Genomic DNA, 120,455 nt, shown 5'->3' on the forward strand with positions numbered 1-120,455 from the left:
AGAAGCGGCATTTCTCCCACACCCCAACCCAGTCATTTCTTTTTCTTTTTCGGCAATAGAAACTTGGTGTGTGTTTTTTTTAAGCCTGGCTGCAGCAGCACAGTACATTTAAAGCATATCTGCCCCCCAGGAATCCTGGGAACTGCAGTTTGTTAAAGCTGCTGGGAATTGTGCCAGGGTTGAAGAGCTTTCCCCCCCTTATATTTACAAAACTTGTTTTATTTTTAAAGTCTGTTAGGAAAAGGGATAGCGTAACGTGAGTGGAGTTACACCATAACATGAAATGAGTTATCTCATATAAGGCCTGTACAGCTCAGGACCAGGCAAGCTGAGAGACCACCTTATTATCCCTTATATACCCAGTAAGTCAGTGAGGTCTGCGGCAGAGCTTCTGCAGGTTCAAAAGATGTCAGACGTCTGTTCCACGGTAACTGGAAGCAGCAAATTTGGTGCAGCTGCCTCTGTTCTTCAGAATAGTATGAGATATGTCAGGCACCTATTCTCTGCACTTTCCAGAAACAACTGAATACCTTTTTGTCTGATAGGCTTTCCCAGCTAGATGTATGGGTCTCTGGCATGAGTGCCTATTTTGTACTGTATTGTTTCTTATATATATATCTGTGGTGCTTTTAAAACCCTTTTTGCTGTTTTAATTGTACATCACTTTGAGATGCTTGTGTATATGGTGATGAATAACAACAAGAATATTAATTACATTTCAAGCACATCCCCTCAAAGAATCCAGAGAACTGTAGCTTACCCCACACAGAGCTACAATTTCCAGCACCTTTTAGCTACAGTTCCCAGGATTCTTGGGGCGGGGGGAGCTTTGAATATACCTTAAAGGTACATTAAAGGTATATAGATTAAGAATTAAATATGTGCCTCTGTTTCAATAGGAAATAGGTGTATGCGTATTATGTGTGAAGAACGTGTAATTGCATGTGGGACTAGCCTTGGCTTCTCTGAAATGTGACCTCCAGCAGCTGTCCACTGTGGTAATATTGTCCTCAACCTCAAAAACACTCACCCTTGTGTTATGGCTTCAAGCTGGCCAGTCTCCCCATCCTACCCCACCCCATTTTCCTTTTAATTGATACCTTCAACATTTCATGACTTAGCTGCTCTCAGCCATAGACTTGAATTATGTGAAAGGTAGTCTTGAATTTATTGTTGTGTGAAGAGTTTTCCTGCTTTTGGTTAAGGAACAAGGTCACACAAATTTGCAGAGTTATATATTTCTTAATCAATATTAAGAAAGCTTACTGTAAGAAACCCAGACTTCAGGGAAACAAAACTGTTTGAAAAACTAAATTAGAACAGCTTCATCATGGCAACAGGACATTTAAAACAAAATAAAATAAAATGCATCGTTATTGTTTAGTTAAACATACAATGTTTATTGCTTTTTTGGCAGGTGGTTTTTCACATTATTGCTTCAAAGAATATTTGATATAGAATTACACAACAACTTTTTTCATCTTCCTTCTCTATTCATTTAAGCATATTTTCAATCAAGGATCAACAGCTGTTCATCAAACTAGTAAAAGCTACATGAAATCTAGATATGGGGAGATAAGCAGATGGCAAGCAACTGTACATACAGCTAAAAGCATTCACTTTTCACCAGCATATATTACTGTAATTGCAACTATTTAAATCTATAATATCACCATTTTAGACAGTTGAAATAATTTTATGAAGTCTTACATAGGTTAAATCTGACTGCTTATTGTGCAGTAGCAATTGGTAGGCAATTTACATAAGTGGGAGTTGATTTTATGCATTTGATATACATGTTTGGATAACTGAATTCTACCTCTAACTGAATTCTAACTGAATTGATATTACTGTGATTTACATCAAATGGTCAGAATCTTTATACCCATTCCTTTGGCATACTTAGTACAGGCTTCTAACTCATCTCCCTGCGCTCCTTTCCCCAACTAGCATAGCCCAGAAATCTTGCTGGCTTTTCACAGCAGTCCAGCCAACATTATACTACTCTTGGAGGTTTACAAACCTACCCCTTTGGTCTCTGGGTCTCCTGCCCGAGCTGATGTTGCTGGTGCGGGCTTCTTCCTGCTGGCAAATAGGAGGCTTGTGTCTGTGGATGAAAAGGACAGGGCTGAACTTTGCACATTTCCCCTTTTGCTGCAGAAAGCAGGGAAATGCTTCAGGGCCTGCTGTCGGAATTGCTGATCCATAAAGACATAGATGATAGGGTTAACACAGCTGTTTGCGAATGCCAGGCAAGCACTGATGGTCAGCCCCCACGTGAGAGCCATCATTGCTGAGCAGCGGAGATGGATGTCCTGAGCCATGGTGAAGACGAAGAATGCCTTTAACACGTTGAAGGGCAGCCAAGAACAGATGAATGCTCCAACGATGGCAAAGATGATCTTGAGGGCATTGTTTCTCCTCTTGCCTAGGTGGACATGGCTCCGAAGCTTGGAGAAGATAGAGCAGTAGCAGAACAAGATTACTCCCAAAGGCAGGAGGAAGGTCAAGATGAGCATAATCAAGCTGAAGGTGGGGGAAGGCTCGTCATGGCACAAATACTTGTCATCCACCGGGTTCAACTTTCTGTAGAATAGAGATGGCATCCCCAGCAGAAGGGAGAACACCCAGATGCAACCACAGCTCATAGCTATGCTCTTCTTGGTGCTGATGGTCCTGGAATCCCACTGCTTGGTCATCACGAGGAAGCGTTCCACACTCATGCCCATCAGGAACAAGATGCTAGAGCAACGGTTCACAGTGATGGCGTAGCTACTCAACTTGCATAGCCCCTCGCCAAAGCACCAGTAACCGAGGGCTTTTGATACAGCCCAGAAAGGCAGGGTGCATACGAAGACCAGGTCAGCCACGGCCAGGTTGAGGACAAAGGTATCCACTAGCCTCTTCCGGCCTTCCTTTCGTGCCATCAACAGGATCACAAAGAGGTTCCCGAAGAAACCAATGAGGAAAGTAATGTAGTAGATGGTGGGGATAAAGATATAGGCAAATGGCAGTTCTTGCAGGTGGCAAATGTCATAATTCACCAGGTCACCATAATTGTCTATAGTGGATGACTCAAAATCTCCGCTCCAGGTTTCAGTCATCGATGATCCAGTCACCATCTGAGCAGGTTCCATCTCTTGTCAGGACCAACCAAAGAGTATTAAGTTGCTGCTATTGCATAGGCTGGCCAAAGCACTATGATCTGTAACAGGCTGGGTGTCTTTATTTTTTTTTTTTAAAAAATGGAGAAGTTTTCTTGTTGCTTTTAACGATCTGTGGTGACTTCCTTTTGTTTTCAAGAAGAGTTAAAGGGTGGGGCCAAGCTAGAAGGTATCAGATCAACCTAATTTTGGAAACCCAAGATTGCAGAAAGTGGGTATTGGCATTCCTGGGTGTGGTCAGGGGCACATACACACTCAGTGGTGTGGAGTGTGCCACGATGTGCAAACTCAATGACAACTGCTTTTCTCGTTGCTGAATTTTGATTTTATTTTTTTAAGTGCGATGAATCACTGGCCATAAACATGCATAAAACAGGCCTTTTAGATGGAGATGTTAGTATCTATAATGGATTTGAATATATAGTTTTATATATGTTTTTATTAAATAGCATTGTTTTCAGGATGTCTCAAGTGATTCTTAAACGAAATGATCATCATATACAAAATTGTTTGTCTTCACACAGAGTATAATGTCAAGCTCTGCTCTTTGACACTACTGCTTTCTTTGCAATAGGGCTTCCACCTGAGTTCTCAAATCTATTAAATTACTAGTGTTAAATTAGGTGCCAGGCAAAAACCCAAGCTTTTGGCTAATTAAACAACTGATGGCTTTTTTAAAGTGTGTAAGGGTGAATTTATTGCTTTTCTTTGTTACTAGGGTATGTGCTTTGTGTTTTTATATTGTCAACCGCCCTGTGATCTTCAGAGGACGGGCGGTATAGAAATGTAATGAAGAAGAAAAAAAGTGTTGCCTGAAATCACCAGAAGAAAATGCCATTCTTAAACCTTATGTTTTCCCACAAATCCTTCATGTTTCCTCTCCTGCTTCCTGCTCATTATGTTAAAATAAGGCCCTGGACATCTGTCCCCAAATCCTGCCTTGATGGCACCACTGGATGTGGGACACAGGTCTGAGGCTGACTACCCATTGGGAACATCAGTTTTCTTCCCATAGCACTATGGGAGGGTTGGAAGCATCTTTAACGAATGCAAACATTTCTGAGAGGCTGGTTTGTTTTCCTTTTAAGGTACTGGAGAGCCAACAACTCAAAAGCATTTAAGTTCACCAGATTGGTTTATTGTGGTGTTTGAATTTAGCGTCAACAAAACGAAAGCTATCAGCTTCAAGGAAGGGGCACACCAGTTTCAGCTGCCGCGGCATAAACTGCAGGTACCCTATTAAAAGTGAATCCCAATGAATCTGCTTGTTAGTGTATTTTAATGCCCTAGAAAAGGAATAACCTAAGGCTGAGTCTGCACTGAGAAAAGAGGATTTACATATACTTCATGTATGTATACTACATATCCAAACAGTTACATGGTTTTTTAAAAAAACAATAAAATCACCAAACAATACCAGCTGCAGAATGTAGTTAAGATGAGGAAAGCGGCACTGGACAAGGCAACATCGGCTCTTTGGCCCACATTCCTGTCCATTCAGATAACCACTGAAGCCCACCACTCATTATGGTTCTGTGGGGCTAAGGTTGGCTAACACATCTGCTCTGCTTCAGGACAGGCACTTCCTTTGGTTATTTCCACAACTAAAGCTGGGAAATCTCTCTTCCCCCCCACCCATGTGTGTGTGTGTGTGACCTCACTGTACATGATTTAAGTGTAATATAGGTGTTCACTGTGCCTCCTATACATGAGCATACCCTTTGCCCCACCCCAGATATTGGATCCTTGGACAGATTTTTTTTTTGAGCTCATCTAGAAGTATGGTGGTCATTTACACATTGCCAAAGTGGATGAAATTTGTCACACACCCCAAAGGACAAAGATAGATTTGCATGTGTTAATTTGCATTCCCTTTTGGGAAGGACCTTAGCTTAGTGGTAGAGCATCTGCTTTGCATGCAGAAGGTCCAAGGTCCAATCCTTGACATCTCTCCAGGTAGGCCTGGTAAAGATTCTCTGTCGGAAATCTTGGAGAGCTGATGCCAGTAAATGTAGACAATACTGGGTAGAGGGACTCATGGCCTGACTCAGCATAAGGCATCTTCCTAAGTAGATATATAAATAATTCCTATCATTTAAATAGAAATACAATGCACCTCACCATAGTGAGGAAGGCTGTGGCCAGGTGGCCTGTGGGTGCCTGTTCAGTTTGCTGCCTGGGGGCTGTTGACGGGCAACTTCAACGCCCTCCTCCCTTCTTTCCCTGCTTTGTCTTCAAACTGGGCTTGGACTGGCCAGCCCACCCAACAGAGGATGCCTTCAAAGAGAGGAGTGTGAAAGGGCGCATGGGCAGCCTGTCTTGAAGAGAGATCTATATAAATGATGAATAATAATGAGAGCAATAAGTGTAACGTTTGCTGAAACCAACTGATGGCAGCGTCTCCAGATGAGCAGGTCAAATAGCATCATGAACTGTAACTCACCTCCTGCTAGCAATTTCGTTGTGGTTCTTACCAGTACTTCCAGATAAGATAAACAACCAGTCCTGCCTCCACACCTGCGTTTTTGAATCTTTGCCAGGCTAAGCTTGCATTTTTAACTCTTTGCCAGGCTAAGGAAGCTTCCCAACCCTTTCCCACCATCTCAAACCATCCCAAGTTCATCCGCCTGTTATTTGTGCCTCTACTTGAGTATCTCACCATCCTTAATGCTTTTCTCCTGGATGGTGACCTGTGAGACACTTGAAATCGTTCCCTTAATTCTATAGGTAGGAAATTGAGGACAGCCGAAAACACTATCTGGTGTATATTATAGATCCATGATCCTAATACAGCTGCAAACATATATCTCCCCACTAAACCATTCATGTTTCTCCATGCCAAAGTTAGCTTTAATGGTGGGTTATATCTCAATCTAAGCATAGAAAATTTGACACTGGAGCTATCAGGTAAGAGTATTATCAACTTTTTTACAAAGAGAAAAGAGAGGCCTGGATCAGGTGGGAGCCTAGTAAGGCTTGGAATGCAAAAAATAAAAGAAGAAGAGTATTTTCTTTGTAATGATGCATTACTGAATAGCAAAACGAACAACAAACAACCCTCCCCCCCTAAAAAACTAAAAAGGCAGCCATGCCAAGTCACCGTCTCCACTGCAGATTCCAATCTGCCCTTTCATCTCCATGTTTCCTTAACTGTCATGGCTGAATGACAGCCAGCCTCCACCCAAAGCCACCACGAGGCTAGTCCTTGCTTCCGACTTTCTCCTGCTGCCCAGTGCCTGAGGTTAACTTGAGCAGGGGCTCTGCAGGCCAGCAAGGGGAGGCTGCGGTGCATCCTAGGATTCCTCCATGTGATCTTCCATCAAGGAGCCATTCGGATAGAAACTGCATTTGCGGTCACATGGCTCTCATGTCTGCCTGATGTCCGTTTCTGTAGACAGCTTTATCTTCCTCAGGCTCTCTTTGACAAGGATGAACTCAGGCCGGCCATCTTGCTCACCCTTCAAGACCAGCTCCCTTTCATACTGTAAAGGAGGGGAAATGTTCAACATCTTTTCATTGGTTCTAGCCAGAGAGACAATTCTGCACAAACATGAGGCTGCAGCCTATTGCAAAACCAACACCCCCATTGTTTGATTAAATGAAAGTCGTACACTCACACCTGAGCTTCATTGACACTGGATTTAGCAGCAATTTTGATAGGACTGAAAATGCTTGACGGAGGCATTGCTCCCCATGGTTTACACACACACACACACAGCTTTTGCCCCATTGTCACTTCTTTTTTATTTTATTTTTTGCATTTTCAAAAACAGCATATTTAACTCCCTCCCCTCCCCCTGTCCCACTTACAACGTGTGTGTGTGTGTGTGTGTGTGTGTATACACACACACACACACACACACACACACACACACCATATGACTTCCCTTCCACCCTTTTCCTGGTTCCTTTGTTTTTCTACTACTCCGCTTAATCCGCATCTTTTTAATCATCCAATTTGTTATCTATTAAATACTCTATTTCAACTCTGCTGGATTTACTCGAGACCTGCTAAGCTATGTTTTTGCTTATATTGGTTCTCCTTGTATTCCTTATCTTCATTTTTTCTTATCCTGTTCGTCAGACCAGCCAGTTCAGCATATTCAAACGTTTTACACTTCCTTTCTTCCTTAGTGGGTTCTATACTTGCTCTCCACCTTTGTGTCCCATTGTCACTTCTGATTAAAACTGATTTGGTGTGTTTTTGAAACAGTAAAAACACAGCAATATCTGCTTACCAGAAGGGAAGAGGTGCCTGGAGGACAGGGTCTGCGTAATATCAAAACTGTGTGTGTGTTTGGGCCTGGAAGGAGAACTGGCTATCTTTACTTCTGAAGATGAACGATGGAGAAGGAACTGAGAGAGGAGATGCTGGTCACACCTGAGGGGAAGGCTGCCACAAGGGAGAATGTAGATACTACATCCCCTAATAATCCTGGGAACTGTAGTTTAAGGGTGCTGGGAATTGTATCTCTATGGGGGTAAAATGGATTCTTTGTGATTAGATGCTGCTTTTGCTAGGAAGACAAATAAGCCTTGATGAGCTGGGTGTGTGTTAGGGATTAATAATATGGACTGATCACAGTAGGATGAAGGAGGTTATAAGACAAACTTGATGTTGTGATACATCCAGAAAAACTAACTGGGGAACGGATGGTAAAGACCTGGTCAAGCTTCTGCTGTCGTTTTCTTAGCTCTTCTTCCAGATCTGTCAAGGGCTTTTGGGTTTCTTCCTGCTGCTTCAGCTGCTTGATTCTTCTGGCTTCTAGAACTCTCTGAAGCTCGGGCTTGTGTTCTGGAAGGATCCCCCTACAGAAAGGACAACACAGCACAAAAGCAGAAGTTGAGGAGCCTTCCTTCTCTTCCACAATGCCTGTTATTCTACACCCCCTCCTTCATCCCATTGACTTTCACCAGATTCCATGATAACCCGGGGTTCTCCTGACAAAATATTATATTTGGGCACATGCTTAACTTATCAGACCTATGAAGAACTAAATATGGGCTCTGTAAGAATTGGACTGTTATATTCCAAGCCCTCTTCCTCCAGTGCCCAGTCAAGTCGATTGGGAGTCCCAGTGTGGTTTCTCTCCTGTGTATTGGGCAAAAATCCCTTTCTTATTTGGCTTAGTGGATACCCCGAGTTGCCATACTAGATGCTAGATTTAAGTGCTTTTGAGAGATATCTCATGGACCCACACCCAACAGAGATTGTGCTACTAAACCACAGAGCCTAGGGCTTGCCAATCGGAAGGTCGGCAGTTTGAATCCCCATGACAGGGTGAGCTCCTGTTGTTCGGTCCCAGCTCCTGCCAACCTAGTAGTTCGAAAGCACATCAAAGTACAAGTAGATAAATAGGTACTGCTCTGGCGGGAAGGTAAATGGCGTTTCCGTGCGCTGCTCTGGTTTGCCAGAAGTGGCTTAGTCATGCTGGCCACATGACCTGGATGCTGTCTGCGGACAAACGCCGGCTCCCTCGGCCTATAGAGCAAGATGAGTGTGCAACCTCAGAGTCGTCCACAACTGGACCTAGCGGTCAGAGCTACCTTTACCTTTACTATGACAACTCTACCCATGAAAAAGAGGACACATCCTGGAAAAAGAGGACATAGGGCAACCCTCTGGAAACTCCTAGGTTCTACACCACCCTGGTATGATTCAGAGCAGCCCCTGCCCTCTGGTAGCCTTGGATTCTCATGCCAACGGCCATATAAGATTGATTTGATTCCCCACCTTGTTCCCAATGCAGATCTTCACTCAACTTTTCTTCCCTGGCCAGGGAGGCACCATTTTGTGGTACACCTCAGGGGCCAATGCATGGTATGTTCTCTGTTCAAAGCTTTAGTGCCTAAACTACTGCAATTCCTGGATTAAAGACACTCTCACCTCCTTTGAGTGAAAATCAGTTCCCGGTGCAACTCCCGATGGTGCTTGGACTCCCTCACTGGGTTTGGCAGTTTCTTAGGCTCTATGAGGCTCCTGTGGCTTTCAGATGCCTGGTAGGTGCCATGCTCAAAGCTTCTGCTGTCTCCTTCTGGAACATAATGGCATGACAACAGTTTTGAAGCCTTCAGAAAATTCATTACAAATTTTCCTCTCTGCTTTCATACTGTAAATTGGCTACAAAGCTGTTCAGCATCAATTTGTTGAAAGTATTTTTAACCTGCTCTTCTTTAAGGGTTCCAGACTGGTGTAAAGTAGGACCTAATGTCAACAGCACTCTCCCCACAGAGAGTCATTCTCTCTTCCCCTCTGAATCCCTGGCCTCACCCACTGAAGTTGGGGGAGTCTGACCCCCAGCGTCATAACACCCTGAAGCTGCTCCCTCTCTGGTCCGTGGGTGGGGCTAGGTTGGTCTTCCCGTTGCTGTTTTCTTGAGGCATGTTGTCCCCTAACTATTCCAGTAGTGAGCTGTGGAAAGATCTCTAAATGTTAATGAAATGGCTTGGGTAGGCATATCATAGTGTAGATCAGGGGTCAGCAACCTTTTTCAGCCGTGGGCTGGTCCACCGTCCCTCAGACCATGTGGTGGGCCAGGCTATTATTTTGAAGGGGGGAAAATGAACGAATTCCTATGCTCCACAAATAACCCAGAAATGCATTTTAAATAAAAGGACACATTCTACTCATGTAAAAACACCAGGCAGGCCCCACAAATAACCCAGAGATGCATTTTAAATAAAGGGACACATTATACTCATGTAAAAATATGCTGATTCCTGGACCGTCTGCAGGCCGGATTGAGAAGGCAATTGGGCCTGCGGGCCTTAGTTTGCCTACCCATGGTGTAGATCTTCCTCAATACCTGGGGCTTACTGAATGACTTGGTTGAGAACAAGGCAATTCACATGCAGTTGAAGTGTGGGCTTGAATGCTCTTCCATTTCTGAGAGCCTTTAAGACAGGTTTGGCATTGTAATGCAAATGACACATCAGGTCAGTCACAGATGGTCCACCAAGACTTCTGTTAAGTCTTCCATACAGATTATTATTATACAAATGCACCCCCATGTGGCGAAACCACAAATTCCACCACTGAACATTTCAGTACCTGAAATCTATGGTTGCTACCTCTTTTTTCACCACTCCGGGGCACATTTATACCATTATTTAACCATGAAAACCTTGATAAACTGTTTATAACTCCATTAAAAAATGACCATGTGAATGACATTTAAAAGAGGAAATTTTATGTGGGTTTTAAAAAGGTTTCACAAGGTGATGGAAAAGCTGAACAGAACGGAATGAACACACGCAGTACTGGCAAGGACCTGGAAGAGAATCACCCAGCATTCCCTACCTCTAACAAGGCAGCCCCCCCCCCTACTAGCACAGAGCTAACAGGAAGCTAAATAAAGGGGCACACTTATTTTGATGATATGCAAAAACCCTTTAGACTCCAAAAGAGTACTTGGGGCAAGTTCCAATAGTCACAGGCTGAATAGACGCCATCCTTCTATGCATCATACAACAGACTTTTGCTGCTATGGCCAATTAATACATTCAGTGAGTAAGAGGAACACAACCCCCATTTTCCCACCCCCCAGGTCGTAATGCTTGCATAGTTTCTCCCCATATTTATAACTACTCCCTCTGCTTTTTGCTTAGGACTGTAGGACAGACAGCTGGCCCCCACCCATGCATAAAGGTAAACGCCACATGCACTTCACTGCCCACTTTTATCCTTGGCCACACCCACCACTGGCATGCACTCCCCACATAAGAGAATGTAGCCCTTGGATCGAAGAAGGTACTCCCAGCCTGCTGTGAAATACTCTTACCTGGGTTCAGACTGCTCTTCTGAGTTCTGTATTCACCCTGGAACAGAAAAGGCAGCATTTCAAAAAGCAATGGATCAACAAATGCTTGCACTTCTGCTTTCACCACACTTGCGTCCCAGGGGTATAGTGCTCACCCTGGTTTGGTTTCCTTTGAAAGGAGATCATGGGAGGCTTATGACATTTTATAATATTGCAGTTTGTTTACAAATATACAAATGGAGGCAAACAGCTGAAACACTCCAGTGCCTGGTGCTCGATCTCCAGCTCTTTCACTGGCCAATGCATGAAGGTTTTATACCAAAGTCTCTGTGAAAGATAAAGCTCTTTGCCAATGTTACTAAAGTGCAGGTGAAAGGAGCCAGACAGAATAAAATGCAGACCATATTTGGGCCAGTCACTATAACATACCCTCTAGCTGAACCCAAAATCATTAGAATAACCCTCATAATCACCTGCCTGCCTTCTATTGGAAAGGAGTCCAGATACTACAGTTCGCTTCTGGCTCTGGAATACCCAGCTGCCGCTCACAGACCTTCCTTCCTTTGCAAATCAAGCTTTCCATCATCCACAGTGCTAATAAGCTGCCTTACGTCTGATGCCTGTGCAGTTTCCTAACCCCATGTTACTTTCTGTATGACATTAATTTGCCCAACTCTTCTATTTTGCTCTGATCATTCACACAGGATCATCTCAACCTGATGAAGCTATTCTGGATCCCTCGGTCTCTCTGTGCAGCTTTGAAAGATTAGGTTTTCCATCTCCGATGAGATTTCCCTTTTAAGCCACTGCTGATTAGCCTGTCATCTGTCAGGCTCAGGTTTGTGGCTGCCTCATCCAAAGTAAACAATGCAAAACTATTATAATGGCATGGATGCCAGCAGGCCTACCCTGCCTGTTCCCAGGCATTTAATGGACACTGAGAAGATACTAACAACACATGGGGGGGGCATTATACAAGAGCATTCTGAGCTTCTGCCCAGGCATCCTCATTACTTTCCCCCTGCATGGTCTTACAGAGGAGCAAATGAGTACTTCTGTTAATGTACCTGCACATAGACTTTCAGCAGGTCAGACAAAACCAACCTCTATTTCTTCTACATCCTAATCATATGGAGCTGCGGGCAAAGCAGAGCATCCCTAATACATATCCAGGGCCCGTCCAATACATTTTGCTGCCTGAGGCAAAGGATATGATAACACAAACAATCTCCCCACCACATATTCCACCATAGAGAAGCTGACCAGACAGGCAGTCAAATCTTACTTCAACACTTGTGGTGAGGCAGTGTCCACCATTGAAACTGAGGGCAACAGGCTAGCTCAGAGCATGCTCTGTCCTCCAAAACCTTGCTGCTGCCTGTTCAGTCACTGCCCTGCCTGGTACCTATTTGCTGCCTGCTCAGACAAAGGATGCCTCAGCATCAGTCATGTGTGCCAAGAAATGCATTCACATACACAGTGCCTACTGGGGTGTGTAGCCTGGGCTGGCTGCCTCTCTTCCTGTTTGCTAGGTCAAGGCTCTGCACTGGGAGATAACTACCGTAGGTGAGACTGCTGGCCACTGTTCAGGAGGATGGGAGAAATGGCTGGGGGGGTTCAGGAGCAATTGGGGGTGGGGCAGTTGCTTTCACTACCTGAGACAGCTGCTTCCCTCCACCTAATCATAGGGTTGGCCCTGCCTGATCCTTACAGGTTTAAATCTCCAAAGACAAACAACACATTTGCTAGAGGAATGTACTGCAGCAGCAGCAGATTGAATGCATCATTCAGGGAAAAGACAAACACTCCTGTTAGGGATTTCTTAGATGCCAAGTTTTAGCAGTTATGCTTAAAGAATAGCATGTGCTGCTCCCCTTCACCTGATGTGGCTCTTTCCCTGGAAAACTAGCTCAGCTGCTTTAAAGTTGTCCTCAAAACCATCATCTCCATGCCTATGAAGTTCAGGAACATAAATGCAGCTTCATCAGTATTCCTTCTGCCTTTAGACCCAATCTCTCCCCTTTTATTGAAATGTTGATCAGTGTTGCTTTGCAGTGCGCCGATTAAAAGCTCATCCATACTGTTGCTTTATGTGGATAATGTGCCCTCATTAATTCTCCATTGTCCATATGACGTTTTCCTTCCCACACTTTCCCCTCCCTTGATCTGGATTTTTTTTCATACCCTCTCCTTTTCAGAGCATTCCTATGAGCAAATCCAGGTTGAGGGAGGGGAACTTGTGGGAAGGAAGTGATACGGAGATAGTCCTATGGATGGTGGAGAATTCATGGAGGTACAGGAAACGTACTACCCACATTAAGCGACAGTTTGAGCGAGCCCTAAGAAAGACAAAGTTTCATCTTGCTTCAGCTGAAGTGTGAACAAACCATCTCTAAAAGTAGCCTTTCTGGCAGATCTACCACATCCTTTTCAATTAGGATTTTGGTTAGGTGGCTGTGGAGAGGAAAGGGGATAGGTTCAGTGGATCAACGTAAGAGTGAAAATGATGACTAGACATAGAAGCAGGATTAAGTATAATCTAGGAGTTTATCCCTGCAGGAGGTTGTTTTGCGGGGGCAAGAACTGTTTCCTTCACCTGTATGTAACAGGACAGGTCTGACACAATTACTTTTTGCACCATAACAGCCCTGTGTTGAAGAGAGGTCACCAGAGGATTAACACAAAGCATGTGTATGACACTATGTCCATCTGCACTGTGGGTGAACAACAGTTCCCATCTTTTGCACTTCTGAGAAATATGACAGCACCGTTTTCTAGTGTGTGAGATGCCACATCCTCTACATAGTCCAGATGTAATGGAGGGTTTAGTCTTTCTGTGAGTAGCATAACAATTGAACAATATGCTTATTCCCTATCTTGGCTTTTCAGTAAATGTAAGAGAAATGTGTGGTTCAGTGCTAGAGGAGGGTAAAGGTAAAGGACCCCTGGGCAGTTAAGTGGGGGAGGAAGGGAAAGGAGAATGTTAGCCGCTTTGAGACTCCTTAAAGGGAGTGAAAGGCGGGATATCAAATCCAAACTCCTCTTCTTCTTCTTCAAAGGCGACTATGGGGTGCGGCACTCATGAGAGGGAAATACAGGAGACAGAGGAGGAGAGGAAATATAAAGAGAAATTGCTTCTGAGGCAGAAGCAGCCTTGTTGGTGCTCACATTTTTTTTAAAAAAAATGTCTTTGCTCTCACACTGTAGGACACCAGTGGGGGGAGTACTTAGCCCCTAATGAAGCTCGAATAGTGAAATGGTGCAGCTTTAGGGAGTACAGACTGCCCTGTACTCCATACAGTGCCTGTTCCATCCCCAGTAGTCAAGGAAGATTCAGTGGCCAAGCTGGGTGGCTGCTGTTCATGGAATAGAGGGGATGGCATCTTGTCCTTCACTTCAGGAAGCAAAAAACAACTTGGGTCAGCCCTGAGGTCTAATTTACAGTATATTGTTCATTTCAGATTTAAATTATTATATTTAGTTAATTATTCATTCAGACTACACAAAGCCCATCCACTCATCAGTTTAGAAGCAGTCAAGATGAAACGATTAAGCCCAAATAAAAAGGTCATATAGTATTTCTAAGAAAAGCTCAGGGTTAAGCTTCCAAGAGCCCCCAGCAGAAGAATATTCCACAGTTGTCAGCCATCAGAAACACCTCTGCCTCTCGAGAGATTGCTTTATAGATTACCGTATTGCCATGCTTCTGTTGTCATATAGACTTAGTTCAAAGACTGTATACGCAACAGAATGTGACCGACTGGTCAAAAAGATCTCGTCATGATGTCAGGGATATGACAGACACAGGCTTCATCCCCTTTATCGGACCATCAACAAGAAAGCTACTCACCCGTTTTGACTGGGAGGCCCCCATGGCTCTGACTGGAGGAAGCTTTTCCCTCCTCACTTTCCTTTCCTTTAAAGCTGTGGAACGTTGTCTCTGAAGTACTTACTGTGCCAGAACAGTTTAGCACTGGGCTTCACTTTCTTCTAGAAAAACACCTGTGAACCAAGTCCTCCTGTTGATTTTCTTGGCAGCGGAGACGGTAATGTGATTGTGGATGGGCCCTGCTTCTTTTAGCAGGCTCTTCACAAAACCTATTAAAGCCCTTAGACTAATCCCTGGGTGTGTTGTTGGATGTAAAAAAAAAGGGGGGGGAAACAGGTGTCATGTGACACGTTCCTTTAAGAACCTTTGGCTGATTAAGCAGAGGATGTCATTTTCCAAGTCTGGAACGCTGAAACATTTCCTAGGGTATCAACAAGGTTCAGCAGAAAATGGATTATTGAATTATGTACCCTTTAGATTATTACAAATCAGATAAAGTTGTTTGGGCTAACATCTTAACAGAGCAATCCTAAACACCTATTACATTGCTGGGTCTGATGATTTGCTATTACTGCTATAGCTCAGCTGAGAAAGGGGCGCACACATGGGTAGAAAATACCAAATTGGTGGGAACATGGCAGACATGCCCATAGCATCTCTAGAAGCTTCACCAGTGCTGCTGCCAATGCCCACCTGCTGCCCCCATACAGTGGCTACCAATTAACTCACTACGGACGTGACCCCAGTGCAGGAATTTTTTGTTCATGCCATTTATGAAGATTACATTCTGTTACACTGCATTTTGTGATTCTGTACCAGTGTATGAAAAATTGCCATTCCTAAATGAATCCAGAATCTTTGGAATTCTGGAACTGCCTCCAGTTTCTTTTCAACAAATAAAATTCTCAATAACGAGAGGATGGGGAAGCAGCTTGTATAACCCACATCTTTTATTTTATAGCACATTCCTATACACACCCACTCAAAAGTCACAGTAAGGCTGTAGCCTTATTCACAACGGGACTTCCTTCTGAGTTCTCATTGATAAGACTGGGCACTCCATTAGTAGTTTTGTGCATGTGGTAGCATAGCAGTGTGACTAGAGATTAGAATGCTACTGCTACAGCACTATTTTTAGTGTTGTATGGCGGGGGCGGGGGGAGGTGTCTGCTTACCATTTCCCTACCAGATGAGCCTTCTGTTTTGGCCAGATGGTTTAAATTGGAGATGCACAATTACCGGTACCCATCCCTCTAGTGAAAGCATAATTTCTATTGTGTTCATTATCCCTTCTCTTCTTTCTCCCACTAGTATTTGCCCTATCCATAGAACTTCAATGTGGAAAAGGTTTCACATGCTCTGAGCCCTTTACGCTACCCCATGAAGATAAGAAAGCAGCCTTGCCTAGTTAAAAACATCATTAAAAAAACCAGTCAATTTTGGAATGATGTGGATCCCTATTGACCTCTTTTAGAATGGTAAGAATGCACTGTATCTTCATACAAGTAAGCAGTGGATTTGGGGAATGGGGCTGACTGGATGGTTGAGATTGCTCTGAATCTTTGGAACTCCCTACCCATTGATATTTAAGCTGACACACTATATTGCTTTAGACACCTGCTGAAAATGTTTATATTCCTGCAAGCCTACCCAGACATTATTGTGTGTGTGTCCTGATTTTATGTTTTCTATTAGTAATTACTTTTTATTATTCTTACACATTGCTTATTTTTTTAATTAGGTGGTTTTATATTTTTTAAGTATCCCACCCTTTTATGCTGGTCTATGACATCTATGATGTGGGTGGCACTGTGGTCTAAACCGCAGAGCCTAGGGCTTGCTGATCAGAAGGTCGGTGGTTTGAATCCCCGTGACGGGGTGAGCTCCCGTTGCTCGATCCCTGCTCCTGCCCACCTAGCAGTTCGAAAGCACGTCAAAGTGCAAGTAGATAAATAGGTACTGCTCCAGTGGGAAGGTAAACAGCGTTTCCGTGCGCTGCTCTGGTTTGCCAGAAGCAGCTTAGTCATGCTGGCCACATGACCCAGAAGCTGTAAACCGGCTCCCTCGACCAATAAAGCGAGATGAGTGCTGCAACCCCAGAGTCGTCTGTGACTGGACCTAACAGTCAGAGGTCCCTTATGACCATAATACTGTAAAGATTTGTATTGTATTGTAAGTGGTTTATATATATATTTTGTTTTTGCTTTAATTATATGTGAATATTGAGCAGCATTGCAGTCTGTTAGATTATTTCATCGGTAGTGCTCGATTAGGTGACAGCTCTTGGAAGTACAGTATAAGTCCCTGTCTGAGGAACGATTATAATGCACTGTAACTCCTACTCCCCTGTCTATAATATGGAGGTAAGTAACACTGGACTGCATGGCAGGGTTGTTGTAAGCGTTGCTCCCCGCATTAGCTATGAGAAAATTATAACAATATTGAGCAGTTTATTTTTCTGCTACTACAGAATCATCTGCATGGCGATTAAGAAAAAATAACTAGAAGAAAGGTGAGCCCGCCCCATTCACATGTTCGCATCCCACAAGAAGATCGAGTTTTAAATACTCCCGACCCCTTTTTTGTGTGTGTGGCTGCCAAACAGCACTTCAACAACACAGTCCCGGATTTCTGCACTTTTTTTTCAAACAAAAGACAGCACGAAAACAAAAGATAGCAGGAAATCCGGTCGCGAGACCCGCCGCTGACAAGCCAGGGCGCTCTCGAAACAAATCGACCAGCCGTCCTTCTGCTAGTGCTGCCTTGACGCCGCGACACGCGCACCCACCTTTCTAGGAAGAGGCGAACCATAGAGAGCGCTCCATCGCCGGAGCTCTATTGGCGGCACTGGAAGTTCCGGTGCCGCGCTGGCCGTTCGTTCATTCTGGGCGATGCGGTGACGAGACCTGGTCTGGGCCTTGCGGGTTTCCGTCATGGCTAACGGTGAGACGGGTGGGGTGGGGGTTTGCCTCAGCGGGGGCTGCCCCGCAAAGTGACCCTGCGCCTTGTTCCTCCTCCCTGACTAACTGCCAACCCCACCTTCCAGAGCGGGGCGGCGCCCTCGGGGCGAGGGCCAGAGGCTGGCCTGGGGGCTTCGCTAGACACCCCTCCCGCCCGCCACCCTTAAGAGCCGGGAGGCCCTGACTCAAGACGGCCTCTCTCTCTCTCTCCCCTTGCAGTGTATTCGCTGGACGGGCTGCTGGTGTTCGGGTTGCTCTTCGTGTGCACCTGCGCCTACTTCCGGAAGGTGCCTCGGCTGAAAGTCTGGCTGCTCTCGGAGAAGAGGGGCGTCTGGGGGGTATTCTACAAAGGTAAGCCTCTCTCAACCCCAGGGGTCAACCGGGAGGGAAGGTGAAATGGGTGGGAACAAGTCTGGGCAGCCTTCACAAACTGCCAGGAGAAGAGAAAGTTCTTTGCCTATTTCACGCCACAAAATGTTAAACGAACAAACAAACTTTCAAGGAAATGTTCCTGACAGTTGGTAGAATGGAGTTAAGCTTAGGAAGCGTCTGCATTGTGACTTGGGACGCATCACAACAGGCTTGTTTATGTGATCGGTCGTTTCAGAGAGTAGAGGTTTGTTTGGTTCTATGGTGAGCTTTGATAGCTGGTTTTTTGAGGGACATGGGGAACCACTTGTTCCTAGGATCTCTAGGTTACAACAGGGCATGCATAATAAATTTTGGTTCTCAGCTTCATTCTTTTAATTGCTTAAGAGCAAACAAAATTATTAAGGCTGCTGTAAGAAAAATACTAACTTCAGTAGAACAGTACTTAGTAAGTGGTAAGCAACAAGTACGGTACTCAGTGAGGTAGAACTTCTTACTGTTCAGTTCAGACAGAATTTGCATCTCTTCCCACCCCCATTAACCATTACTAATATTGTCACTAGGCAATTACTTGGTGGGGAATTTGGCTTTCCAGCATAGTTGAGTTTGATGCCCTTGCTTTAGTCTATATGGTAATAAAGATGATCTAGTGCTTATGCTGAATTCTCACAAAAATTCTAAGAAGTAATGTGTGCTCTATACTTTTACAACTTGTAAATGTCTCTCTTGTTTTCCAGCGGCAGTGATTGGTACTAGACTCCATGCAGCAGTGGCAATATCCTGCATTGTAATGGCTTTTTATGTCCTCTTTATAAAATGAATCTCAGCACTTCAGATGGACAGTGTTGTTTGAATGAAGATGCTAAAGAAGGCATATCTCTTTTGCTTCAGAGGACAAAATATCTCTTAGAGGAACTGACACAGAACCCTGCACAGATGTCAAGGGGAGATTCTTCTATGACCAAGCCTTTTTTGAGACCAAGGGAGTGGCTTTTATAACAGCAACCATCCTCTGTGCTTCTAGTAAGCTTGAAAATGATCAACAAAGATTGTTTTATGTGCAGATTCTTAAAATCAATACTACAATTTGCACAAGGAAAACCATCAAATGTTTGTGGCAAATGGAAGTGAATAATTATGTTTCCAGAGTCTGGCACAGTATAGAGGGGGGAAGGATTTGCATTCCTGGTGTTTTAAAGGGAATTGCTCTAAATCCCAAAAATGTAATAGTGAACAGCAAAGTACAGGTGTGGATTTTGCTTTCATTGGCTTTTTTCTTTTATTAATGCACTTTTAAGATTGGAGGATAAAGCTACCATAAAAATTAGTAACTGGATATGGTAAACTAGCTAGTAATAGAGTAAAAACTTTGCACAGTTCAAAGAAGTGTTTATGCACTTTTTACCCTTGAAGGAAAAAAAACAATCTGAATCACAAAGGAAATAAAATGCTGTTTGGTGATATATTTGCACCACCTTGGCATAATTAACAGCCTTACCACCTCTTGCAAACAGCCAAGAATGGCTGGAATGCTGCAAGTTCTGTAGCACACAATTAACAATTGAAAACAATTCAAACATACCCAGTTTTTGGATGTTGCTGTGTAGGAGAAAGCAATGGGGACATATGCTGTTACATAAGTTAATAGATGTTTAAATGTTTAAATTACATTTAAAGATTGTAACTTGTATATTTTGGAAAGTGTATAGACTTTAAAGGTGAAAGATTTATGTTTGCTTTCTTTTTTTAATGATTCCCTTTTATGTTCTTTTTCTTCTTCACTGTCCTTATTTGAATTGTACTCCCTTTTAACCTTGTCCTTACATTATAGGAAGTCATCATCTAGAGTAGAAGCAGCTACAGTAGAAGCAGTAAAAGTGCATGTTTTATTTTAAGTTTTCAATGTTGAAAACACTTGATGGACAGAAATTCACAAGTAACTTCAGGACTGGGGCATTTTTAAAAAATCCATAGTTTGCATTAAACTGAAAAGGCAAGTTTGTATGTCATCACAGACAGGAACTGTCTCTTACCGCATTTTTATAAATTGGCAAGAAGTACACTGGAGCCCTAACTGGGCCTTTGGGTATTTCAGAAGTATGTGTGTGAATAAACCTGCCTTATTTTTCTTCCCCATACTTTGTATCTAATAGTCTCTTGACATTTTATTTCTTATTTTCATGGGTGGGAACTGAAGGAATATGAATGAATTCTACCAGCTGCATGTTCCAGGGAACTGAGAAAGCAAAAACCAAGTTTAGTGCTCACATAATGTTCAATTCCTGTTTAGAGTGGTATTTGATTTGAGAGTGGTTTTCTGATACTAAAATTAAGATGTTTTCAACTTCAAAATAAGTATAAAAGCACAGACTCAATGCAATACAAAACAAATAAAATTGTATCTAAAAAAGGTAAAGGACCCCTGACAGTTAAGTCCAGTTGCGGCGCTCATCTCGCTTTACAGGCTGAAGGAGCTGGCGTTTGTCCACAGACAGTTTTTCCAGGTCATGTGGCTAGCATGACTTAGCTGCTTCTGCACAACGGAATATCGAAACCAGAGCAGCGCACGGAAACACCGTTTACCTTCCCGCCGGAGCAGTAGCTATTTATCTACTTGCACTTATGCTGTGCTTTCAAACTGCTAGGTTGGCAGGAGCTGGGACCGAGCAATGGGAACTCACCCCGTTGCGGGGATTCAAACCGCTGACCTTCTGATCGGCAAGCCCAAGAGGCTCAGTGGTTTAGACCACAGTGCCACCCGTGTATCAATTGTATCTACCAACTGATAAAACAGTACTATTATCCAAACATTTCTGCTGCAGTTTAGGATGCAGTGCTGCAAATAAGGCAAGTTTTTTCTTTGCCTGTTAATCAATATTCTAATTTCTGCTATGTAAGCCAAATACCTATATTTATCTAGTGACTGGAGGAAAGATTTGGGCCTTAAGTCCTTGTAAAGATGATCATTTGCTTTCTAGTTCTGTTTTTTCCAAGGAATGTAAGTAACTTTACAAGAGATTGAGAACCCATAATAACAAGTTTAGTTAATACGTACATGTTCTGGGGATGTGTAAATCACAACACCAACCAAAAATCTAACTAAGAACCAAAGACTGCTGTTGGTGGGAGTGTTCCATAAATGTGCCAGGGACAAATCTGAAATATCCTGTCTTCCTTTACTCCTATTCTTCTGAGAGGACATGAAGTATAGGAATTGAACACAGCATTCAGCTTGTCAGGCTTTTAGAAAACACAGTATTTTTATACTAATTGTGCTATATAATAATTTATGACATTTTTAAAAAGTAGTTTAATATTACATTAGAATTTACGTTTCCCAATATATTTCGTGTGTCCACCTTGAGAGAAACCATGCCAAAGGAGTCATGATGCCATGGGTTGTGGTTTTGCAAGTGTTTTTATAAGGATGAAAGCATAACTGAAATAGATCTGTTTGGTGCACTTAAGAAAATGTAACGTTTTGGTGCACTTAAGAAAATGTAATGTGATATCAGATGCACAATGTATGTGTGCGATGTCACATTGTTGGGAGGAGGCTGAGTGGGTAGCCCAGAGCTGCATGACTTCCTCTCTTGCGTTCAGGAGGAGCTAGCAATTGAACAGTGTTGCAATCAGCTTCCTCCAAATTCTCAACATCAAGGGGGCCCTGCCAGCAAATATTGAGGGGGGTGAAGACTCCTCCACCCCTAGGTGTTGGCACACCTGGCTGAACTGCAACTCTCATCAAACCCAGCAAACATGGGCAATGGCTAGGGATAATTAGAGTTGTAGTTCAGCAACATCTGGAGGGTTAAAGCTTCTCCAAATCTCTTGGTAAGGGGAAATTGGCAGCCTTTGCCACTGTGTGAAAAGGTTATGTGCACAATTATACTGTAGGCATGTGTTTAGTGAACTGCTGAAAAAGTAAATAGAACATTATATAAAAATGGGAATAGATGGTGTTTTTCTGTTTTCTTCACAGTGCTCTAGCCTGTTCAGCTGCATCTGTATTTTCAGTACAGTTTTCAACCAATATATCAGGAAAGCTTATTGGAATCTTTACTCATGAAAAAAATCTTCAAGAAATTCAAGACATGTTCACTTCAAGGGAGCATGAATTGATACAGCAGTGAGAGCATTCCTAAATATGTCTGTACTTTTTTTAAAAAAATCTATTGGTTTTTATAGCTCAACATATTGAATTCTATCTAGTTAAATAGTCTTTAACACCTTAAAGACTAAAAGTATTATGGCTTAAGCTATCATGTCATTCATGTTGTATAGTGTGATTATTTGTAAAATCAGTATGAACCACTATGTATCTCTTTTATCAAATCTTTATTCTAGCCTTCCTCTATGAGCTCAGTATGGCAAGCATGTTCTCCACAAGAACCCTGCAATGTAGTTCAGGCTGGGAGAGTGGACCAAGATCATTGTGTGAGCCATTCTATTACTCATGAAAAGCTTTTATTGCTTGACTTTATACTCCTGATTTCTTGTATAGAGTGGAATGTCAACTTCACACACAACCACACATTGAAAGGGCAGGACATAAGCTGGAACTAATTGTTAGCAAGAGAAGGTGAATATGTAAAAGGTGTTAGGCAATTAATGTGTACTACCTTAAAATTGTTTTAAAACTTTTTTTTTTACTAAAATAATGCAGGAACATTGAGAAGAGACCTCAAATGTGCACCTGTGATGGTGGTAGCACATATTTTTGATCTTCTGGTTTGTTTGCTTTTACAAAATGTAAAAGCTGCCTCTGAGAAAGTCAACAAGCTAGAAATATATTGGGCAAATAAACCTCAGTTCACCATTGGAGGCCATCTGTTTATTTTCTTTATTTTGGTGTTATTCCATCTGCCCTTCCATTGAAAAGTTAGCACTGCATTGCAAAATTCTATGAGTTGTATCTAAAGATGTCCATGCACGATCAGAATGGACTCTACCTTTCTTTGCCCTTCTGACAGCCCTTTGTGTGCCCTCAAAATTTGTTCTGGAAGGTTTTAGCATTCCTAGAGGCAGATTTCAAGAGGAGGATATGGAATATTTTTTCGGAGTTTTGGAATATCTCATAATACTAAACCAGGGCTGCTAAATTTAGTAGAGTGAGTATAGCTAGAATTGTAACTCTAGTTATAGCAAATGAAATATTGCACTGTATGCCATTTAAGTGTTCACTTACAGCCCCTCAGCTCTTTATGCAGTGGGTCTTTTTCCATTTCCCATTGTGGATAATTGGAAAGTGATATTCTGCAGGAATGGATATGAAAACAGCTGTAGCTTATAATATATTTTACTGTTATTACAGAGACTTCAGCCACAAGCCCAAGTACATTTATTATTAGAATTTACTAGGAAACCAATTTTATATAACATAAAGGGACTTTTGTTCTGATTATGTTTGTATCTCTTGTAATAGTGAAAGCAAGCCCAGTTCTTGCTGCTAAGGCAAACAATGGCTAAGTGAACAAGAGAGTGTGTGTGTGCTAGGAAATAAAATAGGGCTTTCTTGCTCCAGACAAACCATGGCCCATAGCCAAGATTTGTTCTTGGCTAACAGTGCGTTGTATGGGAGACGAATCACAAGCTGGTTTGGGATGCAAGGATAGCCCAGACCATGGCTTTCCTCTCGGTACCATGGCAACGGACGAAGAAAAAGATTTCTAAAGTTTGCCCCCCGAGTCTTCAGTAAAAATGCAGGGCAGCGAATCTGCGGCTGGCTAGCTTGTCTACCATAACTTTATTCCCATAAAGGTCAGTTGTTTTGCCCTCGGTGGTGACAGCAGCTGGCGAAGAGGGGGGGAATCATTCTTCACGCAGCACGAGCGCGTCCAGGTTTTACTGCTGTTTTGGGGGCTGGGAGGGAACACAAGCCGCTGCCCAGCCACAGATTACAATTCTGAATGTCACCCCGATTTCCTTCAGGAAACTTCCCCACTTGCACCCCGGAATCTCCGGGGTTGGGGATACTTCCAGAGGGAAACCTATAAGTGAACAGGGTCTGCGAATCCTCAAACCCCGCCCCTCTCGATAGTTGAGGGTGACTCGAAAGAGGCGGGGCACTCAGCAGGGACCGCGAGAACGCGATCTGCGCGGTTCCCATCATGCAACGGGGCAGGGGTATAAAAGCCGGAGGCGGGGCGCGAGCCGGTTCTTCAGAGAGTAGCCAGGGGCAGAGTGAGTGGTGTGTGTCTGTGGTGGGGCGCGGAAGGTATGTGTGGGGATGCTAGGCGGTACGTGCGCTGCGTGAGGCGTGTGCGTGGGTCGAGTGGCGCGCGTGTGGAGCCCCTGCGCTACGGCACTTCTTTCCTTCATTTACACGTTGATCTTATTTGATCGGGCCGGGATGCTGCCGCCTCCCCAGGCCTGAGATGAGAAGAACCCTTCTTCCTGCGAAGCCCTCGGGCGCTGTGCAGTGAAGCAGGTGAAGCGAGCGGGCGGCCGTTTTAAGCCGGAGGTGATGAACTGATCAGATAGACGAGGCTGGAGGCTGCGGGGGGGGGGTTCCCTTCCCCCTCCTCCTGGCCAATGTGTATTGGAGCGATTCTGATCCGGCTCGACCGCAGCGGCTCCGCCTCAGCCGCTCCTTTGTTCCTGCCTCAGGCGTCTTCCTTTGCTGCGACAACGCCTCCCCCTCTCCATCCCCGTCCCTCGCACAAGGCTGCTGGCTTTCCTGAAAAGGCCTTCCCAATAAATGCTAATGAAATTTGCGGTGCGAAAACAACTTGGAAAAATTAATTCTGGCATGCTCACCGCCCCGACTTCATTCCATCTAGTGGACTGATGGTGAGATGGGTTGCAGTCCAAGAAAGCTCTTTGTTAAGTCCTTAAGGTGCCAAAGCCTCTTCCTTGTGCTATAAAAGGACACTTGCAGGCTCTGTTCAAAGAGTTCACGATGCTTGCATGTTCCGTGGCTCCTTCTGTGGAGCCGTGCAATGTTTCCCAAGCTGTGCCCGTGTCTTATAGGGCTGCTTATCAAATTATTGCCACCATGTGGAGGCTGATAATACAGTAACAATTAAAATGGCCTCTGGTGGTTAAAATTACAGAAAGCAGGCCTCCCCTAAGACTCAGAATTTTAAGTTCTCAAAATGACAATCTACAATTCCTTCTACCTGTCAGCATTTTCATGTGCTTTTGGGGTCAAGAGGAGGAAGACATACTTGGAGAGATTGCTTGCTAGGCTAAATTGAGAAATAATTGGCCTGTTCTCATTTGAGTGTATTTTTTCTTGAATGTTAAACATACATTGGAACCTCTGGTTACATATGAACACTTCTGGTAATGAGCTCCGCTAACCTGGAAGTACATGCTCCTGGTTGCGAACTTTGCCCCAAGATGTGAGCTGAAGTGCGGTGGCAGTGGGAGGCCCCATTAGTGAAAGCGCGCCTCAGGTTAAGAACGGTTTCGGGTTAAGAACGGACCTCTGGGATAAATTAAGTTTGTAACTGGAGGTACCACTGTACTATTGGCTTTAATTCTTTAAGGGTTCAGCCCTCGGACTTGTCTGCATAGCCAAGACTCAGTAGTAATAAAGACTCACTAGTAATAAAGATGGGCATTCCTGTCCATATGTGCAGTGCCCTTTTTAAAAATAGTGAAACTAGCTAGCACCTGAATTAGTAGAGAAACTGCTTTTACAGCAGTTTAACCTTGGCATCTTTCATTGTGAGAGTACACTGCACTGCCTGCCCAAAGTGATAGTTTCTAAATGCTATCCTTTTAGGACTTCACTTCAGATTAACTGATTCAATTCCTTACCAAAATCTCTGGATTTACTAGGGCTGATAACTTGGACTTTGCTCATAGGCAAGAAGCAGTTTATTCCTCTCAAGTACAGTACTGGGGAACAGTATAGCTGTGCTGCTACTAGAATTCAGTGAAGCTGGGTGGTCTAATCAAGGATCCTAAAAGGAAAGCAAACATTGGAGACTTAACTCAGGTACATGTAAACACAGGCTGAAAGGACAGAAGCAGCATCATAGCCATGCAGAACTCTTAGTGGTAGAAGATCCCACCATTCTCTTTGCGCGAGTATCCACTGTTAGTGGCTGCAGTGTGATGAGACTCTGAAAAGACAAAAGTCACAGTCAACTTTTTCTGAGTATTCCACACACACAGAAATTTTCCAATCAGAGCTCTAAATAGTACCACACATCAATTTACGAGGAAGATCTTAATTTATTGTGGTAAATTGAAAACCATCAATTCAAAAGTTTCCAGATGATGTTAAGCAGCATAACCGGGAAAAAATGGAGATCTCAATGAATTCACAAAACCTGCACGTGTTCTGCTTAGCTCTAAATTTCTTATCAATTAGTGGCCAACAATGTTTTTGAAGACTTTTCTCCAGTCTAGTTTAAAGTGTGATCCACACCATTCATTTCAGTGGTTTCTCAAGCAGAATATAAACGTAGAGGAGCTTTCATCACCCTGATTTTAAAAGTATATCTACTCTGAATGCATTAGTTTTTAACACAGGGATAGGTTGAAGAATATGATTATATAATGTAAATAAAAGAAGCTTGATATTCAAAATCATTAAAAAAGGACCTGGGAGAGTAGGGTGTCTAGGTAGGAGTTAGATTTGCTGAACACAAGCTGGTCACTATGGATTTATGTTCTTACTCCCTTTAAAGGTAAAGGGACCCCTGACCATTAGGTCCAGTCGTGACCGACTGGGGTTGCAGCGCTCATCTCGCTTTATTGGCCGAGGGAGCCGGCGTACAGCTTCCGGGTCATGTGGCCAGCATGAATAAACCGCTTCTGGCGAACCAGAGCAGCGCACGGAAACACCATTTACCTTACCGCCTGGAGTGGTACCTATTTATCTACTTGCACTTTGACGTGCTTTCGAACTGCTGGGTTGGCAGGAGCAGGGACCGAGCACCGGGAGCTCACCCCGTCGCGGGGATTCAGGGTAATTCTTTAGGAGAGGTAAAATGAATGTCTACAACTTGTGCTTACCAATAGCTCCTTCAATGTTGTGAATTGACTCTCTTACTGGGTTGACCCAGTGTCTCACAGATATACCCTTGGAAGTAGGATGCTGAATCAGAGTTGCTGTGCGTTCCTTCACAGGCTCTAAACCCTTCAATTGTCTCAAAAACAAGAGTGAGAACATGTGTTAACATGTAAAAAAGTAATATATTCCGAGCAGAGGCCATGACTTCCATATTCTGTGCATTGGAGTATGGATTTTGTTTTGTATCTGTAAGCATTAAAGTGATTTAAGATCTGTAGGTGTGCTCTCACTGAGAAGCACCCTAAGACAATATAGTGTGCTAAGCAAGTAGAGACCCATATTTTGCCAAGGTAATATTCACTGGCTTGGGTTTCCAGAGCGCAGTGCAAAGCTGCTTGCTTCAGCATTGTCTGCACGTGCCTATTATTGCAAGTGCAGATGGATAACAAATGGGATACCCATGCAGTACAAGCCAAAGCAGAAGCACTTCTTGCACTGTTTTTGTGTTGTATACTGTGGCAGGAGAATGGTGTGTCTCATCTGCACATAGATGAGGAAACGTTTTCAGTAAAGTACAGAAACAACCTGCCTCATAGCTACACATGTTGCACCTTTGGCTCATGCAAATTCTGTGGAGAGTCATGCTGTTTGCTGAATTCTACAAGAACAATGAATTCCACTTACCCATGGTCATCAAATAGGGTCTCCTTATGGAGAACTACCTTGCTCTTGTCTTTAAGCAGGTCTTCATGGTGATTGTACAGGGCACTAAGGTTAAAATCCAGACTGTCTTTGGAAACCTAGCCATGGGTTTAAGAAGGGATGGGGAAATCAGTATTGCTGTTTTTATAAGTCTGCTTTAAGTACACGGTGCAACTACAGGTGTTGAGGGGTCAAAGTGTAGCCCATTTAAAAGCAAATCTGACAGTGCCAACCTATTTCGATTGAGGGCAAAGCAAAAGAGCCTTGCAACACAAGCAAAGGATGGTAACATCAGATGAATATTTTTACCTCAGGTTCTGTATACCAGATTTCTCTTCTGATGCTTGCTAGAGTAGGTGTTCCATGTAGTCGATTCCAGGGGTCTCGTTGCTGTGCAAGATGGGTAGGAATACAGTACGGAGTTTTCTGGATCAAAAAGAAGTATAAGAGACTTAAAGGAGTGATTGCAAACTTGTTCAGTCTGAGGAGATGGACCCTGCCAGCCAAGTTAGGTGGGCCAACCCTGTGTGGTGCTATTTCAGAATGACCAATCTGAAACCAAAATGAGGCATTGTACCTCATTGAGTACAGTAGTATAATTGTTCAAATTCTAAAGTCAGACTTCCGCTTATGCCCCTTTCTCATAGTTACCCAGTGAGCAACAAAAGTAGTCGGGATGTGCATCTGGAGCTCTTGTTAAGTGCATATAGAAGCTGCTGTAGAAGAGGTATATTGGGTGCTGCTTTTACCCCTTTCTCCCACTGCCTTTAGGACCCAGGCCCGACGCTGTTTTAGACATTTCTGTTTCCCACAAGTTCTTGGTATGGATGCTGTGTCTATGTTCTGGGGAACTGATGCCACATTTGCTATCAGCCATCAGCAAATTTTGGGAAACAGCTGGTACATTTTAGCGCTCGTTATCAGTATTTTTTCTTCGTGAACAGTAACCCATGCTCATTAATAAAGCTTCGTGCAAGAGTGAACATGGTTGTGAGTAAGCTAAGTACATAAAATCAAATCTATAAAGCCAAAATTGATATGCCTGACGCTGCTGCCTGTGCTAGATTAGGGTCCATGGGATGATTTACATTAGGTTTAAAATGTGTTGTCTTCTGACCTGTAGCTAAAATGACCTTCCTCCTTTCAACAAACAGACACACACTCCCAACTTGCTGGTTCTCATATTTTCAGAGTAGAGGACAGCACATTGGCAGAAGAGGCAGCATCATGAGTTCTTTCACCTTACATCATTTCTCTTCTATACTCTGAGACGGGAACACAGGAAGCTACATTATATTAAATTAGACCCTCCGTCCATTTAGCTTAGCATTGCCTTCATGGACTGGCAGCGGGTCTTCAGTGTTTTAGGCAGAGGTCTGTGTCTCTGTCTGGAAATTAAACCTGGGACCCTCTGCATGACTGGAGGAGTAGGACAGAGCAAGAGGGTGAAGGAACCACGGGGGGGGGGGCTTTTCCCATTCTCTAGACACCCTGGGAAACTCAACAAACCTACTGTACCTGGAACTGGGGGTGGAGAATGCAGCTGAAGGGGACACAGCTGTGGCAATGGATGCTAGCCAGCCATGCTTTGTACACCACTTAGATATATTTTAATATGCTAAGTGGTAGAAATATTTTAAATATATTAAGTAGTGTAGAAATTCTGTCAATCAATCACAGTAGAATCTCTGCCACTGAGCCCCAAAAGGAGTGAGCAAAGCCTGGCAAGACAGCCTTGGCATGGCAACAGGTTGCAGCAGATGGACCACATGCTGTGGATTTGCTGCTGTGTGCAGGCCACCAGGAAGCAGTCTCTGGTTTAAAGAGAAAGGCGAGAAGTGTTTTAAGCGAGGAGCACTTACATATTGCTGAGGCTACATTTATTTGTAGAGACTAGTAGTCTTGTCGTCTAGAGTCTCCAAGTTACTCTTAAAAGTACTTTTTTATAAAGTGCGTTTGTGTAAAATTAGTGGCTTCAGCAGTCCCAAAATATATTGTGGCGCTTTGAGATTTTAGAATTTGGTATTCTCTCTGTTCCCACAATCCAATGTACTTACACTTTCTTCCATTATTGGAAAGAATATAATGTGTGGGGTAGGGAGCTTCTCTGTGCTCCCTCACCCAAGTTGTTGAAAGGGAATGGATGGAGTCCTTTATCTTGCCTGGAAAAGGAATGTATTGATAATGTGCATTCTTATCTGAGGGTAGTGCATTGTGACAACATCTTCCAGTATTGCCTTCTGTCTTCCAAAGTGCCACCTGGCACTCAAAAGTTTAAATAGCTGCTGCCTTATGTTGATGTAGACAACGCAGGTGGCGCTGTGGGTTAAACCACAGAGCCTAGGACTTGCCGATCAGAAGGTTGGCGGTTCGAATCCCTGTGACGGGGTGAGCTCCCGTTGCTTGGTCCCAGCTCCTGCCCACCTAGCAGTTCGAAAGCACGTCAAAGTGCAAGTAGATAAATAGGAACCGCTCCGGCGGGAAGGTAAACGGCGTTTCCGTGTGCTGCTCTGGTTCGCCAAAAGCGGCTTAGTCATGCTGGCCACATGACCTGGAAGCTTTACGCCGGCTCCCTTGGCCAATAAAGTGAGATGAGCGCCGCAACCCCAGAGTCAGTCACAACTGGACCTAATGGTCAGGGATCCCTTTACCTTTACCTATGTTGATGTGCCCTCCAGTCAATCTGGCCAGGAACATACAAGTCACTGCTGATTCACACCTGGAGCCAGCTGGTCAAACGCAACTGAGGTTAAGGTAGATTTGTGGGATAGGTGGGTCAGAGGGGTTCTCTTAGATGTTCCCAGGACTACCAGTAATGTGCATCCTAATCTGAGGGTGCAGAGAGGTAGATTTATAACCACATGAAAATAGATTTCCTGGTGATTGACAGTGGAGAAGAAGGAAAGTGCTGCCTGTGTCATTGGGCCACTTCTCCCAGCCCCCTTTTTTCTTTTGCAGCAAATAAATAAAGAGTGTGGAGGATGAAAGTGGCTGCAGGCTCCTCTCTGGGAGCCTGCATTTTTGCGCAAAGACAAAGATTGGCTTAGTGCGGCCAGTAAACCAGGACAAATACTCCATAGCAGAAGTGGGGAAGCTTCTTTCTTAGTCCAAGGGACACATTCCCTTCTCTGCAACCTTCTGAGGGCCATATGCCAGTGGTGGCTGGAGGCAGAGACAAAAGTAGGCAAAGCAACATATGCACATTTTACCTTTCTACAATAGGATGGTTTGCGCACACAAGCAAGCAAGAGGCATTATCAGAGTTCCAGAACAAACTGCAATCGGGGAAATGCTCAGGGAGCCAAGTAAGGGGGTCACCCATGAGAGGGGAGTGGCTTGAGGAGAGGTCCAAGGGACAGTTAACTATGTAAACCGGGGGTCTTCTCTAGTTGCTTTCCAGATTCTGGTGTATTGAAAGCATTTTATTATTGTTATTCCTAATGGTTTTGGTGATTTGCTCCTCAATGCCTTACTTTTGCATTGTCTGCTTGCATTTGTTTTGCAAAGATTTGTCTTCTTTTGTTTGTTTGTTCTAATTTGCTAATCACTCTGGCCTTATTTTGGATTTTGTGATGTCTTTCCCGATCTGCAGTATAAGTACTAGCTCAGCTTCTATTACTGTAGTTTTGGATAACCCTTCCTCCCCCATTCCCAAGTGTTCTGAAGATATCTAACCCTCTTGCTTTGGCTTTCCCTCGGTTTCCTTCTTATCAATCTTTATTTTTTATAAGACGTTTCCTCTACCCAGTGAAAGTTAAGCAGGACTATAACATTCCTCCCATTCAAAACCCCTTTAATCCAGGTTAATAGTTTGGTTGAACTTCAGCATAAATGGGCTCTTTTTGCATCCTTCCTTTGCATTTCTGTGAATGGCTTGGCCCAAATGTGTGTATAAATGCCTGGTTTGAAACTATTGTGTATCTCTCCCCCCCTTTTGTTTGTTTGTTTGTTTGTAAGCCTGAGTCTTGTGTCCCTTAAAAAAAAAATCAAACACAACAAATGCCTTTTCCATTGTGTTCTTGTCTATGGAATGCTGTTGCTAGGGAGAGATGCCTGCCTGTTTGTTACATAAAATTAGTACACTGCTTGATCATAAAAAACCTCAAAGCAATTTACAAAAAAACCAAAGCAATAAAATCTGTTAGTTGCCAGGTTCAGACTTCTCTGCTAGTGTTTTCCCCCTGCTTTTAAAAAGTTCATACATGCTTTATTTTATTGTCAAACTGTTTTGAGACTTTTCCCTCTAAAAGCTACGGAAAAATGAAACAAACAATAGACCTGAGCTTCTTTAGGTGGCAATATTTGTCTGAAAAGCAGGATAAAAAAATATATAATCAACTAACATTTCCCGCCTGACGGCAGAGCAATAAGGTCATGTAGAAGCAAAAGTTGCAATAATGCCAAAGAGGTTCAGTGGCATGAGCCCTCAGATGAGGATGACTTTAGGCACTTTGTTAATATAAATGTAAAGGGGTGCATTTTAAAATGTTTTTAAATGGTTGAGGGCATTCTTAATAGGTGGCCCTCTTACCTGGGTACATCTGTTGTTGCCCGTGCAGGTCTCTTCATTTTCATAGTGTGGGAATGGAAAGGGGTCCCTGGTGGTTGGCATGCTCCAGAGGATGGGCGATCCAGTGGCTGCAGCAAAAGCAGATCCCGGGTTCCCTCTCGCCGCGTGTCAGGTTTGTTTAGGAACCGGCAGCGGTTGCTAAGCGACCGTCTTCCCGGGCTTTTAGAGCCCGCAGCACATTCTCTAAGGCGCCCTCTAATGGCTGGAAATGGTAGCACAAAAAGCGGCGCAGGGAAGGAAACGTCAGAATTTTCCCGGAGGGATAAACAGCAGCAGGAAAGGAGGACGGTGCAAATGGGAGGGCGCAAGGCTATTGGTCTTCTTGAGAGGGCGACGTGTAATTAGCTGACTAGTCGGCACAGAGATCTGGAGAGGCGGGGGCGGAGAGGAGAGATGCTCCAGACTTGACGCCGCGATCCCCAGAAATAAAAGACGTTGGCGGATTATTATTTTATTTACAAAAATAGCTTTGGATTTTTTTTTAGGATTTTATATAGCTGGTAGTTCAAGTGCACCGAATAGTTAATCTCGCTCTTAATTGCATATGTAGTTTTCCTATTTAAAGACTTGCAAGTGGGTTTCCTGTTAATAACGTTTGCGAGGGAAACCGGTTTATAACAGCCGCGTGGGTATGCTAAAAGCGGGAAGGAACATTTGCCCTCTAAGTTTAAAACAACATCCCGGCCGCCTACCTCCCGGGAAAAGAAAGGAAGAGACATCAGGGAGGGCCTGGTGCAAAGACACGCGCCATTCCAAGCAGCACGCTCGTGCAACAGATGTACAATAGCGTGGAGAGTTAGAAATGACGGGCTTTTGGTGAGACCCAAGAGACAGGACCTCCTCGCTGGCGGCAAATAGCAGCTGCATGGAAAATACTCTTCCAATATAGATACTCCCCCCCCCCTAATTTGTGTTTATTTGTACTTTGTATTTGTAAAACCTAATAAAAATGATTTATGAAAAATAAATAAAAATGAAATACTTTTCCAGTGCAGAGCGGTCAGTCTTCTTCCTTGCTATTTTCCAGACAAAAACTGATTTTTAAAACAAAATCCCCCCCCCCGGCTTTCAATGTTCAGTTTCGCTGCTGTTTGGAACTGGCTTTCCGTGGTTTGCTGCTTTTCTGTGGTGCTCTCGAATAAACCACCAACCAGGGAAAGATCATGAAACATCTGCGCTGCAAATAGATCGGTACCCAGTTCTAAGCTTCCCACACCGAAAGCACCCCATTTACACCAACCACATCAGTGGGCATAGTCGTTTTGTAAACGTGGTTGGGAGGCCCGTTAGGACAGAAGAAGAGGAAAAATCTGAGCTGTCACAACAAACCTATATTCAAAGTCCTTTTAAGAGGAAGTGTTTTGCGAGCGATTCACAGCAGATAGTTCCCACGGGCGGCCCCGAGGTTCCTTCGGCCTTTCCAATGAGATATTTGAGGGGGCTGAACAGGGCCGGATTTAGGTTTGATGAGGCCCAAAGCTACTGAAGGTAATGGGGCCCTTTATATGTCCAGCTGTCCTTTGTCAACAACAAATTGTCGCTGTTTTTTGTGTTGAATATATGCTATTTGGTAATTTATGGACCTAATAGGTATCTAAAGCCATTTGCACATAAAATATGTATTTAATCAAAGCAATTGTTGAACTGAAACACATTTAAGAAGTATATTAATAGTGAAATAATTATTAAGCTCTAACGTAAAATGATTGGGGGCCCATTGCTTGCATCATAGAAGCCTACACAACACGAAACACTTGCTGTATGTAGGTTTTGTTTTATTTTATTATCAAATATTTTGCCCCCCCCCCCCAGAGTGGGGCCCTAAGCTACCCTATATCTTATACGCAAATCTGGCACTGGGAACTGCCCCCGCTGAGTTGATGTGCGTCGTCATTCAAATAGTGTGTATGCCATGTGATCGATTATGTGGGGTGGGGCTTAATCGCCCCCCGCCCAAATTCAAGTGGTTCGCCCCCTGGAGTGGTCTGAGCAGGTGGTGCGGCCTAGTCCTTCCCAGAGCGAGCCTAACCCGCGACTACTCAGAAGCAATTCCTGCTGAATCCAACGCGCCTGACTCCCAGGCCAACGACCTTAGGCTTGCACCCTAACCCTTGGACCTCTTTCCCTCCGGCTACGCCGTTTCCTATTGTTCAAAATTAGGCGGGCTTTTGTTTGTTATGGTCGCGCGGCCTGTCACGCGGCCGCGGCTGGCGCGCCAAGAGGCTCGCGCGGCCTTCGAAAGACGCGCGCGCCAGCAGCAAACGGCCTCTTTCTCCCGGGCGCATCTTTCAAGCCGCCTCAGGTGCGCGGGAGCCGGAGGCCGGCGCGGCGGAGGCAGCTGCGGTTGCTAGGCAGCGAGGTGTGGGCGGCGCGAGGCGGGCAGGGGGCGGGGCTCCCGCATCCCATCTCCGCCTGAGAGCGCTGCTTGCTGCTGCTCTTGCCGCCGCCGCTGCACCTGTGAGTCGGTGGCCGCCTCATCCAGACGCGCGGGGAAGCTGCTCGGTGCCTCGGGGCTGCTCCTGCGCCACGATGGCTGGGGCCGCTGGCGGTGTCCATCCTTCTCGGCCGGATACAGCTGGGTGCTGGCGGTGCCTCCCCGGTGCCGAGCTCGGGCGGAGGCGCCTGCCGCTTCTGCTGCTTTCTCTGCTGTTGCTGCTTTGGGCAGGCGCCGCTACTCCGGGAGAGGAGCTGCACGCCTGCAAAGAGGTACCGGCGGGGAAGAGCAGGGGGTTTTCATGTCCTGGAGCAGAGGAGGGGGCGGGTGTCTAAATTTGAAACGCCTTAGAAAAAACACTTGGCTTCAATCAAATCAAATTGTGTTGACTAGAATAAAACTCGACGCCAAAGTAGTCTGCGATGCTCGTGGAGCAAAAGGCACGCTAGAAGAGCATTGTTTCTTCGGCATCAATGAATGCTGGAGCCCTAGGAAGGGTTGGAGCAAGGCAGGCACACCTCAGAAGTGCACTGGCTGCCTTTCCCTAGGGGTCTTGTGGGGGCCAGTACACTACCTAGCCAGCATGCTAACAACAGCTTGCTGTGAGCAAAACCTCCTTGGAGGGCTGGCAGGCCGTTTGTGGGAATGTTTAAATGGGGGCTGGAGAGGCTAACTTCAAGCCACCACCAGGGAAGGTGGGGGAAATCTCTAGTTTTCCTAGAACAGGCTGAAGCCAGGGCAGTACTGTAGTGGGTAGCTATTTTCATTGTTGGATCGTTACCCTCCATGTTTCCTATATGCTGGACATGGTGCTCTTTTTGTTGTTGGTGCCTCTTAGTGACCCATTCCAGAGAGTAGCCTCTGTTTTAGCAAAAAAAGGTACATTTATGGGATGAACACACTTGGCGTGCCATAGGCTTACACTTTGATCAGTTTTAGTCTTTAAGATACCACAGGATTATTATTTTAGTAGCTATCAAACCAGATTACTTGTTCTAACTAGTTCTAAACTGTCCCTTAGGGACTTCTAGCACCACCACCACCTGCATTTCGCTTTAACTAAGGAGTAACGATAAAGACACATCTCACAAACCTGAAGAAGAGTGTTTGTCTGTCTTTAAATTGGAGGATCAGGGCTGTCTAACCTTCTGGCACTGTAGTACTCCCTTTCCTGCACCCACCCCCATTGACCGCTGACTGGAATCTACCTTGGGAAACTGACTGTTTGCTCCTTTCCCCCCCTCCTATGTAACATGGCAGGTTGCCTGCGAGTCAGATCGCAGTAACTTTCTAGTATGTCAACAAAGAGTGACTTTAATTTCTCCTGTGCATGCCTGTTTTTCCTTAATGAAAACTGATATGAACAGTATAGACAATGGAAACAAAAATCAAAGACAATGAAACAAAGCAAAGGAAAATTGCACATAAATAGCTGCCAGGTGCATGGGTATTAATACTTTTTAATCTCTGGTCATTGTACAGACCATTGTTACATTCCATTGGCTGAAATGGGTGAGGTAGTTCACCACACTTGCCATATACTTGCATTTGTGTGTTGTGTGTGCTTTTTAAAGATCTGGGAATGTCAAGGCTTTCTGAATTTAACTTGTAGTCTGTAAAAGTACATTTTCTCTCTTGCAATTTTGTTACTGGTTTGTCTTTTTTTTTTTTTTTGGTATCTTGTTACACCCAAAATTGCACCTGCAAAAAGCTGGTACAACAGCCAGAATGCACTTTCATTCCATTTTTGTATGGCTTCTTGTACTGCATATATGCTGTTGGTGTAACTGTCTGAGCTCCACCCTTGACAGTTCTTTCTCTGTTAAGAACAAAGGTGGCCTTATGGATCAAACCAAACATTTATCTAATGCCATCATCCTGTTTTCCTTGAGTGACCAAACAAATGCCTTCTGGAAACCAACCAGCAAGACTTGAAGGCAAGAGACCTCACAACTGATTGTCCCTCAGCAACTGGTATTCTGTGGCATATAGTCTCTGGACTTAGGAATTCCATTTCGGCTATCATAGCCGTGGGTAGGGCTCTTCATTCTAATCCCTTCTTCAAAATGACCAAGAAATACCATTTTGATGTTTTAATTGCAACTTTTGTCTGTGCCAAAATGTAGCAATAATGGTGTTCTACTGGGGGTGCAGTGCTGTGCATAATTGTTTGTGCCAGCAGCTCCCAAGACTTAAACAATGCAAACAAAATTGATTACTTTGGAACTCTTGAAAAGGAACTTGAGAAGAAACTAAAGCAGGCAGTTTGAAGTTACCATTATTGAGCCATCTGTTAGCAAAGTGAGTACCCCATAGGTGGCTGATTCCCCCAAATAACACCAGGAGCAGCAAACCTGCCCTCCAACAGTTCCCTCGGGGTCCAAGGGAGGCATAGGCCTCTGTTCCTAAGTGGTCATTGGAGGTGAGGAGGATGAATGTTCTCCCCAATTCTTTCTCCTTCAGATTTTGGTAGAGTGAGAAGCACGTGACTTCAGTTATGTGAAATGGCTGAATGATATATTTATAGAAGGCAAGCTGAGGTGTTCTTTGCACTTCCCCACCTCTTCACAAGCATGAATCTCAGGGAATGAATGCTGATTATCCATTCAAAAATGCCGCGTGGCCCATCCCTGCTAGAAGTCAATCTCATAGGTGTTGGTGGAACTTGCTCTAGCAGGAGGATTATTCTCACGGCCAAACAGTTAGAGACGAACCTGGCAATAACACGGCTTTAGGCCTGTCAGCCAATTAAATCATGTTTCGTTGATTAATCAACTGCCTTTTAACTGAAGGTTGAATCTAGTCATACTCAAGAGTAGACTCTTTGAAATCAAAGGATTTAAGTTACGGTAGTCTTGCTCAACCAATTACACAAAGAGTAAGCTGAATGACCCACTCAGCCAAAGGCAACCCAACAGCCAGATATTTGACTACCCTCACATTTTTGCCATCCCAGGCAGGTAGCAAAACATCCCTCCTCCCTGAGATGCAGTGGGGCTTATTTCACTTTATTTATTTGCTCATCTTTCCAGGAGGCCCACGGCTACCATTTTAAAGTATCATACCTTGAGGCAGTTTATCACACTAGTACATTGCATATGTAGCACAGCCATGAAAAGAAACCTCACAAACACAAACTTGTCTAAACTTATATATAACACAACCCTTTCTGCAGTCCAGTTTCAGGCAGCTCTTGTGACTGAGGGGGAAAATTACCCAGGGGTGAGCTAAAACAAGATCACCTCTGGGTGTCCAGAGTAAAGATAGAGCAAGCAAGGTGGGAGCTTGTGACAGTTAGTTGCCACTCACGAATTCAGAAGCTGGAGTGTGGGTGGTGCTTTTTGCCTCCCTTCTCATAGAATGGAATCGTGGTGCTGAAGAGTTTGCAGCAGCAGTGGGAGATCTCTGGCTCATGGGCCTAATTATGCCCACCAGGCCATTTAGGGAAAAAACACGTCAGCCAGTTAATCACCTGGCATCATATGATTTGAGGTGCTGCACAGGTAAAGTTGAGATGCCAGCTTGAAAAGGAAGACTCAGGAGTGCTCTCTTATGGGTGCTCCTGATTCTTGCTTCCCAGCCTCTGCTTGAACTGGGCGCTCTCTGAATCCAGCACCCTTTTCTGTTGCCCTGCATAGCAACAGAAAGTGCCAGGTTCAAAAAGCGCCAAACTCAAGCTGACTAATTTCTCTATTTTTAACTTTTATTATTAATTCTGTGCATGTTTTATTTAAATGTATAATCTCCTGCAGCCTTCACTGGAGCAGTGTTTCTGGTTTTAATGTGCAGTGTTCTGGGGGATAGAGAAGGAAGGAATAATAAATGTATTCAAGGGTAGAGTGTCGATGAAGGTTTTCAGAATATCAGCAAAATTAGCTCTGCCTTAGAAGTGACTAGATGCATTTCGGACAAACTGGAGATTGGCATCAGGTTTGCTGTCCAGGCTTTGAAAGAGCAACTCCTGAAAAGGAAGCTGTTATGCATCCCTGGTTGGTAGAACATGGAGTGATATGTGATGATTGAAATTAAATGTGGCTTCAGGTTTTAAATGTTAGCTCCCAACTTATCCAGGACCAGAGTCCAAAGCCGTGGGAGTGACTGATGGGGGTGGGGTCAGACAAGCTTAGGAAAATTCCCTGCTAAAAGACTCATTGAATATACCGTAATGGACCGAACTCAACTGTGTGTGAAACTTAGTTGACTACCACCCTCTATTTTGTGTGTGTGTTAAGCAAGGATGGGAGGAGCCTTCAGCCCATTCATCTTATTGAGACATTATAATCGGGCTCCCATGCAGCTGCTATTTGCTGAAGTTTAATAAAACTGGGATTCTATTTCTGCATCTCGTCTGGTCTGCTTTGGCCCTAGGCATTTTGGGCAGGTTGTAGCCAACCATTTGACAGAGGAGGAGGTACAAAATAGTATGTAGCTAATTATAGGTAGTCTAAGAAATTCAAAATAAAGTTATGTCAGCTGTAATGCTGCATGCACTTTCTTTGGACTAAGTCCCACTGAGCTCAGTGGGGCTTACTTTTGAGTAAACGTGCATAGGATTGGAGCATTCATTCAATTAGCATTTTAAAGATATTCCCATTTTAATATTAATAAGCATAAGTACCAAGAGCTTGTCAAATATCCCCAAAGCTTTTGCATTCATTGCTCAGGAGCCTGGAAGCAGTTTTTCTTCTTAATGAGCAATTTGGTAGAATACCGCATGTGGGGTTTTATTTGTTATCTCTCCTAAAAGTGAAAGGCCTGCTAAAGGCTTACAGTGTAACCCTACCCATATCTATTTAGAAGTAAGTCCTATTGAATTCAGTGGGACTTACTCCCATGTAAATGAGATTAGGGCTGCATCCTTGGTGTTTTTCTTCTTTCAATATGAAAGCCCACCATCAAGGGAAAGGCCTTTGAGCAGACAAAGCCTGACATTGTTAGGGACTTGGGTAAGTTGTGAAATAACATTGAAAAATGAGTTGGCATTTCATTCCAGTCATCATGTATAATTCCATGTCCCACCCCTGGGGTACATATGAAGTGCATTTTCATATATGCAAGTGTTGCTCTTTCAGACCCCACCCACCAGAAAATCAGTGTGATCTTTGAGAGCACGGAGCATGCTGAAACTCCTTCATCTCTTTGCATTTGCTCAGTGGGAACAGTAATAGCTGCAGAACAGAATAGCTGCATTTTTATTTAATTTATTCTGATATAGATCCTGACTATTGGCTCCAGGAGACTCATACCTGTTTTTTGCCTAAAGTAATTAGGATCAGTTGCTGCTGCTGCTTGGTACTTCTAGCTAGCAGTGTCGGATCTACGAATTTTGCCAAAGGGGGCAAAAAGGAAGCCTGCCTGGGGCCCCCTACACCTCAACTTGGCAGGCAGGTGGGACCTCAAGTGCTTCCCCAGCCTCAGCCAGACAGTCTTGAAGGCAGCATCTTGCCCTCCTCCAACTCTTTGCAACACTGAGAAATGGTGGGTTGCTCTGCCATGGGAAATGGCGTGCAGGGATCGGGGGTGAGCAAAGACCCTGATAGGCAGTGATCAATGGATGGAGGAGCTGGTTTGCTTGAGGCTCTTTTTCCTCCTCTCCCCCTTCCCTGTTTTTGTATGGTGGAACCTCAACACACACACACACACACACAAGCTGGGAAGCTCTGACTCTGAGCTTGTCCTGGTCTGGTGGCCAAGTTCAGGTTCAGCTTCCCTAGCAGGACTTGAGTAGCAGCAGAGGTGGATTTAGCCGAGCATGACTGCTTCACCTGCACAGAGTGTCGAAACAATGACTTAGAACGGAAGGCAAGAGGCTGTGTGTGTGTGCGCATGTGCTGAATTTCAGCGTGGCACAGGGCACTGCTGAAATTCGAAAGCCCAAAGTCTGCCATTGGGACCAGGCCCCTCTTTCTCTCCTTTGCGTCCCATCCTGCTTCAGCTTCTCATCTTCCTCTTCTTGGGGTGGGCAAGGAGGAAGGACTTTCTATAGCCACTCAGCAGTTTTTCCTCCCCGCTAACCTGCCACGCGGGGCATATGCTCCTTTTCACCACCCCGTTTAATTCAGGCCTGTCAGCTAATGCTTAGACAGATGCTTATGATGGAACAAAAAACCCCAAACCCCTAAACCAATTCCTTTTTGTATTACTCAATGGTCCCACAGAGGTTTGCAAAGTACTCTTTTTATGTCTTTGCTATAGGCAGCAAGAAATGGGATAAAACATATGTCCCTGTAGCTCAGTTGGAGGCAGAACACATGCCTTGCAACAGACCCTAGATTCAATCCCTGACATTTCCAGGTTAGGATGAGAAATACTCTTGTCTGAAGCCGCCTCTGTAGACCAGGAGTGGGGCCCTTGTGGCTCTTCAGATCTCATTGGACTCCACCCCACGCAGCATAACCAGTGGTCAAGGATGATGGGAGCTGTAGTCGAACAACATTTAAAGGGTCACAGGTTCCCCTCCCTGGACTAAGGCCAGATAAAACCTTAGACTATATCTCTGAATTAAGAGGACTCTTTTAAAGAAACAAAAACTGTTGTTTTTGCTTGCTTTTGTAGATTGTAAATATTGAGGTGAGACAAAAAGTGGTCTGTATTGGAAACACTGGTAAAAGCTCCTGCTGATGTATAGGACAATTACATTGAGAAATATTTGATTCTGCATTTATATGTCTTAATATCGCCCTTTTCACTGTACATCTTGTGCATCAATGACTTTTCAGCTTCTCCTCACTCTTTTATAGCCTTGGTCTAGTAAGGCAACTGTAATTGGTTATGTGCTGCAGTTATCACCCGTACACTGATGACTGTGTGTTTCCTCTTACCGGAAGCCTGGACTTAGCTGAGGATGCCTAACTGCCCTTGCTTTACTAGATTTATTTGATATTCAGATAAACACCTGCATTTCACACCCCCACCCCCATTAGCCTCACCATATGCTGTATGAGTAAACTCTTGAATATGTAAGTACAGTGGTACCTCGGTTTACGAACTTAATCCATTCTGGAAGTCCATTCTTAAACCATTCTTAAACCAAGGCGCACTTTCCCTAATGAGGCCTCCCACTGCCGGTGCCCTTCCACCGTTCGGATTCTGTTCTTAGACTGAGGTAAAGTTCTCAAACCAAGACACTGTTTCCGGTTTTGCGGAGTTTGTAAACCAAATTGTTCTTAAACCGGACTGTTCTTAAACCGAGGTACCAATGTACTGTGACTGAGGAGCACTGGTTTCCTGCTTCTCTATTTCTGTGAGCAAAGCCCTCGCAGCTTCCCCACCCAACTGGCTATCTCACAAGAGAAAGATTAAAACTGTCTGACGGAAAGTTGGGAAAATCTGGGTCTTAATTTAAACCCTAAACGACTCCTCAGCCTGCCACCTTACTCGTGACTCCTCAGCCTCTCACCTTCCTCTGATAAAGTATCTCCCATTTACCTGTAAAATGTGACTTGAGGTCTGATTGGTCATTGGGCAGGAATCCCATGAAAAGGTACGCTAGGATCATTCCCTTTGTTCTTGCTTCCCCACCTCGGGGCCTGTGACCTTTCTGCATCAGGGCCAGATAGCATTTTGCTATGCACTGGGAAGCTGACCATTCTTGCAGCTTACTCATAAGCAACTAGAAATACAGTGCTGACTGGTTAGATCAGTTAGGGGTTTGAGCCACCGGGCTCTCATTTTGTTTATAGTATTCTGTTGAACATTTGCCTACTCCCCTCTTTCTTTTATTCTTAATAGAGTTTCATAACTTGACCACTGAAGTGTGTGCATTTGCCGACCTCAGGATTCTAGTCATCCCCATGCATCCAGACTGCTTGGAATTAATGCTACAAGGAATTTAGGATCAGAGTTCTTATAGACTAGTACATTAATCTATCCTCTGGGAGACACCAGGAGCAGGGGATTGGCTGGAGGCACAAGGTGCATTGGCCCGGGATCCCAGGATCTAATAGTTAATGGGGCATCCCTCCTTGTTTGGGGTGGCAGGACAGGCTGCAGACTGAAACAGGTGGTGGCAACCATAAATCAAGAAGGCATAACTGGCTCCCTACTGGGCTGTTGAGTACCCACATACAAGGAAGGGGATCTGTTACATAGTGCTACTTCAGATTCTTGATCATGAGGTCAGTTTCTGTAGAGCTAAGAACATAGGAAGAGCCCTGCTGGATCAGCCTGAAGGTCCATCTACTCCAACATCCTGTTATCTCAGTGATGGTGCCTGTTGGAAAGTTTACAAGCAAGACATGAGCACTAGAGCAATCTCTGCACTCATATTCCTCGGTGACGGGTATTCAGAGACATGGAAGTAGCATACAGCTTTCATGGCTGTTTGCCATGGATAGCCTTATCCACCATGAATTTATCAAATCACCCCTTTAAAGCTGGTTGCAGCCATCACGATCACCATACTCTATTTATCTGCTGTGCGAATAAGTATTTTATTTTGCTGTTCTGAAATTTCCAACGTGCATCATCGTTGAGTGGCCCAAGGTTCTAGGAACATATTAGAGTGAGGAAAGCAAGGTAAAAAATTGTCGTCAAACATCAGGCTTATTAGTCTCATTCTGCCCCCGCAATGCTTCATCAGCTCCCTTACCTGTTCACCCCTTTCCACTAATAGCCAGGCTTGTCTTTCAGTTGGAGTTGTGTTTTTTTCTGGTCATCATTTTTGATTGGCTGCTTGTCCCACCTGCTTCCTCCTTCTCAGCTCTCTTCCAGAAGCCCCTCTGCCCTGTGTAAACGTTTCTCCTACACAAACTGACATTTTACTTCCTTCACATAATTTGCTGCTCAATTGGAACCTGCAGAAGATAAATGATAGCAATTTATTTTCTAGGTAATGTGCCATTTTTCAAGCCGTAATCCCAGCTACTTCCCTTTTGGAACTATGTATATCACTGTATATTTACACTGCACCACCCTCTTCTGCTTTTTGAGATGACTCAGGTCCATATACCTCAATTAAAATCATTCCATTCTGTGGAAATCCTTATCCTCGTTTATAAAAGAAGCAGGAGGTCCTGGGCGCTATACTCATTTTTGCAGTGTGTGCTGCTTTTGTACAACTGGATTTGGCTTGCTGTCCTCAATCTTTAGACAAGCCACACTGCAGCTTCCAAACTCTAAATAGGTAAGAGTCTTGGAGCCTCAGGGGACTGAAAACCCCCTGGTAATTTATTTTAAATAATACAGGTATTTCCTAATTTACATCATTTTTCTGCATAGATGTCAATCAGCAGTACTGTAGTGCTGATGTAACTTTCATGCTTTATGATTTTGTATTGCTGGCACATCCTTCCTAACATTTAAGTGCTGCTGGAACTAGTCTTTAGATCAGGTGTTTTGGCATAAAGAAGCTGAACTGAAAAGGCTGCCAATCACCGTTGCTATACATGCAATGTTTTATAATTTGCAAGTCTTTGACTTTGTAATGAAGAGCAGCCATGTAGTGGCTGCTTTTAAATCCAGGCACATGAGTGCTGCTCCTTGTGGGTGAGCATCACGTGCAGTCCCCATTGTGTACCACGTTATTGCAAGACACAGAGGTGTGTAGCAGCCTGTAAGGCAAAGTGTTACAAATAACTGATGTGCCAACACTGGACATTCTGCATGAGACACCAGTTTAAAGTGCTCTCTATGTAATGTGTCTGCTTATCATTTGCATCCACGCTCAGAGCTTAGGTATGAAAAGGTATGGAGCCATAGCAAACCGGAGAATGGATCTTGCTGAATTCACTCTGTTGTGGTGTGTCATGGACAATAGCATGAACAGCCTAATTAGCACTCTTCTTTGTTTTAGATATGTGCAATTATTGCCTCATTAATGAGGCACTGTCCTTTCCAGGATAATGTTTTATTGTTTGAGCTGAAGCCCCATAGCAATGAATGAACAATACAGATGACCAACTTAGCAACTGGCAAACGTGTGCAAGTTCGCCTGTTTCTTAAATGTTGTGCTGAAGTGCAACAATGGTTGGCTTGGTCTGCGGTAATTGTTGTTTCACCAGTAGATACTTATACATTCTGTGATATATCCACCTGCCCCACCTAGCCCCCTTGTTGCACAACACAGAGCTGTAACTTCCGTTTCTCACTTTAAAAAAAATTATCCACCCTGAAACACATTGTAGTAATCCTACCACTATGGAGTTAAATTTAGAACCATTTGTATCCACATTTGGATTTTTCTTTTCAGTTCCTTTCAGTTTCTTCCCTGTGTATTCCAGCAAAAATTAGTCATTTTTCCTTAAGCCCTATTCAGATGTTTAGCTGAATGCATCAGGGCCCAAAGTGTGTGCATGACTGCATCTTCTCCTAACCTTTCTTTAGAGTGAATGCCTGAAGGGAGGATCCAGCTATATTCAACAGACACTAAACCTGTGGAGATTGGGAGTGAATATTGGGATAGGAGCAACACATGCTGTTTGGGCAGTGGCGGCGGGGGGGGGGGTACAGTGTACACAGCCTCCAATAGAATATTTAGGGGGAGCTGAACCCTCCCTATTTTCCACAAGTTGGCACCTTCCTCCCTTGGACAGCCACCTCCCTCCTAGCTGGACACCACCCTCTTTTACAGGCTTGTGTCCTCATGGTGAAGGAAGGTGGTGTGGAGGGAGGGGAGAAGTGAGGAGAGGCACACCCCCACCCCAATATTTTCTTCAAGTTGGCATCTGTGACCAGCATCTTGTGCACCTATTCACCACAGACCCCTTGCTAATTTCTTCTTGTAGAGACAAGAAAAGGGTGGTTTTGACCTTTGTAAAATCCAGTTTGCAAATATCTCAAGGTAGTGCATGCATTTTACACACACACACACACACACACACACACCACTGTGCTCGCACACGTTTTCAAAGTTGTTGCTACAGAGATGAAAAGCCATACTTTCAATCTCTTCAATTAAATGAAGAAGTGGTTTAGAGAGGAAACACGTACAGAAAGAAAATGCTGGGAATTAGAGCTAGGAGAAAGTGAAGTATCAACCTGATAAGGAGAGCAGGTGGTGAACATGCAATAAATGAAACTTAAAATGTTGATTTTGCCTTTTACAGGCCGCTGGTTTCAGAGGCTGAGTGGTGGTTTATGTGTACATGAAGTAAAACTGGAAAAACCAGTAGCTTGGAGGATTTGTAACCGACAGGGGCCTAGGCTGTCTAACATTGTGAGGCTCAGCTGAGTTAAAAGCCACTTTTAATCCATAAACGTTTGCCCAGGGGTTTCTGAAGATATATGTGGAGAAATGAGTATAGTGGATGCCCTAGATAAGTTTTGTACTATGTGGCCCGGGAAGTCCTAATCCTGCATCAGAAATGTTTCCCCGCTAGCAAAGCAAGAGAGGAGGGAACACAGGTTAATACTAAAGTACAAGCTTTGTGTGAAACAAGTATCCAGGTTTAGTCCCTGTCATCTGGGCTGGGAAGGACATGTGCCAGCCAGGATAGAGAATCCCAGCTTGCTTGGACCAGCAGTTTTATTTGCTGTTAAGCAGCATTCCATGAACTTGCTATTGTGCCATCTCAGACAGGGAAGTTAGTGAAGAGATCTGATTCTGATAATCGAGGGATGAGGAGAGTTGCCAGCAGAAGTACACTGAAACCAGAAGATTGCAAACAAGATTGGGCTTCTAACACAGTTCCAGGAAACGGACAACTTTTCTTCATAATAGGCATGTGTCTAATCTTCTCAAAGAATGTCTGTGTGCCTCTTAAAGACAGATTGAATTGCTCATTTGAAAAAGCAAAATGTTCTGAAGAAATAGAACTTGTTTGTATGGTCATCAGTGACAAAACCCGCTTGTAAAATGGTATTGAGAGCCACTTCAAACAGCAGAGATACTTTGGGCATGGGGGAGAAGGAAGTAGAGATGGAATGGCAGGTACACTCCCAGTGCCAGATTGCAGCCTTGTTTGCTTCCTGGTTCAGAATGCCCGAAGGAGGAGTACATGGTGAATCCAGATAAGAACTCCTTGTTATTCCTTAGCTGCTTTTACAACCTGTTCCTTACAGAGGCAGCTGAACGACTTTTAAGGCTGGCCAATATTTCAACTATGCTTCAGTTATTATTATTCAGTACAAGGTTCTGGGTCCAGCTTTCTGGAGGTAGAATTATTCTGAGTGCATTGGAAGAATGCTGCAGTTTCCTGAAAATACCCATTTCCACATTTGTGATAAACTTAACATTCCTTACAGCAGCTAAGTGACCTTTACTGGTATGAAAGCACTTTCTGCTTAAAAGGGTCTCTTTACTATTGATTGATCATCGCAGGTGGGAGAAAGCAGGGATTGAGAACATGGGAAGCTGCCTTATACCAACCAACTCAGACCACTGTTCATCCAGCTCAGAGTCATCTACGTTGTACACCAGGGGAGGGTAGTCATTAGTCTTGCAAGATCTACCATATTATTATTATTTGAAATCCCCCAAACAGAGCCAGGTGCAAAATAAATTTAGCTAAGGGCTTATCCACTTCCTCTTGTCCCACTGCTTTCCCCTGGGGAAAAAATGCTCTTTTGTTATCAGTCAGAGCAAATGGCACGGGTTTTCCGTGAACTGCCATTTGTTCCAATTTAAAGCTAAAGAGCAGGTTTTTCTTGGGAAATGAGTGGGGCAAGGGGAAACTTGCTTAGACCCATGTTTTCTAGGCATGGGGCAAGCAAAAGTGTGGACAAGCCCTAAGAATTAAGGACAGAGTGCCCTTTAACATATGACAGAGTGCCCTTTAACTATCTGTAACTTTAACATATGTTTAGCCTAGATTTCCCTGCAAGGCTTTCTTTGTTTCAGCAACCTAATTTAGAATTTTTGTGTCTCTCTCTGTGTTATTTTATTTTATTTATTTATACTCCACCCATCTGGCTGGGTTGCCCCACCTATTTTTGGTGTTGCTATTACAGTGGTACCTTGGGTTAAGAACTTACGGTAATTCGTTCCGGACGTCCGTTCTTAACCTGAAACTGTTCTTAATCTGAGGTATCTTTAGCTGATGGGGCCTCCTACTGCAGCCACGCCGCCGTGTGATTTCTGTTCTCATCCTGAAGCAAAGTTCTTAACCCGAGGTACTATTTCTGGGTTAGTGGAGTCTGTAACCTGAAGCGTCTGTAACCCAAGGTACCACTGTACTAGACAGTTGGAATCCCTTACCAAGCTCCTGGAAATCACCCAGAGATCTGCCAGTAGTTTCCAATCTACCACCACACCTGCTTGATACTGTCTAGCGGGGTTTCAGACAGAAGTCTTTTCCAGCTCTGCTTGGAGACACTGGGAGGGTTTTTTAAAAGCAACTGCACCAATTCCCCATAGTAACCCCCCCCCATACCGAAAAAGCAAAGACTGAACGAACACAAAGCGTGCTTTACACCCTGTATCAATGGCAGTTTCTCCCTAGGAGCCACTAGTTCTTATCTACCATATAGTGACGGTTCATTTATGAGTCTGCTTTAGTTTGGTGGCAGGTGCAAAAACAGGAATATTTTAAGAGTAGCTACAAGGATAAAATGAAGTGTTACCTGCCAAAAGATGAAGGTGAAGAAGAGGTGGTTTCCGCTCAAAAGAAGATGTTTTAATCTGGTTTTGGCAGTTTATTTTAAGTATGGAAATGGAGCACATTCTACCCTAATACAATATGGGTACATGCTGTCCCTGACATTTCATGTTAATTAACTGCTTAATAAACACTTATGCCTCATATGTCTAATTTCCCCCCTTTTTTCAAACTTCACATTATCAATTTTCTAACGGTACAGTCCCCCCCCCAACTCATTTCTGTCCAACCGCACACTGAAGAAAAGGCTTTGACATAGGGGGTTGAATCTGGGACGTTTTGTATGCAAAACGTAGTCTCAAACAATATCCCTTCCCCATTGTGTAAGACCAAATGTGTGCGTGTGTTTTAAATTTATCTACCATCTATTTTCTACAGAAGAAAAGTATCTTTTTTCTACATGACTGTTAATTGTTTTGCATAATATACCCCTCATTTGTGGGGGTTCCCCCCCCCCATATTTAGTATATGTTCTTGTTTGGGAAAGTGGTTTGTCAGTAGAATTATTTTTATTTCTCCCCTTTTTCTGACTTACCTGCTATTCATTGCACTCGGGTAGGTTATCCTTACAATGTGCCAAATAAAGAACAGCTCAGGCAAGTGCCAGGAGCAAATGTCAGTCTCTTGCCAAGGAAAATAAATGGATATATACAGTAAGCTTATGTCCAGGAGAATTCTCATGAATCGCACAGAAGTTCTTGCTCATTAAAAGTGGAATTTCCTTAATAGCTTGGAAATGTCAAACTCTGTGCTAATCTATTGCTCTTGAGTGATGGGTGTGCACACATACATGCAGATAGAGGGATTGTGAGCAGACAGAATCATGTATGCCTTACAGAAAATGGGAAGGCAATGACCAAGTTCAGATGTAACATTAGACTGTGGTTTAACACTGCATGAATCAGCCTCCTCTCTTCCTGAGCAACTCTATTCCTCCCATACAGCCAAGAACATGAGTCCACAGGCTGTTCCTTTTTTGTAAACTGTGACTTCGTGTGCTATCTGAAGCAGGGATAACGTTTTCTCACTAACTGCACTTAGTTTTCAAACAAGTCAACTTCAAATTGTGAGTTATGAAGCTGTATTGATTTTATATAAAAACCCTAACCATAGTTAGTGTTAAATTACTATTCTCAGTTTTGACAACGCAGGAAGTCATAGTTTACTGAAAGCAAAGCAAGAGCTTATATGTTCCTTCTTTTAGCTGTGGGTAGGTGGGGAGAGCCCTGAAGGAAGGTAGACACATTCACATTGCTTTTAAACAGTGGTTTAGTGTAACATCCAGACACGACTGAATATATGTGAGCTGCTAATGGCTTATCCTTCGGTGTTTTGCCAGGTAAAAACATACATTTCTCTGCAATCGAAAAAGCACAGGTTGCAATCTCAGTTGGGTGTTTGAGTGACAGAATGCATGAAACTGAGTGCTTGACTTTGTGTTCCCACATATTTTTTACATCCAACAAACAGTTAGCTTTAAAAGCATTGTAGGCTGCTCTAGCTCCATATCTAATTCAAAATGCCGAATGCTACTGCATATAAGACTGAAGCAAAAATTAAACCAACCCCCCCCCAAACCCCTGGCATTCAAAGAGGCAAATTGATAGGTCTGGAGGATATTCTGACAATAGCTTGAATTAAGCACACAGAGTGAAGGGTGGGAGGGAAGGCGCTGTACCCATTAAACAAGTGCAGGTGGTTGGGATGCAGCGGTGCATCTCACCCAGCATCATTAACTGTGACTGGGAATTGCTCTCCCACAGAGGCCTTTCTCGGTCTTGGGGCGGCATGCTTGCAAAGCAAGTGCTCAGCAGCTGAGCCTCTGCAGGTCTTTTGACTGTGGATCCAGCCTGGAAGCTCAACTTGTAGCTGTTACACTTGAGACCCCTTGGACTTGACTTTCATTACAGAAAAGTAGCACTTGTTATAGCCCTTCTGAGCTTCATCTGGAATTGTACTAATTTTTCCTCCTTCAAGAATTTTACTATCCCAGTGAAATGTTTTAAAAATACTGGAAGCTGGCTACCAGGAATTGCTTGCATAGGCTGAAAGAGAGCAATACACTGCCCTGTTCACTGCTTCAGCCAGTAATGAGAATTCTGTGCCACTGTGCATACAGATAAGGGCAGGGATCTGGGCCAAATCTCTTGGGCTGAGCCCAAACGATTGCCTTTTGTTCCATGTTAGTTTGTTTTTGTCCTTTTGCATTCTTGTATTTCTCTTCACATGTTTGCAGGGTACACGTGCAGACATCAGTACAGGGATGGAAAGGGACATGAGACATAACAAGGAGGGAAGCTTCCATTGATGCCAGTAGCACTTTCCCTCCTGGTTCAAATAGCAGCTTTTGGGGCAGGGGGCAAGAAAGGTTTTTGCCAGGAACATGGCTGACAGACACCATTAACTGCCTCTTGGTACAGGGTCCAAATCCTGATCCCCCCTCGGCCACAAATTATAAGAAAGCTAGGCACATTAATTTCAACCATCCATTTAACATGTCACCAAATTTGGCCCCCAGCTTTGCACTGCTGACCATAGTTTCAAGCGCCACCACCAAGTGACATTCTGCACATCTTTATTTGGAGGGTGATGTTTAGCCCTGATGAATGCCTGCGATTTGGAAGACTGTGGGTTCCACTCAGCATTGTTCCATGGGCAGATGTACAGTCCACTTACACCAGACAGAGCAAGTACGGAAAAAATGTGTGTGTTTTTGTCACGGGGTCATGCATAGTTTTGTTTCTGACTACACACCAGATTTTGCATGGCTCTGCTCCTGAGTAGCTCACTCTCTAGGTTCAGCCTCTGTCCCTCTCCCTTCTTGAACACATTCATTAACCTCTTTCTGTTATATACGTTGTGATGGTAGATGTGATGAAACTAAAATGAAGCCAAGTACATAATCTCCAACACTTTTTGGTTGTGGGAGCAGGGAGCAGAGAAGTGACATATTCCCTGCAGAAGTTTTACATGGCAAAAGTTTTGCAGTCTTTGGTGGTGCACATATTTGTATTTGGTTGAGGAAAATACTGGGTGCTTTTTAAAAGCACAAAACCCATAACATTTTCTCCTGCATTAAAATGCATTTTCTTCCGAAGTCTGATAGTTCTCCTGTGATCAAGTGATACTGTTCTAGAAGAAAATGTGTGTGGCTGCACCTTTCTGTAAAAACTGGATGTGCTGAGAAAGATCAAGGGATTTCAAAAACCTTCCCTGTCAAACAGTCTTAATATAATAACTCTTGTCTTACCTTTTCCCTTCCCTGATATTCAAGTGCTGTGAAACTTCAAAGGCTTGGCTTGTTTTCAATTGCTATTTTGAACCACTTGCTGTTCATCAGCCTAGGAACAAAATCACTTTTTACACACTAGCTAGATCTAATTTAAATGGTGTTTGAGAAAGGCTCTATATTTTCATGAGCCCTTTGTCTCTTATTAGTTTAAGAAAATGCTAATACAGTGCCAAAACATTGTTTAACATGTCACAAAACTCCAAAGCTTGTTCTGCAACAAAGCTAAATAAGCCTTCTGAATTTAAGTTAAGCAGAAGGAAAAATATATCATGTTTGCACTATAAATGAAGGTGCTGAAGAACTAAACTTTTTCCTTGAACAAGTTCAGCAAAATCCTTTGATTTACTTATTTTTTTTCCCCCTTTTTGCTCTGTATAAAAGAAGAAGAGCAAAACCCTCTCATGCTTGTTTATAGCCTTGCCAACAGAGTTGGAAAGGAGTGCCTGGCTTTTGCCAATGAAGAGTTCACCTGGGTGTGAGAATGAGTACCTCCTCTATGTAGAGAGCACTCATCTTGGGGAGGGCAAGAGTTCTGGGGCAAGACGGTTCAAACAAGACACAGTATTTATGTACTATGAAAGGCGTGGGGGAGACACGGGAGGCAGCTGCAACGGATATACATTACAGCAAGGGTTTTTCTTTAACTTGCTTACCTGTGTGGGGTGCTGTGTCCTTGCATCTCCAGTTGTGGGAGCAGAAGGGAACTTGGCATTTGGGCCTGAAGCTCCAAGGTGAGATACTGTACCAGATAAGGTTCTGGGAAGAGAGGTGGAGGCTTCTGCCAAAGTCGAAAGCTGTCAAATCTTCAGTATGGGATTGCATCCTAATTAAATTGCAATTCATTATTTATGTTTGCTTACCATTTTTGAGCTTTTCTTTTGATATACTTCCACACTTGTCTTTATCAGCTCTGAATTTCTCCTGCTGTTTTATTGTCTCTCTCACAGCCCTTTAAAGTTAGCTTCTTTGAGAAATCTTGCATCCTTTTGCCTGACTTGTGTGTGCTTTTGCCTCATTTGACAGCTCCCTTTCTGATTAATTTATGCTTATGTCAAACAGAGGCCCCATTATTTGCTTCAGATTCTTTCTTTCTGTCGGTTGCTTCATCAGATCTTTAAAAGATTTGATTCTCGTACCACTTCTTGGTTTTCATAGGAGCCTCTTAGTTTGGGAGCTCTGGGTTTGCATGTACAGATTGTGCAGAGGTCTGTGCATATTAAGTTCATTGCAAGCAAGCTTTTTTGCACACACTGCCTTAAGTCAAACATGTGGATGGCAGGTGGAACCAGCAGGTGCCCCATGAAGGGGATGGTGGTAATCCTGTTTGTCACTATGCAGGCCCTTTGAAGGTCTGCAGAGGACTGCAGTTTGACACTACACAGGCTGTAAGAACAAAAGCGGGGGTTTCTCAGCAACATCATTGCTCTTATGCAGCTGCCCTACATGTCTTTGTCCAAATGCAGAGCTTTTTATCAGGTATATAGATTTGGGTGTTAGAAGTAATTAGGTGTTTTGTTTTGTTTTTTTAAGAATTAATAAGGAAATCTTAGAACCTTATTTCTAAACAGATTATAATCTATTCATTTCCTTACTATTTAAGGGGGGGAGTGGGAAGATAAGGTGCTCAACTTGCAGCTTAACACAAAAGGTGATTTTTGCCAGGCTTTTAGGCTAACTCTTCCAGCCGGCTACATTTGCCTTGAGCATTAGCTTAACTTCTTCATAAACATCTCTCCCTGGCCTCTGCACAGAGGAAGGTGTCGGGTTTTCAAGGTGATTAGCAGGGAACACTTTACCCATGCAGCAGCTGTTCCTCCATATGGATGTGTGGAACACAGTCAAAGATAAGTGAAGGGCAGGGCAGGGCAGGGCAGGAGGTGTCCACAGAAAGCAAAAAACCGGCTTTCATCAATCCTGATAAAATTAACATCTGGGAAACTTTTACAAAAAGCTGCCTTTTTGTTGCCGCTGTTTCACGTAGGGCTACTTCATGTATTACAAACAGAAAAGAGATTAATCTACATGTCAGGTGATGCGTGAGCAAACTGCCAACCTGGATCTAATCGCTGCGTGGAATTATGCTTAACACCAAAGCACCTTTGTCCACAAAATGGCACAGCCAACTCTGACCCTGAGTGGTATGGGGATGGTATGGTGCATTTTTTTTCCTTTCAAAGAAGCCTCCCTTCCCCACATTAAATGCTGGAATTCTGGGATGAACTGGGAATTGGGAGTGCATGCCTGATTCTCTGACTCCAGTCCTCTACGTTCCAAGATACTTTAATATTTTGAAGGGTCTTCCCTCCTATTATTCATTATTTTTTTACCTTTATATCCCAACAGTCCAAGGAGTTGAAGGTGCTGTACATAGTTCTCCTCCCTCATTTTATCCTCACAACAACCCTGTGAGGTAGGTTAGGCAGCGACTGGCCCCAAGGTCAGCACCCAGTGAGCTTCATACCTGCGAGGGGGGGGTGTATTTGAACCCCAATCTCCCCGGTTTTAGTGCAATGCTCTCTTGACTACACTACATTGGCTCATAAATATTACTGTATCCAAATAATGCAATTCCAAGCCAGAATGAGATTTGATGGCTCTCTATAGATTTTAGAAGAATGCAGCTGCAAATGAAATGAGTAGCATTAGATCACAAGGAAGGTAGTTGGGGACCAGAATTTGACTTTAGGCAGAGTGAGGCAGCTGCCTCAGGTAGCACATGCTGTGTGGGTGGTGGTGTGGCAGCGAGAAGCTGGATGATAGAGGTAGGTGTGCACCACATGGTCTTCCCTGCATGCCCCACGGGATGTGGTGGAGTGCACCATCTTTGCTAGTGTTGAAGTAAGATTCAACAGCCGCTCCAGTTGGCTTATCTACATCGAATGGACAGCACCAGAGTGCCTTTTACCCCAGGCAGCAAAATGTCTTGGGCCAGCCCTTTCAGGGACAATAGAACACATTATAAAGAGTTTTTATAAGAAAAACATATAAAAAGCATGTTAACCTAGCCACTCGGGGACTTAGCTGGAGATTGCATTTGCCATTAAGCAAATGTATGATATTAATTACATTTGTTCCTAAGAAAGTTACCAGTGCATTTGCAAGCAGGCCTTTGTTCTTGTCGGGGAGCAGAACTAGCTTCTCTCTTACGGCATCTAGATTCTGAAGCAAGATAGATCCTAAACAAGGTACCGGTAATTTGCTGTATTTTTGTCCCAAGCAAAAGTCAAGATTGTTTTTATGGGAAGGATTTTTGATTTATTTGATTTGTTTGCGTGTTGGCTGCTCTTCAGCCAAGACTCTCAGAGCAGCTCATAAGAATTAAATTAATAATATACAATGACAATGTGATAGCTCAGCCAGTAGAGCATGCGACTTAACCTCAGAGTCGTGGGTTCAAGCCCCACATTGGGCAAAAGACTCCTGCATCACAGGGGGTTGGACAAGGTGACCCTCAGGGTCCCTTCCAGCTCTACAAGTCTACGATTCTGTGAATATCAAACTGTACAATATGTTGCCAATAAAGAAGGCAACATTCCAGCATGATGAAACGCAAACAAGCCAAAAGACCTGGGCAAATTAAAACGTCCTCACCTGGCACCAAACAGAAAACCAAGGCTAAGGCTGTGTACTACATACCACACATTTTAATGCATCTTACTACCTCCGAAGGAATAACTTTTACTTTTTATAAATGAAAATTAGGTATATTTACAGTTTGAAGCCGGACACAAAAAGGAGAGTCTCTCCTGTTAAGAGAGGAAGAAGAGCAGTTGCCCAGTAGGATTGATTAATCTTTATTAAGTTAGTTAATATTAGTGGCAAACAGCAGAACTGAATACATATGAAACGTATAGAATGAACACAGAGTCCATTAAACAGATTAAACATATGACCTTTGCATTTTCTACTCAAATGAGAATGGCTACATCATAGCAAGTAGGAAATGCCAAAATAAATATATACCGGTAGATCAGCCTCAGAATAAATATGCAGAACAGCCCCATATGCCTCCATCGCAAAGAAACAGAGAGCGCATTACTTGGTCAGGTGACTCATAGGAGAATTGGTGGACTTGGCTCATTTCCAGAACCGTTCTCTCTGGCCCTGGTCAAATACTCCAGTACTCCATCTGTTTAGAGAACTAAAGAAATATTGTTTTGCCTTTTAGGCAACACTTTATATCCGGGTTTCTCCAGGAACCTGTTTAATGAACAACCAGTTTTGTTACACTAATCCCTAATAATGCTAGGATAAACATAGTATGTTTGCTAAATATTTAGAATCTAGAGGAGCCCTGAGAATTTAGAGCAGTTGTGAATAAATATGCTTCATAAAATCAACAACAACCACAACTACAACAGCAACCACAACAATCCCTGCCCCTGGATTCTACCACCTTGCTCTGCATAACTCAGAAATGATGCAGGGAGCGAAGGATGCCTTCCCTGCACCAGGCTTTGTGTGTGTGATCTCATGTTTTGCAAAGCCAAATCAATAGGTATAGGAAGAGCACTCCCTATTTTCTCTCGCTTGAAAATGCCACCCAGCTAGCATTTCCCTTCTAAAGAAAACATGGGGTTGTGAATCCTGTGTTTTTTCTCCTAACATGTAGACCTGTGCCAGGAGTTGGGGAAATGGGATTTTGCTGCACGTAGTAAGGCAACTGGAGCTCTCATGTACCCTGGCTCTACTATGGATTTGGATAACATTTGTTCATACTCTGCACAACTACAGTACCAGCACAGTTTCTTTCTAGTGGCATAAACACCTTCTCTGGAAATGGGCTTGTGCTTAGTAAATGGAATCTCATCTGCTTTAAGGTTTGGCTTGTTATCAACAGAGCAGTTATTCAAAACTGCCTTGATTCTGGAATTTGTAGGCATATGCATAGGATTATAAAAGTCCAGCTTATTCTCTCAGTTGTATAAATTAGAAGTAGCTGCTCTAGAGAATAGAATTGCATGTGTCTATAGGATAGACCAGCCCGTGGCACGTTTAGTGTACTACCTTAATGTGGGGGCCACCAAATCTAGTTTACATGTTCCTATTGTGCAAAATTCTGCAGCTCTGAGCATAATAACCTGATGTCCTGTGGAGAGCCAATCTTCTATAATAAGTGGGAAAGCATCTATCATTGGTGCTAAATGCACACGGTGTTATTTCACCCCTGCACTTTCTCTTTCAGTCTGAATACCATTATGAATACACAGCATGTAACAGCCAAGGCTCCAGATGGAGAGTAGCTGTGCCGCACAACCCAGGACTCTGCACCGGCTTGCCAGACCCCATCAAAGGCACAAAATGCTGTAAGCTATGACTGCTGTCACCACACCTTCCCTTTACATAGTTTATTCCAGCCAACTGGAGGCTCCAGAGCCACGTTGAGCCGTGGGGCACAAGATGTCACATCGTGCAGTGTGTTAAAATGAGGTCTACCCCTGTTAATAGTTGAACATTCAGAAGAGAGAAATACCAATTTCATGCTTAGAATATCCTTGAATGCAGGCGGTGACCATTTTTCGTGCATCTGATTGCCGTGCAACCACCAATGCCTGTGTTGCTTTTGGCCCCAGGAGGGGATGGAACGGGCTTACTTGCGACTGCTGACACGTGCAATGACCTGGAGCGCAACCCCCACACAGGTGGAGAGTTGCCTGTATTTTGTGTATGTTAACTTCCCACACACAAAGTTAGCATTGGCATACGTGACTTGAAATTGACATGTTGCTGAAATTTTGTAATGATGCACTTAGATACAAATTTGGACACCCCCCCAATGTTAATGGCTGGGGGAGTGGGAGGATGGTGCAGTATTGCCTCTCCATTGCTGATGGTGCTCTGCTATGCCAGAGGTCCTGAGCTTCTCTCTGACAAGTGGGAAGCTTCTGCTGGTGGGTTTTCCCATTGGCAGTAAACCACAGAAAGTCTTGAAATGGGACATTGCAAGGCACCAGAGGCTGTGAGTCTGTTGGATCCAAAGCCCCACAGATTCCCACAGGGGCCAGATCCTATGACTAGTTAATGAGCAAACCAGGATTAGGAACCATAGTTACATCTTGGTTTGTTCTCATTCAATGAATTTTAAGCAAACCACAATTCTTAGAGTCTGGATGTTGTAGGGAACTGTGGTTTGAAATTGTATAAGAAGCTACACCAGTGGTGAACTGGATGCATATGGGAAACAGAAGAAGGACATGAGCACAGTAGGACTCTCCCAAGTTGTGATTCTTATTAAGTGGCAACCCACAGATTCCCAGAGTTCAGTCTGGCCAGGGCAAATGCATCGGGGCAGCATGTTATATAAATCCTAGGAATCACTCAAGGAAGTCTCTGTTTGGTTTTCATTTGTCCTTTTCCCCTGATCAGTTTTTCTCTTCTGCATTTCAGCATTTTCCTGCAAAGCTGGTGAATTCTTGGACATGAAGAACCAGTCATGCATGCCGTGTGCAGAGGGCACATATTCTCTGGGCACTGGCATCAGGTTCGATGAGTGGGATGAGCTGCCCCATGGTTTTGACAACAAAGCAACCAACCTTGAAATTGATTACAGCTACTCAGAGTCCTTGGGAAACTGCAGCATGTGAGTGAGCTTGTTGCTTTCATTTCTGCTAGAGCACATCATTATCACATAGACTGCTGATTCTAAAAGCTAAACACGTTGTTTAAGTGGGGGTGCTTGTGAATTTCTCCACAGATCCTGAGGGTCTGAATTACCCAGTCTTGTTTTTGGAGCAGTATCTTGCTAGTCTCCTGGCTTTGATTTCCAGACTGCTGCACGTGCTCAGTTGATGCCATTCTCAATTGTAGCTTCCCCTCCCTCCCTCACAGCTAGGTGATTCCCATCAGCATGTATGCATATGGATTAAATCTCTGTGCAAAAAAGGAATCCTGATGTGGTTGCATCAAGGTTCAATTTTAAACTATGATTTAATCAATATGTATATGCGCTGGTGTGCATTAGTCACTTTAAGGGGGGGGGGGAGGAAGAGCCATGAACTGCAAATTGAGCAATGTGCCAAGTAAAAAACTAACTTTAGAATTCTCCAAGCCAAACCAAAAGGCAGGCAAAGCAGGATGTGGAACAGAGCAACCCCAGAGAATAGCGATGGGATGGGATGGAAAAGGGAAATACTCTCTTCCCTAAGTTTGATCAGTTGCTGCACTGTGTCTATAGTAGGCCTGGCCCAAGGCGTTTTGGCATCGGAGGTGAACCACAAAATGGTGCTCCCCCATGCCAGGGAACAAGGGGGTGAGTGATCTACAGCAGGGGAGGGGGAGGGGTCTTGCATGAGGAAAGAGGCCCACTCTGAATCACATTGGGCCAGTACAGAGCCAGGAGACCCCAAAGGGCAGTCTCTGCCATTTTCTTCCTAGGGGTGGGAGGGCACCAACAGCACCTCCTATTTGCTGAGAGCATGCAGTGGAGGCAGCATGGTGGTGCTGCTGAGGAGGATGCAGATCCAGCATCCAAGTAGCCTGTCATAGCTGTTGCTGCCCCCATGGCAGCAGCAATGGACAATGCATTTTTTTGAGGCCGGATTTGCTGCATTTGTGGATCTTGCTGCCTGAGGTGGCTTCCTCACCTTACCTCATAGGTGGGCCAGCCCTGGTATATAGATGAAATGGTAAGTTCATGTGCACCAACACCCTAGCATTTCTGACATTTGGCACTCTGTGTGTGAGTGAGAGTGTGTAAATTCTCCCAATGTGACCAGAATTCTTCACCAGGGTTAAGTAAATTAAATACATTTTGCATATATTTACTTACTGTGCATAATTCAGTTTGCTTCCCCTAATCACAAAAGACAAAGAGGATATATAATGCATTGAATCCCCATTTCCTGCCAGCTGAAATTCTGTTTCCCCTTTGCACCTGAGATTTCACTCATTTTGCAGCCATATAGACTAGACTCTCACTTTGGTTTGGTTTTTAAAAGGAAAGCCCAGGTTCCTGACTGGTATGGTTACACAGTGGTAAGATACAGACAGTTGATTAAGTTTTAATTGCAATAGCAGATTCTGTCATTGCTCCCACTGGGTTATTTTGACCTGCTAATTTTTACCTAGGGAACAGATATTGTGACTTTCTCATTTTTAAGTCCAGGGATTTGTTTGCTTATAAAACAGACAGCCACTTAATTTCTAAATAAAAAAGTACATTACTAGATTCTGACATTTTTATTGCTTTATGAATTACAGCCCCAGGAATAGTTCACAGCAATATTGGGTTTTTAAAAACATTTAAAATTAAACAGACTTCACTGCAGAAATGTACCAGCATATTATTTTTCAGTAATTTCCTAAAGTATTGTAATGTGGTTAGTTTGTAAAATCAGTTCAAACCAGTATTTAATAGCTTTATTTTCTATTCTAATTTCTCCCCCTTGGAAGTGACAAAACTATAGGGGGTAGGAAATCAATATTTTGCAAAATGGGTACAAAGTGCTAAAGGAAAAGGAATAATTTTAACATTAGATACCTTTATGTAAAGGCAAATGTGTTCCAGGGGAGCTGTGTATTATTTCTTTCATTTAAAGGCCATCTTTGAAATTTCAGTTTTTCCTTCTTAGCAGTAAAAGAAGATGGAAAAATAACTTCTACTGCAGGTTTTTAATATGAATCTCCATTCAATTTTAATGAGCACATTATTTTTCACCCAATTTCGTCTGTCACTTCTAGTTTGCATCTTTTTAATTATGAAGAATACTATTAGTCAAATAGTGTATAGAGAAGATTTGTTGTCAGTTATTTTAATTTCTCTTGACATGCCTTGTTTTACCTTCTGCTCTGAGATCTCTGCTCAAGCAGTCCAGACCACTATATATCTCCCTGTCTGGGAAAGGTTTGGATGAGACATAAGTAGGCCTCCCCCAGTGAAAAACTGCCTATATTGCTTGTGGGGGGGGGACTCCACACCAGCAGAAATACATCTGCCCACCCACAGATTGCTGGGCAGGTGAAAATGCACCCACCAGCAGCTAACCTTGTGGAGAACCCCAAAACGGGGGGCAGGATTACCCACAGCAATGGAGACAGGAGGTGTGGTGGAAAGGGAGGGGAAAAACACCAACCTGGGGTGAAGGCAGGGACCCAAGCTCAATAGTGCTAGGAGAGAAACCAAAACCAGAGGTAATGGGAAGGAGGAAAACCAACACAGCAAACTGCAGGGAGCAAACCTCTATGTTAGTGGGGGTAATGAGTGGGTTCACATCCAGGGGAGTAAGTGTTCTGGTGGGTGCCAGAGGGGCACCAAGCATTAGGAAACAGCAGCTGATGGGCCAGGCAGAGGAGCTAATAAAGGGATGAAAGATGTGGAACTGTGGTGGAAGCAAGTAGCTGGAGGAGGGGAGGAAGAGTTGCTGGGAGGGGTCCAGCCACAGGAAGAAAGGAGAAGTGGTGGAAAGCCACAGTGATTGATAGCTGGGGGTGCATTCAGAAGGCTGCAGAATTCCGCAGGATTTGCTAATGTTCTGGGCTGAAAAATCACTTGCCTGTGCAGCCTCCATCATCCTCCCATTCCATACCCTGCCAGGGGTTTCTGCCCAGCAACATCTTCTACCATGGGCAGCTTGTGATGGGTTGCACTGCTTTGGTGATTTTCTTATGGGATCAAGTCATGGAAGCACCAGTGTCTCATCTTCAGCTTTTTGAACACCCATTTGATCACCACATGGGTGGTACAGTGTGCCCTATAATTTTGCCTATCTGGAGTTACAGAGAAAGTGGCACATACGTGCATTTGAGAGGATTGGCTCCCTCTGCCTCCACCATTGCATGACAGGTTCCACCTGCAAGCTGTGGAATGACACCTTTGGTGCCATCAGGAAATGAGCCTGGGAACGAATCTGCTCTGGTGCGATATTAATGGAGGCTTTGAACAAAGCCTTGGGGGCAGGTAAGAAGATCCTTGCCCATACCCCATCAAAGACATGGACAACAGCCAGAGTGATATCAGTGGCCTCGATTCCCAGGGATCTTGCAGGGGAGGTGGTGGTGCAGTGCCAGCACCAGTGGAGGAAGGTGTGGCTGTGGCTGTGGCTAAGGCTATGGAGGCTGTCCAACCAGCTCAGCCTCTCCCCAATGTATCCCAGAGGTGGGTGTGCATTCTCTTTGTGGATGAGTTGCATCCTTTCTGCACTCTGGTTTCAGTGAGTATGTCTCGGGAGAGTTGCCAGGCACAAAGATCAGCACCATGGACAGCACTTGAGCTGTCTTCTGCTCACATGCATGCTGCGCCTCTGAGGCCCAGTAGCCCTCATGGACATGGTGGTTGGCCTCCCCCTTGCTGCCTTGCTGGGCGCTGTGGCTGCCATTCAACAGGGTAGGTCTGCACAAGATCCTGAGATGCCACTGTCTCAACCACCCAACAGACCCAGACCAGCACTTAGGCCACCTATGGACCTGGACCATAGGAGACTAAGGAGAGGATGACCCTCATATGGGAGTGAGAGAACAATGAAACTCCTAGCAGCTTGGGAGGGGGCAGGCCCAATCCAGGGAATGTTGGGGTGAATCATGGGGGCAGTACCCTCTCCAATGCTAAGGATTTGTCTTTGGAGGGCAGCAGCAGGGAGTGGAAAGGGGTGATCAGCAGTGACAGCAGGCTTCGTCTTGGGGACACTGCACTGTTGGTGGGTCATTGTCTGCTGGAGGTGAGGGATGCAGGAAGAATGGGAGGTGGCTTTGGAGGACGAGGCTACAGACAACTTATTTGGATGAATCAAGAGTGAACTAAGATGCTACAAACTTACAGATCAACTTTAGACAAGCATTCGATCAAGGAATTAAGCATATAAATCATGAAGCAGGGTTGTTAAGGTCTGGTGAATCTGTACAGATTTTTCTTTTCCTTACATGACCACCTTAAATGAAGTTTCTCCAGCTGTGGTTGTGTCCTCCCTGCAGAAACACATCTCCTCAAATGCAATATTCCTCTAACAATAATACCTCTCAAATTCCATGTCACTATCCTGGAGTTTTGGTTGTTCCTTTCAGAACATAAAGCTTAAGAGGGCTGTTTTGCCTGACTTGCTTTTCAGCTGGAATGTAAAGCTTCAAATCTACACTCACCAAAATTCTTTCTACTTAATTGCATCTGCACCCCAGCCTTTTCCCAAGGAGCTTAGGTTGGCATACATGGCTGTCCACCCCCATTTTACCCAGCTATCCCTTAAGGTCAAGACAGTGACTTGTGCAAGGTCCACCCAGGGAGCTTCATGGCTAAGTGTGGCTTTGGACTTGGATTTCCCTGTTCCTGGTTGGATTTTTAACCACGTTGGCTTTCAGTGCCTCTCTCCTGTGTTCTCTTCTGCACTGACAGTGATCCCACATTCACATAATTAGCACAAAGGTGCAAAGCCTTTTTAAATATACTGTGTGTAATGTGGGTGTGCTAATGTCTGCATATGAGTAAGGTGACGTGGAGGAGGAACCTAACCCTTACCTTTTGTTTTGGAGCAGCCTGCCAGTGCATTTAATTAGAAACCATGCATCTTGGAAAATTCATGTGGCGTGCCTATATTCTTCCTTGCTGCTAGTCTGTTAATAGGAGGCAATGCAAACCTGCCCCTGTGTCTGTTCTCCCCAGGTCAGGAAGGCTTAGAAGGGAACTGGTGTGGGGGCCTCCAGTTCTGAGGCAGAGATATCCAGAGCCAATGGCTCTTCATGGTCACTGGCAATGTGGAGATCTTCTGAAAGATGCTGGTCCTCTTTTGAAGAATCCAGGTCTGCGGTCTGGGCACGGCTGACTCCTGACTCCTCTCACACATTGCACTCTACAAAGATAGGCCTGTACTGTAGCTTTCTATGTTGTCAGTAGAACAGGAGTCTCTGTTCTGGTCCATTGGTGAAGATTGGAAGCCAACATACCACCTTGACCTCAATTTAGATAGCTGTCCTAGCTGCCACAGTAGCACTAGCTGATCTCTGCCATAGCCCAGTCACCTGGAGTTGAGTCATTCCTGTTTTGAGATTACTTGTACTTTTTAATCCTGATAGGAAAATGGATGTTAAGCCTAAAACTGTTTTAGTGAGGGTATTTGGTGAAGCCTGGATTTGAAGGGGTACAGTGTGTTAGCTCTGCTTTACAAGCTCTGGGGCTTTAAGTCTGTCCATTGGCCTCAAATGCCCTGATGAGTGGAGCCAAGGACTGCCACCTTGTTTTCCTGCCTGGTGCTTTAATCATTTTGATGCTGAAGATAAGCTAGCTGAGACTCGTCAGGCAGAAGACGTCCTTTAAAGAGTGTTTTTTGCTAAAAAAACTCAACACCATGGTGCTGAAAAGTGTTTGTGCAACTTGCAAATGTAACCTACTTCTCATATCACTTAAATTATTCATCAAACTTCTAAGCACAGTTGTAGAAGCAGAGGGGCAGATTATTACCATTGCTGGTTCGTCTCATTAAGTAAAGGTCTGTCTGGTTCCTCCAGTTTGCCTTAGATCCAGGATACCTTTAATGGAGTGGTGGCAATGATGCATGTGAAAGGTTCTGAGTTCCTCTTGCTGAAAAGAACAGGAGCAAGTGGCCTTTTTGTTTTCATAAATGTGTATGAAATCCCAAAGTATGCAGTTTATAGTATGTATTTTTAGCTTTTATCTCTCTTCTGCTGCAAAGTGAATAAGATCCTTGCATATTTTTTCAGACTGAAAATGATGAGCTGAGGGGAAAGAATGGGCTTCACAGGCTGTGGAACACATCTGATTGATCAGGAAGTGTAATTTTGGGGGATGGAGGGTTGTCTTAAGTCTGGAAGAAAACAGGCAGGTATAATATGAAGGGGGGGAGAACGGGGTTGAAGAAGAACAGATGGTAAGAGAGGCATGTGTAACTAGATGACAATGAGGACCTCACAAATACACAGAGAGAAAGAGACTTATAGTTCTTTCCCCTCTCACCACCACCACCCACCGTGGTTTTCTCTCCTCTGCCCCTCCTTCATGCTTGTCATTTGTCAGAGAAGCTAAAGGCGCCTCTTACCTTTCATTTCCGGGAGTCTTTACAGCCACCTTCACCCCATTACTGTCTGCACATCAGCGCAGGGCAAATCAGCATCGTTACCCTTGGCCATGTTTTCCTGCTTCCACCTCCATCCAGTTTTATCACCCAGAGTGACACTGTTTGTCATTAGAAGCAAGCATGATGATAATCACCACAATTTCTTTTATTTCTTTCTGAATTAAGTAAACTGATGATGTGTGAAATTAAACCAAGTTTCCCTTAGGGCAGCATCATCAACCTTGAGATCCTGTCTGCCCCTCTAAAGTTTGAGACCCTGCATGTTCCACCACCGACTGCTTTGCCCGTCCTTTCCCCTTCTTGCTATGATTCTGATTTTACTCCATAGTAGGCAAAGAAACAGGGTAGGGAAGAGAACTAGGACTGGGCTAAGAGGCACAAGAGATTCATCATCTGCCCCTGTCTTGGAGCATGTGAAGGATATAGATGGAAGTTTTGGGTTAACACCTGTCCACTTTGGTTCTTACCTCTGCTTGCTGCCTTTTCATTTTCCCACTCCCTTTAATGAGAGAATAAACGGCACATCTCCAGCTTGTAAATTTGGGTTTTTTTTATTTGAATGGCATGACAGGGACATTCCACTATCCCCCCCCCAGGTTATAAGACCTGCCAAATTTCAACCAGATTGGCAAAGGGTCTCCATTTTAGTTAAGACCCCCGCATTCCTATTTCACCTTTGCCTTACATTACAACAGATGTAAAATAAGGGTGGGTGCATTTCTTTTTTCTTCTTCAGTTGCTTTAGAAATGATTGCACAAAACAGAACCTGTAATTGCATATATCATTCTGCAGCCTCATGCTGTGGCTTAGCATATAATGAGAGTGTGATATACAGGGAATATACTGACCATTGTGGAGTAGACTTGAATACGTCAGTATAAAATGCCAACATGGCTCAACTAAGTGCAGCCTGCTTAAGTGTTGTTGATCTCCAGATAAAATCAAACCTGGCACAGACTTATCTGGAGATCATGCAGTTTCTGGGCAATTTTGTATATTAGCTACAATGGTGGAACGAATCCTTCATAAATATTACACCCATATTTCAGTGGAGACGTAACATCTGGCATTTGTGCTTTTAGCTTTCTTACCCATCTCTCCTGTTAATGTAACTCTCTTGTAATGTTTAGGGAGTGTCTGTTCTCTGGAACTGTACAGTAGCACTCCCTTAACGGCTGGGCTTTTCTCTTTGTTCTGTTCCAGGTCAACGTGGAGTCTTAAGGGAGATTACATTGCCTCCAACACAGATGAGTGCACAGCCACTCTGGTGTATGCTGTTAATCTGAAGCAATCTGGCACTGTCTCCTTTGAGTATATCTACCCAGACAGCAGCATCGTCTTTGAGTTCTTTGTATGTTTCCTATAACTCAATCTACCTTGCTAATATTGCATGCAAAGTGAGGGAGGATTTCTTCTGGGCACTGTCTTTACCTATATGACCACCTCTGCACTAGTTTTCACTTTCTGGGCCTATCTGAAAAATGAGTGTTGCATCTTGTTGCAGTCAAGGACAAGGATTCCTGGTATTTAAACCAGAAAACATGGAAGGAGGTTCGTTTTTGTGTTGCTGGCAGTTCATTTAGCCTCCCACTGAACTGTTCCTTCTTGGACTTCATCTGGTGACAAATGAATTTTGGCAGCACTTATTTTTGCAGTCCTTTCAAGATACAGTGGTTTCCCTTCTTTAGCGCTTCAAAGATAATGATGCTCATTTAAAACCAACAGCATTATTACTTTGGCATCTCCTCTCCTCCCTATTCACTACAATACAGTAGGCAAGAAGACTTTCCCAACATTTATACCATCTCCAGGACCATTAACATATACCACTGTGTTCTTTAAAGTGCACTTCAGATAACTTAACAACTCTGAAGTGTATTGAGGTGCATTTTATCACAATGTCTTTCATAGAAGTGGCTCTTCCTCTACATTGCTTTAAGAAAGTGGGTAGATACAGGAACGGTTGCCTTGAGTGCCAAAATGGACACAAAACCATTTAACTTCTTAAAAATCTCTGAACAATGTGCTCTAGGTTTGCTGCTGGAGGATGAGTTAGGGCACTTTCTCCATCTTGTACTTTGTAGGAGTCCAGAGAAACCTACAGCAGCCTATCTTTCCAGCTTTTAAAGCTGTGCATACATTCTCTCTACACTACAGCATTAGAACTTGGTCCTACCAAAGAGTTTTGCCCTCCAGCAGCAAAAATGTTAATTTTACTGTGATATCTTAAGCTGACTACTACAAATCAACTTATTTACCCCGTGCATCCTCATCCCAGGTTCTCATTTGTTGCAGATTCAGAATGACCAGTGCCAGCCAACCGTAGAGGAGTCACGATGGATGAGAACCACAGAGAAAGGGTGGGAGACGCACACTGTAAGTGCACAGAGCTCCTTAACTGTGCTTATGGCCAGCAGGGGCTTGGAGAAGGAGACCTGTGTGTGCTTCTGGGACTCAGTACTGAAGTCCCAAACGGTACAGCCTTTCAGTATCAGCTGGGACTTGAACTGTCTGTGCTTTGAACATTTGCAGGTGGAGCTGAGTCAGGGCAACAATGTTCTGTTTTGGAGAACGACAGCCTTCTCTGTGTGGTCCAAAACTCCCAAGCCTGTGTTGGTGAGGAACATTGAGATTACAGGTTTGTGTTTGGTTGGTGCATGTCTCAGGTCTGATGCCACTATGCAAGCTGTTGTTGTGCCCAGCAGCGGCTAAAAGGTTTTCCCCCCTCTCTTGCACTGCTATCCAACCTCACCCCTTTCCTCCCCCCTGTTCCCTAGGAGTAGCCTTCACTTCTGAATGCTTTCCCTGCAAGGCAGGCACCTACACAGCCAAATTAGGTTCTTCCTTCTGCCAGCCATGCCCAGCAAACTCCTACTCCAGCAAAACAGCTACTTCCTGCCACCAGTGCGAGCCAGCAATGTACTCAGGTAAGCACCTTAGCTAATTATCGGAAAACTTATGAAGAAGGCTGATTTATGACTTTGGAGTATAGGAAGCTGCTTTTATAAGGAGTCCATCTTGCTCAATATTGTCTACACTGACTGGCAGTGGCTCTCCAGGGTTTCAGGCAGGAGTCTCTCCCAGCCCTCCCTGGGGATGCTGGGGATTGAACTTGGGACCTTCTGTATGCAAGGCAGGGGCAGTACCACTGAGCTATGATCTATTCCCATAGCTTTACTAAGCAAAAGTATCCCGTATCCCCAGCCGTTTGCCCAGCTTCCAGATGAATATGCTACCTAAACCTTCCTGCCAGCTTAGAACCCATTGCGCCTGCGCCGACAAAGAAAATCCAATTGCTCTCCTTTCTCCTCTTCAAAAATGTAATTAATGTAGCCATGTTCTTTCCCCTGTTTCTGTAAGAGGCTAAGTCTGCAGTGTTGGGTACTGATTTTGCTTTGGCTTGTAATGATTTGGCATCAACCCTCTGATCACACACACACACACACACACACCATTTTCTTTCTCCCAGTAACATTCACAAGCATGTGAAATTGAGGGGGAGAGGAGGGAGAAGAGTAAGTGAAGATGAAACCAAAAGCCTGGGGTAGCCAGTGTAGTGCCCACCCAGATGAGCTTCAATCTGCCCAAACCAGCATAGACAGTGGGTCAAAGATGATGGGAGCTCCTGGGAGACAGCCCATTAGCTATCCTTGCCAAAAGCTATTTCTAAGCAGTTTCCATTAACACAAGCACCAAGACATATTGTTTTAACTTCCTCCTACCTTATTGATAGCGAGGCATTTAAAAGTGCAGTTATTTAAATTCCCTTCATCATTGGAGGGTGTTGGCATGCTTAGAAGCATTTATTATTGCAAGCTGGAAGCATAGGGAACCCCCCCAGGTTTTCCATGCTCACTTGGGTGCCATTTTCCTTCTTCCCTGGGCATTTGATAAGTTTGAGAAAGTTGTGGGGTGGGGGGGTGGGGACTGGCAAGCAAGATTACTCGCAATGGTGGAGAAATTAGCCCAGGCTGGATCTATATGAGCTTTGGAAAATTACTGGGGAAATCTTGAGCTTTTTCAGAGAATTCCCCAAACGAAAGTTTGGAAAGATCTAGCCCATTAAATGTAGGCACATTTTTATCCTCTCCATGGAAAGTAGGTCTAAGTCTCAAGCAGATTTTTGATCCATAGTTCTGTGTTTTTGGAGGAATTTTACACAGCTGGATTTGGGGCATCGTTCTCATGTATTGCTCTCTGCATAATGAGGGGTATGTTTTGTTAGGGCCTTCATGCTTTCAGCATAATTTGCTCAGTTCTATGGAACTCTGCCTTGCAGAAAGACTTGGAAAGTTACTTTCAAATTACAGGCTCATAGCAGTTTCATTCCTCTTTGTGGTTGCTTAGAATCACAGAATTGTAGAGTTTGAAGGGACCACAAGGGTCATTTAGTCCAACCCCCTGCAATGCAGCAATCTTTTGCCCAGCATGGGGCTTGAACCCATGACTCTTGAGATTAAGAGTCTCATGTTCTACCAAAACAAAAAAAAAAAATTTCCTTCCAGTAGCACCTTAAAGACCAACTAAGTTAGTTCTTGGTATGAGCTTTCATGTGCATGCACACTTCTTCACTACTGGAAGGAAAAAATTTTTTTTGTTTTGACTATGGCAGACCAACACGGCTACCTATCTGTAACATGTTCTACCAACTTAGCTATCTCAGGCTTGCATCATATCTGGCGAGTGCAGTATCTGTTGTCTGTTCCCCTATAAGAAGTGGCAGCAGTTGTCACATCAGACTGCGGCATTTTGATTGGTTGCTGTCGTGCAGGAAGACTTTGACTTGATCAGCTTCAAAACCTTATGCTTGAAGCATTTTACCAGGCTGCTGGAAACTATAGGGTGAAACAATGGGCCTTGGGTTTCCCCTTTCCTCCATGGGGAAGTGAGTATTCAACTTAATGACAAAATGCTCCATCTTCAGGGCAAAATCCCTGCAATTTTCTCATCAATTGCTGCCACTTTTTCTTACCCTAAAAAGGCTGGGAACTGCCTGCTCCTTTAACATAATACAAAAACGTGTTCTTTGTTCCCATCAGATTCAATTGTCTTAAGCAAATACGAGGCAAATGACTTCTAACAATTTCTAGGAGAACAAATGTTGGAACTGAAGCCTGAAACGACCTGTACATCTGCAAACATGCACAGACTGCCCTTCTCATTGCTCTGGTTAAATACACTGAATAGATTTATGGTAGCCGTGATTAGTACCTGCTACACAGAGATAAAATATGGGCATGTGTGTGAGATGGGCATGGCACCTTTCTGAAGTTCCTGCTGAGTTGTTGCTAGATTGATTCTTTCATGCTCACGTGGTTTTAACCATTGTTTCCTCTTTTCAATAAAGAACCAGGTTCAGCATCATGCAAGCCACGCCCAGCTTGCACAGATAAGGATTATTTTTATACTCATACAGCCTGTGATACCAATGGAGAGGTAATTCACCTTCTGGATTTCCTTGTTTGTGATGGTGGCATTTAAATAGTGAAAATTTCTTGTTTAGCTTTTTGACGTACACGGCTATAGAGCTTACCTTTAACGGAAAAGACCGTACTGCAAAGCATTGTACATGCTTTAATAAGCAGGGATATAAGGAGTCACTGAGCATGCAGGAATATAAAGGAGTCAGGCCCTGAAGATGGCATGGCTGGCTAAGCCTACCCACCTCTTTTAATAAGCAGAACCCACAGCTGCTGGTTTATCCTTATTAGAAGAGGTGTGTGGTCCTGAAAAGGCCTCACCTCCTTGTCTACCTCAGGAAGAGGGAAGTGGCATGAACCTGCAGGCTTCCTTCTCTTGGTGGTGGTGTGTAGGGACGAAGGAGAGAAACTTGTTCTTCCCATCATCATGCCACCACCACCAAGAGAAGGAAGCCTAAATGGGACACAAAGGGGAGAAACACTTTCTCCCCTTGTGTCCTGTCTCAGAGAAGGAAGCCTGTGCAGGATTCCTTGCAGTGACAGACTTTGGGGTCTCCTGCCCTCTGGGGCAAAATGTATCATGCCGGCACTGGCACCTGGTCACTGTGAAAGCAGAATGTTGGGGTAGTTGGGTCAATTCAAGCAAGGCTCTTCTTATCACTGCTGTGTGCAAAGAGCACCCCCATGTGGACCATTTCATACTGACAGTATATTACTAAACTTGGGGAGGGAACTCAGAACACCCGGGAGTAAGAGGAGGAGGAGCTAATATGTCGGGGCTTCTTTCCTGGAATATCCTCATAATGCTTTTTGCAGATGGGCAGAGAGCCTGTGTAATTGTTGTTCATGTAAAGAGATATCTAGGCATTGCACAGCTTTTTGCGGATTTAAGTGTAGAAATGTTTGCTCCTATCTCTTTCTTATATCAACAGACTCAGTTAATGTATAAGTGGGCTGAACCAAAGATCTGCAGCGAGGAGCTCCCCGGTTCTGTAGAATTGCCTGCTTCTGGCATAAAAACTACATGCCCACCTTGCAATCCTGGTTTTTTCAAGACAAACACCAGTTCCTGCGAGCCCTGCCCATACGGATCATATTCAAATGGGTCTGGTAATGCTGTTCTGTTATTTCCTTCTTGGCTGGCCAAATTGTCACATGAATTACTTTCTTTAAAATGTTTCAATGAATAGGGACCTGTGCAGTGTCAGTGGGGATGCATACAGGAAACCTGAAGTTATTGATTTGGAGCTGATGTTATTTATGCTTACTGCGTTCAGAGGTGGCATAAAAAGGAGCCAAGTCTTTGTGTGAGCTCTTCATTTTCCTATTCTTTGTTGCTGCTGATAATTCCACATTCTTGCCAATGGCAACAGAGTTGTGAGGTGGGATACAGCTCATGGAACTGGCTGCTTTGTCCTTACACAGATAGATCCTCTTTGTCACTTACTTGATTAAAAACAGCAACAACAAAAATGCATGATATGGCACTCCCCTTCTATCAGGAAATTCATTGGTAATTTGCAGAGGCGGCTACCAGCCCTATTCTTAGGGTTTGCTTACCCAACCACTTTTGCAAATGGAAGAATCAATATGCAATGACTCTCCTGGTAAAGGCCTGCAAGGTAATATTATCCTGTGGTAGCAGTATAAGTCCTGGAAAACACTTTTTTTCTAGCATATTTCAAGATACCGCAAAATAGTGGCTAGACCACACCGGGCCATTTTGCCACTTTAGTATCAAGTGGGAAAGCTCTGCCCAAGGGGATTTTTCCACCTGAAAAATGTGTGCAGTATATGTTCAGTAGGCATGTACATGTGCACACCTCTGAAGCATGTTGCTGCCAAGCATGCCTCTATATAGGTTATTCTCATTCTTTGTTTCAGAAAGGGCTGCTAGCGCCCACCAGCCACCTAGTGACGGCCTTCCACATGGGAGTTCATTCCTCCTCCCGAGTTCCAGCATTGTAATGTTGCTTCCTTCTGTTCTCAGGTTGCATCAACTGCACCGTTGGGACTGAACCAGCTCTAGGCTTTGAATACAAATGGTGGAACACGCTGCCAGCAAACATGGAGACGACGGTCCTCAGTGGAACCAGTTTTGAATATAAGGGAATGGCAGGTATCTTCATGGGCACATATTAACCCGAGGTGTTGGGGCAGTTCTTGCATGGGTGGGCACTGTCATATTGTGATGTCTCTTGCCCCTGCAAGCAGTGGGGAAGTTCACAGCACAGTGACTCTCATTCCACTTGTACTGTCAGATGTTGCCAGATCAAAGAGAGGGGAGACACGGGGCTGCCTGCTTTCAGCAGCCGTCATGCTAAATTGTCTAGTTCTGGCCTCAGGCAACTGGACTTCCCGTGTCTCTAAGAAGTATGTAAGTGTTTATAGAGCTATGTATTTAATGATATCCAACTGAAGTAATGCCCTTTCACTGAATGGAGATGGTGTTCTGTTTGCTGTTTCAGGGTGGGAAGTAGCTGGTGACTACATCTACACAGCAGCAGGAGCCTCTGACAATGACTTCATGATACTGACACTGGTGATTCCTGGGTTCAGGTGAGTGTGTAGCTGAGCTGGCGATGGCAAGCCTATGCATCCAAAATGCAGTAGGAGCACTGAGTCCAAGCAGTGGGACCTTCTCCCCTTTAAGAGTGTGCTGCTTGCATTACTTCTTCCACAATCCTTAACTCACCATTGGTGAACAATAACAGAAAGAATGAATGAGGGATTGAGTTGGCTTTTCAGTTTAACAAATCCTTGAAACATATATGAGCTCTCAGCAGCTGCCTGATTTTTGCCATGTCCTGGAAACAGCCATGCTTTCAATGTATGCCTGTGATTAGAGTGCTGATTTTATTGGACTGGCCACCCTCAGATTCTTCAAATGTGTTCCAAATAAGAGCATAAGCTGAGGGAAACATTCAGATTCATGGCTTGCTGAAGTAAGCCTTGCTAATTGAGGTGGACTGTTTCCAGACATTCCTACTCCCATCTCCCGTCCTTGCTGTGCTTTCACCAAGACCTTGAGCAAATAGATACCCCCTGAGTTTTGCTTGCTCTCTTGCAGTACCCCACAATCGGTGATGGAGGACTCCGAAAGTAAAGAGATTGCAAGAATCACATTTGTCTTTGAAACGATCTGCAGTATGAGTTGTGAGCTTTATTTCATGGTGGTAAGTTGATCCAGCTTCTCTCTCCAAAGCAGATAAGCTTTCTCTTGCTTGGTTTGCCTTGGGGTTTTGTGCTCCCAAGGCACAACAGGCTGTAGAAGGCACATGCCCCTTCTTCCTCTGTAGTTGATGCCTTTAGAAAAAGAGGCAAATCTCTTGATGTTTCCCAATTCTGGAAACTTTCACTGAAATCTATATGTTCCTATGGGGATATTTTCAAAGTTACAATAGCCCACCTGCATCCTGTAGTTACAGCTCTGTGAGGACTCTGTGTCAAAATGCCACCATGGCGGCGAGAAAAATAAATATAGGTATACCACCTGTTGGTATGTTAAAAAATCAGCATTGTTGATAACGTTAATATTAATAAAAACAGTGTAAGAGCTGGAAAACTATTCTAGACATATTTTGTTAAGAGATACACTTTGGACAGGTAGCAAGGTCACTTATCATGCACGGTGCAAAATGAAAAAGACTTGTGAAAATGTTAAAATAAATGAGTATTATTGGGTTTTGCAAATGATGCTCTGAATTTCCTGTGCTTTATGACCTGCAGCCCACATCAGCTTCTCTTGGGCTACAATGTGTGTGAAGGAAAATCTCTCCTAGTCACTGTAGCCTCTCTCCCCCAATTTCAGTGTCGTCTTTCCTCTTAACTGCTTCCTTCCCACTAATGCCTCCCCTCTCCTCCTTTTCAGTTGGCTATTCCAAGGCTCTCATAATCTGTCTGGCATGATTTCCAGGCTTATACTCAAGTTACGAAAATATCTATCTGTAATAATAAAGAATTATTTAGGTAGAAAGCGTTGCTTGCTCTTTACTCACTAGGCCCCTGCTTTATCTCTGGTAGGGTGTCAATTCCAGAACCAACACGCCTGTGGAAACCTGGATTGGCTCGAAAGGAAAGCAATCCTACACCTACATCATTGAAAAGAACGCCACCATGAGCTTCACGTGGGCCTTCCAAAGAACAGCATATCATGAGCCGGTAGGGACTATCACTTCCTGGGGAACCTTCTGTTCACAGCCAGTTCCTCAGTTATCCTTTTGATGGGGAGTTCCTTGCCAGGAATCAGAGATACCCCAGTGTCTTGCTAATCAAAGATGTCCTAGCAAGGAATAGGCACACTATCCTCATTTGCAGCATCCCACCTTCCCTTTATCAAACGCTTCTACCTCTCCAAGGCCCTATGGACACTTTCTGTGTTTCGTTCTAGGGAAGAAAATACACCAACGATGTTGCCAAGCTGTACTCTATCAATGTGACCAACGTCATCGAAGGCGTAGCGTCATACTGCCGGGTGTGCGCTCTGGAATCCTCAGGCTCGTCCTGTACTTCCTGCCCACACGGCCACTACATCGACAGAAGCTCTGGGGGCTGCTACCCGTGTGCAGCAAACACGTACCTGAAAGCTCACCAGCCCTATGGCAGCCAGGCCTGCATCCCTTGTGGCCCTGGCACAAAAAACAACCCGGTAATATTGTCCTCCTTTCTGCCTATCATTTCTGGCCAATTTGCAATGATCTACACTGTTAGCTAAATAAAAGTGCCCCATTAAGTTTATAAATAATTTAGTTGGCAGAGGGCTTTCCATTAAAAGCAGCAGTAGGGCAGTATCAGTATTAGTATACCATCCCTCATCCAAAATTACAGACAGAATCTGTATGCACAAGAAATTGCAGATCTGTTGGCCGGCGAGGGTTCCACTTGAAGTGGCAGGCAAGATCCCACCCAGTCAGCAAAGCCTGCCTGCTCACATGGTTTGCATGAGGCCAGATCCTTAAAAAGAAGATATATAACTGAAAACTTTGTCTTAACAAACTTTTGCATTTTTCTTATTGAAAACGTGGAACCTGTAGACTGAAAGGGATTCTCCCCTTACCAAATCATTCCAGAGTTTTGCTTTTAAAAAACCCCAAGCTTGTCTTTCCTCAGAAATATTAAGTTATTTCCTGCCAAAATGGAAATGGCACTAGAACAGCTAAGCGGTTCATCTCCACATACTCTGTTTTGTGTAATTATCCACATGGTTCCCTGGAGGAAATTGGCAAGTGAGATTCCTGTGAACAGAAGCTTATGGGATTCTGGAGCACTATAAACCTGGCCAGCTTGAGAATAATCAGCCACATTTGGGCTCCTTCCTCTCAGAGTAAACTTGGGTTTTACATGGTGCTGGAGACACTGACAATTTCTGAGCTCCTCTATGAGGAAATAAATTGACTGTAAAAAAATGTTCTGCTCCCCAGATCCATTCTCTTTGTTACAGTGACTGTCACCTCTCAGTCATCGCAGAGGGCAGGACTCTGGAGTATGACTTCTCAGCACTGTCTAATAGCACATCCTTTTTGGTGGGGCCCAGTTTTACCACCAAAGGGCTAAAGTATTTTCACCACTTCAACATCAGCCTCTGTGGGAATCATGTAAGTACATGGCGAGGCTTCTGAGAAGCCCATCCTCTATGCAGGGCCCCAACATGTGAGAGTGGCTTATCTGGTACAAATCACCCTTATGGTGTAGAGAATTTCTAGGCACCCATTCTCACCCTGCAACCGCAGAATGTTTCCTTAGCAGAATCCCATCCTCCTGGCTACTCTAGCTGAACCACTGCAACAAAACAGCTCAAATTCTTGAAGGTCTCTTATCTGTAACTTAAGGGAAATGTTTTACTATTGTGATGCAACTGCCCTTCTCTCCTGTGAAAGGATGGGTGTTAATAGATCCCTATGCATTGAAAGTGTGTGTGTGTCCGTGTGTGTGTGTCACAGTATCATTGATTTATTCCCACCACCAATGACACCTGGTGACCACACACCCTACCTATGCATACAGAACTCTTCGGAATAGGGTCTCTGTTTGTACATAGAGCTTCTCCATGCAAAGCAGGGTCCGTTTATCCCAGACTCCCCACCCTTGTTATATGTGGGAGTTCTAAGCACATACATTGATACACAAATAGATGCCCTTCCAACATGCATGGGTAATGGAAAATGCGGTGATCAGAGCACTGGTGCTAGGCTTTGAGACCCTCCTCGTTGCTTTCAGTGCAATAGGGTGGGTTCATCTGAGTCCTCTTACTATAGTTCCTTTAAAAATAACTTCAGGTTTTATAAAGACAAGGATCCAGCCAACTCTCTCTCTCTCTCTCTCTCTCTCCCTGCCCCCCTTGCAAATCTCTGAAGGGAAGGAAGATGGCAACCTGCACAGATAACGTCACAGACATGCACATCCTGGGCAAAGAGACAGAGTTCTCCAAATCAACTTCCTCCTATGTATGCCAGTCCATCATTGTCCCCTCTGATGTGATGGCTTACAAATCAGTGGTGTCTTCACAACCCGTGAGCCTGGCAGACCGCTTTGTAGGTGAGAATTGCAGGGAGCATAAGTCTGTGCTTTGAACAGAGGACTCTGGTTGCTGTTTGATAGGGGCTTTTGCGGGAGTTGCATGTGTTGATTCAGGTGACAGGAACATCCCTGATTATGCCTTCTAGATAAATCATAGAATCATAGAGTTGGAAGGTACCCAAAGGGTTGTCTAGTTCAACTCCCTGCAAAGCAGGAATTATAGCTAAGGAATCCCTGACAGATGGCCATTCAACATCTGTTTAAAAACCTCCAATGAAGGAGAGTCCATCATGTTCCAACGGAGTCCATTCCACTGTCAACAACTGAATGGAAAAGTAGTGAGTTCAGTGTGGCTTCTTCATCTAAAGCAAAGTCAACTTAGATGAAAATCCTACACTACTCAGTAGCACTAAATTTTAGTTTCCCACTCCAGCTGTGTTTTTTGCTTTCTGTCCAGGTCCCAGGAAAGCAAAGGAGGGAAAGTCATAGCAATTTCCCTATTTTTGCTGCTTCTTTTTTTAAAAAAGTGTATAGCTAGCGAGAGAAATGCATCTTTTTTTCGCACTGGGTTCCGTTCTACCTCAAATCACTGGCACCACCTCCAGGCCCATAAAATAAAGTATATTTTATTTTCAGGAATTGGCAATCTAGTTTTATTTTATATATTGTCATTTTATTTTTATTTTTTTCAAGACCTGGGAATCCAATAGCTAAACTTGGGTCACTCACACACACTAACAGAGCCTAACCAAAGGCATAACAGGCCTCACTTGTTTCTCTGACCCTGATCAGCATTTGTGAGGAAAGCAATGAACAAGACAAGCCTATTTTCTGGAAGCAGTGAAGAGAGAATTGAAATGGGATTCTCCTCTGTGAAGCTCTTTAGCACAGTCAGTTTTGGGAGAGGGGTGGTCCTGGGAGCGGCCACTGTCTTCTCAGTGCTGTGTCCTTCTCACTGGTTTGCTTCTAACTTGTAGGAGTAACAAGGGAGACCACTCTGGACAACATCACTTCTTTTCCTGACTATTTCCCTGCAGAGAATGTGGGCTTACCGGATGTGATATTTTTTTACAGGTAAGCTACAAGACTGCCAAACATAGGTGAAGGCAGTTTTAGCAGTTTTCTTCTGTGGAAAACTCTGGGTTATTCGTGTGTCTTGGAACATTTTTTAGTATTTCAGCATCACAGGGAATTTGGGGGCTTTGGCATTCTGGAACCTTCCAAAGAGGATTGAACAAATAGTAGCTATCAATGGCTACTAGTTGTGATGGCTGTGCTCTGCCTCCACAATCAGAGATAGTAGTGCTTCTGAATACCAGTTTCTAGAAACCATAGGAGGAGAGAGTGCTCTTGTGGTGAGAGCCAGTATGGTGTAAGTGGTAATCTGGTGAACCAAGTTCGATTCCCTGCTCCTCCACATGCAGCTGCTGGGTGACCTTCTTTGAAGTCTCTCTGCCCCACTCTCCTCACAGAGTGTTTGTTGTGGGGGAGGAAGGGAAAGGAGAATGTTAGCCGCTTTGAGACTCCTTCGGGTAGTGATAAGGCAGGATATCAAATCCAAACTCTTCTTCTTCTTCTTGTGTCAAATCATTCTCTGGAAGGTCTTGGGTTCCGCTGCTTCTTGCTTGCTCATGAGGTACACAGTTCATGAGGTACACAGTGATGATTTGCACGTGAACCAGTCACAGGATTACTGCTGTTACCAGCAGGAGTGGCTTTGATTCTGCAGAACCAGTTTAGCATCCTTTCTCCCCGCCTTCTTCTCAGCTCATCTCTAGCCTCTGGCCGGTGGGACTTGAATGTGTGAGAAGGAAGTTGGATCATTTTTTGGATGCTACATTTCAGTGCATTTCTATGCTTAATTTGAAGGAACTTTTCAAGAAATCTTTAGTATTCCCACACCCTGGGAAAACCTATCCTTGTGTTTTGTCCTCCTTTTTCCTTTGGCCAGATTTCCTTTTTTAGTGCCATTTGTACTGCTGTGCAGCAGTCCTTTGTATGAAAAAGAAAAATGATACAGTACAGTACATGTGTCTTAAAAGTATGAAAACATGCTAGAAACAAGGGAGATACAGCACTGTGTTGCCCCCGAGTGACAACTGTATTAGTGAGAAATGCTAGTACTGTGAAGCCTTGTAAATGACAGGGCCTTCAGCTTTAGCAGGGATTTCATAACATGCATATATGTTGCAGATCCAGTGATGTGACTCAGACTTGTAGTGCTGGGAGAGCTACTGCCATTAGAGTGAGATGTGTTCCTCTAAAACCCCACTCTGGAGTGCTCTCTGTGCCGAGGTAAGTTCAAAGGTTAGTCAGTCTCAATAGCAGGTGCAGCCTGTTAAAACTACATTCTACTCCAAACTCTACAGTGGGGCAAAAACTGGAAATTGGTGGAGAAAAAAAATATAAATAAATGCTCTCGATGCTGTAAAAATAGTCACACTGAGAACAGCACTTACTTTCGTATTGGGTGTACTTGCTTCCAATTCCAGTTGTAATTTATATTTCAGTTTTGTCCACTCCTATGTTTCAAGCTGGTTGCTCATCTTGTTTATGCGTTTTAATAGTTGCTTTTTAAAATGAGAACTAAGGAATAATGATTTAGCAAAGACTGTAGCTCAGTGGTAGAGCATCTGCTTTGCATGTGAAGGTCTCTAGTTCAGTCCCTGGCATCTCCTGATAGGGCTGAGAATGTCCCGCCTGAAATCCTGGAGAACCTCTTCCAGACAACATAAACAATACTGAGTAGCTGGAGGTCAGACATGGCATAGGGTAGCTTCCTGTGTTCACAACCCTTCTAAAGGCAAAACTAAAAGATGCATAAAAGCATCTCCACTGCTTAAAGCTTTCTCCCCCCCCCCCCCATAGTAGCTATAACAGCTCCAGTCTGGGTCAGGCCTATAGCACAAGATGAAGTTGTGTTAACATTGACCCTTTCCACTCTGCACCATCCCCCCAATAAAAGGCTGCTGTTGCTGATTCAGGGGAAATGATAGAAATGTGCATATGATTTTCCTGCTGTGGAGTTATTTTCATTGGGAAAATGATACGGGGAGGAATACTAAAACTATTTTATTGTGCTGCACTAGAGTCCCAGTCTGGTTTGGGAGGTGTAGCTATTTTTTTTGGCAAAAAGTGTAAAGAGACCAAGTTGCATTCATACGCCACCAACTTTATATGACGTTTATCACTGTGACATGCTTCTGGAACCCAGTTCAGTCTCATTTACATTTACAGACCTAACCTATCGGCATAAGCTTTGCCATATCCGTTCCTTCACATACCAACTCAACTTCTTTATCTCTTTAAAATGCAGAGGTCTATTGTGTATAGTCAAAGTAGAATGGTGGTGAAGTGGTCTAACAATGGAGCCTATATCAACCTTGCAGGGTTTAAATTCTTTCATGAATGTCACAGGTCTCCAAGGGGTCTGTGTAACTCAGATACAGGAAATGCCTAAGACCTATCGACATCTATGAAAGAAATAGCATTTACAACAAGAACAAGTGTTCCATGCAGCAGAGTTCATACGCTACGTACATGAGGCATGGCTTTGGAGTCACTGGTGACAGACTCTTTCATGGCAGGTCTGGGACAAGGTCATGTCTTGACACTCACAACAGCTAGGTCATGAGGTGAGCCACTGAATAAACTCCATTTCAGATGGCACTTTATAATTTTTCAAACAGCAAGTGCCCTGAAGGAACCTGTGACGGATGCACTTTCCATTTCCTGTGGGAGACCGTTGAAGCCTGCCCCCTCTGTTCTGCAGATGACTACCATGCTATCATCAGCGCCTGTGTTGGAGGGATTCAGGTAGGGACTCAGAATGGCTTCTTTTGAGTTCTTATCTTCAGGGCCTGAGAGCTGCCCATTTTTGTGACTATTATATGAACATTAAAACAAGTCATCGACAGCTACGGCAGCCCAATGACCATTTAGTGAACATGCCCGTTAGGACAGGCAGAGACACCAAATTGAAATACACTATTTCCCCCCCTGGAGTTGTCACAAAACCATACTTGTCTGATCTTAAACATGCTTACCTGAAGTCAGTTCCACTGATTTCACAACAATAAACCGCTTCAGCAGCAGGTTAAGCAATGATGTAGCGATTTATTTTTGTTAAGAGGATTATGTCCCTTCAAGATCCCTCTAGAGTGGTGGTGATACAACTATTATTGTTGCTTTGAATCTGTAAGGTGGCATCAACGCTACATTTCTATATTGGTTTCAGTTTATTTCCTTGAAAACCATTTCTAAATAGCTTAGCGTAAAATCTCTCCTAAGTGCTACAGGGTAAAACAGAAATGTATTATAAGACCATCAGCATCAAAAAGAGTACAGAAATGCAACATGAGCTGTGACTGCATGTGATTAAAAGAAGGCCATGCCTGCTTTTCCTTCCACAGAGAACCACGTATGTATGGAGGGAGCCCAAGCTGTGTTCGGGAGGCATTTCGCTCCCAGATCAAAAAGTCAGCATTTGTAAAGCCATGGACTTCTGGCTCAAAGTGGGCATCTCGGCGGGGACTTGTGCTGCTATCCTGCTGACTGCAATGACTTGCTACTTCTGGAAGAAAAACCAGAAGTGAGTAGCTGCTTCTGTTGGTGCTCATTATGCATGCATGCATGCTTGCTTGCTTGCTTCATAGCTGCCCAAGACCTTTTTCAAGGTTACCCTTTAAATCAGATGGCAACCTTGAACAGCACAGCAGAAGCAAATAGGTGTGAGTCTGTGTTCAAAGATAGCAAGCTCTTCAATAATATGTATATCTTTTATACATTGTTACATGTCAGTGATGGCATTCTCGCCTTCCCCAGTTTGCCTTCTTATCATCCTATTCTCAACCCTGCCTATCCTTCCATGCCTAAAAAGCAAGAAAGACCCACCAAAAACAAACCAGTTTTTATTTTCCAGAAGCATTAAGTGCATGCAACTTTAACACACAAACAGTGCATGCATAGCCCTGTTCAATAGCACCTTGTGAAAGGGGTGCAGCTTGTGAAATGAGACATCTTCATACGGGCAGTGATATATAGGGGAAGAACCCCCCCAAAAAAAACCCCCTCTTTACTGGTGGGCAATATGAGACATAGGGCATCAGGTTAGCATTGTGTAGTTACAGGGTTGCTGACTGGCTAGGAGTGCCTATGACTTTTCACAAGCCACAGCCCTTTATGAGTCACCCCTTGACCATATTGCTACAAAACTTTCTGATGGATCCTGTGAATTAGTTTCCCAGCATATGCACTAGAAAAAGCTGGTGGCATTACCAGCAAATATTGAGTGGAGTATGCTGAGCAGTGATCCAGTTCCAACTGTAGTTGTGATGAAACCTCTTCAACGAAGAGTGTTTCTTACCCATCAGTTTCTCAACAACTGCAGGGGATCAGGTCTACTGTGGCTTGAATGTACCTGCTGCCAGTGGATTTATGCTATGATAAGTGTCTCCTTTGGATGCTTACATATGAAAGTATCTGCTGGCAGAGAGGATACCAGTCCCACCACCACTTGAATTAGAAGCCTTCGCAGCTAGCTTATCTGCACCCAGGAAAGAGGTCTCCACTTTCAAGCAGCAGATGGGGCTCTGAAATGCTCGCTGGCAAAGATCAGCAGCTGAATATTTCCTCTTTGGAGAAACTGAAATTCAAGCTCCTTTTGAATTTTCTCCAGGAGGGAAAATATCCTACCTTTGCAGTGCATGCATAGGATTAAGCTAATAAATACACATTGTGAATGTGTATGACTGTGTGTGCTTGTTTGGATGTACAAAACAATTCTTTTTCTACCTGTAACAGTCACCTTTCACGTGGCCTGAGGCAGGGCTTATCATCTCCAGATTTTAAAGTGATCCCCACCCCCCGCAAGTGTCCCATTTTGGGGACCCAAACTATATTCATCCATCATCCATCTGGCTTTCTCTATGTCTGTCTTATATCTTCGTAGGTTGGAGTATAAATATTCCAAGCTGGTGATGAATTCCAGTGCCAAGGACAGTGAGCTGCCAGCTGCAGACAGTTGTGCCATTATGGAGGGGGAAGATGCAGAGGATGACCTGATATTCACAAGCAAGAATTCTCTCTTTGGCAAAATAAGGGCTTTCACCACAAAGGTAAGGTGCTTTGTGAGGCCCAGCCTGCACATGTAATGCGCCAGCATGAAGCAACAGAGGCCTTGGGCTTGGCTCCAGTGTTTATCTAACCTGACAGATGTCTAACATGTCATGTTGAACTTGTGGGGCATATCTGAATAGACAGCTTCCCAATTCACTTAATATGTACAGTATCCCTGAGGTGTGTGTGTGCCTTTCTATAGTAGTCGCTATCCTTTTATTTTTGAAGTAATGATTTCTAGCATGGGCTGCCGACTGTGCAAGACCCAGGCTGTAGTAGGGGTTTGGGGGGAGGGGAGGGAGAAGAGTGATTAAAGCTTCATTCTCCTCCTCTGTCCTGTTAAAAATCTTGACAGAGTAGCAAAAGGAAAAGGACATTTTCTCTCCAAACAAATACATCAAACACAGCTAACCTTCCAGGATGCTACAGGCTAGGGACCAATCAAAAGTCATGATTACAGTAACGTCCTCATCCTAGATCTGTGAGCTTTCTCCAGCCTCAGAGTCTATATTCACGTGCTGCTGTGTTTCCTATTCTACTGACTGATGTTCTGGTTAATGGTGCGCTGCTTTTATTTTTCATTTTATCCCTCCCCCCCTAATGCGGCTATTTGTTTTCCTGTAGGCTTCTCTTAGGTACAGTCAGGCATGGCAGGAGTCTGTGTGTAGGGCTGTTCTCAATAAGCTAAGAGGAGGAGTCTTCCAGGTAGATAGAGACCAAATGTAGATGGTATTGTCTTGTGTCCCCTATGTCTAAAAACAAGCCAGCTGACTGAGGGCGTATAGTAACCAAATGGCATTGGATGGGATGACAATATGGCCTTGTGACATCTGACTGGGACCCAGCATGGTATGGTATTCTTGGGAAATCCAAGCCACGCTGCCAGCTTTCTACAGCTGCAGCCTCTCCTTTCCCAAAGGGGGATGGTGCCACAACCTTTATTTTGGAGGAGGAAGGCAAGGAAGCCCAATGTGTGCTGGAGACACACCAATGGGTGTTAATTCAGGCTGCAAGTATAGGATGCTAAACTTACCCAGAAAGGTCCTTGAGCCCTGGCTTGTCTCTGGAACAAGTAGCTGCTGCTCGTTGTGCTGTCCAGAATCATATATGACTGGCTCTGTGTCACATATCTGCCTGCCTTTTGCTCAGTTTCGTCTTCTGAGAGCCAGAGCCAGGGCTGCTCTGACTTGATGGAGCTGGGGAGAACCAAGGCAGAGCTATGGAAATCTGGGCCTGTGGGGTTCAAATGCCATGTCTGGAATAAATTATGGGAACTGAACACTGTACACGGAATGTGGGTGGGTTTTCTCCACTCCCCTGCAAATTACAAGCAAAGTGGGCCTTTCTGCTTGTGACCCAAAAGTTATTCCCACCCCCACCACAGTAAATACATTCTGTTCAAATGTTGGCGAACTCTCATGTGTACGGGCTTGCCTTGCTTGAATTAGGGTCTTTAATCAAGAGGTTATGAATATTCAGCTGTTAGCATATATTTCTATTTGCAACATAATAGTTCCTTATCCTCACAACAAGCCTGATGCAACTGCTGCGATCACCCCATTTTGCAGATGGAGGCCAAAATAATTATTTTGCACAAAGCTGCTGGTGAGGTTATTGCAGAAATGGAGTTTGAACCATGTCCAGCACCCTATCCACAGGGTGGAAACTTCTGAATTCAGTCCTCTCTGGGTGCTGGTTGCTGAGTGGCTCCCACAAGGCTCAGTGACAACCCTCACCTCCCCACCAACTGTCTCTTCTGAATGCACTGCTATCCAGCACAGGTTGCTTCCATGCTAAGGTCCTTAAGTACTCCAGAGATGTAGCTTTTTGCAGCCAGCTGGAAGTAGAACTAAACCGTGGTTCCATATAGCACTTAGGTAGCACTGTGTTTCCCGTAACACTCCTACAATAGCCATTCTGACAGTGTCAGAAGACCATGCATGGAGGCAGCTGGTTATCGTAAGAGTTTTGTGGGAGCTGCCCTTGCATCCTACTGCCCTTTCATGAGCATAGGGTGCAGGATTGCACTCTGTGCTCTTTCCGTGTTACTGGGATATGACATAATCTGGTTTACTTCAAACAAAAGGTGGGGGCTCTGAGAGTTGCAAATGACATTTTATATAGTCCCACTCACACTTCGTTTTATGTTGTCTTTAGAGAACTTCTGACGGCTTTGACTCGGTCCCACTGAAGACCTCCTCTGGCACCACTGACATGGATCTTTAGGAATGGATTGCCCACCTCCCATGCCTTTCCTGCAGGATGCTTTGGGAGTTCTCCTTGGTTAATCCCTGCACTTTGATGAACTTGCCATGTGGCCTTATTGGATACACTTTTAACTTCAGCTTCTTACTGTACTTTTTTAAAACCGAAAATTTTAACATTCCCTCCCGAAACAAAACCATGCCAAATACAACTGTGCTTTTAAAATTATATGTAGATATATATTTGTATGTTTTCCTGCGCTCCCTACCCACTCTTCTGTAATGCTTTTGGGTTTTACCTTTCAACAAAAGTTGTTCTATGCTGGTGACAATAGCTGCATTTCCTCTCTCCCCTGACACCAGAAATGTGTAAAACAGCTCAAGATATCATTGCCATTAATTAAGTCAGCCCATTGAGACAGGCTCTTAAGGCTGCAATCCTTACCTGGGGGAAGTTTATATGCACACAGCTGCTCTGTAAATGTTCGTTTCATTTTAACACCAATACACTTTCAAAATACTTTCTCTGTGTACTAAAGCAGCAACAGTATTTTGTCAAAGAGTGGTGAGGCTTGCCTGCCTCATTAAGAACCCTTCAGAAGAGATACAATTTGGGCTCAGATTGCAAAGTTCTGCACTTCGCCAACCAGCCTCACTTTTATAGGATGACTGTTTCTTATGCCAGAGCAGTCTGCAATGACTTTGCAAGTGAGAATTCTATTAAAGGCTCCCTAAATTCCGTCATAGTAGAATCTGCATGTGGTCCAGGCTGGAAGGAGTATACTTCAATCATTTAGAAAGGGTATGATTTAAACATTGAAAAGATTATGGCCCAGAGTAGCTGGATTTTCCTCGTCTGTTTTTATAGCAATGACTTATGGAGAAATGCTGTGCAGTCTTGCATCTTGTTTGTAGACCTTTAGTTTTAAAACAATAAGGGAATCATTTATCCCTGTGCTGACTTTCTCCAATACTTGAAAACCCTTATCCTAGGATATTGAGGCAGGAGGTGTTATTTTTTATGTGACTTCAGAATTACCATCCAGGAAAATGTGTGCCTATTGTCCATGCCCCATTGGAACACTTTCCTTTGGAGGAACAAAAGTATAATACTTTACACAGTATCAAGAATCGGGCGGAACATCCAGCAGAATTATCCTGTATGAACACCAGAAGAATTAATACTTACTTCTTTTCAAGTTATGTGAATTACAGGTGCTAGATCTGTGGCTGTGATTATCAAGTATGCCATGGCAAATAGAGGCCGGAGAATTACAGTCAATCATTTCCCTGTCAGGCCCAAGGATGAGTGGAAAAGCTTTTAGAAAAAAAGCTCTCGACCATGAATTACAGAATTCAGCTTAAAGCAAATCCAGCTCCTCAACTTTCACTGGGGAAATAGGTAACATGTTTATCATTTTATGCAATTTCCTTGCCTGATCTTTATCCAGAAATATCCCTTCCTACCCCTGGACAGCCCTCTGTTGCTGTTTTTTTTACAATTCTTCCTCATGTAATTTTGTGCAGACCTAGGCATGCAGATTTTTTATTTGGCAAATAGTGAAGAAATAATTAGGTTTTGGTTTTAATAGCCAGTGTTATATCCAAACACAGCCACTGAATACATTACAAATGGCTGCTCCTGAATTCAGTCAACATTACTGACAACTGCCAAGCCAATGTTGACTGATTTCATCTCTGTTTGTTTTGGCAGGTTAAAATAGCCTTTAGTATAAAGCACTTCAATGAAGAAAAATACAGAAACCCAGCTCCTCCTTTCAGTCATTCAGTTTTAATTCCAATGACATTACTCTTGGGTCTGCTTTCAGTAACTTTCTCAATTTCCACACACTCTACTTTTCTATCTATATTGTACAAGTGTTAAACAACAACAACAACTTACCTTTAGAGCAGCTGGGAGGAATTTATACAACTGCAGGTAAGGAGGGCTAACCTTGGCTTAGGTTGACTTTAGTTTATTGGGATTTGTAATTCTGTTGCTTTTCCTTCAAGAGAAGAAATTAAAGATGGCGATGGGCAGTGTTATAGGTTATGGGAAATGGAGTAATTGAGGAGCTGTCATATATGGTGGATGGGCTGCATTTTACTTGGTGAGTTACCCTGCGGAGGCTTGTGGATGTTTTTCCCCTTAGCATAATGCTGCTTACATCAACAGTGAAATGTCACCGTACCATAAACTTTGATATATGTCCATGTAGCTTTTTTACGGTCAGATTTCAGGCTATTCCTTGGAAGAGGAGTAGATTTATTTCTTCACCAGTGAATCCTGTGACTATGAAACCAATCCAGCAGCTAGCTTTCCCTAGTGCTAAATGCCACTGCTACCTGTTTTCAATCAGAAGGAAAATGGATTTATTTTACTTGGAAAGTACTCCAAAGCTATGGCCTAAGGAAGCCTGAGATGCTCATCAGAGGATGAGAAAACTGACCTCAAGAGACACGAAAGAGAAACTGGCCCTTTTTAATATATTGACACATCTGAAAATCTCTGGGCTCTGGTTCCATCGTTTTACACAAGAAAGATATATTCAGGGACAGCCAGGAATAGTTAAACTACTACTTTGGCAAGTGGCACCCTGTTGTCAAGACCCAGGATAGGGGAGAGGAGCTAGGATAATAAGCTGTTCATAAATTGCCAGTGGTGAAGAAGGTGTTGATGGATAGCTTCCCCATTGCTTATGACAATTAGGAAGAAAGGTTAAGAGAAACTCAGGGCTGTTTCCAAAACAAGTTCTTATGCAAACAGAACCAGAAGCACAGAGCTAGCACTAGGCAGAAAGAATACCATAAAGAGATGTGTAAGTCCAGAGTCTATTGCAGAGGTCAGCTTACCTAAGCATCTCACATCAAACTGAAAAAGCTTATTTTCACCCTCTGCTGTTTATGCTAAAGAGAAGAAACAAAAGCAGCAACAAATCCTTTGGGATGATTCTGTGGCTTTGTTAACACATAGACTTAATGTTTGTATGTCTGTCATCTGTTCAATAGTGTAAGGGGGTGGAGAGAGAGAGACAAGGGGGAGGGGCACTTGCACCAGCCACAATCTAGATAGGGTGCAAAGTAGACCTTAAAGATCAGGAAACATTTTATTAAGAATGTAAGTGGTGCAAAAAAAACCCCACAAAATCTTTGGTTTGGAAAATTAGATGTTTTGTCGGAGTGGTAAAGGCAACAATTCACTTGGTTGGGCATGCAAACATAAGAGCAGTCCTGCTGGGTCAAGCCAAAGGCCCATCTCCTCCAGCTTCATGTTCTCATCATGGCCAAACCATAGGCTTCCAGGAAGCCTGCAAGCAGCGCCTAAGCACAGCAACAACAGTTGTTTCCCAGCAACATGCAGCATCTGACAGTGGAGGTGGGACATGGAGAGCAGCTGGACATCCAGAATAACACATTTGCAACTTTTCCTTGGTTCTGTCCTGCAACATCAGCTAGTCAAACACATTCAACCACTTCATACCACTGGGGCTGATGAAACGGGGAGTGGAGAAGATAATCTTATGGTCAGGCAGTGGGTATTTTGTAGCCCAACTTTTGAATAAATTCATGGTTGAGCAGTAAGCAGGAGGTGCAGCGATGTGGAGTTTTAGCAGCAACACCTTTAAAAGATTCAGTGCCATTCTCACCCCAGATTGTATTACTTGCTCCCCAAAGGGGGCTAATCCAAGAGTAATGCTTGTTTTTATTTGTTTAACTCCTATACTTATTATTGAGGGTAGGAAGTATCCAGACTTTCTGACTTGTGCCATTTATATGAGTTTACAGCGGTGGCCCTTCTCTAATTCTCTGGACTTGCTCTTAAATTTAATTCAGAGCATCAAGTGAAATCAGAAGGGTACTTTTGACGATTTCATAGAATCACTGCTTCTGTTTTTGTACGAAGTTGTGATTTATTATTCTGGCTTTTTGTCTTTGCTATATTTTGTATATGCTTGAAACTATTTATGGATTAAACCAATATCTGTAAGATTTGATTGACATACCAGATATGTTGTTGTCCTAGCAGCAATCTTCAAGGACTTTCATTGTTTGTGTGGACTCGGTTATAAGTGCTATTCAGGGACTACAATATGATACCTTTCTTACATGGATGACAATGATTTTTTGCAACTCTGTATGTTACAGAATTGATTGGATTATATTTATATAACTGTGTTTTTTCAGCTTTGTGACGATAAACTGCAGGTTAACTTGCTCTGTATGCAAAATGGGCTGGGTTCCTTTTATATATGATTTTAATAGAATTTAATAGTTTCTAGAGGCAAGAATTGCATGTACATTTTTGGGGTTAAAAACAATAACACTTCTGAACTCGTCTGATTGGAGTGAACTCTTGCTTGGAGTGATATAATGGAGATGAAGTAAAGGTGCAGAACTCTCACTATTGCATCATTTATAACAATTAAACAGCATAAAAATTAAATAGGATCTGCTTTACATCAAGATGAATTAACCATCTAGCTCAATTTTAATGGGTCTGCTATTGATTTAAATGGGTCTACTATTGAGTATCTTTGGCTGTGCTAACTGGCAGCATGTTGTGGAATCTTAATTTTTTTCTGGCCCATCTATGTGAGATTGTGTTTAATGGAAAATACTGTACTGTGGTTTGAAGCTGGGACACTATTCTTATAAACCACATGCTCTGCCGCTGTGTTATGGTCCCACCACAACACCCAAAGCATCTATACTGCCAGTCCTTAAATGCCTTCTTTCTCTGTATTGTTAGTTCTGTTGGTCTCACAGAATAAGAAACATTTAAGTGAAACAAACACAAAAAAGCATGGGGCATGAATTTGCTTACCCATTGCTTTTACGAGTGTGCTGTGTATTAGTATGCACCTTAAAGCTGAAGGGTCTTGAAATATTCTCCTTTTATGCTATTATGAATTTGGTCATGGTAATGGGCACTCTGGCAGAACACACAAAAGCGGCCAACAGGTCTCTTCTCATTGGAAACCCACTCTGAACGTGCAACTTGGTTTTATTAGAAACATGAGAAGCTGTATTGTACCCAGTCAGGCCAGTGTTCAACTGAGTTCAGTACTGTCTACATGGATTGACAGTGGGCTCAAGCACTGCCCAAAGAAAGTCTTCTGCAGCCCTACTGAAGATACCAGGGATTGAGATCTCTCCCCGTTTACATGCCAAGCATATGTTCCACCAGTGAGCTACATCCCTTCTGCTAGTGGTGTATAAATATGGCAACTAACATTTAACCCACTGGTTTATTATATATGCTATAATCAACATCATTCTTGGAAATAGCTTTAAAGGTAGGTCTTCTATTTATACAAGTGGAAACAAGACCTTGTAACAGCTAATGGTTTGAGATATGGAAAAGAATTGTTTTATTGTGCACATCCAATAAAATAGTCAGGTCCTCTAGATAAAAAAAGGGTCAAGAGCAATTAGCTTAAATGCTAGAACTATTCTTTTTTATTAATGTTTGCCTGAACCATTAGGCTTCATAAAAGGCTGCTTTTTCAATGCTGTTGTGATTGTGGATGTTGTGCATGCTACCATTTTACCTTTAAAAAAAATTAAACACATGTAGCACTTCTTGCTTTAGCAACAACCAAAGCTGCAAGTTGTACAAATTCAAAACAGTTGCAAAGCATTTGTAGCATCTTGTGACATGTCCTAAATGGGGAGGTGACAACCTGATGACTTTGGGCCCTTTTGGAAGGAAGGGCGGGATCACTGAGCTCCATGAGATTGCAGTAAACCTAGTAATGCTCTCCCTGAAACAGGGAGTGCAAGTATTATTAAACAGCTATGTGTTGCAAAGCATAGGAACAGATTATTGTTATTTATTTCATAGAATTGCAGGATTCAAAGGGATCCTAAGGGTTATCTAGTTGAATCCCCTCCAATGCAGAATCATACCTGAGAAATGGCCACTCAACATCTGCTTAAAAACCTCGAAGGAAGGAGAGTTTTCCCTTGAGTACCAGAGACTAAGAGTGTCTTTGTAACAGCTGTATTTACCAATAGGGACTGGGCCATTGTGGTGCTGTGATCTAAACCAGTGGTTCTGAATTAGCTAATTACTGATGACCCCTTATTTTTCAAAAGCCAAATTATGGCCCCCCTACTTTTGAAGAATTTGATAACTATGGTAGTTACCCAGGGGCGCCGACTTATAAAAAATATTGGGGGGGCCCATACCGGGGTCCTGCCCCGGGAAGTTTTCTAAATTTTAGATGAAAATTAGTGAGTTTTAAAGTTTTTAAAAAGTATTTTAGAGTCATATGATCAACATTAGAACCCCGAAAACTCGACTCTCTATAACTCCACACTCCGGGAAACTCGACAAGCCTGAAACACTTTTTGGCATCGAAAAAAGAAACAAAACATAAACACGCACGGTATTTTCGTAAAAAGCTAATTTAATTTACAGTAACAATTATGCGTATAGACTATTACAGAGCAGTGAATTTATAGCTCTGAAAAGACTGAAATGATATTTAAATAAATCCTAAACTATCATTAAAAGAATAAAACATAAAATATTGCTGTCGCACAGTAATAGCGCTTTGATTAATAAGTGAAATAGCTAATTTAAGCTTACTTTGAATAAGGCTGAGGGTTCATTAAATAAAAATAATATCTCAAAGTTAATGCTTTAATACAGTTAATAAAGTTAATACAGTATGCCTAATACTGTATGTAAATACTGTAATACTGTATGTAAATAACGGGCTCTAATTGGGTCTTGCACCCTAAAAATATTTAAGTATTTGAAAATAACTAATACAGTACTATAGTAATATAGAAATACAGTACTAAACTAGTACTAATATTTTGAAACTGAAAATTTAACATTCTGTATGTATTTAATTCTCTATTTTATAAAGATTTTTAATATCTGACAGTGAGTTTGGAGTAGCCCAATGCAAAAATCCTGAGGATCCATTTGGATCCATGCTTTGTAACCACGTTTTTGCACCACTGTGACCCTAGGCAACAGTGGGTGCGTGATTTTTTTGGTGCAAGATGTAGCCATGGACATGCTATGTGATCTGATGGTGAATTTGGGGTGACCCAATGCAAAAATCCTGAGGATCCATGTGGATCCGTGCTTTGTAACCACGTTTTTGCACCACTGTGACCCTAGGCAACAGTGGGTGCGTGATTTTTTTGGTGCAAGATGTAGCCATGGACATGCTATGTGATCTGATGGTGAATTTGGGGTGACCCAATGCAAAAATCCTGAGGATCCATGTGGATCCGTGCTTTGTCACCACGTTTTAAATGGGGAGGGAAGGAAAAACACAGAAGGGACAAGAAGCACAAGAGGGGTGTGCGGAGAAGCAGCTGGCTAAGAATGCAGGGGAGGAGTTTAACGGGGTGGGGGGGAGGAAAGGAAGGCAAAAGTCCCCCCCCCCCAGCCAGCCCTCTCTCTCTCTCTCCCACCTGCATGTTTGAGGTGGTGGTGGGCTGGAGCCTGCACGCAGTGTGACTAGGAAAGAATTAGGAGTCGATCCTTTCCTTAACCCTCTGCTTGCCAGGAGGGCAGGGGATTCCCTGCTCTTTGTTGAGTTTGAGCAAATGCAGCAAGAGAAGCGGGTGGGCAGTAAGACCCTGAGGCAGAATGTTTCTGCCTTCCCTCGCCCGACCGACCAACCGCCCGATCTTATTTTTCCCTGATTTTTGCCGCTGCGCTCCGGCTCCAGGGACCACACATTCGCTCAATAATTTTCTTAAATTATTGGGGGGCGGAGCCCCCCCAAACGAATTTTTGAGGGGGCTCGGGCCCCCTCAGGCCCCATGGAGTCGGCGCCTATGTAGTTACCTGTGCAAAGCAATTTTTTGAAGAAAATGTGGGGCAGCCCCTATTAAGCAAATAATTTTAGGTATACTAAAAAACAACACAAGACCATAAAATTTGTGATCTTACTACAATTTGCCTATCCCCAGACAGTGGGTAAAACTTGTCTTTATTGCTCCACTACAACTGAATAATGGAATTGTGTCCCTAACTTGCTCGTTGACTCACAGTGCTCAAATCAGCCAGCTGGGGGTTCCCAAGTCCTCACTGGGCTCTTACCTTCACATAGCTGTCAACGTTCCCCTTTTTCAAAGGGAAATTCCCTTATTCCGAATAGGATTCCTCGCAAGAAAAGGGGAAAGTTGACAGCTATGTATCTTCAGCCTTAGCAATTGCTGCTACAGTACAATGTTACCCAGCCCGCCCTCGAGCTCTCCTTTACTCTCTTTCTCTTCCGCGCTGTATGCTAGTCTTGCTTTGTAACCCTGACGAGCCCGCCCTCGGCACGGAAGCCTGAAAGGCTGCTCCTGCCCGGACCATCCCAGCTCCACTTTGCAGAGAACCCGCAGCCCGCCTGAGCAAGCGCCACGCTTAGCGCGTGCCCTCCGGGTGGCGCTCTAAACGCCCAACGCCCGCCCTGCGCGAGGCTCCTCCTCCTTTACGTCGGAATCTTCTGCGCACGCGCAGCGCCTTTCCCACGCCCCTCCGCGCTCGCAGTGCGCACGCGTGGCCTCGCCGGGCTCTCCTACTGTCGTTTTGCGCCGGGCGGGCTGTCGAGCGTCTTCCTCTGTCCTGAGCCGGCGCCGCTCCCTCGCCCCTCGGCTTCCAGTCGCTGCCCTCCGGCGCCATGGTGCTCGACCTGGACCTCTTCCGCGCCGACAAAGGCGGAGACCCTGAGCTTGTGCGGGAGACGCAGCGGAAGCGCTTCAAGGACTCGGCGCTGGTGGACGCGCTGGTGGCCGCCGACGGGGCCTGGCGGAGATGTACGTGGGGCGAAGGGTGTGTAGGGGGGTGAGGTGTCGGATAAGGCTGTAGGGGTGTCGTTAGGAAAGGGGCAGAAGAGAAAGAGCGACGCCCCAGCAGGCAGCCTAAGGGGGCCTTTGCGACCCCGACACGTGTCTCCCCATCCTCACGTTCCTTCCTTGAACCTCTTTCACGCTGCCTCTGTGAGGAGCCGCGTTTGAACCCCTCGCCTCGGTGGCGTCCGGCGTGGGATGAGGGGTGAGGCCCGTGAGAAGAAAGGGGCTCCTCACGGCCGTCTCTTCCCTCCACGCCGTCGTGTGAATGGGCGCAGAGACCTCTCTTTCTCTCTCACTCCCCGCCCCAAGCCATGAGTTCCAACAGGGAAAGATGACCCTGCGGCCAACTGGGGTGGGGGGGCGGCTTTGCTGCTGCTGCTGCTGCTTTATTTCTAGGCCCCGGTCGAAGGGCAGGTTTGGAGTGGCTCTTTTGAGCCATCGGGGGAAGTCATCCCTTCAGAGGGCTTCAGGGCGCTCCCATCTGTCTTCTGGACAACCCCCCCCCCCAAAAAAAGTGTAGGGTGTTGTTGTTTTAATTGTATTTCCCAATTAGGGTTTTCCTCTTCTCTTCGCCGTCCTCTCTGGTGTTTCACAGCTGCATTGCCCTTTAAATGGACGGGCTTGCGATTTGGCAGGATGCTGTTCAGGCATTGGTGCTGCCTAGTCTGATGCAATCCTGCTGTAACCAGCATCATAGAAAGTGACTCTGGCACGCTAGAGCTCATATCAGCCGCAGCACTGCTTCATTTTCTGTGTGCATGTTTCCTTGCCAACGATTTTGATAACTTGTGTTAAATGCTTTTTACATTGTGCTTTACATTGTGACAAAGCATTGGTAATATTGCCTGCGGTGAAAGATGTGTTTTATTACCTCTAACCAGAAAATGAGGGGGGAAATGGAATGGGCCTGTCACGTCAGGTGCCTGAGACCACTGCTACTCATTTAGAGTCAGATGGAGGTTCACTATATGATCCTATGCCCCAAATCATCTCTCCTAGACTTCATTTTCAATATCTCCAGTATGCGGGTGGTGACGAGTCTATGAAATGATATAGAATTCAAATTGTAGTACAATAAAGTACAAGATATAATAAATTAAAGAAGCCAACATTATAGAATTAAAAGTTGTACAGCATCTATCAGAGTGTGTTTAAGTTGCTGTAATGAGCAGAAAAATCATTAAGTGATTTGCCAAGACCTTTAACAGTTTTCAAGTAAAGCATTGCCATCAAGTACAGCATTGCCTGCTGTCTGTATATGGAAATTCTGGAAGTAGGATGAGCAATACTTTGAAATATATATATCCAGCAACAATAACAACTAAAATAAATATGAGATATTCAATTTACTCTAAACTTCATTTTACTGTACCATGCAAAAATCATAATGAGTGTTCAGAATCGGAAGCTGCTTCCTTTGGTAGTGGGAGTGTTCTGTATTTGCAGGCCTCTGAATTGCATCTTCTTGCTGACATTAAATGAGTAAAAGTACCCTATATGCCATCACTTCCCATAATACTTTACAAACTACTATCCTTTCTTAGAGGTCATCTGGGTATTGTAACTTTTGCGCAGTATCCTGCATAATATAAGATAAAATCTTCAGTTTAACAGAATGAATGTATTTTAATCTGTGCTACACCCATAGTAGCAGCCGCCGCCGCCAGATAGTTCAATAGACTTATGATTTTGTGTAGAAACTTATCCTTTATCCTTGTGTAGAAACTTATCCTTAACTTATCCTTAGCATTTTTTCAAATGTTTTCCTTCCAGGCAGATTCCGTGCAGACAATCTGAACAAACTGAAGAACCTTTGCAGCAAAACTATAGGCGAGAAAATGAAGGTGCGATTTATTGGAATCACAGCTTCTGATTGGTTATCAAAGCCACTATGATGTATGCCATTATGTTTTGTGATTAACTGTGCTAGAAAAGATTTAGAGTTCAATCAGTGGCATGAAAAATGTCATTAGGGAAATGGATGACTTGACAGATTGGGAGCTGTCCAGAAGAAAAGTGGTATGTCTGAGAAGATGATGATGAGGCAGCATGCTCAACTATACTATTAATTTTAATATTACAGAACACTAAAACACAAAGAAGCTGTCAAGCTGAATTGAGCCCACTATCATCTTAGGATCACAGTCTGATTCCTTCCCACCAAGGAATGAGATAGAATCGCTTAGAACTGGGTGAGGGGAAAGCAAGTTTTATTTATTGACTGGACTTTCAAACTGCCTTTCATACACAGAATCTGAGGGGAGAGTACAACACATATATAAATACAATAAAATAACAAACCTCTGGGCCCTCAGTAGCAGCTGTAAAATACAGATACTAAGACTTTAATCCTTGCAGCTAAATCCCTCAGAAAAGAATTGCATTTTTAGTAAAGAGTGGGATAACATTGCCTCTAATGAGAGGAAGTTCCACAAATGGGCATGTAATGATAGTGAGGGCCCACATGTGTTGGCAGGATCAGGAGACAGGCCTTCTCTTTTACTTATGAAGTGGATTTAGTATCTCCAAATTATTAATTTAACACTTCTGAAAGAGTACTTTCTCAGTTTTATTTCCAATTGATACTGTGCTGAAAAAATAAAGGGTGATACCAGATTTATTTGTTTACTGCAGGGGTGGCTACCCTCTTCTGCCCAAAGGCTGCATTACCTTTTGACCATGCCTGCAAGGTCAGCATGGCCAAAGTAAAAGTGGGTGTGGCTAAAATGGACATGTACACCATCATCCCTGCACAGGCATGCAGGACATGCATACGCCACACACAGAGACCAATAAAATCCATTGGAACTCTTTATTTCCTCCCCCACCCCCATCCTCTCCAGTTTTACTCCTCAAGCTTGCAGGGCTTTAAAATGGAAATGATGGCATCAGAGGCTGCCTCTGCGCAAAGTCCTTTGCACTGCCATGAAGAGCAGATTGTAATATTCCACCTGTTTCAGAGCACTCTGATGGTGGCAAAAATGGAATTGTGTATATGAAGGGGGGCTTCCTTGCACAGAGCCCTTAGTTTAGTCATGACCAAGTGGAAATTTGAAGGGGTCATTCTCTTCTCACCCACATTAGAGCACTCCAGGAATTGCTGAGAGAGAACATGGCAATGATATGTATGATGGATATTTTATAATCTTTACGAGGAAATGGAAACCAGTGATCTAGGCAGGTTGTCCTTCAAGCTGCATTTGTAGAATATTTTTGTTCTATTGCTTTTTTATTTGCCGATTGATTCCTTTTTTTTTTTTTTTTTGGTATTTTTACATATGTAGAAAAAAGAGCCAGTAGGAAATGATGATCACATACCAGAAAATGCACAAAATCTCGATGAACTTACAGCAGACATCTTAGCAGTAAGTTATTTTCAACTAGTTTCTTACTTGACCATTCAAGTATTGTATTTGTGTATTGTATTGTATTTGTGAAATATACTCTGATGTTTGCTTTCCCCCTCACACATTTCACTTGTGCAGCTTCAGATTGGGTGAGGAGCGTGTGTGAACAAGAAAACATGTTAATTGCATTGTGATTCTTTTGTTCCGTTGCGCTATATTAATTGTTCAGTTACTCACTAAACTCTAATGTTGGAGCTGTGGTAATTCTCTCCCTATGCAGATTAGCTAGTGGTTTTTAAAGTGTGTTTTTTCACCTCTCTTATACCCTGAGCTGAAATACAATTTTGTGAGGAGGGGTGGATCTATTTGCCCCTCACTCCGCTAGTTCATCCTTTTCTCATGGGCAAGAGAACTGTGAGGCTTGCCTGTTGTCCACTGCTCAGTCAAGCGGTTATGGATGCTGTGGTTTAGGAAGCTCCTCATCTCCCCTTCCTGCTGTAGAACAGAGGGGAGTGGCATGGCCGGTTCAGCTCTATGTGGACCATTTGGCTTGGCAGCATTGGAGCCAAACTATTCCCAGTGTTCCTCCAAGTCTTGGAGCTAAGGAAGGAGTGGATTTGCTACATAACTGCTGGGATGACCCCCACATGTCAACGTGGGAATAAAACTCGGGTCACTATACTTGCCAACAGTGACGGCTTATTTACCCTAGCATAGTGAGTGAAAATGTTGGAGCCTATGTTAGAGTAAGGACCAAACTAGATAAGATGTCAGGAGATCTGCAGTCAGGTCTCCTGATGCATTTTTTGATCAAAGGAGTCTGTGGAAGGAATTTGATTGTGGAAACAATGCTAAAGGAAATTATTTAACCATTTCCCTCTGCACCCTTTCCTAACTAAATTCCCGCTCTCCTCCCCAAAGCTCCTATTTGCCCCAGGATGGAAAGTATATAGGTTCCCTGTATGAGTGTATGCACATACACCAGTAGCTTTGAATTTGTAGGGAAAAAGATAAAGAATTTTGTTTTATTATTTGACCTAGAAAAGTTTGTATTAATAGCTATATTGATGAATAACAAATTGTTTATTCAGGACAGTTGTTTGCAATTGTAGTTTAAAGAGAAGTATTGTTGAACTGTTAACCTGTATTCAGTACAGTTGTTATGCTGGTGGTCCAGAGAAACCCAAAAAATGTTTTTTTGGGTGCCTCAAATTAACTCTAAAATTACATTGGGAAGATTTTGGATTATATTCGACTGTCATGTGAAAAGCACTTAAGGTGTGAGCACTGAGCTAAAAACAGTAAGTCCTCTTTTGCTGCTGAAACAATTCATAGTGGGTGACTTTGGGCCACCACTAACTCACAGTATAACCTACTTCATAGGGTTGTTTTGAATGTAAAATGGTGAAGGAGAAACATGTACACCACCTGGAGGTCCTTAGAGAAAAGCTGGATATAAGTGTAACATTTTTTTTTAAGGGGGTGTGTTTACTATCAAGCAATAGATCATCACAAAGATTTCATACTTGCTATTGTCCCAGCAGCAGCTGCTTCTCTGGGTGTAGAATAAGCCAATGCAGAGATTCAATAGGAAGCACAGCTTGTACTGTCTGTGCAGCTGTAGTTAAAAAAGAATAAGAAGCTAAGCCTCCTGCCTTGCACAATCGTTTTCCAGGCACCAGCTGCTGGGCATACATCTTCTGCCATTTTGATAACTCCACAAGTCACAGAATTTCTCCCTCACACTGCAGCCTTTCAGCTGCTGCTACTACAATACTATAAAAGCTGTATATCTGAGCAGTTAATTTACCATCTATTGTATGTTCAGCTCTACTATACTGTGATAGCGGACCTCTGCCCTAGAACTTGCTTCCTCATTTTATTCCTTTCAGCGACAAGCCAAAGTGTTTTATACCTCTGGTTTTTTTATAGGGTCGTTGTTTTGGATTGTTGTTTTTCTGCTGATATTTGTTGGTTACGTTACTTTAATTATTGCTTTATTTTGCGTTTCACTAGTAAGCCACCCTGACAATAGGAATAAAATGTGTTGGTAGAGGATTTTAATAAGTAAACTATTTGCCATGCTTCTTGTTGCATTACTCATTTTGCCATAAAAGCAGAAAAATGGTGAAGAAGATAGGTAGAGGGCTTCGTATGCCAATTGACACCTTCGTATGCCAATTGTTAGCAAGCACACTCTGAAGTTAGAAAGATGCTATATATACTAATAGCAAACATGCTTTCTGAGTGTAGGTACTTATACAACCAAAACAGCATTGTCCATGCACAAGAGAGAAGCATCAGCAGGCTTTGGAAAACACCAAGGTTTCCAGATGTCTCAAAAAGTGAGGGCAGGGCAGGATGGGATGTATGGGAAGGAACCCCAGAGCATCCCAGTGAGGACCAAGCTTGTTCAGTGGGCACAAAATGCTGACAGTTAGCAGGGTGATGGTGGAATGGAGTATCTTGGAAAAAGACATGGCTGGCTTGCTGTACTGAACAGAAGCCCTCCACCGTATGGTATTTTATTGCGGAGCCCAATCTTCTGTTATGATAATAAAATCTGAGCAGTAGCACAAAGCATTTTTGCACGGGATACTATGCTGACATGAGCTTTGGATCAGAAGCATCATCAACCAATCATTGTCTTGTCCTTTGGCCCCCAATTTGTGCCACTCTAAGACTTATATGTCTGTAATGCATAATGCAAAGCTAGTCCTTGATGAGGCTTTCCATGTGTGAGCCAAAGATCTTATCTGAGCTTCTGCTGGTAGTAAACCAGGTATTGTCTTTTACCCTGAGTCCCATAGAACCAACATTGGTTCTTGGTGATGCTAGACCACCGGCTGAAATGTGAAACTGAAGTTGATAGAATTATGGGTTCCAAAAAATGGATGTGTCTATTTTCACAAGATATTATTCATTTCTTATATTAGGCCCACTTTTATGTTTCAGGGTCTTCAAGTAAGCCAAATAAAGAAAGTTCGTCTTCTAATTGATGAAGCAATACTGAACTGTGATGAAGAGCGTTTGAAGCTGGAGGCAGAGCGGTTTGAAAACCTCAGAGAAATTGGAAATCTCCTTCATCCCTCTGTGCCAATCAGTAATGATGAGGTAGGAGCAAATTCCACACTTTTATATAAATGTGCATGAAAGACAGTGTGTTGTTTGGTGGTTACAGCCTTGTGCTTCACTATTAAACTGTCCTGCTGGTAGGGTGGGGAGATGGCAAGCTGAAGGTATAAAGTCCTGAGGGTGTGAGACAGTACATCCTAGGTGAGGAGGTTGAGAAGTTTATGCAATTTGTATTCTAAAACAGTGTTCCCCATAGAAAAGAAAGTCACAAATGGAAAAAAAAAATCCCAAATAAGCACAAAACCCTGATCTTGTTTAGTAAATGTATGGTAAACAGACTTAGGCTGGAATTCAACATCATGGTATTACAAATGTCACATCTGTGCAAGCATATCAACCTGCCAGGTGGAACAGTCTCCCCTCCCCCGTGTGCTATTCTGGCAATTCTCCTGACACCCATCCACCCCCTGAGACAATTTTGGGGGGGTGCAGGTCTCATGCAACAGGAAGGCCCGTTGTGCAAGTGAAAGTCCCTGCATTGGGCTTTCACTGACAGGGCCCCTTAGGTGAATTCTACCCATGATGTGTGGCTTGGAACCAACCATTTGTCCAACAAGAGAATTTTTGTTTAATAATACTATTAAGTGAGTCTGATACAATACTGGGCTGGTTGGATTTTGCATTGGAATAATTGCCTAAGAGTGTTGCTATGGAGACATCATACTCATTCCAGTTGTTGGCAAGTAGTAATTTTGAAAGCACTTAAGAGAGTTGCTGGGTGCTTCTGTGACAGCCCTGCAGGAGACTAAAAGACCATCAGATCTATTCCTTGCTTCCTCTGCATCTCAGCCCCTTCTCCAGGGCAGAGCAAACCCACACACCACCTTCTCTTCAATCAGCCTATAGGATGCAGATGGCAGCATGTCACAAGTAGAGAGCAAATGCAGTGCAGGAAGCTTCTGGCAATTGTAAGTGCTACTGTGCAAGCAAATACTAACCAGGATTGTGCATGTGAACACATACAATTAAATCATGGATGAGATAATTGGCTTGGATTGATATTGTTTCTATTGGGATGTTCAAAGGCCTAGAACAAAACTTTCTCCCTTTTTATCATATGGGTAGGATGCAGATAACAAAGTGGAGAGGCTATGGGGAGACTGCACAGTGAGGAAGAAGTATTCTCATGTGGACTTGGTTGTCATGGTGGATGGCTATGAGGGAGAAAAGGGAGCCATTGTTGCTGGAAGCAGAGGATACTTTCTAAAGGTGAGAACTCAACTTCTTAATCATTGCTATTTATAGGACTGGGAGAATTGGGATCCCAGAAGAAAACTTATTTATTTTGAAAATTGTACCTTGCTTTTCAAAGCCAAAACACCACCTTCACAAAGTGGTTTGTTTAATATCTAAGCTGTTGAAGACTGTCAGAATACAACGTTCCTGCCAGTGCCGTTTCAAAATGTGGGTTCTCGGGAGCAGAATATTCACTTACCTACTTTCTTCTTTCTTGTTCTATAGGGTGCCCTGGTTTTTCTAGAGCAAGCTCTCATCCAGTATGCCCTGCAGACACTGCTTAGCAAAGGTTACACCCCTGTTTATACCCCTTTCTTCATGAGAAAAGAGGTGATGCAGGAAGTGGCCCAGCTAAGCCAGTTTGATGAAGAGCTGTACAAGGTAAGGTGGGAAGGGTGAAATTACTGTTTTAGTAGCAAACTATATAAGCTTCTAGAAAAGTTTTGTGTTGCTTCCCTTCATGTGTAATCACATTGTCCCTGGAGCCATGTGGAATTTTTCAAATACTGCTGGTAAACTTTCAGTCAGATAATTGACTGTATTTCAATATTTGTCCTTCATTTCAAATTGCTGCACACTTCTTTAGGAAGCATTTCTACCATCAGCCACAGTCGGTGCTAATAATTTATGATAATGAAAAGGAATGTTGGGTTGATAGGTTAAAGGTTTTGTTAACATTGTTTCTAATCATCACAGGCATTGTGCCACGTTTTCCCCATTTTCTGATCCACAAGTACTTAACTGTTTGTCATTGGGGGTCAGAATGGTTAGTGATGTTTTCATATGAAAGGTAATTAATGTAGCTAAGTTGTAGCTAAGCAACAACTTAGAAAAGCAATCATAGAAGAAATTATATGATTCAGTGAACCAGTAATTTAGCTCACAAGGGCTTTCATTGGAATGGTCCACTGAAGCTTTGTCTATGTACATGACATCTTGCTGCACTGGTCTAATGGACGAACTTTTTCTACTTCTCAGGTACTTGGCAAAGGCAGTGAGAAGAGCGATGATAACACTATTGATGAGAAATACCTGATTGCTACATCTGAACAGCCAATTGCAGCATTGCACAGGGATGAATGGCTGAAGCCAGAGGACCTGCCCATCAAATACGCTGGGCTGTCTACCTGCTTCCGCCAGGAAGTTGGTTCACATGGCCGGGATACCAGAGGCATTTTCCGTGTGCACCAATTTGAAAAGGTATTGCAGTTGCAAAAGTTATTAATCCAGGGTTGTATTACTCATTTCACAAACGAGACAATTTCTGTTCACACAACAGAACTTCCCCTTCTTCTCTTCCTCCCCCAACCCCCGTTCCCCTCCAGATCAGATTTGAGGGTGGGGAAGGAGAAAGAGGGAAAGTTGAGTTGCCTGAACAGAAGTTGTTCCACTCACACAATGACTTTGCTTGAGTCAATCCCCAGATAGTGTGTGTTTTTCAGCGATGTGCCTTTGAAGAAGTTTGCATTGTTGAAATGTATTGGGCAATTGAAATGAAATTGGTGTTCCTCTGTAAAAGTTTATGGTAACTGAAAGTGTTGTTTATATTCAGTAGGAGGCCGATAGCTATTTTTCTCTGTCTCAGTAGTACTTAGAAGCTGGTCTATGTTTGGTAACTGAAAGTTGTGTTTTGGTTGCATTAGGCTGTTGAGTTACATTCACCTCCATTTTATGATTGTGTTCAGTTTTATTTCATTGTTTTTTTCTTGGTAAGGATATCTTTAATAAAATTTGCAGGGTTTCCCTCCCCCCCCCCCGACTTTTCACGTTGTCAAAAGCTTGGGAATCCAGCATTGTTCCCAAAGAAACTGATTTTAGGGGTTGATGTTAAGTTACAGAAGACACAGAACAGTATAATTATTATATTCTGGGATTCAAATTCCTCTTCGTGTTTATGAAGGATTGCTACTTTCTTTTGTTTTTTGTTTCCTGCTCTTGAAGTTTCTGCTTTTGACCCTTTCCAGATTGAGCAATTTGTCTACGCATCACCTCATGATAACAAGTCTTGGGAGATGTTTGATGAGATGATTGCAACTGCTGAAGAGTTCTATCAATCTCTGGGCATCCCTTACCATATTGTGAATATTGTCTCAGGTTTGTATATACCCCCCAAATAATTTGCAGCCTAATCTAGGTTTGGTTTCTCAAAGTTAAATTTTTCAGTGTGGCCTACACCCTAGAAAGTGTGCACACAATTGCACCTGACGGCCAGTAATCTCTGGTCGTTTGTATCAGGATTTATTTGCTCTAACTGTAAGACCTGTAGTATCTCAGCATGCAGCCATGTACTCATGTTTATTGTCCAGACTAACACACATTCTAATTGAGAAAAATGACCATAGATCTCCTTGTTACTCTTGGTTTCATTCTGTATCTCCAAAACTATGAGAGGGATGAGAAAGGCACATCTTTCTGTTCCCATTATTAGAACACTGAATCAGTACCTAAATGCCATCTCACGTTGTTACAGGTTCCTTGAATCATGCTGCCAGTAAGAAGTTGGACTTGGAAGCATGGTTCCCAGGTTCAGGAGCTTTCCGTGAACTTGTTTCTTGCTCGAACTGCACTGACTACCAGGCACGTCGCCTGCGGATCCGTTATGGACAAACCAAGAAGATGATGGACAAAGTAGGCTGCTTTCTATATTTTACATATACAATTCTCCCAGTACATCATTTACAATATACTGCTGTTCTAGTTAAATAATTATTTGGGTTATTAAGAAGGTGCTGCTATTTACCCACTGTAGCCTTCAGGAAAACATCTGCCTTTTTGCTTTAGTCTGATATGTTTTTTCTATTCGACATCTGAGTTGATTGTCCAATAGGCTGCAACTTTCAGTCCTTGCTAGGGAGACAAGTTGGCAGTGATGTTGATTCTGGAGATCTAACAAAAATTGGAAAGGCCCTGTTAATTTCCATAATTTCCCATAAAGATACAGATTTTCTGCCTGTCATTTTGTCTCACTGCTTCTTCTGTGATGCTGCCATGGAAGTGACCAGTTTGAGAATGATCCACTTGCCAGTTGAGAATTACTGACTGCTACCAAGGAGCCCTAGGATTGCTTTCTTGAAAAAAGTAAAAAATGTAATCCCTTATAATTATGAAAAGTGTAGAAATGGAAACCTGAAGAATGAATAATCACTGGGCTTTCCTTTTCTTTTTTCTTTTCTTTTTTTAATTTGAAAGACAGAGGTTGTATCCAGTAAAGTCAAACAACCCCTAATAGTTACTTGGTGTTCAGATATTGGACATTAGTAAACAAACCAACATTCGTACAAACACATTTAAAGGCAAAGCTCAGTTATTTTCATTCTGACAATTATCACAAAAAAGGAGGGTGTTATCTAGTTCAACTAACAGTGCAATCTACCTTGCTACTTCTAAAATGTTTAGAAAAGAAAGTCTGTTGGTTAAGCTGAAAATGTTAGTTGTAGTGTTCCTAAATTGGAACAACTCTTTATTAGACTGAAGGCTCTGCCTTTTCAGATGACTGAGTAACAGAATGACAGATTAGGTTTATTGGAATGGTTATTTTGGAGATAGTATTTATTCTCTTCAAAAATGTGTTTTCTTGCTGCTCCTTTTACTTGCTGGAGAATACTAAGAACATGAAATGTTCTGCCCTCAAAGGTGGAGTTTGTGCATATGCTCAATGCCACGATGTGTGCTACAACACGTGCTATATGTGCCATCCTTGAGAATTACCAGACAGAGGAAGGAATCATTGTACCAGAGAAATTAAGGGACTTCATGCCGCCAGGTAATAAAAGGAAAATGTTTGTTGCCCTCCCCCTCGCCATAGCCATCCATAATTATGCATTTTATACCGTCTAATCGTCCTTGTTGTCTGAGCCTAACAACTCTTCTCAACTCATAAAACAATTGTGACAATTTCCTCCTGTCTAGAGTAAAGGGTTATATCGCGTATGACTTGCATTGTTTCTTCTCTTGAGACTAAACAAAGAAAATTCATTACAGTTGCTATTTTTACTGACCCATAACACTTCAAAAGGAGCAATATGTAAGAGGATGCAGGTGGGTCTCTCTGGTCCTTGACTGGAAAAGGGTGGGTAAGCTCAGATGTGCTGTCCCTAGCACTGTCTACTTTACTTTGTTCAAGGACATGGAGTAAATTAATTAAAGTGACTTGGTGTGTAAGATTGGTGTGATGTGTGAGAACAGAAGGAGGATTCTTGTTGATACTTCCTTTGTAGAAGTTTGGCCCTGGTGTGTTCACTCTGTTATCTTGCTCTGCCTTCTTCCTCCTTTTAGGCCTGAAAGAAATGATAAAATTTGTAAAACCTGCTCCTATTGATCAGGAACTTTCCAAGAAGCAGAAGAAACAGCATGAGGGAAGCAAAAAGAAATCGGCTGGTGGGGACTGTGCACTGGAAGGAAAGATGCAGAACATGGATGTGAACAGTCCCTAAAAGGGATCTATGTGTTACTTTTTCTGAGATTGCACAGTTTAGTGCATAAAGCTGCAGGGGGTCCTGGATATGAATTCCTGCTTTGTCTTATCCCTCCTGTCACCATGGGCAAGTTACTTTTTTCCATCTCGGCTTCCACCCTCTGTAGCCTGGGAAGATGTTCCTTCCCATGCTGGCTCTGAGGATCCACTGGTGTTTGTTTTCACATTGAATGTGGAAAGCACTAGAGGTGCTGACCAGTTCCCCAGAAGTCTGTATGTCTTACATTATGTTAATTATCCATGGAAACAGTTTCTATTCAAACCCCTAGTTGCAAATCCAAGCAGAGGGAACAAACTGCTATATCATGTTTATTTGCTGAAAATCTCTGCTGAGCAGAAGCAACACTGGGATAAAGCAAAGATCAAAAGGGAAAATAAGTATAGGCATGTGGCGTTTTACTGTAAAGACAGTCTTTGCTTAGTCATAGGATTTTACCCGATATGGTGGCACTCGATGAATAAAGCAAGCATTGAAAAAATGATGCTTTTCTCATTTGTATTTTGTGACTTCTGTATTTCTTGGATTCCTTTAACAACATTGCTTGTGTCTGCTCACATATGAAGCGGACTGTTTTACACAGATGTGTAAGCGGCCATAGTTTGCAGATATGAAATGCAGGTTACTAGAACCCAACTTTTTGTTTTGTGTTAGTACTGGCTTATTAGCTGTATGCCTTCCAATACATTTGTGCAGTACTTCCATGTCATCATAATAACTTGGCCTGTATCTTCCATTTACCTCAGTTATCCGTAATTTTCTGGATATTTAATACATTCAGATTGTAATATTTAATAATATCTGTGGAATTTGCATAGCAAAAAGGAGTCCCATATCAGATGAAAGATAGAAATTGAGAGGGCATGTCACCAAGCTTTTAGCACCCTAGGATGCAATTAATCTGGTCCTAAAGACTTGAACTCATCTAACATAGATGAGTATTTCCTGGCCAGCTCCTTGTCAATCTGGAATTTCAATCCTACCCTCGTAACTGTTCAGGTTACCTATATGAGATTGCACAGAGTTCCTCTTTGGAGAGAAGACACAAAGGTAAATAGGAGTTGAGCAATTAGTTGACCAAACACTAAGCAATTATCTGGAGAAGGTGGAATGTCCAGGCATTTTCCATTCATATCAGAGGTGAAGAAACAGCATTTTACAAGCTTCAAACAGCAATTTCCTTGCTGGGAAAATTTCCTACCATCTCCAAACTTCCATTCCTTTTTTATGTATCCTTGGGTTGTGTTGACCTATCCATATCTGACATCACCAACAAAACACTCCTTCCACTCCAGTGCACTTAAAAAAATCATCAAGGATTTTCTTTCCTTTAATGTAGCCTTTTCAATAACCTGAAAAAAATTATCAGATCAACAGTAGGAGGGACCTTTTTGAGCTACCCAGGGGAAATTTGGTCCGTTAATCCAATTACATCTACTCTTGAGTATCTGAAGAAGTATCTGAAGTGTGCATGTACACAAAAGCTTATACCCAGAACAAACTTAGTTGATCTCGTAAGGTGCTACTGGACAATTTTTTTCAACTGCGTCAGACCAACACGGCTACCTACCTGAGCAGAACATCCTTGAAGACAACCCACGTCTTTTTAGGCAAGAGGCTGCAAAAGGGCCAGAATTTTCCCCTATAAGTAAGCTTGAGAGGCATGTTTTTGTCTTACCAGCTGGTGGCAGTAGAGACACCATTTCTCCATCATTTGTGCTTTCCCTTTCATACAAAAGGCAAAGAAATCCCTGTTGGTTGATAAGGATGGGAAACCTTGAATCAGACAATTATGTTTATCAGGACCAACCAGTATGTCACAATATAGCTAGCTCTCCAATAGCTCTCTATTAGACAAGCTGTTAAACTCGTGCAGTGAGAGGGGAAAGGGTACCCCTGATTGATGTTGTACCCACAAAGTCTGCATTTAGTCATGGTCTTAAGATTAAAGTAAGAGGAAATACCAAAGTTGCAGTTTACTTGCTAAGTCCAACTTAATTCAGTAGGATTTCCTCCCAGGTAAATCAGTGTAGGATGCAGCCTGTTCGTGCCTAATCGTGCTGCTGATGAGCAGAAAAAATAAAGTTTCTTAAATAGTTTCCTAGATTGAAATAATAATAATAATAATAATAATAATAATAATAATAATAATAATAATTTATTATTTATACCCCTCCCATCTGGCTGGGCCTCCCCAGCCACTCTGGGCGGCTTCCATAAAAACCAAAAATACAGTAAAATATCACACGTTAAAAACTTCCCTGAACAGGGCTGCCTTAAGATGTCTTCTTAATGTCAGGTAGTTGTTTATCGCTTTGACATCTGCTGGAAGGGCGTTCCACAGGGTGGGCGCCACTACCGAGAAGGCCCTCTGCCTGGTTCCCTGTAGCTTTGCTTCTCGCAATGAAGGAACCGCCAGAAGGCCCTCGGCGCTGGACCACAGCGTCCAGGCAGAATGATGGGGGTGGAGATGCTCCTTCAGGTATACTGGACCGAGGCCATTTAGGGCTTTAAAGGTCAGCACCAACACTTTGAATTGTGCTCGGAAACATACTGGGAGCCAATGTAGGTCTTTCAGGACCGGTGTTATATGGTCTTGGCGGCTGCTCCCAGTCACCAGTCTAGCTGCCGCATTCTGGATTAGTTGTAGTTTCCGAGTCACCTTCAAAGGTAGCCCCACGTAGAGTGCATTGCAGTAGTCCAAGCGGGAGATAACCAGAGCATGCACCACTCTGGCAAGACAGTCCGCAGGCAGATAGGGTCTCAGCCTACGTACCAGATGGAGCTGGTAAACAGCTGCCCTGGACACAGATTTGACCTGTGCCTCCATGGACAGCTGTGAGTCCAAAATGACTCCCAGGCTGCGCACCTGGTCCTTCAGGGGCACAGTTACCCCATTCAGAACCAGGGAATCCTCCACACCTGCCCGCCTCCTTTCCCCCAGAAACAGTACTTCTGTCTCGTCAGGATTCAACCTCAATCTGTTAGCCGCCATCCATCCTCCAACCGCTTCCAGACACTCACACAGGACCTTCACTGCCCTCACTGGTTCTGATTTAAAAGAGAGGTAGAGCTGGGTATCATCAGCATACTGATGAACACCCAGCCCAAACCTCCTGATGATCTCTCCCAGCGGCTGCATGTAAATGTTGAAAAGCATGGGGGAGAGGACAGAACCCTGAGGCACCCCACAAGTGAGAGCCCAGGGGTCTGAACACTCATCCCCCCCCCACCACTTTCTGAAGACGGCCCAGGAGGAAGGAGCGGAACCACTGTAGGACAGTGCCCCCAGCTCCCAGCCCCTCAAGACGGTCCAGAAGGATGTTATGGTCGATGGTATCAAACGCCGCTGAGAGATCCAGCAGGACTAGGAAACAGCTCTCACCTTTGTCCCTAGCCCGCTGGAGATCATCAACCAGTGCGACCAAGGCAGTTTCAGTCCCATGATGAGGCCTGAATCCCGACTGGAAGGGATCCAAATGGTCCACTTCTTCCAGGCGTGCCTGGAGTTGTTCGGCAACCGCTCGCTCAATCACCTTGCCCAAGAATGGAAGATTTGAGACTGGGCGATAGTTGGCCATTGTGGCCGCATCTAAAGATGTTTTTTTAAGAAGCGGTTTAATAACCGCCTCTTTCAGTGGGTCTGGGAAGGCTCCCTCACAGAGGGAAGCATTCACCACCCCACGAAGCCCATCGCCCAGTCCTTCCCGGCTAGCTTTTATAAGCCAGGATGGGCAAGGATCCAGGAGACAGGTGGTTGGTTTCACTCGTCCAAGCAGCCTGTCCACATCCTCCGAGGTAACAGATTGGAATTGATCCCACTCAACTTGACTAGACAGAACTCTAGCACTCTCCCGCCCCGGCCCTGCTCCCACGGTGGAGTCTACTTCTTCCCGAATCTGAGTGATTTTATCTGCAAAAAACTTGCAAAATCATTGCAGGAGAACATGTGGGCCGTACTGGGCCCCGATGTTGCAGGTGGTTCCGCTAAATTGTGAACCACCTGAAAAAGTCTCCTGCTGCTGTTTTCTGCAGATGCAATAGAGGCGGTGAAGAATTTTTTCTTCGCCGCCGCTATCGCCACTTGGTAGGCTCGACGTTGAGCTCTAACCTGTGTCCGGTCAGATTTGGAATGAGTTATCCGCCACCGGCGCTCTAGCCGTCTCAACAATTGTTTCATTGCCCTCAGATCCGTGGAAAACCACGGGGCTCTCCGGGCTCCATGCAATCGGAGAGGGCGCTTCGGAGCCAAACAGTCAATAGCCCTGGTTAACTCCACATTCCAGCGGGCCACCAGAGCATCGGCTGAAAGGCCATCAACATGGGATAAAGCATCCCCTACCACTCTCTGGAAACCATTTGGATCCATTAAGTGGCGGGGGCGGACCATCCGAATTGGTCCCACCTCCCTGCAGAGGGGAAGGGTCGCAGAGAAGTCCAGAACAGAAATAGTGGAATCAGAATCTTAAGAGTTGGAAGGTGTCCCAAGAGTCATCTAGTCCAACTCCCTGCAATGCAGGAACCTCAACTAAAGCATCCATGACAAATGGCCATCCAGCCTTTGCTTCAAAACCTCCAAGGAAGGAGAGTCCACAACCTCTTGAGGGAGACTGTTCCACTGTCAAACAACTCTTAACTGTCAGAAAGTTTTTCCTGATGTTTAGTTGGAATCTCCTCTCTTGTAACTTGAATCTATTAGTTTGAGTCCTCCAAAGCAGGAGAAAACAAATTTGTTCCCTCTTCCATATGACAGCCCTCAAGATGGCTATAGATGTTGGGAAAGTTTGAGGGCACAAGGAGAATGGGATGACGGAGGACGAGATGGTTGGACAGTGTTCTTGAGGCTATTAACATGAGTTTAACCAAACTGGGAGGCAGTAGAAGACACGAGTGCCTGGCATGCTCTGGTCCATGGGGTCACGAAGAGTCGGACACGACTAAATGACTAAACAACAACAACAATAGCAAAATATCCTATTTCAGCAAAGAAATTTAGCTGGAGAAGTGCAGCAGTTTTCCAAGCACAGTAGCATGCAGGTATATACCGTATGTTTGTATAATAATGTTTCTAAAGTAAATGAGAGGTAAAGTGGAGCCTCTCTTGCGTGGGTTTATATGAAAGAATGGATAGTATATTTGACTGCAGTTAGTGAATGGAGTGCTGGAGTGTTGCTTAACAGCAATATGAAATAGTTTGTGAATTTGCAAAGAACTCTATAGCAGAGGTTGTTATATGCATATATGAGAGTGATTATAGTGCCTCATTGTGCCTATATTTATACCCAGTCTTTCTGGTTTTTCACCCTGGCTTATTATGATGTTTTATGGCATTTCTTACTGTAGTTGCTTCATACTGTTTTATTGTTGGCTTTTATTTTTTTATATACTGCTGTTTCACTACATGCATAAGCTGTCATGAACTATATAAGGGAAGGTGGGGGTGAATATTTTGAATAGCACTCACTATTTCTACTTTCTGGAAACAAATCAAAGATTTTTTTTGTTTTGAGAAGCCTTTTCAGCTGGATGAATTTTTCTTTTTCTTTTTTTCAAAAAAGATACCTGTTAGAGCATTACTCTAGAACTGAATGTCCCCTTCTGCCATAGCTCCTACCCTCTGGGTACTTATAACTCTGCATTTGTTGCCTTACACCACAAGCAAGAAAGCTGAAGTGAATTTGGATTACGGGTTACAATGGTGTGTCATTTTCTCATTATGTAAATATTTCTGGCTCCTCTACCTGGTTAGTATTTACCTGGGAAAGCCTCCTAAACAAATCTGCAAAGTATTACATGTAATTAAAAGAAAGATGCAGCCTGGCCTACAAGAAGGAGAAGCCCTTAGAGGATTTCTTACAAAGTTTCTTAAATGCTCATGTTCCTCCAAGTATTGATCTTATTAAATCTATGGCTGGTTTTGAACCTCTCCCCCCCCCACCCCATGGACTTTTTTTGCACATGAAAGAGCAGCTGGTACCCAGAGAGGCAGGAGCAGTCTTTCAATGGCCATGGACCTTCCATCCATCTGACTGGGAGCACTTGCTCCCTGGCTTCCTTTGATCAGCCACACTGGAGAATAATACTAAATAGAAAGAGGAACAAAAGGAGCAGCTTGGAGAGGCTCCAATTTGTAATTCAAAAAAGGGGGTTGGATATTCACATTCCTGCTTGCTGCAGCCCTGAGGGGGGAGGGGAGGGTAGGAGGGGTGGGGGGGTGGGGGACGTGATTTCATCACCCCTGATGATTGCCTGTTGTTTTCAGGCTGCTGCCACAGTCCTAGTACAATAAGATGGGGGGGTTGGGGGAGAGAGACTCAGACAAAATCTACCCAATCATGGTAGACAAATTCCTTCTGTTTAATTCTGGAAGGTGGGTGGTGGTCTTTTAAACTGGCCCAGCCCAGCAAAACCAAGAATGAAAATCAGACGGCTTACTGGTAGGTGGGTTAATCCAACACACTCCGCAGTGGGGTCGCAGTTAATCCAAAGTTGGTAAATGTACCAGAGTTAACAGCAGTTTGCAAACAACATACCTCCCGAAAGGAGTGCGAAAAAATAAAGCTGAGTGTGCTAAGCTAACCAAGCATGTGTTTCTTGCATAGCGTTTGTTCAGTGCTGGGTGAGTTGCAAGGCACAGAGGCAGGCAGCCCAGAGGTTCCTTTTCTCCTGCTATGAAAAGAGCAACCCTGCCGACAGCTTCGGAGTTCTCATCCAAATGTCATGAAGATGCATGTAAAGCAGGAGCCTAAGGTTGGACTGAGAAAGGAGAAGGAACAGAACCATGGTTTTAAACTATTGCTCTCACCGCCTGGTCATTGTATACCCATCAGATCTTGGCTTGCCTTTTGTCGGTTCCGTGACTTGCAACCCTATCAATGGCAGCAAACCCTGTGATCAAAAGTGTGGTGTTTGAAGGATTGATGCAACAAGTCATAATTTTGATCTGACTTGTGAGATTACTCCCAATGGCTGTGCTAAAGGTGAACTTGCCCCCATCTGCAGTTGGTCCACAGTGAGAGAAATTTGTGAAAACTTTGCATGTATCAGCATACAGTTGGGGTGATTCTGAGCCAATTAACTAATGGGTTTTGAAATAAGAGCAGCTGCAGTTCACTGTTCCACCCCCATTCTTCTCTGAACATGACAGCACTTGTATAGTTCTGCCTTCCCAGGTGTATGCATGCACACACGTGACCCTATCTTCAGATACTTGGATTGACTTCTGGCACATAACCTCCCCCCTCCCAGAACAGATCAAGGAATGTATCACTACCGCATGCATTTGATAAGTTGGGAAAAGGAACTACAGTGGCTGTTTTGATTGCATCAAGAAGACAGGTGTGATGCAGTAAATGCAGTGTGGGCATTCACTATGTGAGACTGAAATCCCTACCGAAACAAGAAGTAATTTGGACAAGCTGCTTTGGACAAACCTGAACTATCCTGGTTTAAGGATAAGCAAGATAAAAAATATATATGTGAGTGGTCTCTTGGAATATGCTTTCTAGCGGAGAATGCCAACAAGAGTAGAATCCAGAGGTCAATTAAAGTTGTCTGCTTTAGACATGAGACTGCTATACTGTACAGGGGGTGGTGAGAAATACTGTATTTTTCCATGTATAAGGCGCCCCCATGTATAAGACATTTTGAGGGACTCATATTTAACGGGGGGAGATGTATCCATGTATAAGACGCCCCCTAATTTTTGACATTATTTATTAGGAAAAAAACCTAGCCTTATAGACGGAAAAATACGGTATATGGTGAGGTTTTTTTTGTAGTGAAACTTGGTAGAGTGATGAACTGACTGGCTCAACCATGCAATCCCGCCCCCCGCCACTTTAAATCGGAAGCTCCTCCTCTCCTGTACCTTTTAATGCTCTGGATGCACAGCGCCAGCTCAGCTTCCCTTTAAAAGTCACCAGTAAAATGAAGCTACTCATTAAGTTCAAAGGATGAAGCAAGCACAGGGCAGATGTTTCTTTTGGCCCCTGGCTGGGGAGGCAGCCACCCAAACCCTCCAGGTGCCAAGGGTCGATTCACATAATGCCGTCTCTGCCCACGCAACCATCCCCAGGCGGGTACAATGAGAGATAAACAAAGGTGGTGACTTCCCAGCTGCAACAATTACAGGAGCGGTTGCTGGCTCGGTCTGTAATTACTCTGTGCATGCATTACATTTGTCTGCATGATCTGTGTGAGTAGAAACCATACTGTGAACCAGCCACAACTCTCTGGGAGCTCTTGCTATATGAAGGCCAGTCACCCCCTGGAGCCTGGAGGGTTGCCCACCAGCTTCATGCCTCCAGTTCAGTGGTGGTTGCTGCCCATTGGGGCAGGTAGGGCCCAACAGTCAGTGACACCACAGAGAATGCCAGGCAGAGTCAACTACTTCTAATGTTGCCCCCATCCTCCTCCCTGCTGACCTGTGCGATGGCAGCACTGAGACTGAGGAGGAGGAAGCTGATGGTAAGGCCCACCTCCTGGACTGGTTGTAAACAAAGAAGCCAGGCAGGTGGGGGCAGGATGAGATTGGTGGGGCAGCAAAGGAACATGCCAGCAGGCCACAGGGAAGGAAGGGTGCTTGAGAGTCTGCCCAGCACCCCACACTCCTGTCCGGGAGGAGGCCAGCTAGTAGCTGGCCAGGGTGCTACCACCATTTCCTTCCTGAAGTTCTCATCCGATCACATCCCCCTTCCTCCCACTAGGCGGTGCCATTTCCCCTTCTTTGTCCTCCCTCCAGAACAGAGTCCACAATACAGAAGGGTTCCCTTTATTGTCAAGGTGATGATTTAGCAGTTCCCTGGGGGCCACACCCGGCCACTCTTGACATTGCCTCTTTTCCAATACTTGTTTGACTTGTTCTCAATCTGTGTGCTTCACTTGCCGCCTTAGGGCTACGCTCTGTTCGTTTGTACAAAGTGGGGGGGGGGGAGAGGAATCCAGGTCTTTCCCCAAGAAGTGGGAGCTGCTGCTGAGATGTCTTCCCTTCAACAGTAAAAATATATATGAAGAGGCAGGACTGCAAGCTTGGCCTGTGAGCAGCAGCAGCAGCTTCCTCAGCTGTGCAGCAGCCGCTTTGACTCCCCCATTAAATCCTGGTCAATATCTTCCTGCCCTGGTGCCTCTGAACCCGTTTCTCAGATCAGTGGCTCAGGCAACAAGCCCAGATGCATGCAGCCGTCTCCTGCATCACCCTCCATAACCAATCAATTGGCAATGCGGAGCTGCTGAGTTAGCAGTTCCTCATCTCCTCCAGGACTAGCATTCACAGGGCCCCAAATTCCCCATTAAATGTGTGTTCTCCTTACTTCATCTGGATGGCCTGAGCCAGGTGAACCAAGCACAGAGCGATCATTTCCATTATCATCACTCCCCAGAGCAGTTTAATTCATGCTGCTCTTTGTGGCTGCAACTGCCAGCTCTTCCAAGTGCTCGAATGCTAAATAATAGACTTCTCAGGAAGATAATAAGCCCTGATTTACAGATCTTCTGAAATTAATCACTTAGCTAGCAGAACCCACACAACTCTTTGGGGTCCTTGCAGCAAGGGTCTTTTGTCCCATGCTTAAAGCATATTGGCAGCATTTGTATGTCACACAGTAAAGCCTAGCTAATGGTTTGCCATGACTGTACAGATGGTTCCCACGCAGCTCCTCTCCTCGCATGTGGGAGCAGCAAACCACATTCCCCATCTTAGCGTTACATCCAAACCAGCAATCCCTAATAATTGGTTAGACAATATTTTACTGAAGTGAAGTGAAGCCTGATCCTTGGGACAGGAAGAATTCTAAACGAAGAATTATGGTTTGCTGCTCCTGTTCACCAAAATGGGAGCCATCTTTGTGTTCACAGGAAGCCATTAACAATGGTGTGCTGTAATGTATGAACTGAGCCAATTGTTTTGTGATTCCGCCACATTACCATAATGGTGGTGTTGCCATGAGGATACCTGAGTCTACAAGGAGGAGATTCTCACCTAGAACTATCTGAAGTGGTTCCATTGCTCACTGAACGTACAGTATTTTCCCAATTGATACCATTCTATTTTACAGGTTCGTACAATCTGTAGCTAAAAGCCATTACACAACCTTGACCATCTTTGATAACAGCCATAAAAATCCTGTATTCTGCTTTTGCTTTGCAAAAGGCTTTTCCTCAAATCCTGAATGAAAAGTGGTTGAATAAAATATCCCCTAAACTTTTTAGACTGAGCTTATCATGATAGATCTAGTTGTTGCACACAATTGAGAGATAGGGTATTCTCAACTTGGATTCAGATTGATTTAAAAAGACATTAAAATGATGTAAGCCTTTAATTCCTTGCTGCTATTTTTTAAAGATATATAGCCAGTTTCCACTTCGTAGTAATTTTATTTTTACTGTTTCCATGGCAAAGACCCATCCAAATAGCATGGAGAAATCAGCCCTCTGGGGATCCAGCTCATTGCAGAAGCCTACTTGAGTATTCATGAAATAATGAATGAACAATTACAAATAAGTACAGCTCGCCCATTTACTCCCAGTGCCATCCTAGACAGAGTGCTGGAAACTAGCCTCTCCTCACAACTCTTTCTCTACTTCTGAATTCATAGCAGAAACAGCTGGAATCTAGCAAGCCTGAGTTTTCCTTATGGGCAGAACCTCAGATCTGCCACCAAATCAAGTTGAATGTGCCAGACATCCTGCGGACACCATGTGTGTGTTCAAAAGAGAAAATAACCCGTGTGTGATGGTTGCATGTTACAGTGCGCTTGCTTGTTTCCTGTTCCTTCCCACACAGATGTGCCCTTGCGCATGGCTTTTGTAACTTGCAGTGCAGTCCTCCCTCACACAGTGGCCGTCAGCCAGCACCACACCTCCCTCCCTGCCCCATTTTTCTGCATTCCTTTCTTATCAGAGTGCATGCATCAATAACACTCATATCCCAAGGTGCTTTTGGAGACTTCACAATGGGTATCTGAGTTTGATTCCAACCTTATTCGGCTCTTGTCCTGGATGGTGTTGGGCTCCTTCGCATGCCTCGCAGGATGGGTCCTAAATCCAGGGTGTAATTAATTGATGGCCATTCTCCTCCTGAATGGCACTGTCTAACTTGTTTGTTTTCACTCAGTAGGCTAGGAGGAGAGGCAACATTCCTCCCTGTATCCTTGGGAGCCATTGGTTGCTCCAGCCTGTCTGCCTGCCTGATTGGCTTGCAGCTAGAGAACTGCTTGGCCCTTAGCAGCAGAGACAGGAGTTTAAGAGAAACTTGGCCTAATTTGCCTCCAGTTATGCCATATCAATGTACAGGGAGCTGTGTGTTCCAGTTTAGCATCTTTGATGCTGGGTTTTCTGCACCTGCTTTGTTCTAGGCTGGTTGGTTGTCTACATCCAGTTCAAAACAAGTTACCTATTGCTAAGCAGTTTGTCTTGGCAGGGCAGAGAGGTTTCATTTTGTTATTATAAGTCAGGATGCAGATAGTCACCCAAAAGATGATGGGTGCTGTTGAATAGACTTGGGCTGCAGTCCTGTACTGATTAATCTGGAAGTAAGCCCCATTGAACTCTGCAAGCCTTACTTCTGAGTAGGTGTGTATAGGATTTTGTGCTACAAAAAATGATGAAAAGGCATAATTTTTATATTTTATTGGCTCAGCCATTTTGCAAGTTTTCCAACCCCCAGCGCTCCATCATCAGCCATAGGTTTACACAGCAGAACATTAAAATAGATTTGGTTATTTGCCCAGGGTGATGGTGCTTGGCTACTCTGCTCTGAGGACAAAAGAAAAACCCTTTGTTCTCACGGTAAAATGCCCAGGTAGAGAACCATTTTCTTGGAGCTCCTGCCAGTGAATACATTTTAGATCTATTGTTGTTGTTGTGAACAAACACCTGTACAATATACCTGTGCAGCCCCCTGATGAGTTGAAGAGGCAACAATGTTAACTGTCTTAAAAAAAAAAAAATCCTAGTTATTTCAGCCATGGCCCACCAGCATGCATTGCTTCTGTTTAACTTCAGTTCATTTCAACTGGGTTTGAATGGAGTCCCCATTCATAATCCAAGGATGTACAGCTGTGGTTTCTGTCAAATTGCTTCCTTTATATTCTGAGTTGAGGGAGTAACAGTCTATTCAAGGGATTAGTAGTACGATCCGAGACATCCATCCGTTTTAGATTTTCCTTCAGATGTGAAGGTGCATCTCGCTGGCGCTTACCTCTCAGCTCCCGCATCTGCAAGAGCAGGGTGGAGACATACATTATGGGCCTATTGTGTAACAAGTATTTGGATAATGTATAGGAAGTGCTTCTAAATTGCTATATCAATGCAAATTATTATTATTGATTCACTTATAGCTGTAGTGTTTAAATGCTAAAGCTTTCCGTTATGCAACTGTTTAAAAAACAAAAATACATAACAGACACTTCCAGTCTCTGAGAGTGCAATCCTAGGCATGTCTGTTAAAAAGTGATTCCCAGTGAGTTCAATAAGACTAACTCCCAAGTAACTCTGTACAGGATTGCAGCCTGATGTACATAAACTCTTTCTCTCTCTCCCCCCCCCCCCCGTTTCTTTTTGTGTATCTAATAGCATAAAAGTGTATTGCTGTTTTTGTTTTCATTGGAAAGAGGATCTGAATTTGTATCTATGTGAGTCATAATGAGTTCCAAATCAAAGAACTGAAGTTCTGATTACACAGTGGGCACTACCTAAGTGGGGAATACAGCAGCACCACTAGCAGTTTTATTATTATTATGAATCAGTCCAAAGAAAGGGACGTGTTTGAGGTTCTGTGCACCTGCAGTGAGCGAGGCTGTGAGAAAGCTGGCGGCATTGCCCTTTTAAGAAGCACCATTCCTGGAGCGGCAAGCCTTGCGCAAGCAGGTTCCTTGTACATGCAAAAACGTACACAAGCAAAATGTGCTGCAAAAGTTGGTGTAAAAGGAAAGGAGGTGGAAGGGAAAGAAAGCACCAGGCTCCAGCCAGTGAATGATTGGCGCTGGCCCACCCATTGGAGAAGTCAAATGGGGGGAAAGAAGGTTTTAGTCAGGGTATCTGGCCCAGGCTGCTGTCCAGCGTAGCCTAGGCAGTTCTGCTTCTCTGACTAGCACAGGCTTCTTCCTTCAGTTCAGCACAACGAAGATTTGCACTGATTGAACAGAGTCACCCCACCCCACTCCACCCATGGTCGTCTTGTAAACTGGCTCTAAGAAGAGATGGAACCCCAATTTCTTTCTTTTACAAAATATTTCACAGGCTACAGAAGTCCTGAATTCTGCTCTTAGGAACATAGGGAACTGTCTTACACTGAATCTGAACATTGACCCATCTGATCCATTATCGTCTGTATTGACTGGTGGCAGCTTATCCCGGGTTGCAGCCCTAACTGGAGATGACAAGAATTGGGAACTTCTGTGTGCAAGGCAAACGCTCCAGTCCTTCCCCATTTTATAAACAAGATGCTACCTAGTCCAGCATCCTTGTCTTACAGTGGCTGACTAGATGCTGGTGGGAAACCCACAAGCAGGATTAAAGCACAGGAGACCCCTCCCCTCCTGTGGTTTCCAGCAACTATTATTCAGAAACATACTCTCTCTGAGCATGGAGGCAGAGCATAGCCAGCATGGCTAGTGGACCCTGCTTGCCTTATCCTCCACGAATCCTTATTTTTAAAGCCATCCAAATTGGTGGCAGCCACTGCCTCTTGTGGCAGTGAGTTCCACAGTCAAGGATAGGTGAAAAATCTAATAAATAAATAGATTAAAGATGCCTGCCTGAAACCTTGCCAATCATTGTTGACAGCAGTGAGCTAGATGGACTAACGGTCTGACCCGGTACGAGACAGCCTCTTATCAATTCCTGTCCACATTTGTTATTAAAATTCAATACAGAGTTTGGCTGCTTAATTCCCACTTTGAGTGGGAGTTGAACTGCTTCTGTGCAGAAATCCATCCAGAATGTTTGCCTACACAGTCGGCGTTTTTGTGCATGTTTATTGTATAAAGGACAGCATACAAGTAGTATTTCTGTGGTGTCACTTTCTCAATAGACTGCATAACAGCAAAATGAAAATTATGGGCATTTGAACAGCTGCTGAGAATGAATAGCATGCCATGGCAAAATAACAGAAACACTCTTCTTTCAGCTCCCAAAACCTTGTATTAGCCATTATAGCCACATCAACTTTGTGTTGTAGTTTTTTTTTAAAAAAAATAAATAAATGCAGAATGGGTCTACGCATCCAAATGCACCAGACACAGAAGTTCCATTGTGTGTATTTATAATACATTATAAATTGGCTTTTTAAAAGGATTTAACTGTTGGGGTTTTCCCAAATGGAATTTCGCATGTTGCGAGAGCGCCCCAGTGTTCAGGACACGAGAAGCCGTTCCTCCAGTCCCAGATATATAGAAGCTGGCTGCAATTCTTCCAAGAGAGGCCCAGCCAGTGTGGTTTCTTCCTGGGATTGCAACTCCCATGGATGCTTGCCAACATGGCCAAGGTTGTGTGGGATGATGAGAGTTGTAGTCCAGCAACATTTGAAGGGCACTATGTGGGCAACTCCTGCTCTAAGATGTGAAGAAAAAGGCACTCTGTGCATGCTCATT

The 120,455-nt window shown here is 43.8% G+C and overlaps 6 protein-coding genes across 13 annotated transcripts; 3 read left to right on the top strand and 3 right to left on the bottom strand.

The window, feature by feature from the left end:
* Positions 1-1,416: 1,416 nt before the first annotated feature.
* On the bottom strand, positions 1,417-3,559 carry GPR25 (G protein-coupled receptor 25). Its single transcript, XM_081915408.1, has one exon. The coding sequence runs from the start codon at positions 3,135-3,137 to the stop codon at positions 2,016-2,018; it is 1,122 nt and encodes a 373-aa protein (XP_081771534.1). The 5' UTR covers positions 3,138-3,559; the 3' UTR covers positions 1,417-2,015.
* A 2,313-nt stretch (positions 3,560-5,872) lies between these two features.
* Positions 5,873-18,813, bottom strand: LOC309372129 (protein FAM107B-like; the record flags this gene model as incomplete). 5 transcript variants are annotated; one of them, XM_081915421.1, is made up of 6 exons in its annotated part: positions 5,874-6,646; positions 7,829-7,973; positions 9,052-9,199; positions 10,946-10,982; positions 14,775-14,940; positions 17,133-17,528. In XM_081915421.1, the coding sequence occupies 5 exons, from the start codon at positions 14,796-14,798 to the stop codon at positions 6,530-6,532; spliced, it is 471 nt and encodes a 156-aa protein (XP_081771547.1). In that variant the 3' UTR covers positions 5,874-6,529. The 5 variants fall into 5 exon arrangements, with proteins under 5 accessions (XP_081771543.1, XP_081771547.1, XP_081771546.1 ...); XM_081915420.1 differs by lacking the exon at positions 17,133-17,528 and adding an exon at positions 16,184-16,689 and having other exon boundaries at positions 14,775-16,152; XM_081915417.1 differs by lacking the exons at positions 14,775-14,940; positions 17,133-17,528 and adding an exon at positions 17,542-17,688 and having other exon boundaries at positions 5,873-6,646.
* On the top strand, positions 17,555-20,220 carry TMEM167B (transmembrane protein 167B). The gene is made up of 3 exons (XM_081915426.1): positions 17,555-17,696; positions 17,933-18,064; positions 18,820-20,220. The coding sequence occupies exons 1-3, from the start codon at positions 17,687-17,689 to the stop codon at positions 18,900-18,902; spliced, it is 225 nt and encodes a 74-aa protein (XP_081771552.1). The 5' UTR covers positions 17,555-17,686; the 3' UTR covers positions 18,903-20,220.
* Positions 20,221-25,963: 5,743 nt separating this feature from the next.
* CFAP276 (cilia and flagella associated protein 276) lies at positions 25,964-32,627 on the bottom strand. Of its 2 annotated transcripts, none has more exons than XM_081915423.1 (5): positions 32,287-32,627; positions 28,065-28,181; positions 27,738-27,853; positions 27,056-27,189; positions 25,964-26,157 (listed from the first exon to the last, which is right to left on the bottom strand). In XM_081915423.1, exons 1-5 carry the CDS (start codon positions 32,365-32,367, stop codon positions 26,087-26,089), a joined length of 519 nt encoding a protein of 172 aa, XP_081771549.1. In that variant the 5' UTR covers positions 32,368-32,627; the 3' UTR covers positions 25,964-26,086. The 2 variants fall into 2 exon arrangements, with proteins under 2 accessions (XP_081771549.1, XP_081771550.1); XM_081915424.1 differs by lacking the exon at positions 32,287-32,627 and adding an exon at positions 29,813-29,946.
* Positions 30,425-85,089, top strand: ELAPOR1 (endosome-lysosome associated apoptosis and autophagy regulator 1). Of its 3 annotated transcripts, none has more exons than XM_081915380.1 (23): positions 30,425-30,509; positions 56,772-56,892; positions 57,974-58,166; positions 65,807-65,954; positions 66,899-66,979; positions 67,136-67,241; positions 67,381-67,530; positions 69,951-70,039; positions 70,956-71,133; positions 72,014-72,142; positions 72,492-72,582; positions 73,094-73,199; positions 74,047-74,184; positions 74,414-74,671; positions 75,444-75,617; positions 76,377-76,557; positions 77,517-77,613; positions 78,733-78,834; positions 80,229-80,355; positions 80,952-81,130; positions 82,490-82,655; positions 83,281-83,361; positions 84,814-85,089. In XM_081915380.1, exons 3-23 carry the CDS (start codon positions 58,006-58,008, stop codon positions 84,880-84,882), a joined length of 2,811 nt encoding a protein of 936 aa, XP_081771506.1. In that variant the 5' UTR covers positions 30,425-30,509; positions 56,772-56,892; positions 57,974-58,005; the 3' UTR covers positions 84,883-85,089. The 3 variants fall into 3 exon arrangements, with proteins under 3 accessions (XP_081771506.1, XP_081771504.1, XP_081771505.1); XM_081915378.1 differs by lacking the exon at positions 30,425-30,509 and adding an exon at positions 34,750-35,031; XM_081915379.1 differs by lacking the exons at positions 30,425-30,509; positions 83,281-83,361 and adding an exon at positions 34,750-35,031.
* An 8,284-nt stretch (positions 85,090-93,373) lies between these two features.
* On the top strand, positions 93,374-106,361 carry SARS1 (seryl-tRNA synthetase 1). Its single transcript, XM_081916125.1, has 11 exons — positions 93,374-93,638; positions 95,448-95,518; positions 96,959-97,039; positions 99,977-100,135; positions 101,222-101,365; positions 101,618-101,773; positions 102,371-102,592; positions 103,357-103,486; positions 103,863-104,020; positions 105,026-105,155; positions 105,668-106,361. The coding sequence occupies exons 1-11, from the start codon at positions 93,503-93,505 to the stop codon at positions 105,823-105,825; spliced, it is 1,545 nt and encodes a 514-aa protein (XP_081772251.1). The 5' UTR covers positions 93,374-93,502; the 3' UTR covers positions 105,826-106,361.
* The last annotated feature ends 14,094 nt before the right edge of the window (positions 106,362-120,455 follow it).

This window comes from Podarcis melisellensis, assembly GCF_964234715.1.
Source record: "Podarcis melisellensis genome assembly, chromosome: 6".
Lineage (NCBI taxonomy): Eukaryota > Metazoa > Chordata > Lepidosauria > Squamata > Lacertidae > Podarcis > Podarcis melisellensis.

Coding starts and splice junctions, on each gene's coding strand:
- GPR25 (XM_081915408.1), bottom strand. CDS start 3,137: ATGGAACCTGCTCAGATGGTGACTGGATCATCGATGACTGAAACCTGG.
- TMEM167B (XM_081915426.1), top strand. Junction 18,065..18,819: donor CTGGGGGGTATTCTACAAAG/GTAAGCCTCTCT, acceptor CTTGTTTTCCAG/CGGCAGTGATTGGTACTAGA.
- CFAP276 (XM_081915423.1), bottom strand. CDS start 32,367: ATGCCAACCACCAGGGACCCCTTTCCATTCCCACACTATGAAAATGAA. Junction 27,854..28,064: donor TCTGGTATACAGAACCTGAG/GTAAAAATATTC, acceptor ACCCATGGCTAG/GTTTCCAAAGACAGTCTGGA. Junction 27,190..27,737: donor ACCCTATTTGATGACCATGG/GTAAGTGGAATT, acceptor CTTGTTTTTGAG/ACAATTGAAGGGTTTAGAGC.
- ELAPOR1 (XM_081915378.1), top strand. CDS start 34,855: ATGGCTGGGGCCGCTGGCGGTGTCCATCCTTCTCGGCCGGATACAGCT. Junction 74,672..75,443: donor CTGGCACAAAAAACAACCCG/GTAATATTGTCC, acceptor TCTGCTCCCCAG/ATCCATTCTCTTTGTTACAG. Junction 82,656..83,280: donor TAAGGGCTTTCACCACAAAG/GTAAGGTGCTTT, acceptor GTTTTCCTGTAG/GCTTCTCTTAGGTACAGTCA.
- SARS1 (XM_081916125.1), top strand. CDS start 93,503: ATGGTGCTCGACCTGGACCTCTTCCGCGCCGACAAAGGCGGAGACCCT. Junction 104,021..105,025: donor CCAAGAAGATGATGGACAAA/GTAGGCTGCTTT, acceptor CTGCCCTCAAAG/GTGGAGTTTGTGCATATGCT. Junction 105,156..105,667: donor AAGGGACTTCATGCCGCCAG/GTAATAAAAGGA, acceptor TCCTCCTTTTAG/GCCTGAAAGAAATGATAAAA.